Source organism: Elaeis guineensis, chromosome 5 (genome assembly GCF_000442705.2).
Source record: "Elaeis guineensis isolate ETL-2024a chromosome 5, EG11, whole genome shotgun sequence".
Taxonomy (NCBI): Eukaryota; Viridiplantae; Streptophyta; class Magnoliopsida; order Arecales; family Arecaceae; genus Elaeis; species Elaeis guineensis.
In genome coordinates, this window is record NC_025997.2 from 120,146,946 (window position 1) to 120,289,875 (window position 142,930).

At 36.3% G+C, this 142,930-nt stretch overlaps 3 protein-coding genes, 1 long non-coding RNA gene and 1 other non-coding gene across 6 annotated transcripts; 3 read left to right on the plus strand and 2 right to left on the minus strand.

Annotated features, from left to right (window-relative positions):
- Positions 1–13,343: 13,343 nt before the first annotated feature.
- Positions 13,344–13,450, plus strand: LOC140858295 (small nucleolar RNA R71). The gene has a single exon (XR_012141861.1). It is a non-coding gene; the product is annotated as a small nucleolar RNA R71 (small nucleolar RNA).
- A 45,447-nt stretch (positions 13,451–58,897) lies between these two features.
- On the plus strand, positions 58,898–67,083 carry LOC105046145 (transcription factor GAMYB). 2 transcript variants are annotated; one of them, XM_029264698.2, is made up of 4 exons: positions 58,898–59,055; positions 60,856–61,227; positions 65,392–66,394; positions 66,458–67,083. In XM_029264698.2, exons 2-4 carry the CDS (start codon positions 60,865–60,867, stop codon positions 66,760–66,762), a joined length of 1,671 nt encoding a protein of 556 aa, XP_029120531.1. In that variant the 5' UTR covers positions 58,898–59,055; positions 60,856–60,864; the 3' UTR covers positions 66,763–67,083. The 2 variants fall into 2 exon arrangements, with proteins under 2 accessions (XP_029120531.1, XP_010922970.1); XM_010924668.4 differs by having other exon boundaries at positions 66,467–67,083.
- A 183-nt stretch (positions 67,084–67,266) lies between these two features.
- LOC105046144 (uncharacterized) lies at positions 67,267–86,605 on the minus strand. The gene is made up of 2 exons (XR_012141606.1): positions 85,894–86,605; positions 67,267–67,503 (listed from the first exon to the last, which is right to left on the minus strand). It is a non-coding gene; the product is annotated as an uncharacterized lncRNA (long non-coding RNA).
- Positions 86,606–97,773: 11,168 nt separating this feature from the next.
- On the plus strand, positions 97,774–113,279 carry LOC105046143 (protein sym-1). The gene is given in 9 exon segments (XM_073258319.1): positions 97,774–98,196; positions 98,199–98,268; positions 99,520–99,607; positions 104,254–104,348; positions 104,540–104,612; positions 104,828–104,920; positions 105,008–105,094; positions 105,378–105,458; positions 113,081–113,279. Coding segments are annotated over 8 exon segments (891 nt in total). The 5' UTR covers positions 97,774–97,892; the 3' UTR covers positions 113,081–113,279.
- A 3,597-nt stretch (positions 113,280–116,876) lies between these two features.
- LOC105046142 (calmodulin-binding protein 25) lies at positions 116,877–117,921 on the minus strand. The gene has a single exon (XM_010924666.4). It carries the CDS (start codon positions 117,736–117,738, stop codon positions 117,094–117,096), a length of 645 nt encoding a protein of 214 aa, XP_010922968.1. The 5' UTR covers positions 117,739–117,921; the 3' UTR covers positions 116,877–117,093.
- Positions 117,922–142,930: the final 25,009 nt, after the last annotated feature.

Below are 142,930 nucleotides of genomic sequence, written 5' to 3' on the forward strand. Positions count from 1 at the left end.
TGTGAAAAAATTAAAGTATTATTTTGATGTAATTGGATGGATATAAACTTGCCAAAGGGCTTGAAACAAGATACGAATAGATTTAAACTTATAAATTTTTTAAGATTGAGACATACTGATATGTTATTGAAGGATGATCCATTCATTTGTTTCATCCCAAATTTGTCAAGTATTTTTTGTATAAGACTCAAAATATAAGGAATGGGCTTTTGTAATTGTGACAATGAAATCCAAGGACTTGTATGATATTGAAAAAGAATTGGAAGTAGAGGATGGGACTTATATGTTGTGTATATCTTACAGTCTTATGCTGACTAATGATCTAAATTCTACGAGCTTGGTTAGGATGGATATTAAAGGAGAAAATATTGACTGATTCTTAATTATGAGAGATATTCAAAATGTATATATTTTCTATAAAATATTATATTATGATATCATGTTCATTTAGTAAATCTTACTTTTTATTAACAATTCAATCAGTATGGTATTTATTATTTGATAATTTATATTAATTAATTTTATTTCTATTCATAAATACTAGTTGATATAATGCCTCGATACAGCTGATTCCATGATGTTGAGTTATAGACTTCTAAGGATGGATTGTATTGTGAATAGTCCAGACAGTCAATGTAGCCACAATAATTTGACATTGGTCCTTCATCATTTGCACACCAGCCCAAGTTTGATCACTCCTTATTGGTGCGGCAGGTCGAGTCACAGCATGTCCTACAGATGAGAAGGTTATTTTGGATGAGGTACACATCTAGCATAATTTAATAAAAATATTATATATTCATGACCATTAAGATTTAAATATTTTTTTTATTGATTGATTCTTAATAATTTTTTCATTTTATGTGTTTATTGCAGATGGATCTAGGAGGGTAAGGATTAGATGCAGACCTATATGGGCAAAAGATACATGGCATTTAGCTGAGGGTGAGAGGATTATCCAATGCAACCAGATGAACAATCCATCAATAAGGCTGCCAGATTATTGACAAGCTTTTTAGATATGGTTACATGGATGGATAAACTTTGTGCATTAAACTATACAAAATGGAATGCTATGCTTCCTGAATATAAGCATGAGCTTCTATGAATAGTACAGGTAGAAAATAAATTAATAATATATGTTAATTTATTTATAGCCAATTAATTATGTTGTTTATAGTTGAATATGCTTCTTTACTTTATTCTTGAGAACTTATACTCCCACCAAACAGCCATTGAGTGTTAAAGTCCCTCAATTGAAAATGAAAAGAATTTAAGACAATGATAAAGAGAGACTACAAGAGAGAGAGAGTTTGGCAAAGGATAATATTGCTCATATTTGTCCTCCTAATGTAGATCCTCATCATTAGTGGGAGCTTGTTTATTATTGATTTTTCGAAAGAGGACAGGTAATTATGTACACTCATCATATATCTTATGTTATATTGATTACTAACATAAATTATATGTATATACAAAATATATCATACTATTTACTTTATTTTTTAGGTATATCTAATATTGGTAGAGCTGCACGAGTAGCTCTGTCTATTCCTCATACATCAAGGTCCAAGAGCTACATGCGATACAAACAAGAATTTATATACTCCTTTTAAACTCTTTGGCATATTGTAAACTCTTTCTTAGACTAATCTGATGTATATACATACACTTATGCTTCTTAGTAAAACTATATATTATGTATCATATATCATATATCATGATACTTATAAGTTTTATTGAAACTTTTAGAGTTCATCAATTAAAATTGATGTTTTAATATTTATTGAATCATGTACGATGTATCATCTATCACATATCATATAAAATGTATGATAAGTGTCTTGTATCACCCATGACGTATCATGGACCATATATTTTATAAAATTTATTTTTTCTATAGATGGATGAGCATAAGAGGGAGCCTGATCAAGTGGAGTTCTATAGGATGACTCAAGATGGTAGTTTTGTTAGTGAGGAGTTAAGAGATATATTTGCATGTATTAATAATCATTTAGGACCATGATTTATATTTTTATTTTTAAGTATAATATTTATATATATTTTTTTGAATATAAGTGAGAGCTTTATCCCTTATTGTAGAGCATGTTGGCAAGTCCTCAATATATTTATGGAGGCCAATCATGTCAAAGTCCAGGTGATAATAGAGTTGTAGAAATTGGATCGTTATAGTCGAATGAGGAGTTATAGAGTTAGAGTCACCCCATTTAGTTGTCTAAAATGAGCCGATATACTTAGGATGCTCGAGAAAGTTCTAGCAACACAGATATTCGTAGGATCGAGGCATGGAAGGAGGTGCAGATGAAAGTGATGAGGTCAAACTATAACATAGTGATATCCTCCATGATGACTCTCAGATTGAACAGTTGACATCTGTGATACAAACATGTGTGGACTCTTCTAGGATACATATCTCGCTATATTTATATTTTGCATAGACTCATTCATTTAATTTGTATTATGATTTTCATACTATTTATCTCCACCTTATTGCTTCTCTTTTGAAGATATGCACAAAAAGTAGTCATTTGTAAGAATAAAAGCAACTCATCATATGACATTCCATTACTTTCTAAAATTTTTGTTTTTATATCCAAATATTATTTATTTCTTATTTATGTATTTAAATTTTAGGTGTCTCTCCTTATTTTAGCTTAGATGACCACTAGTGTAAAATAATTTCAGGTTAATGTGTCATAATGCACCCAGTGGCTGTCGTAGTTAAGATGCTATATTTGAGACAACTGCAATTTATCAATAACAATCAAAGCTGTTACACTCACACCTCACAAGTAGCAAGTTGCAAAACATTAGCCTGTAAAATGAACCAAGAATTAGCTGGATATAACCAATGGCTGCTTCATTTTTTTGCACTTTTATTCATCCAGAAGATACGATCCCCAAGCCTTGTCAATTTTTATAAGGTGTAGGATCATTGGGACTACTAGATATGCTATCTTATAATTCTGCAAATTAGTAATAAATCTACATAGGGCTTCTAATGTTGAATAACGATAAACAAGATGTGTGGAGGCTTGGAAGATACTATATCTCAAAGACAACTTGACTTTTAATTCTTGTTTTTTTTTTGATGAAAGTGACTTCTAATTCATCATGTGCTACTTCAAATGCTTGTTCTTCCATCCCATCTTGTGTCTTTATAATCTTGGCCATTATCATGTATTCTTCCAAAATTTCGATAAAAGTTCTATCATTTTTGGCTCGGTCTATCTTATATTCGCAGTACATCAACTCTCTCCATCTATATACAGATCTTCTGATGACATGACAAACAAATACAATCGGTAATCTATCCAGATCGAGAAGCGAAATGTCCAGAGGATGGTTCTGCATGACAGACAATTCGCTCTGGCGTGTTTCAAAAGTTTATTTCTTTCTCAAACATCCTTACTACCTCACTTACAATCTAATAGAATTCAAAAAAATAAAGGGATGAGAAATAATTGAATGCAAATCTTATCAAATCACATACAAAGTTAAACATAAGAAAATTCATTTTTCTTGATGGTGCTGGGAGCATCTCTTTTCTTCAAAACTGTATCTTCTCCAAAAGATGAACTTGATGATGATATGAGTTTATTTTTCGTATTGATTTGGTTATTTGTGTTTTATTTGTTTGTTCGATTTTTTCATTCAATTTTTGGGTTGAAAGTAATGAAATCAGTAAAGTATTGTACATGAAACAAAAAGACTATCATTAGCTAGTGGAAATTTGATGAATTTGTTGATCATTCTCCAATTTCAATACATCCATTGGAACTAGTTAAACTTTAAGGAAATCATTGCCAATTGTTATGAAGAAACTAATGATTGATAATTAAATTAAGGATACATAAATTAATTATTAAACAAATCAATGATTAATGATCGATAAACAATTTGATGCATGAAGAGTAAATAGATTTGTTAGTAAAATATTCATGTTATAAAATTTTGAAATGGACTGTGGTCGATAATGCCCCCTATCTTGTTTCTTTACTTCCTCTTTACAGGAGAATATGTCACCCACTTCTCACTGATAATCTTATCTCGGCACAGAAGTTTAACTGGTTTGATAAGCTTTGAAGCTTTCCTAACCATTGTAACCTTCCTGCTCAGTCGATTTCTGATCCATAAATTTTTTTGGTGGCCTCTTGTTGGTCTCCAATTTTCATAAAAAAAAATAAAAGATTTTATGACCAGCAAGATATTTCAAAGAAAAAGACTGCTTCAAAATTTCATGAGAAAATAAAAAAGAAAAATGCATTTGGTGGGCTACCATAGTAGTGCTTTGGATATCTTTTCAGTAGTCATTTTCATTATTTCAAATGATATCATGATTTCAAAATGAAAAAAGAAAGATAGGGCAGCTCTAGGCATTCAAAGATATTGTTAAATGGTAAATGGTTAAGCTTGTTCGTTTATTGCATTTGTTTATAAATATATATAATACATCAAGATTCATCAAGATCTCATGATTGTAGAAAATAAATAAAAAAATATATAATCCCATGATTGTGAAAAATAAATAAAGAAAAAAAATCAAATGATACAAAATTAAGGATGGTGGAGTTGATGGAGAAATTGTTATACTTTCTTATTGAGGAATTGTCATGCTTTCCAAATATTCAATAGAGAAATTATCATGCCTTCCAAATATAACTTTTCAAATATAATAGTATTTCAACACTTTTCCTCAAACTGGAGCATATATGTCATATGCACCAAGCTTGTTACATATATACCTAATTTGGAGATCTCTGAGAGATTTAGTGAATATATCCGCTAGTTGGCCATTTGAGTTAACAAAACTAGTAGCAATACTTCCTAAAAAATCTTTTCTCTAATAAAGTGAAGGTCAACTTTTATGTGTTTGATCCTCTCATGAAAAATTGGATTAGAGATGATATGTAATATAGCTTAATTGTCATAAATTAGTTTCATCTGGTCTATTTCGCCAAATTTAAATTCTTGGATCAATTACTTTAACCATGTAAGCTCACAGGTTGCTATTGCCATGGCTCGATACTCAGCCTCTGCAATTGACCTGACAATAACATCACATTTCTTATTCTTCCAAGATACTAAGTTTCTTCCAAGATACTAAGTTGCCTCCAATAAGAACTCAATATCCTGAAGTAGAGTGTCTATTAGAAGAAGACTCTGCCCAATCAGCATCATTATAATTAATTACTTAAATATATATGTCCCCTATCTTCACATAATAATCTTTGGCCAGGTGCTCCTTTGATGTATTTGAGGATGCGAATCATGACATCCCAATAACTATCTCAAGGAAACTGCAAAAATTGACTCACTACACTCACAGCAAAGAAAATATTCGATCGAGTTATCATGAGATAGTTTAGTTTCCCAACAAGTCTTCAATATCTACCGGATCTGATAAAGACTCCCCATGTCTTGGAAGAAGTTTAACACTCAAATCCATCAGGGTATTAATGGGCTTACAGTTCAATATCCTTGTTTCTTCCAATATGTCTAAACATACTTTCTTTGTAAGATAGCAACACCATAACTAGATTGGGCTACCTCAATTCTCAAAAAAATATTTGAGTTTGCCCAAGTCTTTGGTCAGAAAGTGATTGATGAGGTGTTGTTTTAACTGATGGATACCAACCTAGTCACTGCCCGTGATAAATATATCATCTACATAAACCACCAAATAACTATAGTGGCGATAGAAAATAGAGTGATCGGCCTCACTGCAAATCATACCAAACTCTTATACAATGAAGTGCAAATCTTAAAATTTGTAAATAAAATCGTAAGCGCACAGTGTGCAGAGTAGCACGACCAGCGAGTACGGGTCGATCCCACAGAGACCTGGTTTAAAAATGATTTTCAAATCTATGCTCAAGCGAGCTTTAACGAAAATCGAAAATCGAAAGTTGTTTGCTAAAGACAATAAGATTAAGGATCTAGGATTTTTGAATCCACTAGATCTAGATTAGGAAATTCTACCTAGAATTTTTTTTATTGATCCTAATGACTACTCCTCTTATCTTTCCCAAGCATAGATTATGAAGGGACTAAGGCCCAACGATAACCCATCAAGATTCTTTACTGGGGAGTAGTAACTAGGATCCCTTAGGGTTTTCTCCTCCTATGCACTGAATCAAGCATGAACTATGAAGGGACTCTGATCCAACTGTAGTTCATCAAAAATTCTTGGCAAAAGAGGAAGAAAAAGAAACCCTAAGAAAAAGAAAGAACCCTATGTAAAACCCCTACTCATGATCTAGCTTCATCGCAAACCCTAGAAGGGATGCTTAGCTAGATATGATCTAAATCTACTTGCAAAATTTAAATGCAGAAAAATAAACTATCCTAATTTCATAAATTAAACTATCCTAATTGCATAAATTTAAACTGCATAATTTAAACTAACCTAATTGCATAAAATTAAATTACATAAATTAAACTATCCTAATTGCAAGAAAAATAAATTGCATAATGTAAAGAGATAAAATTGTATAAAAATAAGATTTTATATAAAAAAAATTTATTACAAAAACCTCAAAGCTCGAGGCTTGAGAAGAAAGCTAAAAACCCCACTATCTAGGGTTACAAGCTTGATCGGAAGGAAAGAATCATTAAAACAAGGGCCTTTGGGGGCTTTTTATAGGCATTTGGGGGTTATCAGATTTTCAAAACTTTAGATGTGGGACTAAGAGATTTTAGAGGGCTGTTAGAGGGGTTTAGGGGCTCAAATCTCGCTCAAAAAGCACTTAAATCTATCAAGAAACCCTAGAAATTGTTTCAACCATCCGATCTTCATCTAAAGGACCCAATTCATCCAATAAATCAAGCCGGGAGCGATTCTGGGCCGTCGGATCATGATCTGGGTGAAGCGCTGCTGTTGGATCGCGCTGCAGAGATAGGATCAGGTCGGATGCATCACGGACCGTCCGATCAAGGTGCTGGAAGATTTCGTCCGTTGGATCGCGCTGCAGAAGGATCCCGTGTTGTCCTAGTGTTTATTGATTCTTGCAATTGCCTTGATTACGGTTGGATCTTGGCCGGCTGCGATGGTGGCCGTCCGATGGTGCAAAAATATGGAGCGTTGGATCTTGATCAGAGAAGATCGGACCATCGAGTGATGTGAAGTTACCAGGTTGCCCTTCGGACCTTCTTCTCTCTCCTCATGAGCCCTGGACCGCGCACGTGGATCGGGCTCGCGATGCGTTGCGATGAGCCGAGACTCGCTGATTGGCTGGTTTATGGTGCGTCGATGGGTCCATGGTCCAGGTGCCTGTTGCTGTGGACCAGGCGGCTAACCAGATCACCAAATCAATTGATTTTTGACCAATTTTGACCTGATTTGACTCGGATTTGACCCAATTGAGTCTTCTTTCTTCATTCTTCAATTTCTGGGTCAATTTAACTCCGTTTTGCATAAAATTTATACCGTTGGAATCCTCTTTCCTTGTTCTTTCTATTGATGACCTCTTCTTCTACAAAATATAATAACAAATATCAATTTTTTAATAAAATTAGATAATTTAGATATTAATTGATACTTTTTATGTCAATTTGTGATATAAATCACACCCCCCAACTTAATCATTGCTAGTTCCTTAGCAATGTACCAAAATAAGATCATATTCCAAAAAGATCCTTCCTTTGCAAATTAATTTAAGATCGAAATTCAAGAAGTTTTCTAGTATTACTAAGTAATGAGCTTCGAATTAGAATCGATAGTCAGTCTACTTAGGAGCTTTCTTAGAGTACACTTAAAGTTTTATAGCACTTGTGTGAGTGATAACTAACTTAGTATTTCAGTATTAACTTGTACAGACCAATTGTATCATTTTTCATAACTTAGTTCGATTAATTTTCTATACACCCCAGATTAAACAAAGAACTAAGGTAGCTTTCACACTGTTTTTTTTTTTTTTTTTTTTTTTGCTGAGCATCCTGGCCTTCCTACCACCGTTTGATGTGAATCTCAACACTTGACTTAGGTGAAGAGACCCGGTTAATAGGCTTAGGGCAATTCACATTTACTCTGTGTTTTGCATTTTATTTCAGGCAGGTAGCTCTTTCCTTAAATTCAAATTTCTTCAATTGAGGTGTAAAAAAAATTATCTAATTTAAATAATACTCAAATCCTTAATTGGCCTTACAATTAACACCTACTTTACCTTGTTAGTGTGCATGTGCAATTGGAAGTGCTAATAGTCTTTAAATGACCTAGGCCACCAAGAGTCTAACCAGCTAATCTTCTCTGTGACTCACTACATTTATTAGCAAATACTTTCTAACTTACTCTTATTTCTTTTCTAGATTAATTTATTTCAATTTTTTTTTAATATATTAAATATAAAAAATAACTCATAGTGGAAGGAAAAGGAAATGATAACACCTGATTTTGTTCAAGCTCTCCCCCCAACTTGACTGACATTGTCCCCAATGGAGTTTATCTAATTTATTTGTCCTAAGCAAACTGAAAACAAAGAAAGCATTAGAAATTAAATAAGCTGGGTTGCCTCCCAGAAGCGCTAAGTTTTATGTCTTCAGCCAGACCAAACCTCGAAGCAATTTAATCAGAATAAGTTGGTTCATAAAGAACCATGGTATCTTCAACAGTCTCGACAGGTAATTTCAAGAATGGTTTTAATCGTTGATCATTAACTTTAAAGATAACACCATTACTTGGGTTTTCTATCTCAACAGCTCCGTGTGAAAAGACTTTCTTTACTAAAAATGGTCTTGTCCATCTAGACCTAAGCTTTCCTGGAAACAGATGTAATCTAGAGTTATATAAGAGCACCTTTTGTCCGATATTGAAAGTTTTTCTCATAATTGATTGATCATAAAATGCTTTGGTTCGTTCCTTGTATATCCTTGCATTTTCATAGGCTTCATTTCTAAGTTCTTCTAATTCATTCAACTGAAGCTTTCTATGGTTTCTAGCGTCATTCAAATTTGTATTTAGTTGTTTGATGGCCCACATGACTTTGTGTTCTATCTCAATAGGCAAGTGACATGGTTTACCAAACACAATACTATAAGGAGATATTCCTAGATTGGTCTTGAAAGCGGTTCGGTATGCCCAAAGTGCATCAATTAATTTCAAAGACCAATCCTTTCTATTGGCACTAACAGTTTTTTTCAGGATCTGTTTGATTTGTCGGTTTGACACTTCAACTTGCCCACTAGTTTGAGGATGATATGGTGTAGCCAATTTGTGGGTGACATTATACTTTTTCATCAATGTTGCAAAAGGTCAGTTACAAAAATGGATTCCCCGATCACTAATGATTGCCCTAGGAATACCGAAACGGGAGAGAATATTTTCTTTAAGAAACTTAATGACCATTTTGCTATCGGGTGTTCTACATGCAATTGCTTCTACCCATTTTGAAACATAATCAACTGCTACTAGAATATATTCATTTCCAAAGGAATTTGGAAATGGTCCCATGAAATCGATCCTCCAAACATCAAAAACTTCAACTATCAAGATTGGGTTGAGTGGCATCATGTGTCGCTTGGTGATTCGACCCATTTTCTGACATTGAGCACAACTTTTACAATATTCATGAGCATCCTTAAATAAATTGGGCCAATAAAAACCACATTGGAGAACCTTAACAGCAGTTTTCTTAGACGCGAAGTGACCCCCACATGCTTGATCATGACAAAAAGATAAAATATTCATGACTTCGTTATCTGGGATACACCTTCTAATAATTTGATCAGGACATTGTTTAAAAAGATAAGGATTATCCCAAATAAAATACTTCACTTGGGCAAAGAATTTATATTTATCCTGCTTAGTCCAATGAGAAGGTATCTTACCTATGGCTAAATAATTTACAATATCAGCAAACCAAGGTTCAGTAGACACAGACATGAATTGCTCATCTGGGAAAGATTCATTGATGGGTGGTTCACTAGATGGTGCGACTGGAATTCGGGATAAATGATCTGCTACAACGTTCTCAGTGCCTTTCTTGTCCCTAATTTCTAGGTCAAATTCTTGAAGGAGCAAAATCCATCTGATTAAGCGTGCCTTGGCATCCTTCTTTGCTAGGAGATGTCTAATGGCTGAGTGATCGGTGTAAACAATGATGTGGGTCCCAACCAAATAAGATCTAAATTTCTCTAAAGCAAAGACAACGGCTAGGAACTCCTTCTCAGTTGTGGTGTAGTTAAGCTGCGCATCATTTAAGGTTTTACTTGCATAATATATCACTCTAGGCAGCTTATTTATCCGTTGACCTAAGATTGCGCCCACAACATGATCGGACGCATCACACATTAATTCAAATGGTTCAGACCAGACAGGAGGATGAATGATTGGAGCTGATACAAGTGCTTTTTTTAGAAATTCAAAAGATTCCAAGCACTCATGAGAAAATTCAAATTTGGTATCATTTGCCAAAAGATTAGTCAGTGGACGTGCTACTTTGCTAAAGTTGGCAATAAACCTTCTATAGAATCCAGCATGACCTAAAAATGAACGTATTTCTTTCACAGATTTAGGTGGTGGAAGACTTGCAATTAGATCTATTTTGGCCTTGTCCACTTCAATCCCCTTTTTAGAAATGACATGGCTAAGAACTATTCCCTGTTTGACCATAAACTGATATTTTTCCCAGTTGAGAACTAAGTGCTTCTCCTTACATCGTTCTAGAACTAATTGTAGGTGATTCAGACACTCGGAGAAGGTTAGGCCAAAAACAGAAAAGTCATCCATAAAAATTTTTAGAAATCGTTCTATCATATCTGAAAATATGCTGATCATGCATCTCTGGAAGGTTGTCGGTGCATTACATAGTCCAAAGGGCATTCGTCTATAGGCAAAAGTACCAAATGGACAGATGAATGTAGTCTTTTCTTGATCTTCAGCGGCTATGGAGATCTGGTTGTAACCAGAGTATCCATCAAGAAAATAGTAAAACTCTTGTCCGGCTAGTCTTTCCAACATTTGATCAATAAATGGCAAAGAAAAGTGATCTTTCCTTGTCGCAGCATTCAACTTTCTATAGTCTATACAGACCCTCCATCCCGTTTGGGTCCTAGTTGGGATAAGTTCGTTTGCATCATTTTGGACCACTGTTACCCCAGATTTCTTGGGTACTACTTGAACTGGGCTTACCCAAGAGCTATCAGAAATAGGATAAATTATTCCACTATCTAGGAGTTTCAGAATCTCCTTTTTAACTACATCCTTCATAGCAGGATTAAGCCTTCTTTGGGCTTCTCTTGTTGGTTTAGCCTCTTCCTATAAGTATATTCTATGTTGAACTATAGAAGGGCTTATTCCTTTGATATCTGCTATGGTCCAACCTATTGCTTCTTGATTTGCTTTTAGAACTGACACTAACTCCTCCTCTTGCTTGGGATCTAGGTCTGATGCAATAATTACAGGCAAAGTTTTTTTGGGTCCTAGATATGCATACTTGAGATGTTCTTGGAGGGGTTTCAGTTCTAAATTGGGTGCTTCCTCTATCGATGGTTTAGGTGATGATTTCACCATCTCAATGATTGGTTCAGTAGGAAGTGTCGATTCTTGATTAATCTGATTTTCTTTAAGTATTTCATTGACATCCTCAGACTCATGGATTAATCAGGGGTTAGACTCTAGGTCGACTTCATCATCACTAATGTCAATGGATTCATAAATACCATCTTGGACTACATTGACATCAGCATGAGAAGAGGATTCCTGTTCTAAGTTAAAAATATTAAGCTCAATGGTCATATTCCCAAAGGATAACTTCATTAGACCATTTCGACAATTGATTTCAGCATTGGCCGTAGCTAAGAATGGTCTTCCTAAAATGACAGGTATATGTCCTTTAGGATTTGCAACTGGCTCAATCTCTAAAACAATAAAATCTACAGGGAAAATAAAATTTTCAACCTTTATCAGAACATCCTCAACCATTCCCTTAGGGATCTTGAGAGATCTATCGGCTAACTGTAATGTGATCCCAGTAGGTTGAAATTTTTCTAATCCTAGTTGCTCATACACCGAATATGGAAGGATATTCACACTAGCTCCTAGATCTAACAAGGTCTTTTTTATATTGGTTTCTCCAATAACACAAGAAATTGTTGGAGCTCCAGGGTCCTTATATTTAATTGGCACATGGCTAGATAGGTATGAACTGACACTTGCAGCCAAAAATGCTTTCTTTGGTACATTAGTGGTCCTTTTCCTAGTGCAAAGATCTTTTAAAAATTTGGCATAAGTTGGGACCTGATGGATTATATCTAAAAGAGAAATATTAACTTGGACTTGTTTAAATACCTCTAAAATTTTGTCTAAATGTTCAAATTTATTGGATTTCAGTCTGTTTGGAAAAGGAGCTCTAGGACTTTTAAGTACTGGACTAGGTAAATTTTCAGTTTCTGGTGCTTGAGGTTGAAAGGTAGTAGTTTTAGAAGATGACTCGACAGATGAGTTCTCTATGTCATCAAGTGCAACTACCTTATTGTCTATTTATTTTTTTGATCTTAAGGTATGAATGGCATTTACACCATTAACTTGGTTTCCTTGTTGGGGTCGTGGACCATTTTGGTTCCTAGGATTTGGCTCAGGTTGGCTAGGTAACCTACCATGTTCTCGTTCACTAATGGTCGAAGCCAGCTGACTTACTTGCATTTCCAGACGGGCTATAGCTTGGGTGTTATTATTTATGAGTTGACCCGTGGTTTGCATAAAGCTGGTATGTGTCTTCATCATGGCTTCTAGGCTTTTCTCTAAAGAGGTAATTTTCTTGTCATTATCATGGAAGCCTGATGGGTTGTTCATCACTGGGTTGGACCTTAGATTTTGCTGATTGAAATTTGGATTGCCTACATTAGGATTCTGGGACCATGAGAAATTCGGGTGATTCCTCCAACCTGGGTTATATGTGGGTGCATAAGGATTGTTCAATGGTCCTTGATAGGTGGCATTCACCTGTGCACACTCATTCGAGTAGGAACATTCTTCTAAGACATGGTCTGGTGCATTGCACCCTTTACACATGGGTGCAGATATTTGATTTACATTGGCTGGTCTCTGTAATTCTAAGGCTTCCAATCTACGTGTTAAGGTTGCAATCTTGGCCTCTGATGCTAGGATTGGTTGAATTTGATGCATTCCTCCTCTTGAAGGTGTAGCTTTATCAGGTTCCCTAGTTGTTTCCCACTGTAAATTTTTCTCGGCTAGGTCTTCTAAGAATTGCCAAGCTTCAGTAGTTTCTTTGTCCATAAATTGGCCTTGGCACATGGACTCTAGCATGGTTCTTGAGTTTGAATCTAACCCCTCATAGATGATCTGGCATAGTCTCCAAGTTTTTATTCCATGGTGTGGGCATTGGGTCAAAAGATTTTTGAAACGATCAAAGTACTTCCAAAATGATTCACCAGCTAGTTGGTAAAATTGATTTATTTCATTCCTAATCCTAGCTGTTTTATGATGGGAGAAATATTTTTTCAAAAATGTTCTCACAAAGCCCTCCCAGGTAGTGACAGAATGGTTTGGCAGACTATAAAGCCACTTCTTAGCATTATCCTTAAGGGCAAAGTTGATTAATCTAAGTTTGACCTCATCCTCTGTTAATTGCAGTTTCATGGTTGCACATACCTCCTCAAATTCTCTAATAAATATATAAGCATCCTCTAATCCTGTGAATTTTGGAAGCATATTTATGATTTGAGGTTTGATTTCAAAATTGTTAGCTGAGGATTGTGGCAACCTGATACAAGATGGTTGGATGGAGCCAACTGGATAACACAAATCCTTAAGGGTCATGGATTGGATTGGTTCAGCCATTGGAACAACAGGAATTGACTCAATTCTAACTAGACGACCTGACACTCTTCTCCACACACGAGGTGTATGGTTCTCGATGTTTATACAATTTTTTTTTATAAAATTTTTATGTATAAGAAAAAGAAAGAAAAGAGAAAAAGTTCTAAAGAAAAGATCCTAAGGAGTCCTAAATCTAAAGAAAAGTAACCAAATTAATTTAAATTTTAATAAATTTTTTTTTTATTTTTCAAACAAGTGAAACAATAAATTAAACTCAATCTATCCTAGGGTTAACCTAAATCTAGACAGCTCCTAACTGTTCCAAGATGACCCTTCAAGCCTCTCAAGTCGAGATTGATCAACTAGTTAGCCAGGTAAGTATAAGAGGTGGGAGGTTCACTCATCGTTGCCTTTCTAGACACCAAACGAGTTGGCCAGGTCAGCAACTGAACCAATTTAACAAACCACCCTCAGGGACTTGCCTAGACACCAACTAATCAAACAACTCAAACTTGGTAGAACTTTTAGGGTTCCTTGTCCTATTGAGCTCGAATTCTTTAAGGTTGACGTCTAATTGATTTTAAGATTAAAGGTCTAGGTAATGCAATATGATGGAGATGGTTTTTGGGGCTAAGGAAGGGTAATGAAATCTCCACCTTATCTTGTTAATGGGTTGATGCCCTTAGATTAATTATGAAAATACAAATGCAAATAAACAAGATGACCAAGAATGTAAAAGATTTTAATTTAGAATTTTTTTTTTATTTTGATATTTTACTTCACGATTATGAAATATCTTTTATTTTGTTTTATTATTTTTTTTTTGTGATTAAGTAAATTCAAATGATTAGGTCTAAAAGGAAAAGTAATTAACTAAAAATAATAAAAGAGAAATTAGAAGCGTACCTGAGTTTTCCAGCAATCACCAACTAAATCTAGAAACCTAAAGGAAAAAGAAAGAGAGTTATAAAGCATGAAGAACAAATATTTAAAAATAATTTAAAACGCCAAATCTCCGGCAACGGTGCCAAAAACTTGAAGTGCAAATCTTAAAATTTATAAATAAAACCGCAAGCGCACAGTGTGCAGAGTAGCACGACCAGCGAGTACGGGTCGATCCCACAGAGACTTGGTTTAAAAATGATTTTCAAATCTATGCTCAAGCGAGCTTTAACGAAAATCAAAAATCGAAAGTTGTTTGCTAAAGACAATAAGATTAAGGATCTAGGGTTTTTGAATCCACTAGATCTAGATTAGGAAATTCTACCTAGAATTTTTCTTATTGATCCTAACGACTACTCCTCTTGTCTTTCCCAAGCATAGATTATGAAGGGACTAAGGCCCAACGATAACCCATCAAGATTCTTTACAGGAGAGTAGTAACTAGGATCCCTTAGGGTTTTCTCCTCCTATGCACTGAATCAAGCATGAACTATGAAGGGACTCTGATCCAACTGTAGTTCATCAAAAATTCTTGACAAAAGAGGAAGAAAAAGAAAGAACCCTATGTAAAACCCCTACTCATGATCTAGCTTCATCGCAAACCCTAGAAGGGATGCTTAGCTAGACATGATCTAAATCTACTTGCAAAATTTAAATACAGAAAAATAAACTACCCTAATTTCATAAATTAAACTATCCTAATTGCATAAATTTAAACTGCATAATTTAAACTAACCTAATTGCATAAAATTAAATTGCATAAATTAAACTATCCTAATTGCAAGAAAAATAAATTGCATAATGTAAAGAGATAAAATTACATAAAAATAAGATTTTATATAAAAAAAATTTATTACAAAAATTTTAAAGCTCAAGGCTTGAGAAGAAAGCTAAAAACCCCACTATCTAGGGTTACAAGCTTGATCGGAAGGAAAGAATCATTAAAACAAGGGCCTTTGGAGGCTTTTTATAGGCATTTGGGGGTTATCAGGTTTTCAAAACTTTAGATGTGGGATTAAGAGGTTTTAGAGGGCTGTTAGAGGGGTTTAGAGGCTTAAATCTCGCTCAAAAAGTATTTAAATCCATCAAGAAACCTTAGAAATTATTTCAGCCGTCCGATCTTCATCTAAAGGACCCAATTCATCTAATAAATCAAGTCGGGAGCGATTCTGGACCGTCGGATCACGATCTGGGTGAAGCGCTGCCATTGGATCGCACTGCAGAGATGGAATCAGGTCGGATGCGTCGTGGACCGTCCGATCAAGGCGCTGGAAGATTTCGTCCATTGGATCGCGCTGCAGAAGGATCCTGTGTTGTCCTAGTGTTTATTGATTCTTGCAATTGCCTTGATTACGGTTGGATCTTGATCGACTGCGATGGTGGCCGTCCGATGGTGCAAAAATATGGAGCGTTGGATCTTGATCAGAGAAGATCGGACCATCGAGTGATGTGAAGTTACCAGGTTGCCCTTCGGACCTTCTTCTCTCTCCTCATGAGCCCTAGACCGCGCGCGTGGATCGGGCTCGCGATGCGTTGCGGTGAGCCGAGACTCGCTGATTGGCTGATTTATGGTGCACCGATGGGTCCATGGTCCAGGCGCCTGTTGCTGTGGACCAGACGGCTAACCAGATCACCAAATCAATTGATTTTTGATCAATTTTGACCTGATTTGACTCGGGTTTGACCCAATTGAGTCTTCTTTCTTCATTCTTCAATTTCTGGGTCAATTTAACTCCGTTTTGCATAAAATTTACGCCGTTGAAATCCTCTTTCCTTGTTCTTTCTATTGATGACCTCTTCTTCTATAAAATATAATAACAAGTATCAATTTCCTAATAAAATTAGATAATTTAGATATTAATTGATACTTTTTATGTCAATTTGTGACATAAATCATACAACAATACTAAATCTTCCAAATCAGGCTCGTGGAGACTGTTGCAACCCATAGAGAGAGTGACGCAGCCTACATACTAATCTAGACTCTTCTAGAGCAACAAAGCCAGGTCGTTGCTCCATATACACTTCTTCCTCAAGCTCCCAATGTAGGAAGGCATTTTTAATGCCCAACTGATAAAAAAGCCAATGGTGCGTAGCAGGTATAGATAAAAATAAATGAATAAAAATAATTTTTGCTACTGATGAGAAAGTGTTCCCATAGTCCAATCTAAAAATCTGAGTATAACCTTTAACAACTAGATGAGCCTTAAGATGATGAAGTTGACCATCAAGACTAACTTTAATAGTGTAAACCCAACAATAGCCAACAATAGATTTTTCAAGAGAAAGCAAAATCAATTCTCAAGTGCTGCTAGAATGTAAAGCTGATATTTCATCAATCGTAGCTTGGCGCCACCTCGGATGGGATAAAGCATCATTGGTTGTCTTGAGAGTAGAAATAGAAGATGAGGATACACGGGCATAATATGGTGGAGATAAATGATGGTAACTCAGAAAATTATAAATAGGATAGTGATTACGAGTAGAGCAAGTACCTTTTTTGAGAGCAATGGACGGACTATTGGCAAGAAAAGATAGATTCGTGGTAGAGACAAGTGCTGGAACAAGACGAGAGTCACAAGATCTATATCATCTCACTATTCCTACATTTTTAGTGGCCTACATAATTGATGAGTCATCAGACCTTGTTCACAGTCATTTGGGACATCCGAACCTTTTCGAACTCTAAAAGATGGTTCGTCATTTTTCCACTTTGTCGTCGTTAGATTTTGAGTCATATCAACTTGGTAAACAAGCATGTGCTTCATTTCCAAGGCATAGTAACAATAGAGCTGAATCTCTTTTTTATCTTATTTACATAGATATTTGGGGTCCTAGTCGTGTCAGTTCTACCTTGGGTTTTTATTATTTTATTATTTTTATTGATGATTATTCTCGTTGCACTTGGTTATTTCAATGAAAAATCATTCTAAGTTGTTTTCTATTTTTTAATAATTTTATGTTGAAATTCTAACATAATTTGCTATTTTTATTCATATCTTACATAATGATAATAGGTATGCATCGAATATTTCAAGATATATAAATCTCAAAGAACAAAAATTTTTAAATCTTAAAAGTTATGATGGTCACTTTTTGATGTAAGATATTTTTTTGCTGGCTCAAAGGTCATCAATGTCAGAATAATTATTACCATTGTTAGTCAATTATCATCATTTTTGAAGTTATTATGCTCGAAAGCTCTTGATCTATGAGAGTGTTGCTCCATGAATTAATTTTGATGATTACAAAATATGAGGGGGTTACTAATGATTTTGATTTGGAAAAAAATTTATTGTATTTCAGGAGCAAAATCATAATTTTATCAAGTTCTGATTCGAAAGCCTCAAGAGCAAGAACAGAAGATTTGTGATCTATTGAAGGTAATTTTATATTTTTTAGATGTATATTTTGAGAGAAAATCAAGTTTAAAAAAAATGATCGACCCTATGAGTCGACCCTGTCAAAAGGGGCTGAACGGTACGCTATTTTTGGCTGACAAACCCAAAGGGGACGATCCTAGGGGTCGATCTCTGTTGTCTGTGTAAGTCAAAGATACAGAACAGTCAGTTTTTATTCTGTACCATAGAGATCGATCCCTGGGGTCGATCCCTATGCAGGGAATGACCCTATGAGTCGACCTCTGTGACGAAAAATCTCCATAACGGCTAATTTTTCAGCTTATTTTGGCAGCATTTAATGCTCATTTAATGCACTTCAATGGCTCTAATCCTGTCCAAATTTCTTTCTACCATCTATTAAAGCTATAAAGGCACTTAAAGGAGGAAAAAGAGATTCAAGCATTCATTTTAGCCCTAAGCAAAAAGTCCTCTTCAAGCTAAAGAAGCTTTCATTTCAAGTTCACCAACCCCTCAAGAGCTCATTCAAGTCTTCAACAATCTTGAGAAAAATTAAAAAAGTTTTTTTCTTATTGTGTAAAGTGTATTTAAAATTTTATTTGCTCATTAAAGGAGCTAAACTTGTATTTCTTTGTCATTAACTCTTATACTCTATTTTTATCTTGATCTTTAGTTTTGGAAAGCTTCCAAAACTTGGATAGATTGATCCAAACCTTGAATCAGATTGTATTGGGTTGGCTTATATTTGAAAAATAAATATTCTAGCTTGGGATAGCTAGAGTCGGAGGTACCGACGTGGTATTCTTGTTGAATATATTTTAGTAGATTTAAATTCTCAAGAGGAGCTTGGAGAGTGGATGTAGGTGCAAGGTTTGCACCGAACCACTATAAACATTGATTATTTGTGGTATGCTTACTTGCTCTCTATCTAAATTTCTTTATTTTCTTGTATTCTTGCATCTCATTTCTACACTTTGCTTAAATCACTTACTACATAAAACTTGCCTATTATTACTTAATCCTTGTGGTTCTAAATTAACTTTAAAATTTTAAAAACCTAATTCACCCCTCCTCTCTTGGGTTGCATAGCTGGGCAACAAGTGGTATCAGAGCTTGGTGCTCTAGTCCTACTTTGATTTAACCATCAAAAAGCTAAAGATCTATGGCAACTCAAGTTGGTGCTTTACTAGCCGAGGGGCAGTCCACAAACTGACCTTCACTTTTCAATGGGTCAAACTACACCTATTGAAAAGCTTGAATGAAAATTTTTATTCAAGCACTTGACTATGATATGTGGAGTATCATAATTAATGGATCACATACATCCACTAAGATAATTGATGATGTAGAATCAACCAAATCTGAAAGAGAATGGGATGAGGTTGACAAAAAAATGGCTTAACTCGATGCTAAAACCATGAATATTTTATATTGTGCTTTAGATGCTAATGAATTTAATCGTATTTCAACATGCATGTCGGTTAAAAAAATATGGGATAGATTAGAAATAACACATGAAGGCACTAATCAAGTTAAGAAATCAAAAATTAACATGCTTGTGCACAAATATAAACTTTTTAAAATGAAATATGATGAATCAATAATTAAAATATTTACTCATTTTACGGATATTATTAATGATCTAAAAAGTCTTGATAAGTCTTATTCTAACAGCGATCTTGTGAGAAAGATTCTTAGATCTTTATCAAGGACTTGGGATGTCAAAGTGACCACAATCTAAGAAGCCAAAGATCTGAATATTTTATCCTTGGAGGAGCTTCTAGGATCGCTAATGACACACGAGCTAAGCATGAAACAACATCAAGAAGAAGATGTCAAGAAGAAGAGGACAATCGTCCTCAAATCCACTGCTCAACTCGATGAAAAATTTGATGAAACAGAAAATGAAAAGCAAGATGAAGAAATAGCCCTCATCACTAGAAAGTTTAAAAAATTTTTGAAGAAAAAAAAATAAAGGATGAGGAAGAGGCCACCTACAAAAGGAGAGCATAGCAAGGAGAAGGATAAGGAGCAGCCCCTTATTTGTTATGAATGTAAGAAGTCAGGGCACTTTAGGTCCGAATGTCCATAACTTAAGAAGGGCCTCAAGAAGTACAAGAAAAAGACTATGGTGGCTACATGGAGTGATAGTGATGAGTCAAACTCTGAAGAAGAAGATTCACATGAACAAGCTAACTTGTGTCTTATGGCACATGAAAATGAGATAAATACTGAAACTCCTAATGACTTTACTTTTGAAGAACTTCAAGAAGTATTTTATGATTTAGTTGATAATCTAAAGAAATTAGGGGTAAAGAACAAAGAAATAAATCAAAGAATCAATCTTTACTAAAAGAAAATGAGATTATTTCAAATGAAAAATTGGTCTTGACACAAAAAAATCTGAACTTGAAAAATAAAATTGCTAAGTTAAAATCTATGGTAGAAAAGTTCACTCTAAGTTTAAATAAACTTCAAATGATACTTGATAATCAAAAGGTCGTTTATGATAAAGTCGGTCTTGGCTGTAATCCTTTAAAAAAAAAATTAAAAAATATCTTTATGAACTCATCAAGCAATAAGTTTTCAAATGTTACTTACTTTAAATGTGGTAAAGTAGGACACAAATCCTATACATGTTTCTCTAGCAAATCTGAAAATTCTAATGTGAAGAAAATATGGATTCCAAAAGGAACTATTGTGACTAACCAAAAAGGACTCAAAAAAACTTGGGTACCTAAAGTCAAAACTTGACTTTTGTATATAGGTGTGTCTTGCATCCCAAGAAATAAATCAAAAATAATATCTTGATAGCAGGTGCTCAAAACACATGACCGGTGATGAATCTCAATTCATCACACTTGATGCAAAAGATGGAGGGATGGTCACCTTTGAAGATAATAGCAAAGAAAAGATCATCGGTATAGGTAATATTGGTATCACTCCCTTCAAGTATATTGAAAATATTTTATTAGTAGATGGTTTGAAACATAATCTATTAAGCATTAGTCAATTTTGTGACAAAGGGTATAAAATTATTTTTGAATCTTCATTATGCATAGTAACTAGTCCCAATGATGAAGGCATTAAATTTGTTGGGCATACACATGGTAATATTTATATGGTAGATTTGAATGATCTTTCCAAGATAAACATGCAATGCCTAGTAGCCTTAAATGCCAAAGTTAATGAGACTGGTTGGCTTTGGCACCATAGGCTTGCACATATTAGCATGCATTCACTTTTAAAATTTATTAAAAAAGAATTGGTTACCGGTTTACCTAAATTGAATTTTGAAAAGGATAGAATTTGTGATACATGCCAACTAGGTAAACAAACAAAAATCTCATTCAAATCTAAGAACATTATTTTAACTTCTAGGCCATTAGAATTATTACACATGGATTTATTTGGACCCACTAGAACTACTAGTTTAGGTGAAAAATGATATGGCTTTGTAATTATTGACGATTTTTCTAGTTTTATATGGGTTTTCTTTTTGGCACATAAGGATGAAACTTTTCATGTGTTCTCTAAATTTTATCGAAAAGTTACTAATGAAAAAAAATTTTCAATTCAAAATATTCGAAGTGATCATGGAATCGAATTTAAAAATCAAAATTTTGAAAAGTGCTGTGATGAAAAAGGCATTGACCATAACTTTTCAGCACCTAGGACATCCCAACAAAATAGGATAGTAAAAAAGATAAATATAATCCTTGAAGAAATGGCCCGTATCATGCTATGTGAAAGCAACCTCCCAAGATACTTTTGGGCAAAAGCAATTAACAGGCATGTTACATCTTAAACCGTGTTTTAATTAGACCAATTCTAAAGAAAACACCCTATAAGCTTTGGAAAGGAAGAAAACTAAACATTGTATTTTTTCATATTTTTGATTGTCGATGTTTTATTTTGAACAATGATAAAGAGAGATTAAAAAAATTTGATGCAAAATTTGATGAAGCTATTTTTTTTTATTACTCCTCTTCTAGCAAAGCTTTTAGAGTTTTCAACAAAAGAACTTTAGTAGTAGAGGAGTCAATATATGTTGTTTTTGATAAAACTAATGATCTTCCTTCAAGAAAGAGTGAAGGTATTGATGATGCAAATCCTCTTATAGAAGGGATGAAGAAGCTCATCCTAAAAGACTCAACAATTCAAAATGAAGAAGAACATGAAAACAAATAAGAAGATGAAGGTGAAGAACAACAAGAACAATCTCAAGGTACAAATGATCTATCCAAAGAAAGAAAGTATGATCAAAATCATCCCAAAAAATTAATCATTGATGATTCTACACATGGAGTAACAACTCGTTCTTCCCTTAGAGATGCATACAATCATTTTGTATTTGTTTCTCATTTTGAACCTAAAACCATGGATAAAGCTGAAAAAGATTATAATTAGATAAATGTAATACAAAAAGAACTTAATCAATTCGAAAGAAATAATGTATGGACTTTAGTATCAAGACCTAAAAATTATCTAGTAATTGGCACAAAATGGGTATATAGGAATAAATTAGATGAACATAAAAATATAATTAGAATAAAGCAAGATTGATTGCAAAGGGTTATAATCAAGAAGAGAGAATTGATTTTGATGAGACCTTTGCACCTGTTCCTAGATTAGAAGCAATTAGGCTTTTATTTGCATATGTATGCTTTATAAATTTTAAGTTATTCCAAATAGATGTCAAAAGTACTTTTCTAAATGGTTATATTGCTGAAGAAGTATATGTAGAACAACCTTTCGATTTTGAAAATCATGCTTTTCCTAATCATGTTTTTAAATTAAACAAAATATTATATGATTTAAAACAAGCACCTAGGGCTTGATATGAAAGGTTAAGTAAATTCTTGCTTAATAATGATTTTTCAAGAAAAATTATAGATACAACCCTTTTCATTAAAAGAAATCATGATAATATCTTAGTTATATAAATATACGTTGATGATATTATATTTGGATCTACTAATGAAACTCTTTGTCAAGATTTTGCTGAGCTCATACAGAGAGAGTTCGAGATGAGCATGATGGGAGAACTTACATTCTTCCTCGGACTTCAAATCAAACAAACAAAGGAAGAGATCTCTATCACCCAAAGCAAGTATACAAGAGAACTACTCAAAAGATTTAGAATAGAGGTCTCTAAAGTAATTGGTACCCTCATGAGCCCATCATGTAAGCTTGACAAGGATGAAGAAGGTAAAAATGTAGACTCAAAATTTTATAGAGGCATGATTGATTCTTTATTGTATTTAACTGCTAGTAGACCAGATATTATGTTTAATGTTTGTCTATGTGCTCGCTTTCAATCAAATCTAAAAGAATCATATTTAAATATAGTTAAAAAAAATTTAAATATTTAAAAGGTATACAAACTCTAAGATTATAGTATTCTAAGGACTCATCAATTAACTTAATAAGATATTCAGATGTCGATTTTGCTGGATGTAGATTAGATAGAAAAAGTACTAGTAAAACTTATCAATTTTTTGGAGTTAACTTAATCTCTTGGTTTAGCAAGAAGCAAAATTTGATGGTACTGTCTATGGTCGAGATCGAATATATTGCAGTCGGAAGTTACTATGCTCAAATCTTATGGATTAAGCAACAACTTGCGGACTTTGACATCAAACTCAATAAAACTCCCATAAGATGTGATAACACTAGTACTATTAATCTAACTAAAAATTTAATTCAGTATTCTAGATCAAAACATATTAAAATTAGACATCATTTCATAAGAGAACATGTCCAAAATAATGATATAATTCTTGATTATGTATGTACTGAAAAATAATTGACTGACATCTTTACCAAGGCCTTAAGTGAAGATAGATTTTATAAAATTAGGAGAGAACTAGGAATCCTTGATCCATCAGTTTGAGTATTTTTCTGATTCCAAATTCTTTTTTATCAAAAATTTATTGAACCAATTTTTGAGCTCAATTCTCATCTCTTCCTTCTTAAAAGCTCAAAACTATCCTTCATATGATTAATCTCTTAAATAGACACCCTTCCCTCAAGTTTCAAATTTTTTTCAAAATTTTTTTATCATTTTTTTAATTTTTCTTGCCATGAGTCGACTCCAGGATCGACCCTAAAATAAACTTATAATTTTCATTAAAACCCATTGGGCGCTCTGTTTTATTGAAAAATCAACGTTTGTAAAGGAGCCGACCCTTTGCCTTTTGTCTTCCTCATCCCACCGAACAAAAACTCCTCCCTCTCCACTCTCTCAACCATAAAAATTCTCTTAAAATTTCTCTTCCCACCAGGTTTTTCCCTTCAAATCACCCTTTTAGGAACTAAATCCTCTTTCTTTTTCTTCTTCGTTTGGGCGGATCAAGCTTACCCTAGCTTCAAATTCTCTTCTCCAAATCGACGGTCTATCTCTCCAAAATCCTTATTTTTCCTCTAAAATCCTTTCTACTCTCCTCTCATTAGATCTCCTAAGCTATTTGCAAATCTCTCTTGTCCGAAATGACTCCCAAATTGAAGCTATCGCAGAGTAAAAAGTTTGTTCGTGGGTTAGAGAAGGAAGTACGCAGAAAAAGAATGGCAGTCGAGTCCTCTCCTACTCCAACTCCAGTTTCAAGTCCTGCTCTAGCATCTTCACAGTCTCCACTTAGTCCAAGCAAGGTACCACTCTCCAATCGAAAAGTAAAACCCAGAAAGAACATAAATTTTGAGTTTTTTGAAAAAGAGGAGTTCTCAATTGGATCAAAAATTAAAAGTCAAGAATGCAAATTTTACTGTCTATTGAAGAAAAATACTTATGTTGATTTGGTTAGAAAATTCTATTTAAATTTAAGTTACTACAATGGAACAGTAAAGTCTTCAGTGAAAGGTGTTAACATTATTCTTGATTCATTGCATTTGGGATAAATCTTGCACTTACCTTGTAAAAGTTATTCTCATATGGAGCTCCCAATCAAAGAAGAGGGTCTAAGTGTTATTTTAGAGAAAGCATTTACTAAAAATTTAAATAAGTTAAAAGCAAGGATACTTTCAGTAGAGATGAGACTTTTTCATCACATGGTGATAAAACTTTTTGTCCCTAGGAGTGGCAGGCATGACCTCTTATCTGGTAGGGATATATGCATCATGTACCATGTGAACACCAAGACCCCCTTGAACCTTCCTACTCTAATGTTTGAGGCCATAAGAGAGACCCTAAATAGGTCTAAGGCTCACCTACCTTATGGTATGGCACTCATCCTGATCGTTAGGAGGTTCGAAGTCTGTTTTGAGGGGGAGGCAGTCACCAGATTATCATATTCTGACACCATCAACCACCACACACTGCATCGTATGAGTTTTTCAAAGACTGATGGCAGTTGGTCGAAGGGTGTTGAGGAGAGAGCAGAGGAGAGAGCAGAGGAAAAGGGACCATCTTCACGTCCTCGTGATCACAGAGCATCTCCTGATATTCAGTTCATGTCTGATCACGAGACTGGTCTCTCAGAGTCAGTGAGGAGGGATGCTTCTGTACCACAGTTAGGGAGCAGAGTAGATCCTTCAGAGATCAGACTTGCAGACGATCAGATTGAGTTGATGTCCCAGCGTGTTGCTTTCATTTTATCCCAGCAGTTTGTCACCTCAAATTTTGCTCAGAGGACGATATCTCAGGCTAATCCTGACCAGACTTTGATCCCTCATATCTCTACTGTCTTTCAGATGCTTACTGCTCAGTCCGCACAACTTAAGCAACTTGAGGGTATATTCTGAGACTGACGAACAGAGTTTTAGATTTACAGAGGCAGATATTAGTCTTAGTCCATCCCCAGCCACAAAAAGATATCACGGAGGTCTCCAACCTGTCTATAGAGGCGGCTAGGCTTCTAGGTGTTTTAGAGAGTGACTTTGATTTTTTGAGGAGAGAGATCAGGGGCTCCAGTGAGGCTATCTCTACTCAGATTGATACCTTGATGCAGTCTATGTCGAGAGCTTTGGAACAATTGGACACCATCAAATTTATTCTCCTAGCAGAGTCCATATCTTCCCAGGCTCCAGGGCTTTCTCGTCCTTCTGCTCGTGCCGGTACTTCTACCCATGGCCGAGGTAGATGTGGTCGAGGATGTGCCCGTGGCTTTGAATCCTGAGACTCCTCATCATATCTCTGGCTCTTCTGATTCTGAGGCCTCTAGCTATGATATTTATTAGATCTAGCATAGTTAGTCTTTTATGTTTAGGATCTAACTTATGGCCTTTGTGTTTGTTGGCTGATTGACTCATGGATAGTTGTATTTTTTATTACCCATGACTTTTGTATGGCCTATGTATTTTTACTAGACTCTTATGTATTGTGACACTTATGTATCTGATAACTCTTCAGTCATATTTTGAATATATATATATATGCTTTTAACTTCTATGAATGTCATTTGGATTGATTTTTATGAATGACATCAATTGAAATGCCTCATATATGAAAAATGCCTCATATGAAAAATGCCTCATATATGTGCTATGAAATATTATGAATGGCAATATCTTCTATATGAGCAAATTAAAATATCCTTTATGATTGTTATAGTGAGGGAGAGTCTTTTTCATTTTTCTTTAAAAATTTCTTAAGATCTTAATTGATGTTGTCAAAAAGGAAGAGTAGAGAAATAAAATCGGGCAATAAGCAAATTTGTCAAAGAAAATAATCTTATAAGCAATTTTCAAACTAATCTTCAAACTACTCATGATGTTCAAACTACTCATGATGCATTTTATTCAAATAATTGGCTATAATGTTTAAGTGATACATCTTCATAAATTTAAAATTCTTAATCAATACTTTATATATGTTATATTTTGCTTTTGCTCAAGTATTTTGTCATCATCAAAAAGAGGAAGATTGTTGCTCCATGAATTGATTTTGATGATTACAAAATATTTGAGGAGGTTACTAATAATTTTGGCTTGAAAAAAGATTTATTGTATTTCAGGGGCAAAATCATAATTTTATCAAGTTTTGATTTGAAAGTCTCAAGAGCAAGAACAGAAGATTTATGATCTATTGGAGGTAATTTTATATTTTTTGGATGTATATTATAAGAGAAAATAAAGTTTAAAGAAAAAGATCGATCCGATGAGTCGACCCCTGTCAAAAGGGGCTAAACGGTACGCTATTTTTGGCTGGCACACCCAAAGGGGACGACCCTAGAGATCGACCTCTGTTGTCTATGCAAGTCAAAGATACAGAACAGTCAGTTTTTATTCTGCGCCATAGAGGTCGACTCCAGTTTTGCATCATAGAGGTCGACCCCTGTATAGGGGACGACCCTATGAGTCGACCCCTGTAACAAAAAAATTTTATAACGGTTAGTCTTTTAGCTCATTTTGATAGTATTTAATACTCATTTAATATACTCCAATGGCTCTAATCCTGTCCAGATTTCTCTCTACTATCTATTGAAGCTATAAAGGCACTTAAAGGAGGAAAAAAGAGAAGAGATTCAAGCATTCATTTCAGCCCTAAGCAAAAAGCCCTCTTCAAGCAAAAGAAACTTTTATTTCAAGTTCACCAACCCCTCAAGAGCTCATTCAAGTCTTCAACAACTTTGAGAAAAATCAGAAAAGCTTCTTCCTTGTTGTGTAAAGTGTATTTAAAGTTTTATTTGCTCATTAAAGGAGCTAAATTTATATTTCTTTGTCATTAACTCTTATACTCTATTTTTGTCTTGATCTTTAGTTTTGAAAAGATTTCAAAACTTAGATAGGTTGATCCGAACCTTGAATCAGATTGTATTGAATTGGCTTGTATCTGAGAAATAAGTGTTCTAGCCTGAGATAGCTAGAGTCGGAGGTACCGATGTTGTATTCTTGTTGAATACGTTTTAGTGGATTTAAATTCCTAAGAGAAGCTTGGGGAGTGGATGTAGGTGCAAGGTTGGCACCGAACCACTATAAATCTTGATTGTTTGTGGTGTGCTTACTTGCTCTCTATCTAAATTTTTTTATTTTCTTACATTCTTGCATCTCATTTCTACACTTTGCTTAAATCACTCACTGCATAAAACTTGCCTATTATTACTTAATCCTTGTGGTTCTAAGTTAACTTTAAAATTTTAAAAATTCAATTCACACCCCCCTCCCTCTTGGGTTGCATAGCTGGACAACAGAGAGTTTGATTAGTTAAAGTCTCGTATTGCACTTACACTTTGCCATATAGAAAAGATCTTTCCTCTTTTTCACTATCATAGTCCATCTGCTCATTCACTTAGATGCAGAAGCTAAACCTAGTAGGCTAGTATACTATAAATAAATATATCCTATTGAAAGGTGATGTTCCTAAACTATATAACTATAATTTATAATTCTTTAATATAAGTAATGTTACACTCATATTGATATTTTAATAATTTTTTAAATTTTGAAGGTATCTTGCATGCTTAAATGATTAGATATGAAATAAAGCTTATCCTAAGGGCTTAATTGTAGAAGGATATATTTTGAGGAGTGCTTAACATTATATTTTAGGATATTTGGAAGGTGTAGAGACTACTTTGAATCAACCTCAAAGAAATTATGATGTTATCAAGAATGCAAAAATTTACAACTTCTTAACTACTAGAAGAGTTTTGGAGAAGGTTGAAAATATTATTTTTGATAAAAAATCCTTGGCACAAGCACATCATTATGTATTAATTCATGATTACATAATATCTCAGTATCATTTATTAGTATATTCACATGTTAATTTCTTTTATTGTCATCATATATAATATTCTTAATCGATGAATTGATTTTTTTATAGCAAATTTTTGGTTGCTCAAAAACAAGCAAACCATACATTTAACTTAATCGAAGACTTGAGTAATGATAGTTGATCGAGTTATTTTTTGAATTACTTTTTAAATAGATTAGTTACATTGTAAGGAAAAAGATTGACTTTAGAATGCATTTATTAATATCAAATAATACATTAACAATTTTATCATAATTTTTAGATATCAATAATGATGTAGAGTAACTATTTAAATGAATTAATTACCATTGCTCAAGGTCCTAACAATATTATCAATAGATATAAGAGTTTTCATCATCAATCAATTCAAGTTTCATACAAAAGAGTGTGAAAAGTTTAGAAAAACTTAGAACAGTGGAGTTATAGTAGAAGTAGATGGGAAGACTTACTGTGATATATTTACGGATATTTTTGAGTTAGATTATTATGAAAAATTAAAGTAGTATTATTTTGATGTAATTGGATGGATATAAACTTGCCAAAGGGCTTGAAACAAGATACGAATGGATTTATACTTATAAATTTTTTAAGATTGAGACATACTGATATGTTATTAAAGGATGATCCATTCATTTGTTTCATCCCAAATTCGTCAAGTATTTTTTATATAAGACTCAAAATATAAGGAATGGGCTTTTGTAATTGTGAGAATGAAATCCAAGGACTTGTATGATATAGAAAAAGAATTGGAAGTAGAGGATGGGACTTATATGCTGTGTATATCTTACAAGCGTAACTAATGATCTAAATTCTACGAGCTTGGTTAGGATGGATATTAAAGAAAAAAATATTGACTGATTCTTAATTATAAGAGATATTCAAAATGTATATATTTTGTATAAAATATTGTATTATGATATCATGTTCATTTAGTAAATCTTACTTTTTATTAACAATTCAATCACTATGGTATTTATTATTTGATAATTTATATTAATTAATTTTTATTTCTATTCATAAATACTAGTTGATATAATGCCTCGATGCAGCTGATTCCATGATGCTGAGTTATAAACTTCTCAGGATGGATTGTATTGTGAATAGTCTAGACAGTCAATGCAGCCATAATAATTTGACATTGGTCCTTCATTATTTGCACACAAGCCCAAGCTAATCACTCCTTTTTGGTGTGGCAGGTCGAGTCACAGCATGTCCTACTGATGAGAAGGTTATTTTGGATGAGGTACACATCTAGGATAATTTAATAAAAATATTATATATTCATGACCATTAAGATTTAAATATTTTTTCTTTATTGATTGATTCTTAATAATTTTTTCATTTTATGTGTTTATTGCAGATGGATCTAGGAGGGTAAGGATTAGATGTAGACCTATATGGGCAAAAGATACATGGCATTTAGCTGGGGGTGAGAGGGTTATCCAGTGCAACCAGATGAACAATCCATCAATAAGGCTGCTAGATTATTGACAAGCTTTTTAAATATGGTTACATGGATGGATCAACTTTGTGCATTAAACTATACAAAATGGAATGCTATGCTTCCTGCATATAAGCATGAGCTTCTACAAATAGTGTAGGTAGAAAATGAATTAATAATATATGTTAATTTATTTATAGCCAATTAATTATGTTGTTTATAGTTGAATATGCTTCTTTACTTTATTCTAGAGAACTTATACTCCCACCAGACAACCATTGAGTGTTAAAGTCCCTAAATTGAAAATGAAAAGAATTTAAGCCAATGCTAAAGAGAGACTACAAGAGAAAGAGTTTGGGAAAGGATAATATTGCTCATATTTGTCCTCCTAATGTAGATCCTCATCATTAGTGAGAGCTTGTTTATTATTGATTTTTCTAAAGAGGACAGGTAATTATGTACACTCATCATATATCTTATATTATATCGATTACTAACATAAATTATATGTATATACAAAATATATCACACTATTTATTTTATTTTTTAGGCATATCTAATATTGGTAGAGCTGCACGAGTAGCTCTATCTATTTCTCATACATCAAGGTCCAAGAGCTACATACGATACAGACAAAAATTTAAATACTCCTTTTAAACTCTTTGGCGTATTACAAACTATTTCTTAGACTAATCTGATGTATATACATACACTTATGCTTCTTAGTAAAACTATCTATTATGTATCATATATCATATATCATGATACTTATAAGTTTTATTGAAACTTTTAGAGTTCATCAATTAAAATTGATGTTTTAATATTTATTGAATCATGTATGATGTATCATCTATCACATATCATATTAAATGTATGATAAGTGCCTTGTATCATCCATGATGTATCATAGACCACATATTTTATAAAAAAAAAATTTCTATAGATGGATGAGCATGAGAGGGAGCCTGATCAAGTGGAGTTCTATAGGATGACTTATATCCATCAAGATGGTAGTTTTGTTAGTGAGGAGTTAAGAGATATATTTGCATGTATTAATAATCATTTAGGATCATGATTTATATTTTTATTTTTAAGTATAATATTTATATTTTTCTTTCTTGAATATAGGAGAGAGCTTTATCCCTTATTGTAGAGCATGTTGGCAAGTCCTCAATATATTTATGGAGGCCAATCATGTCAAAGTCCAGGTGATGATAGAGTTGTAGAAATTGGATCGTTATAGTCGAATGAGGAGTTATAGAGTTAGAGTCACCCCCATTTAGTTGTCTAAAATGAGCCGATATACTTAGGATGCTAGAGAAAGTTCTAGCAACACAGATATTCGTAGGATCGAGGCACGGAAGGAGGCAGATGAAAGTGATGAGGTCAAACTATAACATAGTGATATCCTCCATGATGACTCTCAGATTGAACAGTTGACATCTGTGATACAAACATGTGTGGACTCTTCTAGGATACATATCTCGCTATATTTATATTTTGCATAGCCTTATTCATTTAATTTATATTATGATTTTCATATTTTCAACTGTTAAAATTTTTATATCTTTGTTATAGGCTCTTGTAAGTTCCAGCAGTCATAGAGTCAATGACGATCAAGCAAAAATATATGAATCACTGATAGCCCAATATCTCTTTATTTTTTAGTTTTATATGCATATATTTCTTTTGATTTCTTGTCTTCTATTATGGTTTATAATTAATGAACATGATATATAATGTAATCATATTTTTTAATAAATATATATGACACATAGTGTTCATTATGACTTTACGTTGGTGTTTGATTTTTGTATACAAATTTTAGATAGGTTTGTGTATTTTGTATAGATTTTAAAAACTTACTTTCGATTATTTTTTTCTAAAAAAATATTGAATGTCACCAATTTTAGCATTTATCGATGTTTTAAAGTGTCAGAAAAGTTCAAACGTACCGATGCTTTTAAAAAGCATTGGTATATTCTATGCGTGTAACGATGCTTTAAAGCGTCGATAAAGTATTCAAACATACCAATACTTTCTAAAAGCATAAATATATTCTGTGTGGTTAGCAATGCTTTAAATCATCGCCAATCACCGATGCCATCCTCGAGCATCAAAAAAAAAGATTTTTCATGCTTCACTTATCGATGCATTTTCAATACTTTTGGAAGCATCGAGAGATACTTTTGTAATATTTATAAGTATCGAGAATAGTAGTTACTAGCATCAGCAATGATCTTAATTATTGTAGCTACTTCTAGTTTGCTTGTTACAACTTTTTAGTCAACTCGAGTTCTAGAGCCTCCAAGACTTTAGGAGAATGCTTGTGGCTATCATGTAGTTGGTAGGCGGAACGAATTTTATTGTGTCACATCATTTTAATCATTGATTGCCGCAACAAATACCATCATTACAACAAGTAATTACAAGGATTTGAAAAGTCTTTTTTTATATCTAACAAAAGGGTTAACTTAATGAATTGTTGTTGCTGTGGTACACAATTGACCCTACATTTTGTGTGGATTGTTGCTCTTTTGGTGCTAATACAACAAACAACTTAATTATGATTTCACTTGATAGACTGCAACATGTCATATATTAAGCTAGTTCCTTCTCAAAAATCTAATTTAAGGTAGATACCTAGTTTACAACCATGAGTCCTTAAAATGTACATATTGGGAGAGAGGTTTAGGATGTGTGTCAATTCTTTCTAGCTTAGAGTTTTCATTGCAATTTGATGATACAATTTCACTGAACTTGAGTTTGCTTGAGACAATAGTGTCTGCCATAACATGAGATTATGTAAGACCCATTTGGTTAAAAATTTTATCTCACTATAAAAATATTTTTTTTGAAAAACTGATATCTGAATATATGATACTTGACAAAATGATTTTTACATAAGATTTTTACATATTTAATTGACTACGAGAAAATAACATAAGGAACATACTGTCCAAAATTACTTATATTTAATTAAGCATCTACTTTTCTAGTAAAGGTATATAACATACCTATTATGCCCTTAATAAAATTATGTAAAACACATATAAAACATCACATGCATTATTTTAATGGTCATTTTTAAATATTTTTAATTTTTTAAAAATATTTTTGAATATTTAAAAATAGATATTGAAGATATTTGTAGGGTTTAGAGTTCTAACAATTTTTAATAGTTAGTCAACTTCTTTATATGATGATATATTTAATGATTATTTCTACATTTTTATACTAAAATTATCATTATATTTTTATATTTTTAATAGTCTATTTTTTATTATTGAAGATTATCAATAAAAATAGCTATTATAATCATAATAGCTTAAGGGTATTTTTGGTTAAAAAAAATACCACAATTTTTTGCCCATGGGAAGTGGCTTTTTCATGCCCCATATGGTTTTTTTCTTTTTCATGGAAAAGCAACTTTCTTATTCTCTTTTGTGAAACCTCCAAATAAATATGGAGTATTTTTATTTATCGACCATACTTCTCTCTTCCTCTTCCCACAAACACGTATCCTGGCTGTTTTTCTCCCCTTTTTCCCTGCAATCATTTTTATTATTTTATATTAAACATTTTGATGGGTAGACAACCATACACACACACACTTGTTTGTATGTGTGCCCATGTGGGTGGGTAGGTGTGAGAAAGAACAAGAGAGTATAAGGACACTTGAGTCCTTCATTAATGTTTATAGTTTCTCTCTCCTACAGTGTAAGCATGATATTCTCTCACATAAGGTTGACATGAGCAAGGTGAATAGGATCACATTAACATAGCCACAGAACACAATGCATCGAGAAATTCCTCAAATCAATTTTTAGATCAAAGCATGCTCCAACTTTGACACAAGCAAAAGCCATCTATACACTCCCACTAACTAACAATACAATCTTTAACCATTCCAAAAGGAAGATGACTGTATCAAAAGACTACAAGCCTCAGTATTCCCAGTCCGGTGGGTTGTTGATGCACTCCTCCATGAACGCCAGCAAGTCATCATGATCCTTACTAGTGTAATCCTTAACCCGCTTGTCCTTCCATTCACCAGATCGAGCCAAAGATTGCGCTTCCATGTTTGATGATGTTTTCTTCTTGGAGGAGAGAACTAGCAACCTAGCTTGATCATCAAGGTACTCAGATTGCATGTTGGCTTGTTCTTCAATATGGTTTGAACTGTCAAGCAGTGCTCGTACTCGCTTGTTGGTGACCGTATCCTGTTGTAAACCATTGATTTCTCTCAAGCACTTTGTATCATCATGAACTATAGAATGAGATGTTGATTCAGTTGCTTGGTCCTCATATATAGCTCCACCATCTTTTGTATTCTTTTCTCTATTGTTCAAGTAAACTTTACAAATAACCCATGTATCAAGCTGCCAAAAGATGTGAGATAAGAGAACTAAATTATGATGTAATTCATGACTATAAGATATTAGATGTGATTATTTGGATGATTCATCAGTTTAATTACTTGATTCTTCTTAGATGGTCCCAATAAAACCCTATCTATGGGTGGTAGGTTGCAACACTATAGTTTCTATGGATAATCATATTTTAGTTCGAAGTATGTCCTTCAAAAATATTTTTCTTACTAATAAAATGAATATATTTTAGAGATCCTGAATAGTGCTTGTTTGTATTTATAAGTGCCTAATTAGACTTAGAATCCATTGAATTTTCAATTTCTTCTGCCTTTTTTTGTCAGGAAAAAATTAAAAAATGTGATATATAAAGAAATTCGTTAACTAATTTTGCCTCTAGTAGAAGTTATCAGAGATAGAGAATAAAAAAACTTTTATAATTTACTTCATCATGGCTATGTCCCTTTTTTTGTGATTTTGGGTTTGAAGGGAAGATTGGACCTAGCCCAACAAACTTCCTTAAAGTAATGAATTTCAAGTAGAATTCTTCTTGTTTCATACAAAAGGAACCTTCATCCAATCTTCAGAATTTTCTCAATAAATAAAAAAAAATAACTACAAAATCTAAAGTTTTATTACGTCCATTGGAAAAAATATTACTATCATAGTCAAGGACATTCCTAAAGACTAGGAGACTTGATGGGCTTGAAACAATTAGAGAGTCAATTTACACTAAAATGTAATTATTTTTCCATCTGTCTTCCATTGGTCTAGAATTATATAACCCAGTTCTGCTTACATGTGTAGACACTAAATTCTTTTTAGAAAGTAATGCAAACTAATGCTTCAAATATTATCACAGTCACACAAAGCTAGGTAATTGTCACTTAGAAATTTTCATAGAAAATTTTAAAAGAGAAAAAAAAATCATGCTTGGGCTTCAGAAATGTACCTGTTTGTCTTGCAATGGCAATTGAAAGTGTGGAATGGTATATTCTACCATAAGCCAATTCGTTTTCCTTCCCTTTGGAGTTCCATCATCTATATAGTAGGCAAGGGTTCTCTTGTGGCCAATCATTAAGTTATCTGGGCCCTTAATTTCTTTATTACTTAAGGTGGCCTTCCAGTATCCACCACTCGCCTTTCGATCTGGCCTTTTCCCATTAGGATATTTTCTATTCCTCGATGTGAAAAAATAGGCCTCATGATTGGTGCCTGCATAGATTCAAGCTTATAAGCTTCTCGTAATGCTTATTGTGATTCAAATATTTTCAGTTAATGCTAGTATAATAATAATAATAATAGAATTTTCAATTGCAATAAAAAGAAGAGTGACCATGATAATGGCAATAATATCATACCTATGAGATAAGTGATGGTGGTAAGTGATTAGCAAGTTAGACTTCCATATCAAGTTTATCAAACTAGTACATAAAAAATTTGGTATATTAGCAACCTAAAAGCTGCAATTGCCTTGCATATAAAAAATAGTAACAAGGATGTACTTTTCTTAATATATCTTGAAATTGATACAAACACTAACAAACAAAATTCGCAAGCTAAGAGTAATAAATGTACATGGTCAAAATTTGCTCAAAAAAAATTATGCATAAATGGATGTACAACAAGATCTAGGTACAAGCTTGGTAGGGAATTAGCAGAAGTCCATTGGTCCCCAAGAAAAACTCCACTCAACATGGAAGTTATAGTATTTCATGAGCAATTTTTGGATGAAGTTGTAATTTAAAGGTTTTGTTTTCATTTTTGGTGGTCCAATTCAAAAGTGAATCCAATAGACCATCACATTATCTACATCAATAGCTTTGGGAATCAAGTTGAAGTTATCTCAAAGAAGAAGCATGTAATTCATCTACAAGAATCATGGCGGTGTTCTCGAAAATAACCCAAATATCTTTTGCATGGTAGAAAAATAGATATCAATTTACATATGATATAACATAAGAAACTATAAACATGAATGAACATAAGATATACTCCTTGCAATTAGGCAGGATTCCTATATAGATTAGTATACATGAATATTATCCAACAAGATTGTTCTTATGGATTTTGAATACATTAAGCTATACATGAATATGATCCAATAAGGTTTTTGGTGTAACTTTCAAACCTAAACTTGAACCTAATTAGAACTTACTAGCCGAATTCATGTCAGCTTAGTGGTCTACCAAACCAATTATTATTTGTAAGAAAGAACCTTAAGGAATTTTAGGAGAAGAAAAGCTCATGAAATTTTTTTTGCAAATTTTCCGAAATAGAATTTATAAACTAAAAAATTTCTCAAAAGAGAATTATAAAAGAAAAAAATTATAAAGGGAAGGCGAAGCAGCCCATTAGGAAGAGTTTTCTCGATAGATCATGGGCATGTGATTTTATGTTGTAGTTTGGTCATTTCTAGGTGAAATATTTCTCAGAATAATTTATTTATTTTTGGTCCCTGAATGGAAATATACAATTTTAGTTCTCATGGAGTTTGATATGGCCCCCATTTATTTGTTTATTTGGGATTTATTTCTTTGTTTATTTTTTCTATCAGTTTTTGGGTTGAAAGTGATGAAATTAGGAAAATATTGTACATGAAATAAAAGATTAAAATTTATTAGTGGAACTTTGATGAATTTGTTAACTGATCTCTAATTTTATTACATCTATCAGAACTAGTTAAATGTTAAAGATTTCATAGCTTATTGTTGGATAATAAACAGATAATTATTGATTAATGTACTTATTGCTGCTGCTTGTCTAATACATTTTTGTTTGGTATTTAAAATTGGATAGACTATTAAACTATCTAAATCAAAAGCTTAAGGAAACAATTACCTTATAGCAAAAGTATGCAGTTCATCTGCAAGCATGAGAGTTAAGTAGGAAGTTCCCAATATGGATTAGGCCACAAATAGGTACATACCAATAAAATTTTTGGTGTAGTTTTCAAACCTAGCTATGTACCTGGTTAAAAGTAATGAATTGAAGTTAGGTTAGCTTAGTGGTCTAACTCTCATTGTTACTTGTAGTAGTGGACCATAAACCAGTTTGGGAGAAAAAAAGGAATCTCATGAAAAAAGAGAGCTTTTGCAAATTAAATTGCATAGAAATCATAAAACAAAAAAAAAACTTTCCAAAATTAATATATAAGAAAAATAAATATTCCTAGAATATTTGAAATCTGGGACCAAGCTACTTTGATATAAACATGCCATATAAAGAAATAAAAAGCAGAATTACGAAAAATTTAAATATATCTTCTCACATACCTAGAAGTTCTCGAGGATGATGCTTATAAACCTCATTCTCCATCACAATTCCACAAGGTAGAGGTTGGCCCATCAACTTGGGCACCAAATAGAATAGCAACAATTCATCATCTGTCGGTATGAACCTGAAACCTGGTGGAATACTTAATCTCCAATCCTCTGCTTCCATTGCCTTTACTTCTCTCAATTCATTTTGTTTCAAGTTGTTTGGTATATGACAGAATGCTGGTGGTGGAGGGGCCAAGGCCATAAGGGGCAGAGAATCTAAAGGACCCTCACCAAGCCTCAAAGGATTGCATTGCATTGTGTAGCGTACTGACTGTGATGGCACATAGTTGGGCATCTCCATGCATGGAGACATGTCTCTATTGGCACATGGTGGACTAGATTGCATGCAAGTTTGTTCTTCAATGTAGATCATTTTCTGCTGTAAGCTATTGATTTCTATTGGACCCTTTATATCTTCATGAACTATAGAATGAGATGATGATCCAGTTGCTTGGTCCTCAGATACAACTCCACCATTTGAATTCTTTTTTTCTCTGTTGTTGAAGTAAACTTTGCAGATAACCCATGGATCAAGCTGCCAAAAGAGGTGAGTTAAGAGAACTAATTTATGATGTGATGCATATCTATGAGATGTTAGACATGATTATTTGCATAATTCATGGGTTGCATTGCTTAATTCTTTTCAAACAATCCAAATAAGACTGTCTATTGGTGGAGGATGGTTCTACAACATATCACCACTATTATGATGCAACAATATAATTTCATTGGTAGTATGTCTTTCAAAAGTATTTTTCTTACTAACAAAAATGAATTTACTTTGGACATTTCTTGAGTAGTGCTTGTTGTATTTATAAGTACTTAATTAGACTTAGAATCCATAAAATTTCATTGTTCTGACTTTGTTTGTCAAGAAAATACAAATCGTGCAACATATAAAGAAATTTATTAGCACACAAACATAGAATGGAAAAGATTTTAGGGTTTATTTCATCATGGCCATGTCTCTTTTTTATTTTGTTTTTTCAGGAAAGATTGAACGTAGGCCAACAACTTCGTTAAGGTAATGAATTTCAAGTAGAATTTCTTATTGTTTCATACAAAAAACAACTTTCATCCAATCTTCAAAATTTTTCTCAATAAATAAAAAAATAACTACAAAATCTGAAGTTTAATTACTTCCATTGAAAAATATATTATTATAATAATCAAGACATTCATAGAGACTAGGAAAGATGATGGGCTTGAAATAATTAGATAATTAATTTGCACAAAAATGTAATTAGTTTTCTATGTGTCTTCCATTGATCTAGAATTATATGTCCTAGTTCTGCTCACATGTGTACACACTAAATTGTTTTGAGAAAGTAGTGCAAACTAATGCTTCAGATATCATCACAACCACATAAGATTGGGTACTTGCTATTTAGAAATTTCCATAAGAAAAATTAAAAAGAAAAAAATATCATGCTTGGGCTCTTAAAAAATTACCTTTTCATCTTGCAAAGACAATTGGGAGGATGAAATAATATATTCTATCATAAGCCAGTTTGTTTTCCTCCCTTTTGAAGTTTCATCATTTATATAATAGGCAAGGATTCTCTTTTGGCCGATCAATGAGTTATCTAGGGCCTTAATATCCTTATTACTTGAGGAGACCTTCCAAAATCCACCACCAGCCTTCTGATTTGGCTTTTTTCCATTAGAATATTTTCTATTCCTTGATGTAAAAAAATAGGCCTCATGATTGGTGCCTGCACAAATTCAAGCTCATAAGCTTTTTATAATATTTATTTTTGATTCAAAAAATTTTAACTAATACTAGTGTAACAATATATTAGTGATGGTAGCATAGCAAATGCAATAAAATGAAGAAGAGTGATGATGATAATGGCAATAATATCAAATTTATGAGATAAGTAATGATGGTAAGTGATTAGTAGGCTGGACTTCCACATCAAGCTTATCAAATAGGTATATAAAAAACTTTGGTCTGTAGATGTCTTGTATGCAAAAATCCTCACAGGGATTTGCTTTTCTTAATATAAGCATGAAACTGATATCAAATGCAGACAAATAGAATTCACAAGCTAAGAGTGGCAAATGTACATGGATCAAATTTGCTATAAAAAGCATGTACTTGGATCTATAACAAGATTAAGGTACAAGCTTAGTAGTGAATTATCAAAAGTCCAGTAGTCTCTAACAAGAACACTAGTCAACGTGGAATATATAGGGTTTCATGAGCTTTCCTTTTGGAAGAAGTTATAATTTAAAGGTTTTGTTTTATTTTTAGCAATCCAGGTCAAAAGTTGATTTGATAGTTCATCGAATTATCTAAATCAATTGCTCAGAGGATCGATATAATGTTATCTCATAGAAGAAGTGTGTAATTCATCTGCAAGCATCATGGAGGTGTTCTTGACAATAACCTAAAACTTTTCTACATAATAGGAAAATAGATATAAATTTATATATTATATAACATAAAAACCTATAAACAATAATAAACATAAAATATACTCCATGCAATTAGGTTGGGTACAAGATTCTCTATATAGATTAGGCTATATACATGAATATGATCCAATGAGATCTTGCATATAGTTTTTGAATAGCTTATGCTATATATACATGGATATGATCCGATATGGTTTTGGGTGTATTTTTCGAACCAAAACTTGAACCTAATTAGAAGTCCTTGGTTAAATTCATGCCAGCTCGATGGTCCATCACCTAATTGTTATTTGTATGAAAGAACTTGAGGAGAAGAAAATCCCAGAAAAAATTTTTGCAAATTAATCTAAATAGAATTATAAACCAAAAGAATTTCTCAAAAAAATATAAAAGTAAAAAAAAATATAAAGAAAAGGTGAAGCAGTCCATTAATTCGAAGAGCTTTTTCTGCATATCATGGATGAACTATTGCTAGCAGTTATTTATTTGTTTTGGTCCCTGAATTGAAATATATAATTTTACTTCTCATGGATTTTGATAATGGCTCCATTGATTTGGATTTTATTTATTTGCACGATTTTTTTCTATCAGTTTTTGGCATGAAAGTGATGAAATCAAGAAATTATCGTGCATAAAATAAAAATCATAATAAAATTGGCTGTTGGAAGTTTGATGAGTTTATTAATTATTCTCCAATATTATTATGTCTATCAGAACAAGTTAAGCATTAAAAATTTCATAGCTTATTGTTGGAGAATAAATAATTAATTGTTGATCAATGTACTAACGTTCTGCTTTTGTAATACCTTTGCTTGGTATTTAAAATTGGATAGACTATTAAACTATCTAAATCAAAAGTTCAAAGAAATAATTACTTTATAACAAAAGCATGTAAGTAATCTATAGAGGCATCAAGTTCCCAACATGGGTCAGGCCGCACATAATACAACCCAACAAAATTTTTGGTTCAATTTTCAGACCTAATCATAAACCTGGTTTTTTTGTTTTTTTTTCTTGGTAGCTATCATGGACCTGGTTAAAAGGAATTGAATTTAGGTTCGCTTAGTGGTCTAACTCTCATCATTACTTGTAGTGGAGGATCATAAACCAGCTTGGAAAAGAAAAATTCTCATGAAAAAAAAAAAAAAAAAGGAGAGCTTATGCAAACTAAATTATATAGAAATTATAAAACAAAAGAATTTATCCTAAATAAAAAACTAGGAAAAGCAATTCCTTCCCTAAAAACTTGAAATTTGGGACAACTTAATGTAAAAAAAGCCACATAAAGAAATAAAAACAAAATTTTGAAAACTTAAAATCTTAAATCTCACAAACCCAGGAGTTCCTGTGCATGGTGTTTATAAACTTCAGCCTCTGTCACAATTCCACAAGGTGGAGTTTGGCCCATCAACTTGGGCACGAGATAGAAGAGCAACAATTCATCGTCCGTTGGCATGAACCGAAAACCTGTTGGAATCCTTGCTCTCCAATCCTCTCCTTCCATCGCCTTTGCTTTTCTCAATTGTTTTTTTTTTATTCCGAGTTCTTCAGTACGAGCTCGTTAGGAGTCATGTATATAGAGCTACCGTAATCCAACTCCTATACGGACTGGGTTTAATTCTTATCTTTATTCAAAGATTATTCCCCTCGCTTAGGTAATCTTAGCCAACCTATTCCTACACTAACTGTGTTTCTTCTTCTTCTTCCTTTTTTCTAAAATTTAAAAAAAAGAATAATTTGAAAGTGCCACCCTATTTTATTAAAATTTGAAAGCGCTACAGAGGATGCTATGGAGCCGGTACCTCTCCGTGCCTCCCTCGGGAAGGTCTCCTCCTGAAAGGCCTCCTTCTCCTCCTTCACACTGAAATCACCATGGTTTTTACTCTTGGATCATCAAATCCGGCTTCTGATCCCACCCTGACCACTTCTCTTTTCCAATTTGGCTTTAAGCACTGTCTTATAAATGATGCCCGATCACTGTTCGACAAAATGCTCAAGAGGGACTCCATCCCGTTTTTAAGGGAATCTAATCATGATCAGGGCCTTCTGTGATATCAAACCTGATGGTTCTTGTTCTCAGCTGAGCTCTTAGCCTGTGCTCGGGTCCGTGCATGTAGTTAAAGAGTGAGTTCACCAGCTAATGATCAAGAAGAAAGTTAGGACGAATTATAGTTGAATTATATTCTTAGTGCGGCTTTGATCAATATATACACAAAATGTGGGAGAATTGAAGTAGCCTAGGAAGTTTCCAGTCGTATTCGAAGGAATAATATTTCCATTTGGAATTCATTGATTACTGGTTTGGCGATTCATGGGCTTGGTTTGGATGCAACTGAAATGTTTGTTAGGATGGAACATGAAGGTTTGATGCGCTGCTAACAGTGTGTAGCAATTGCAGTATGTTAGAAAAAGCTCATCTAGAAACACCGTTATCCTGACCAATTTAGGATTGGGGAGTCCCCAAGTGAGTCACACACACAGAGAGAGAGAGAAAGAGAGACGTCCATTAGAAGGAGCTTCCATGAAGCATACAATATATTATGGATGCAGTTTGTTTCTTTTCTGGACGAAATATTGCTGGGAATTATTTGTTTACTTTTGGTCCTTAGATTGAAATCTACAATTTTAGTTCTTAAGGCTTTGATGATGGTTGATCATTAAAAAAAAAAAAAAAAAAAGAGGCTTTGATGATAGTTATTTGGGTTTTATTTGTTTATTTGATTTTTTAGGATGAAAGTGATGAAATCAGAAAATTGTTGTACATGAATTTAATCAATCTCTTCTTTTAATAGATAGTTAAAGCTAGTAAACCTTCAAAGGATTTCATAGCTTATTGTTGAAGAAAAAAGGATCCATTTTTGATGAATGCACTTGTTGTTACTGCTCTTTTAATGCCTTTTATTTGGTACTTGAAAGTATATACTGTCTTTGTTGTCAATTTCCTTATGGAATGAACTAAAAATATGGTGAAATAAATATCTTGTTTATGGCAGCTTGTTCAACATTGTTATGGGGTCATCAAGGAATTGCACCATTCCCATGGTAAAGTATGGTTTGGTGCCTTCGCATCTTTCAAAAACAGAGTAAAGCATTAAAAATGATTAGCAGCATTCCATGAACCAACTTCCTCAATTTTTGTATGTTAAAACTTGGAGTCAACTGTATACTGTACACTGTATTTTAACTTGGTATGCAAATGTAATAATAAGATATATATGTTCCAAGCAAAAAAAAGGCAAGATAACTTTCACCATAGTCCTACGATTTTATATAGATGCATAACCAATGTTAGAGATGGATGCTTTCTGTTTCGAAGGAGATTTTTTCTGAAAGTTACTTGCCCAGTTCCCACCTTCACAAGCTTCATTATTATCTTCTACCATCTCCATGATGATTTTAACATCCTGTCATTGTAAATTCAAGCAGGAAAGTGTTAGAAGCGATGTTCTTTCATATTCAAGCACAAGGCCTTGGATCTCTATTATCATACTTTGTGTTGAAAAGATTATTAAAAGATCTTTACTATTTATCTGCACCTTATTGTTTCTCTTTTGAAGATATGCACAAAAAGTAGTCATTTGTATGAATGAAAGCAACTCATCATATGACATTCCATTACTTTCTAAAATTTCTATTTTTATATCCAAATATTATTTATTTCTTATTTATGTATTTAAATTTTAGGTGTCTCTCCTTATTTTAGCTTAGATAACCACTGGTGTAAAATAATTTCAGGTTAATGTGTAATAATGCACCTAGTGGCTGTCGTAGTTGAGGTGCTATATTTGAGACAACTGCAATTTGTCAATAACAATCAAAGCTGTTGTACTCACACCTCACCAGTAACAAGTTGCAAATCATGAGCCTTTAAAATGAAACCAAGAATTAGTTGCATGTAATCAATGGCTGCTTCATTTTTTTTTTCATTTTTATTCATCCAGAAGATGCGATCCCCAAGCCTTATCAATATTTTCAAGGTATAGGATTATTGGGACTACTAGATACGCTATCTTATAATTCTGCACATTAGTACTAATTAAATTTACGTAGGGCTTCTAATATCGAATAATGATAAACATGATGTGTGGAGGCTTGAAAGATACTATATTTCAAAAACTATGTGACTTTTAATTCATCATCATCTTCTTCTTCGTCTTCTTCTTCTTTTGATGAAAGTGGCTTTGACACGTGTTTGCTTCAAAAAGGTGACACATGTTGCTTAGTGGGAGCTCTAAATTTTTCTTTCATGTATTGCATAAATGGGCTAATCTAAATCCTTGTTCTTCCATCTAATTTTGTGTATTTGTCATCTTGGCCATTATCATGTATTCTTCCAAAATTCCTATAAAAGTTCTATCATCTTTGGCTAGATCTATCTTACATTCGCAGTGCGTCAACTCTCTCCATCTATATACAAATCTTTTGATGACATAAAAAACAAATACAATAGGTAATCTATTAGGATCGAGCAGCAAAATATTCAAAGGATGGTCTTGCATGATAGACTATCTACTTTGACATGTTCTAGATGTTTATTTTCTTCTCAAACATCCTTGCTACTTCACTTGCAAGACGACCTCGATTCTTTAGAAGGCTTATAGTGAACTTTATCTAGATGTTAACTGCCCGCGACAGCCGGTAACATTCAAAAATATAAAGGGATGGAAAATAATTGAATGCAAATATCATCAAATCCCATACAAAGTTGAACATTGCAAAATTCATTTTGCTTGCTAGTGCTGGTAGCATCTCTTTTTACCGAAATTGTATCTTCTCCAAAAGATGAACTTGATGATGATATGAGCTTATTTTTCCTATTGATTTGGTTATTTGTGTTTTATTTGTTTGTTTTATTTTTCCAGTCAGTTTTTGGGCTGAAAGTGATGAAATCAGGAAAGTATTGTACATGAAACAAAAAGACTAACATTGGCTCGTGGAAATTTGATGAATTCATTGATCATTCTCCAATTTCAATACATCTGCTGGAACTAGTTGATTTTTAAGGATATCATGGCTTATTGTTACGAACAAACTAACGATTGATAAATAAATTAAAATAATGCATAAACTAATTATAAACAAATCAATGATTAATGATTGATAAACAATTTGATGTGTGAAGAGTCAATAGATTTGTTAGTAAAAATATTCAAGTCATGACACTCTGAAATGGACCATGGTCGGTAGTGCCTGGTGGACGCACCCAGAGCCCAGAAAACTTAATAAATGGGCTGAATTGCTTCAACAAACATTGTTCCTCAATAGCCCTTATAAAAGACTGGCCCATCAAAGAGCATGTCCAGCCATTAGAGATTGCTAGCCCATTCCATTGGTTGACATTAATGGTCGCAAACGGATCGGATCGGTCATAAACAGGTCGGGTCATAAACAGATCGGATCAGAAAATAGTCAATCCAAATCCGACCTGTTTATTAAACGGATCAAAAATTCAAACATGAATCCGATCTGTTTATTAAATAGATAATCCGACCGACCCGTTTAACTCGTTTATTAAATAAGTCAAATTAGGTTAAACGGATTAAACAGGTTAAACAGGTCAAGTTAAATGGGTCAGAAACAGATTAAACAGGTTTTAAACAGATTAAACGAGTCTTAAATAAGTTAAACAGGTTAAATAAATCGGATTAAATAGATTAAAAATAGATTAAATGGGTTATCTGACTCAATCCAACCTAAATATTAAATGGGTTAAACAGATTAAACGGATCCGATATTTAAAATTTATATCCGATCCAATTATTAAACGGATTAAACGGATCGATCCATTTATGATCCGAACTCATTTAACCTAAATTTAAATCTGTTTATGACGGATTGAATATGGTTCTGATTGATAGGTCGGATCATATTTTGTCAGCTCTAGTTGATATACTGTTCTTACTTCTATTATGTTGAGAGGAAAGGGAAAAAGAGAAAAGAAAAGGCAAAAAAGAAAGAAAATGTTAAGTTTTGTTTCTATTAAGACAGTTCAAATCTAGCAAATAATGTAGACTACCAGAGAGACTATTTGGCTACTTTTAATGCCTCTCTCGTGTGAAGGCCAACAGCTAAACCAGTTAATTGATGTATTATACCAGTTAACAAATGGCAAATTTTTCCCACTCCCATCTCATCGTGGGGTTTGGATTGTATCTTTTGCATGGAAGAATGATTGATTTTCTTTTACGGTATAGACCACTAGATCACGGACTGCACAGATCTCAAAGCACTCCGAACTTTTCCATTCATCCATCTGCACAAATCTGAAAGTGGCTATTGCACAATTCAATGATGGAAGGAAGGTGAATTCTTCTCACATGCAAAAGATACAAGCCCTGCCCCTCATGTCTGGCTGTCAATATTCAAATTCTCATGCCTTAAGAAAACCTAGCATAAAACAGTCTAGATCCACTAGATGTTAATTATGTTAAATTATAGAGGCCTTTAATAGATATATACCATTCTAGTGTCAGCTGTCTCCACTCAATCAGGGCATAGACAATTTCGAACTGCACAACAAACGGTAGCTATTCATCAAGACAATACTTCTTGAAGACAGGTTCAATTCTAGATCTTTAATTCAACTATCAAGAAACTGCACTAGCAAGTTAGCTAACACCTTCATGAGATATGCAAGCTAGCCTTACCTTTTAGCAACCCTATACGCTACCTTTTCATATAAGCAGGACTTTTGGTCATCCTCTCAATATTGGGTGATCACAGCGCAATAGTAGCCTCTTTTTCAATAGGAAAGTCAGAATCTAGACTCTTACATCAATAACCTTGTTATTTCATCAATAGGGTACGACTTTCAACTGCTGAAGGAAAGTAGAGAACTAAATTATGTTTATCCTAGGAAATTCGGCTGCATTTTTGGAGATCATCTAAATTATAGACAAAATGAGAGGAAAACAAAGGTAGTGCACTATTTTCTTCACCATTTATTGGACTTCCATTTTATGCCAGCCACTTGCCTTCAAAGAAACAAGCCTCCTAGTCCCTGCCTATATATATATATAGATATAGATATAGATATATATAAGTGTATGATATGATGTTGCTTGCATCATAACTTGCAAGTTGAGGTAGCAGAGACAAAATTCTGGCCTACAGGAATGGGTAGTAGAAACGTATGGAAAAGTTGAAGATTTCAACATGAGTAGCTCACGCTAGAAAGGTTCATGCCTTACCCAATTTTCTATACCTATCCAAATGAAACACAAAACCTTTTCACATTTTGCAAGCCATGAATTCATGAGAAAAAGCCCAAACAATCGTTATGTAGAGAGAACACCACCGAGATTCCTTGTTACCACACCGCCACATGATTGAAAGAGAAACATAGGGCCAAAAGGAGGAAGATGATCATGATGGGCGCCTAAAAAGTTGGTAGTACTATCTTTTTGCTACCTTTGGTTCTCGTCACCTAACCAAGCCTTACCTCTTCACTTCGGTGCATGCATTATTGAGTTGAATTGATGTTGATCTTTTCTTATTCTAGTTTCAAGTCCATGAATTGCATCCAAATGTGACCCATTGTTTTAGCGAAACAAGCTAAATTTTACATTGATTTGATTTGCCCATTTTTCTGATTTGCAACCAAGTGAGGGCTGAACCTCACTAGCCAAACCTAGGATTTTAAATGAATCCTCTAATTCATATCATGCCCAAAACAAGTATTTGGGTCAGCTTGCTTATGTGTTTGGTTTTGCCCGGGCCATTCGTGTTCTAATTAAATAATTGCATAAAGTTTCCGACCTAAGCCTGGCCTTGAGCTCCATTTTCTTCATCTTGGTCGATCATAAAATATCTAGATGGATCATGTCACACGACCCATTTGCACCTTTATAGCCACAATCATGAAATTGATGTACAACTATAGCTCTATTTTACCATCACCCCATGTGAATAGCACCAAGCATCTCCAATCTGCTTCAATCATTAATGTATTTTTCCTAAAATTTAAGGAGACATGCAACAACAGTCCTTTTGAGCAAGACTTGGAATTAAAATCCCCAATTTTTCGAAAAACAAGACTTCAAAGATAAGATGTCAACCAACTAAGATAATAGTTATCGGCTAACATGAATCAATAATTATAGCCAATATAAACCAGGCAGCTATGATTCATGGAGGATAGCAGCATCAATATGGCTCTCTTATAGCCATGCCCTTTTCCCTTTGGTGCAATGAAAAACTTAATCGGGGTTTTCGGTATCCTCATCCTTGGGTGAACTGATCTCGATGGTATTCTTTTTGGGATAGGATGACCTCATGGCGGAGTGGTGGATTGCAAATGGTATCATTACTTTATTAGGTCCAAAATTAGGATTTAGATTATATTTGTCATACGAAAAATTGATGAATCTTCTTTTATAACATTGATCATTGGATCATATACCACACAAATCTTAAAGTATTTCGAACTCTTTTTTTATCCATTTATATAAATCTCAAAATGATTATTGTATGATCAACGGTGGATTGATGCGAAGGAAGATGAGTCCTCCATTGGTGCGAAAGATACAGCCCGTCCCCCAAATTGATGAGACTTAGAAAGGAGCAAAACAACGTGGACCCAGGGATGGTCTGATCGAGGAAAAAGGTGCAATGTGACGCAAACTTTTGTAAGTCGGTGGGCCCAACACCCATGAGATTTGCAAGGCATTTGGTGGGCCCATGTGACGGGGGGATGGGGGTCTCTCTCTCTCTCTCTCCAACTCTCCCTTGTGGCATCAGATTTTGGGCTTCCGTGTTCCCAGTGGACCCTCGTTTCCTGGTGGGCGCCGGAGCAAGACATGGAAAAAGTGAAGGCCTCGAGACCGTGTTACGGTGGAAAGAATGGGAAGGTGTGGGTCCTACAATGATTTTTTTTTCTTTTCTTCTCTTATGCATCCATCTGCTTTAGAACTTAGAACTACGACTTTTGCTTGTGTGATGACACCGGGGACCCACTCACATGATCACTTGCTTTCTCCAACGTAATCTCGTCCCTGCAAGTCTTCCCCGTTACTTTATAGATATACATAGAAGCTCATGGAGTGATATGCGAGGCAGGGTCTTGTTGCCGTAGTTCTTTTTGCCCGTCAAACTGACAAGCATCATTATCTAAATCTACACCTCCCCCCGGAACAAATCCTATAGAAAAGGATTCTAATATATAAACTAAAATAGATATCTGTTGATTAAAAGTTTGATGTAAATAAGAGCGAAGATATTGGAATCAGTCTCATATCTAGTGCCAATATTAGAGATGACAACAAATCAAATATGCACTAGATCAGCTCATACTCATATCCACCTCATAAGTAAAAATCTCATACTTATATTCGCTCCGTATCCATCTCGGATCGGATCGGATCAGATCAAGTAAAGATACGGATTGAATCGGATATATAAGAGAGATTGGTTGGATTGGATCAGATCTGACATATATAAATAATATAAAATTATTATAATTTTAAAAAAATAATATATATTAAAGTCATATCAGGTTGGATTCGAATCAAAACATACCATTACCTGAATCAGCTCCAAACACGCTTCAAATATTTCTTCTAGAATCCATTCCATCTCAGCAATCGGATCAAGTAAAACCCATCTCATTTGAATCGGAATGGGTCGGATACCCGATGTGTCGACTAAAATTGCCACTCCGAGCCAATGTCAGGCTCAAGACTTCAGACTACATTGAATTAGCTAGATGAAGTTAGAGAGTTCCAATTAAATCAAACTTACCATAACTAATACACCACTACGGTACCATTGAACATCTAGGTCTATGATCTCATACAATAGATCTTTTGTCATGCCCCAGCCAAATGCTGGAGCCAAGTGCGCGATAGATGGCTACACATTTCTAAGATTTAATCCCTAAATACATGCAAGGCCTGCCTTCATATTGAAAAATATTATATCAAATCATACTCAGGCAAACTTTTAATTTTATTGATTCCAACAAAATATAATTCACCTACGTCTAATCATAATCAAGATCAATATTTATTCAAAAAATAAACTAAACGAATATCTTTTAAGATCTTATGCTTCTTACTGCTCGGTCCTAAGCCCCATAGGATCTTCTGGATCTAAAATAAAAAATAAAAAATAGAAAGTAAACTTTACAGGCTCAATAAGCTATTAATATCTTTAAAGGATTAAATATAATTAATTTTTAAAATATAATAATTTAACAGTAATATATAATAATATAATTTTCTTCCAAAATATACCATGCATATTAGTAAGATCCAAATATCCTCTCTCAGCTTTTAATGACTACGGCCATGATCAACCCTATGATAAAGTCCGAAAGAGATTAGCTGCTGAAAAACAAACATACGACGTATCAACGTATGCCAACAATCAGTCCTTTCAGACCTAACTCTCATTCATATGGTCATGATTAGCCCCATGATAAGGCAAAAGAGACTAGTTCTAAAAGATATACACGCGATGCATCAACGTGTGTCAGTGATCAACCCCAACTAGCTAGGTCCGAAAAAACAAGCTCTACTAGCGATCAGCCTCGACTGGCTAAGCTCGAAAGAAGCTAGTTTCTGATGTATGGCCAATAATTAATTTCGTTGGCTAGATCCGGATCATAGTAAATTAAAGTATTTTTCTTATAATTTCATCATAACCAAATAATCATACTTATTTCACAACAATATCAAATCAAGTTTTTCACATCTCATTTTCAGAAATAAAAAGATAATTTTTCTTCAAAAATTCATGCAAGGATAAGCATGAATAATCTTATTTCTAAAATTATACTACATTAAAACAAAGAAATCTTTTCATCTCCAATATTGTAATCATGCTATACCATGCTTGATCCATAATTTTGAATTACTTTTCATGCATAGAATATATACTTCCAAACTTCATAATTTTTGAATATTTTAATAATTTATATGTATAAAATCTAATTTTTAAATATATGAATATGTACTAAAAATTCAGAGATAAAAGAAAACTTATCATCAATCAAATCCAAAAGTCACGATCATCGACACATGGCTTGATTCTTAGATCCGTACTTCTTTTGATGTAGATCAAAATCTTAGATCAGATCTATTTTATTAACCAAAAAAAATTAAACTAATTAAACTCAATCTGGTCAATCATTAGAGGTACAAAGAAAAGAGCACTCAAAATCTGATCTGTTTGATCTAACTCAACCAATATAGAAAGAAAAGATGCTCAATCTAGATCAGTTGGATTTTTAGATTGAATCTACTTGATTTATGTCTAAATCAAAGGCCTCGATCTGGACAATCTAAGTTGGTCATCGAGAGATCAATTTAGATCTAATCGAATTGAATCTTGGTCAGATTCTCTCTCTTTTTTCTCTTTCTCTTTCTTCCTCTCTTTCTCTCTTTCTCTTTTTTTTTCTTTATTTATTTTTTTCTTCCTTTCTTCCCTAGCCGAACCAGGGACAGAGCTGCCCTAGGAGAGAGATTAGAGTGGAGATGGAAGGGTGGGATCGGCTATGATGCGGTTAGAGCAGCCAAAGGCGATGGCATGGCGATGGCTAGAGGCAATAGTCTGATCGGCAACGATAGGATAGCCGAGGGAAAAAGAAGCAAAGGGGTACTGCCCCCTTTGAGCCAAGACAACGGTACTTAGGATCAGAAAGAAAAGAGGGGGAATGGAGCTTACTGGAGATGGTAGCAACAGCATGGCTCGATCGGGTAGGCAGTTTCTAACGATGAAGATGGCATCCCCAAGACAAAGAAGAAAATAGGGCAATGGGAAGAATCTAAGTGTTAGGGATGGGTGGCGATGCTTAGTAAGTCGGCACGATGGCCATCAGAGATGGAAAGGAAGAAAGATGGAGAAGGAGAAGGCTAGATAGTGGAATCGATCGAGAGAGGAGAGGTTTTTAAAATGAAGAAAATGAGAAGGGGATAGGCTAGATTGTCTTCAAATAAAATCGATTTTTATCGACGTAACCCATCCAACCACCCCTCACCAGCATATGGCTCTTATCAGATCGCTTTCACAGCCTTATCTTCTCCAATGGTCGAGGATCGAGCAGAGAATAAAATTTTCATATTTCGATCGATTCTCTCTTCCTTTTTTTTTTTGAAAAGTTTATAGTGAAGTCAGCAAGCCATGCCGACTTCACATTAAACCGGGTCCAATTGGACCGGTTCTCACATCTTTACTACAGTATTTTATAAGTTTACATAATATATTTTAATGTACTATGCAAACAACTAATAATAACAATAATGATATGTATTTTTTGGTTCATCTGGCAATCCTTGAGTCATCTTCTAATAAGCACTAAGAAACAAAGCAATTTATGGCATTTACAAAAAGAGGGACATTGAATTCAATCCCAAAGCATCATCTTTACTTAGAAATTATGTTCCAATAAAGACATATGGTATTTTGCACCCACTAAACATGTATACTAGTAATTTTATTTATTAGTAAGCTTTACTTCAGTTGGGAAGAACAGATCAATACCCAGTTTACACTAAGAGATGAGAAAAATAGAGATATGGCTGATAGATTTTTGACAACAAATTATGATTTTTATTTTTATTTTTTATTTGCTTTTTTTTGTGTAAAGTATCCAAAAGTAGTACATTTATAAGCTCGTTTATCACTTTTCAAATATATATATGTGTGTGTATGTGTGTCCAATGCCATTTAACGAGGAAAAAAGCACTAGTTCTTCTAACTTTTTTTTTTGGAGGATCTTTCATTGGCTACACAAGATTAAAAACTAGAAGATTGATATATAGTTTGTTATAATAAACTAGTAATCTCAAAGCCATGGTTTACAATGAAGGCTGTTGCAATATCATAACCATTGTTATGGTAACTTCAAAAGTATTGCTTACCTAGTCATTTGCATAACATGATTTAGTTAAACTCCTCAATCATGTATTTTAAAAAGTAAATTTTCATTCAATTATAATGATATTTTTAATTGAGATCAAGTCTCTCTATTGCTTCCCCCCCCAAAAAAAAAAAAACTATTAGTGAATGTATAATGGTACTATGTTATCAATATTTCCATTATAACACTAATAACAATTATTATGGTAGTATCTTTTTTTTTCATTGTAAAAAAAAAAAGTTATTCAAAGGTTTGATGGGGCAAATGATAGCCACCATTTCTATTATAACAATTACTAAGTTTTTTAACAAAAAGTAGCTATCATAAGAAATTTATGGTACTGAAATCCTAACAGGACCAGATGGACTTGGTTTCAAATACTACATATATTTCTTTGAATACTAATAGAGGACAATCTTATGACCTTTTCTTACAATAGTAATAGAGATCAAACAAAATTTTGCCCTAATTAAACATAAATTAATGAATATACTTCAGCTATACTCCCTAAAAGATATTTAATCTGCTAAAACTTATAAAGAACATCTTACACCAATATGTTGTGTGCTCTTTATTTATAGAAAATTCATAATTTAATAATTTATTGCATAAAATATATAGTGATGATCATTCTCAACAATCAAATATAGTTTACATCTTTATCCCAAAGTCTTTGTATAATCTTTATCTTCATCATATAATTTAAAATAGCAGTAAGATTGATTTGAGAAAGAGTCCCTACTTGTATCTAAAATAACAATCATCTAAACTCTCATCAAAATCTCACCTCAATATTTTTTTTCTTATTTATGTACTAAATAATCTCCTTCTGTGTGGCAAACTTATCCCTCTAAATCTTTGTTTTCTTCTCTAATAATTTCTTTTTATCTCAATTTCTACCTTTTGTATCCTAACCTTCAATATCTAATCCTCTCTCTCCAATCACTACCACATCGAAACTCTAAAATTTATTATCTTTTATTATTTTTTATAAAATATTAGTAATCAAGTAAAATCTTTATTAAAATTAAGATATGAAGTAAAACTTCATCTTAAAATTATATTAAAATAGAATTATTTTATTTCCACATGCAATACATGTGCTCCATATGTTAGTGGCAAAAAAAATTAATTAATTAACTGATTTGATAAGAAGCTTGTATGAAATAAAAAAATATTGATGAATTTTTTCTTCAAATAGTATATTTTTGATGAACTAAAAAAAATCTATGCCAAAATTAGCCATATTGTAATATGTTTTGTAGCATCATATATTGGTTAATGCAAGTACAAAAATAATATTTATTAATAATTTATATTGAAATATTGAAATGATAAAATTTGGAGAGTTACAAACATATTTCAAATTTATAGCTTCATATTATTAAACCATCCAATATTTGACCACTTGATGTATAGGTTAAAGATTTTTAAATCACTTGACTTTTTATGCATAAGTAGTTTAGAATTACTAGATCATATTCAATATTTTGGATCATCGATATTGAAATCCCACCATCCACTTATGACTTAATCAAATTCAAGTGGAAAACCACTCAACCAGATTTTAGTCTATATATACATCATATATGCATAATAATTTCTCTCTACAATGACAATATATCATAAAAATACATGTTAAAATTTGTTTATGGTTTAGGCTCATTCACTTCAACAATTTTTGCTAATTTACAATCTTTTGTGTCATTCTCATGTGCAGAAAGAAATTTTGCATCAATCCAATTTTTAATATAACTAATCATAGCTTATTCGATCAATATTTGCATTAATTGCCTTGTGATCCTTCATAGTTACAATTTACTCACATAATATGCAACAACATGAAAATAGATTTGGCCACTATACATTGTTATTACAATCCTAGAAGGAATGATGAGGAGGGTAGTGGAAGGGGGGATTGACTTTATGATCTGATGGCTCTAATGTATTGAACTCATTCCTGAATGACTTACAAGCACTCCGACAAAAATAATTTATAGTGATAAAGTTTTAGTAACGCTCACAAAAGAATATTACTATAAATACTCTCTAGTGATAATTTAAAAAAATATCATAAAAAATATATAATATTGAGCACCTTATCAAGAATGTTATTAAAAATTATTATATAGTGACGGTATCTTATAAATATCATAAAAATTATATTCTATTATAATGATTTTCAAAATTATAATAAAAAATCTATAATATTATGATGATTATTTATAGATATTACTAAAATTTATAATGTTATGATGGTATCATGTAAGAATAATATTTTATAGTTAAACAGAATCTAATTGATAATATTTATAATTTTATTATTAAATATTGACTGTTTATCAATAAAATAAATTTTATCATCCATATATCATTATATAATTAATATTTTTTATTATTAATTATTTATAAATTATTTTTATGATAAATTAGTATCATTGCAAACTAATTTAGATTTTTTTTATGATGATAATATTTAATCACTAAATATGTATTTAAACTTGACCGAAAAAGATATTTTCATATATTGAATAAATTTTAAAATTAATATAATTTTAACAATATGAGTCAAGATAGTTTAATAATTAAATAAAAATAAATTTTGATATAAAATTTATTATCAATATTGAATACACAATATCACAACCAAGTAATGATCTATGATATACTTACTAAAAAATCTATATGAAAGTAAATTTAACCAATCCAATCTAATTTATGTTAAAAAATATATAAAAAAATTAAGAATTACTAATATAAATTATATAATATAATATTTTAAGATATTATATATTAAATATCATTTTTTATTTATAGTGCAAATAAGAAGAATCATGAATTATCTATTTTTAAACAAAATTTGAAAAAATATTTATGATTATATAAATATGTTAAAATTATTTATACTTAAAAAAATAAAATTTTTAAAATATTATAAAGAATAAAATAAAATTACTCATTTTTTAATTTTCTTTCAAAAATAAAAAAAAAATTAATTTTTTTAATAATTAATTATTAAAATTAAAATATGATAATATATTTGAAATAAATATATTTTATAATTTAAATAAGTTTTAAATAAGTATAATAAATCATAACTCTACATCATAATTTAATATTATCATGGTGGCTCAGTACTATGTAACCATCCAATAGATCTTATGTTCAATTCTTTATATAGGTGATTAATTAAAATTATAAGTTGAATTATAAGAGTACTATAGTCAAATATAACTTTAAGATGATAATATTTGATTATAAAAATATTTATTATTAATTTATAAAATATATATAATTATAAATATAGATTATTTTTAAAAAATATTTGATTTTAATTGTATCTATAGTAATAGTTATAATCATGTTAATATAGACTTGTTCATACGAATGCTCGCCAAAACCATAGCAATAAATGATAATAATTTTTAGTGATACCACCTATTACCACAGTTTACTAATTATTGGTATATATTTTATCAATAATTTTTTATATTTTTTGCGATAGTTTTGACCGCTACTATAGATCATTTTTGTTGCAGTGAAGATAATGTGATACACTACGAGAATGAATTCAAAAAGCATTTTTATACCCTATTTTCCTTCTAAGATTGTGGGTGGCATATGTGACAATCTAAATAGATTAAATCGGATCCATATAAGATATATCCAATTTTTTATTCACAAAAGATTTGTTAACCCTATCTTCGTAATTTTATATGCTACTTTATTCAAATCTCTTGTTATACAAATCATGCTTCAATTGCATATACATTAATTTTTGTGTAATTATAGTTATTTCATAAAACATGCACTAGAATAAATTTCTAATTTTTTATTTATTCACTTCGATAATTTTATTATTTTTACAATTTTTTCATGTGATTATGTATAGAAATGAATATATTTAAATCGAATTTTCTAAATAACTAACCTTAACCTATTTGTTGTGGTGCATCTGCATTAACCACATCCTTATCTTTTGCAAGAATAATTTGCTTATAGGGCATGCAACGATAATTAATATATATCCGATTTTTATTGATTCATATGAGAATCTTTAACCACATATTCTTAATTTTATATGTTACTTTATTCAAAATTCTCATTATGCATTATTATGTTTTAAGCAAAAAATAATAATTTCTCAGTGATGGTAATTATTTAATAAAAACATGCACCATAATTCATTTCTATTTTTATTCATCTACATCATATTTGTCTCCTCTGATCTCTCCTCACATCATTTTTTATAAATGAAATAGAGATTATGTTAACCCTAGTTGTCAGTATAGTTACATTCAAATAATAATTTTTATTGATTCATATGAGAATCCTTAACTTATCTTCTTAATTTTATGTATTAGTTAATTCAAGATTCTCATTGTGCATTATTATTTTTTAAAATAAGTAACCATAATTTCTTTGCAATGATAGTTGTTTCATAAAAACATGCACAATAATTTTTTTTTTTGGTACAAAAAACATGCGCAATAATTTATTTCTAGTTTTTATTCATCTATGTTATATTTGTTTCCTTAGTTATCTCCTCGCACTCTTTCATAAATGGAACAGGGATTGTCAATCCTAATTTTTAATGTAACTACTTTCAAATAATATTTTTTATTGATTCATATTAAAATTGTTAACTATATCTTCTTAATCTGATACATTACTTTATTTAAAATTCTTATTGTGTATTTTTATTTTTAAAATAAGAAAAATATAATCTTTCTATAATGATAGTTATTTCAAAAAAATATGCATCATAATTTATTTTTAATTTTTATTTATTTATATCATATTTGTCCCTTCGCTATCGCTTCACATCACTTTCATAAATAGAACAGAATTACGTCAACCCTAATTTTCAACACATCTGCTTTTGTCTTATGTATTCTCATTAACTACATAATTATCTTTTTGTAACCGATATTAACTTCTAATAACATACAATATAACATGCATATAATTTTTATTGATGATTTCTCTCGTACGCAATTTCTTCTTATTATTTTTAAACACAAACTAATTATCATAACAATCTATTTTAATTTTTTTTTTTTGGATAAATTTTTTTTTTAAATACACTCAAAATCCTATCTATACTTGATAATCCCCTTGATCAACAGCAACAATAAAATTTCAAAAAACCTTCCGATCTTCATACATACAAAAATCTCTCCTCGTGCGAGACTCACATGGCTTCGATCTCTACGAAGCTCCTCAACCTCACCACCCCAGGTCTTCCGCGGACTGCGCTCCGTGCCAAAATAAAACGAGATAATCCTTGCCGCACGTAGCACGCAGCACCCACACAAATACTCCTCCATCGCGTGGCCCCCGCGCCTCCTACCCGTGTGTTCATTTCTGGGTTCCGCGCTCCTCACTCAATTAATTTCCGAAACTCAAAATTGAGTCAGCTAGTCTGCCAGCTCTAATAGCTTAGACAGAACCCATCAAATCCAAGCGTCCAACCATTGGACCTCTTAACCGAGATTATTACGTCAAGTAATGTGACCGGTTGAGATTTCTAAGGGGGTCTAGTGTTTTCTTTAGCTATCCTGTTCCGTCGGGGCAATATAGTGTCGGCAGTGCATTTTTATGGGGAAGGGGGGAGTTTAAGTGTTTAAAAAAGAACGAAGGGCTTCGAAAATAGAAATTATATAAAGAGGAGTGAAGCAAAGAGGAGGGGGTGTGAGGGGCAGCGTTGATTGGGTCCGCCCGAAGCCGCGGGCAGGGGCAGAAAGTAAGGGGGGGAGAGAGAGAGAGAGAGAGAGAGAGAGAGAGAGTTGGGAGGGGGGAGAGAGAGACGATCGGCTCCATATTCCCTGTCATTTCTCGAGGTGGCTTCGGTAAATCTCTCATCTTCCTCGCTTTCTTCTTTGTATTTTTGAATTCTTTGAGTTTGCGCGAATTCGTTCGGATCAACGGCGAGTTAGGATTCCAAGAATCGAATGTACGCGCCCTCCCACCGCTTTTCGGCTTCCCCATTTTCAAGATTTCGAGGCTTTGAGCTGGTTTTGGTTTTGTTTTGGAGTGAGAAGGCGGAGGGGGAGATCGGTGGGGCGGGGGTTGGTGGGGGAGGGTGTGGGGAGGAGAGGTTGATGGTGATGCCTGGTGATTTCTTTGGTTTTATTTGGTTTTTGGGGTTTTGATCGGGAATTTAGGTTCTTTGTTGAATTTTTTGGTTGTTTTCTGGTGGATCGGGGGTTGGGGTTGGCTGGTTGTTTTGCTTGATGTCTTTTGGTGGATTTTTTTTTTCTGCATACCTTTTTGTGAATTCTTTTGTCTAGTTGTGCTTGGGGAATTTGGGGGAGTGGGTTAGGGTTAGAGGGGGAGTTTGGCTTGAGTTTTCCTGGTGGTTTTCGGAAGCAAAACTAAAAATTTTGGTAAGGTTATCCGTATTTTTTGATTTTTTACTCCTTATATGGATTGTCTTAAATGCTGAACTATTTTGGTTTCGTATATGGTATTTTCTTGGTTTTAAAAGAGGACCGAGGATCTGGATCGATTTTAAGTTAAAGTGGGTTTCGATTGATCCTTTTGGGATCTCATGATACTTGTGGAGATCCATTTTGGTCCAGCAAAGGCCTCTAATTTTGGACCACCAAAACTGGGTTTTTTTAATCATTTTAATGCTTTCGTGGTTGATTTTTGGGTAGTCAGTAACGCTTTATGATTTCTTACTAATTTTACTTTGAAAAGTTGATTTGGACTTTAGTCAAGGACGGTCTGTAGTTTCTCCCCTTTCTGTAGTATTCATTTTCTCCCATATTATTTTTTTTCAAGCCTGGAGCTCATCAATGTTTGATTGTAAGGAATTATATTATTAAATTCTTAATTTCTCTCTCTCTCTCTCTCTCTCTCTCTCTCTCTTTCTTTTTTCTTTTTCATGCACGCATTTGGATTTATGTGGGTTCAAAGGCTTCTAGGATACTACTTGGTTTGGCCATTTTCCAGCTACTTTTATGTATCTGGCAAATGCCAATCTCCAATCTCACTGGTTATGTTTTTTGAAAGATGTAAGAGGACAGTCTTCTCTGTTTTACAAACCCAACCCCCCGCACCGAAAAGCTATGAAAAAAAAAAAAAAGAAATCCGAGGATGTGAACTCGATCTCTGACAACGGAGCATGGGGTTTTGGGGCTTTCGCAATTAGCGTGTCTTTTCTTCCTTGTCCTGTTTTTCCATGTAGTTTTTGGACTTACTGGAAATTCAGTGGCAATTGTTGTTTTCTTTTTGTGCTTTCTGATTCCTTTAATGCTGTTCTCTTTCAATTTATGGATCAATTGCTTTGTGGCTACTTCAGTTTTGTTTTTATTTCTCATTGGGATTACAATTCCTGTCAAGCTTGCATTTGCAAAAACTTTTGTTTTTATTTCTCATTGGGATTACAATTCCTGTCAAGCTTGCATTTGCAAAAACTCATGGCAGGTTGTAATATTTATTTTTAGTCCTATTTTTTTTTTAGTGACATGAAAAAAATTGAGATGGCCTTTTCTTTAACAATCCTTTGTCTCTGTTGAGGCTTTTCAATTAATTGTTCAAAATACTTCCTTCGACATCTCCCTTTTCTGGGTTCCTCCCCTGTTTTCTTGACCATTCTTTCTTTTATGATTTTCAGTGACTAACAAGCTATGTTTCGAAATCAGGTCCTGAAAATGAATCGCACAACAAATGACAGTGACAATATAATGGTTTCAAAGGACCAGGTCGACTCACCATCAAATGAAGGTAGTAGTGGGGGATCGCTGACAGGAGGAGGCCAAGTTTTGAAGAAGGGACCATGGACGTCTGCGGAGGATGCTATTTTGGTAGATTATGTCAAGAAGCACGGTGAAGGGAATTGGAATGCTGTTCAGAAGCACTCAGGTCTGTCTCGATGTGGCAAAAGCTGTCGTCTGCGATGGGCCAACCATCTGAGACCAAATCTCAAGAAAGGTGCTTTCACACCAGAAGAGGAGCAGTTGATAATCGAACTGCATGCCAGGATGGGCAACAAATGGGCTCGGATGGCTGCACAAGTAAGTTTACGATGCTTTTAATTCAATCATATATTATAGTGTGTGTGTGCTCTTTTATATAATTTTATATTTTTGCTGTTTGATTTGGATCTGATTGAATGAAGCATAATATAATTTGTAGATCTTTCTTAGAGAATTGATGCGGTACGTGTTATGTGAAATTTAGTCACTGGGAATCAAATACTGGAGCAGTATTTATTGAATGTTGTATGTATCAATCGCCCATGTTTTTGAGATATTTCTGGTCTACTCATTTCAGTTATTTATGGTTAGATCTTTTCCCCCTAATACATACACAAGTTTTGTTTAATATTTTAAGATAGGCATAATATAGTTCAATCATGACTTGGCTTATAATTATTATTTTAGACATAAGGATTTTGTTTGTCTGCTGTGATTCTCCTATATTTTTTTTTTCATGAGTGATCACTCCATTGTAATCAGCAATCTCATACCCTTCTTCCTCTCATTTCCCTTGCACGTCAAACTATCTGTTATGGAATGATATATGCCCTTCAATTATCCCCACTCTATTGTCATAGTTACAGAGAAAATATGCCAAACGCTTCACAGCAAGCTGATAGGACCATAATTCTGCACGCCCCTCAACAACTAATCTCTGATGGTGCAAATAACGATGAGCCTTTGTGGGCTTAAGATTAAGCCAACTGGCTCCCTTAGTCAAGGTACAGATTGGACTATTTTATCATCATATTGATGATAAGCATAATCACTCCATTATTAATATGATCATTTTTAAAAAAACTCTAAAAAGGGCTTATTTATTAATCTTCTGCCTAAAAATAATAATTTAATGTATAATATTAGTGCTTCTCATATTTTTATAAAACGACTAAGGAAGGCGAGCCAATAATAATTATCATCCTAGCATTTATCTGACCATGCTTTGTTCTTGGGGTTGACATAAAAAGAAACATTTCCTTTTGTGGATGCCTTCCTTTTTTATCACGCTTGAATTTATTACTGGATCCAGGATTTTTCTTTATTCTTTTTTTTTTTTTTGGGAGGCTTGGGGGGGGGCGCACCAGTAACTGATATTTCAAAATTTAAAATATTCTTTCTTAAACTACTGAGCAACTACTGTTTTTTGCAGTTGTCATTGTTGTTACTATGTTTTATGTTGTTTCCTCCCTCATGGTGCCTTTTCAATGCTCTGAAAGATTCTAGTTTAATTCTGATAATAAATCTTCTTTCTTACCTTTTCGGATACTTCATGGCATGCACTTGATTTTTGTGGTAATATGTCTATATTTTATTAAACTGAGATCTTTATGCCTTCCCACTAAGTCTTAGATGCCAGACTAGTCGAAAAAAATATACTTGTGCATGATTTTATGATTGGGCATCTCAGAGGACCGCTTGTAATTTTGAGTTAGAAAAATAGAGAAATGGAAGATTGAAGAAAAATGCAGACTTAGAAGGTTGGTTCTCATTTATCCTCCACTTCTTCAAATAAATCAAGATACCAAGAAAAGCTTAAGCATATAATTGTTAAAGAAAAAGAAAGATGGATCATGCTCTCTGTCATCTCTACCTCCTCTTCTTTTCCTTGATAAATTGGGGAAATCACTACATTAAGAAAAGGGGGAAAAACCTCCATTTAGCTGAAAAGGGAAAGGATTGTGTTTTTGTATGTGGAACATATTCTCTTATATCAACAACAGATCCAGGGAAGGGAAACTCTCTTAAAGAAAAAACAAAACAAAGATTGCTCAAGTTCATATGTTGGATGTTAATACAACATTTTCATCTAAATTCTTCTATGAGATGCAATAAGTTCTGTAAATTCAAAGAAATTTATCTTCTCTTGTCCTGTTCCTCTTCTGTTTTCTTTGGTTTACCAATATTTAGGAATACTAGTTGCATATTTTATCCCATTATATTTGGAAGATTGATCTGATTAAAAGAGCTTTACCATGTTCTTAACTAAGATTGGAGAAAGCACCAAAAAAAAAGAAAACTTTAAATCTAAAGGCTGATGAGAGTGCAAAGCCAACTAATAGCTAATAGTTAGAAAGTTTAAGAATTCTATTAAGGGCAATTGACCCCCTGGTTCTCCTAGCTCTGGTACATGCATAGGTTGGCAGTGGCTGAGGAAGTTAGAGATTTCTTTTGTGTGGATCAGTAAATATATATATGCGTCATCAGGAAAATTTGTAACAGGTAGATGACAGGCATCATACTCTTGCCATGGAAAAATTGTTCTTTAGGGTGCTATAATAAGTGGCCGCATCTCTCTTTACCAATTCTGGGCTTGAGTTTGTTAAGCTATAGGGAATGAGGTTTGGGGATGATGATTGGCGGGCTATTTTAGCCTTTATATTTATATGCTAACAAGGTTAGGACTTGCTTGTAGACAGCTTGCTATATGCTAATTAATATGCATTTCCTGGCTTAGGCCTCACGAATGATTATGTTTGTCTATTGAGCTCCAGTTTTGTTGGCTTTGGAGTTGAGGCATGACTTTTCCAACTCCACCATGACGATGGAGTATGTGCTACTAGGGTGGAAGGCAATAAGTAGGGTTGGCAATGGATCAAACCAAGATGTGTTCGAGTTGATTTAGTTATTTTCAGAGATATATGCATCTATCTTGGATTGCATTGACTAGCCTACATTTGGTATTGCTTGCTCCATCCCGCTAGCTGACTTTCTATAACAAATCAGAAATATCTTGGAAAAATCACAAATATGTATTGCAAATATTTGGTTGGATGACAATTAAAAAAAGCCATGTATCTGATGATTCCCTATATTGATTTTTATGCAAAATTTTGCATGTATCACTGATCGACAATCCTGAACATGAAAGAGTTTTAATTAGGTTTGGGTGTTCCATGGATTCCCAAGGCATTCAGAAATTTGCTTCATATTTGTTCTTGGTAAAATATTCCAGTTTTGCAGCGATTACTACTGTGGTTTAAGTTTTGGCTATTCGAGGACAAGGTAGAAAACATTTGCTATTTGATGACTAGGTAGAAACATGTTATAAAATAAGTATTGGTATGGAGTATAGTTAAGTTCTTGTTAATTCACAAGTAGATGACACTTGTTGAGAGTCAGCATGCCTGCTTGGAACTATGTTATTGCCCTTATTGGTCATGCATCCTACAAACTCTGATTATTGTAAATTGAGGTTGAAATGTAGGTCCTGAACTAGACATATCCTAGATTCTCCCATTCCCAAACCTGACTTATCTTAGATTCTGCCATTCCCAAACCTGTCCTGTGGGATACAAGCCAGGCCATGTACAGTGTTGACATGAGAAGATCTGTTGATGCTGATACAGGCTATGCATGTAGTTGGATGCTATGTGAAAATTATCTTATGTAGCAATATGAACGATCTTACAAAGTGGCCTTATATTGCGGTCTTGGAATTATGCATTATTTACTCCACTACTGCTCAGACATCTTATGAATTATGATGGTAATGTGGGTTTATGATAATATGGCTTTGGATCAAGATCTGATCTAAATCAGGTTCATCTTCCCTGGGCTGTTGAGCATCCATATGATACAACCTAAAATCAGACTAGGGGTTGCTAACTCAGTTGAATGCAAATGTTAACGTGCCCATCCCTGCACTGTTGAGTGCAGCCAGAGGCCAATCCATCCTTGCACGTGTCAGCACTTGTTTTGTATGCATTGTTTAGTAAACCGAGCAAAAAGAATTGACTATGGCCTTGGAGCATGTTTTTGGAGGTATTGCCTTCACCTTATCTTCAAAAAAATTGTTGATTATTCAGAACATGGTGCCGTAGAAAAAAAATTGTGGATGCATGGTATACATAAGAAGTTTTATAATATGTTTGAAGCATATAGAACAATGGAATGTAAGATGATACATCAATTATTTGTGAAATGAAAATGTTGGTTTTGAGCACAACATAAGATATATATATGTGGTTTACTGAATATCTAAATGAAGTTGGTTGAACCATGATGTGAAGAAGCCTCTTTATTTATGTCATAAAATTCTCTCTTTCTTTATCTGTTTATCATTGATTGCGCATAAATCTTTATTTTGTTGCATGCTTTTGGGCAGTTTTGCTAGATTTTTCTTAAAGTTGCTCACAGTGTTACCGAAAGTTTTCTTCGATATTTCTTTGGTTCTGCAATTCATCTCATTCTTTTCCCCAGTTACCGGGACGGACAGATAATGAGATAAAAAACTATTGGAACACCCGGATCAAGAGACTTCAGCGAGCTGGTTTACCCCTTTATCCTCCTAATCTGTCTTACCAAGCTTCAAGTGAGAATCAACAAAGCCAGACTGCCACTGAGTATGGCCATGGTGAAAAACGTCCCAATGAGCTCCTCCAGGGAAATACTTCTGATCTTCCTGATGTTATGTTTGAAAGCCTTAATGCCCATCAAGGGGCTTTGTCTTATGCACCACCATTTCCAGATATTTCAGTGAGCAGCATGCTGACTCAGGGCTTTGGATCCCAAAATTATGGCTTCATGAACCCAATGGGGAACCGCATGAAGCGGTTTCGAGAATCTGAGACCTTGCTTCCTGTCTTTGATGGTAGTGTCTCTAGCGCGCTTCCTACATTTCAGCAGTTTTCAGATGAGCCTTCTGAAAAGATCCGGCGGAGCTTTGGTTTAGGTTATCCCTATGATCCAGACCCCAGCAGCGAAATCCCGACACCCTTTGGTGGTGCAGTCCCTGGTAGCCATGCCCTTTCAAATGGCAATTTCTCTGCTTCCAGGCCCCTTGGTGGGACTGTGAAGATGGAGCTCCCTTCACTCCAATATTCAGAAACTGATCTTAGTAGCTGGTTTGCTTGCCCTTCTCCACCTCCTGAGGCAATTGATAGTTACATCCAGTCTCCTCCAGCAACTGCATCAGTGCAATCTGAATGTGTCTCACCGAGGAACAGCGGGCTATTGGATGCATTGCTTCACGAGGCACAGGCACGCAAGACTCAATCATCAGAGAAGAACTCAAGTTCTTCTGTAGTTGCACCTGGTGGCATGGCAGAAAGTTCAGGGCTTCCCCTTTGTGAGGCAGAATGGGAAGAATACAACGATCCAATTTCACCCTTGGGCCGGCCTGCTGCTTCTGTCTTCAATGAGTGCACCCCACCTGTTAGTGGTGTTTCACTGGATGAGCTTCAGCCTTCAAAAGAACCTTCTGGTTAGCATTATGTCTGCTTTAATTTGTGCCATTTAATATAGAAAAAAAAAATTTCATATATAGTTCCTGCAGGTTCAGACATCATGCTTGAACATGTTTCGGCCTCAAATATGGAGGGGAGAGACATTTCAGCTTGTCCAGATTTCTTAAGGCCTGATGCTTTACTTGGAGGGTCAGATTGGCTTGAGAACTCCCAGACTGCCAAAGAGTATTCTACCTTGAATGATGCCATAGCAACACTTCTGGGTGAAGATCTCTGCAGCGAGTTCAAGGATGTGCCTGCTGGAGCATCATCCACACTCTCTCAAGGGTTGGGCCTTGACTCCTGTCCATGGAACAACATGCCTCGTGCATGTCAAATGTCTTAACTTGAGGTCATTTATGGGACCTACTTCAGGATTTGTTTGCCACCGGTTGTTCCGGTGGGACCTTTTTCTTAATTGAGAAATGGTCGGGGGGTAGAAAACATGTGGCGCTATGTATGGTTGTTGCTGTTGGTTGTTCCAGTGGGACCTTTTTCTTAATTGAGAAATGGTCATGGAAAGTCTTGTTTGTTGGCATTCATGCAGTGTAGGATGGGTGTAATTGGTGTAGATGAACTGTTGCTGGAAGTTGGCTTTTGTTATGTCTGTAATAACTTTTGAAACTTGTTTAGGAAAGATTCCATTATTTGGGATGCTGTTGCTTGATGCTCTCTATTTTCCATATGATCTGGTATCTGCTGAAGATCCTTTGTGGTTTGTCACTGAGAAGGACCATGCATTTTTTTTTTTTTCGGTAAGGTAAGGTGCAACTTAGATTAAGAGAGCAGAAATAAATACAAAATGCTCAGATGGCTTTGTACATGACTGGGAGAAACCAAAACAGGCCACTAGAGCAAATATTAGGGAGGAGTTCTTAAAAACAATATAGCAGCATACACCGTTGGAGTAACATAGCAACATAAAGGGGCTGACAAAATTTATAAACAAAATGGAAGAATGGTGACAACCAAAATGACGGTCAGAGAGCTGCTGAGCTTATACAGCGTGAAAGATCCTGAGACGCAGCAACACTGACAGTGTAAAATCTGCTCCAAATGATAAGGATTGAAGGAGAACATCTTTACTCTATTCCTTGCATTCATGAAGATAAAGATTATAAAGCAAATTGAAGCAAATAAAATCTGAAAGAAGGCATGTGTCATCTGAGGCATAATAAAAAACATAAAAGCTGTTAAAGTTGTAGGTCTTCTGCGGAACCCAGTGCATTGTGATAAAGCGTGCCAAGAAGGAGACAGCTCGGTTGAAGAAATGCATTTGTGTGTAACGGTAGTAACACCTGAAGGTATGTATCTGTGTGTAGCAGTAGCAACAAACAAGAGGATAAGAACTTGTAGTGCTATGAAGTGATATGCCCCTCACGAAGACTGTCATTCTGTAAAATTTGTAACAAAGGGGGAGGAGTTGGATCTCCTGACCCCAGAGAAAAGCCACCACTTAAAGCAAATTTAGACAGCTAGTCTGCAGCTTGATTTTGATCCTTTTTAATATGTGCAATATAGTATGCTGGGAGGGTATCTTTGTTAGGATTTGACGTCTCGAGATTCGATTAACACTGAGCCCACAGTGAGGTCCGTGACAATGAATGGAGTCCAACGAGTCCAAAATCAGCCCAAATGAAGATCGGATGAAAAAAATATGCTCGATAGAAGATGGCACGGCTTACGGAGCGACGGCAAGCCGGTGGAGCGATCGTGTGCGGCGGCGCACTGCCCAACTGCAAGTGCGCGGCCCAGCGTGCAGATGTGCGGGCGCACGGCCCAGGCCTGAGTGGGCACGTGCATGGGTGCGGCCCAGGCCAAGGTAGGCGTGCGGCCCGGCGCAACGTGCGTGGGCGAGCGCACGGGAGGCCCAGCACGTTTTTTTTCTCACACAGCTCACATGAGCCCGTGGTTCATGAACGGAGTTGTGGCCCATGAGAAGGTTTCCCAATTGTTTCTCATGGTCCACCGTGGACCGAAGGGCATTTTCGAACATTTCTCGAGCCAGTTGCACAATCCAACGGCTGTAGGTGGCTGCGGGTGAGATTTGATGGGCCTAGGAGCTATTTGAGTGCTGTGAGGAGTCTAACATCAGTTTTGACTCCTATTTCAGCTTGACTTCAGGGCTTTAAAGGCCCTTGTTGACAGAATAGAAATGATGGTTGCTTTGGTTGTTAGGCAAAAAATCCAGAGCAGCAGCAGATCGAGAGGCACCGACAGAGAATAGGAGTAAGATGCTTCAGACAGACTGTTAGGTAGCAGACAGTGGTCACTTCAGAGGTTTAGAGAGGTCTTCCTAGATAGAGCTTTTATGAGGAAGAGCTTCTTATGAGGGAGAAATTGAATGTACGAGGGTTGAGAGTATGATCTTCTTTTGTAATTTTCTCTTTTACATAGTAAAGCTTGCATACCTCGTGGAGGCGAGCTTTTTGGCTGATCCACGTATTTGATTATTTTTATTTTATTTCTTGTTTCTCTCTGCTGCGACGTGTAGTATCGAAAAGATCTTGTGGAAGTGGTGTCCTGACCAAACATCCTCAACAAATGGTATCAGAGCGAGATGGTACCAGAATGTAGATTGTGGCGATAGTGAGCAAGATTGAAAATGGAAAAGATATGATCAATCAAGATGGAGATCAACATATTTGATAGAAAGAGCAATTTCTCTTTATGGCGGGCAAGGGTGAAGGACGTGCTCATCCAGCAAGGATTGATCGATGCTCTCTTGTGTGAGGAAAAGCCGACTACCATAGAGATGTAGAATTGGAGGTGTAGAATTGGAGGCGGCTCCAGATGTAGACAGTAAGTACGATCCACTTATATCTAGCAGATGAGGTGGTGATCTATGTGCCTGATGAAACATTTTCGACGATGCTGTGGTCGAAGCTCGAGGAGTTATACATGGTGAAGTCTCTCACCAACATCCTCTTCCTCTAGAGGCAGTTCTATCAGCTACAGATGACTGAGGGAGAGAGCATGTAGAAGCATCTCAGCTACTTCCAGAAGATCATCACTGACCTCCTCAACGTTGGCAAGAAAGTTGAGAAAAAAATCAGGACGCTTGCTAGCGTCGCTTTCCCCTTCGTATGAGTCTTTGGTGATTGATTTTCTAGTAGAGAAGAGTACCATCAAGATGAACGAGGTCACTATGACGATTCTTCAGAACGAGATTCTCAAGAGGGAGAACCTAGCTTTGAGCTCAGGTGGCAGCTCAGCTTTCGTGGTTTCTAGAGTAATAGGAGGCGGTAGAGGGAACAACAGAAGATCACGACGAGAGCGGTCTAAGTCAAAAACGAGAGATTTAAGCAAAATTAGATATTATCGCTGTGACGAGTTGAGGCATCTAGCCAGAGATTGCTCTCAACTTAGGGATCGGACGAGGACTACTGCAGCGACGGTTAGTAACGAGTCAGAGGGTGATATCCTCGAAATATTTGATGAGATATCTATTTCTTTTTAGTAATAGATTTTAAATTCTGCATGCACCTATCATGTATGTTGCAGAGAGAAGCAATTTGACTTCTTAGAGAGCAATGAGAGTACTGTTTATCTGTCAGATGGATCGAGCTGTGGGATCAGAGGCATCGAAACGGTCAGCTAGAGGACATATGATGGTACAGTAAAAAGATTGGAAGAGATTTGATACATATTTGATTTCAGACGGAATCTTATCTTACTGAGCAGACTGGATTCGAGAAGCTACAGAATGATAGCTGATAGAAGAATTTTAAAAGTATTGTGCGGCGATAGGATTATTCTGGAGGAGAAGAATAGGACGAGAGGATATTACTACTTGGTGGGGAGCCCAATGCGAAATGGAGCTTCAGGAGTCAGGAAGAGTCCAAAGTGAGGTGGAGCTTCAGGTGGAGGTGGATCGACACGAGATGCGAGACTCAGGAGGATGAGAGGTGATATCGTAGGATGAGATCTCTATTGTCGCAGGATGATACCCCGAGCAGATCTCAGGTCAAGAGGAGCACAGCATATGATGGAGATGGGATTGAGCGGCTTAGCTCGACTCCTATATTTATCCATCCATGATCAGTAGGCGATTGTCCCAAAGCATGGAGGCGAGGAGATTCAAAAGCTCTCAGAGTTAGGAGAAGGCCGAATATCGAGTCGAGATGGAGATTGTTAAGATTTAACACCTCGAGATTCGATCCATACTGAACCCACAACAAGATCTGCAACGACGAACGAAGTCCAACGAGCCTAAAATCAGTCCAAACGAAGATCGGATGAAGGAAATACGCTCGATAGAAGATGGCACGACTTACGGAGTGGCAGAGGTCGACGGCAGGCCGATGGAGCGACCACGCGCAGCAATGAGCGGCTTGACCACAAGCGCGTGCCCCTGCATGTAGATGCGTGGGCGCATGCGATGCGTGACCCAAGCCTGGGCGGGCGCTGGCGCGCGCACGGCCCAGTGCGACGTGCGCAAGCAAGCACGCGGGAGGCCCAGCACGTTTTTTTTCCTCACGCGGCTCACATGAGCCTGCGGTCCATGAGTGGAGCTGTGGACTATGAGAAAGTTTTCCAATCGCTTCTCACGGTCCACCATGTATCGAAGGGCATTTTCGGACATTTTTTGGGCTAGTTGTGCGATCCAACGGCTGTTGGTGGCTGTGGATGAGATATGACGGGCCTAGGAGCTGTTTGGATGCTGTGAGGAGTCCAACATCAATTTTGACTCCTATTTCAGCTTGGATTCAGAGCTTTAAAGGTCCCTGTTAACAAAACAGAGATGATGGTTGCTTTGATTGTTTAGTTTTAGAAGATCCAGAGTAGCAGCAGATCGAAAGACGCCAACAGAGAGTAGGAGCAGGGTGATTCAGGCAGACTGTTAGACAGCGAACAGCGATCGTTTTAGAGATTCAGGAGGGACTTCCTAGAGAGAGCTTTCGTGAGAAAGAGCTTCTTATGAGAGAGAGATTGGGTATACGAGGATTGAAGATGTGATCTCCTCTTATAATTTTCTTTTTTTCATAGTAAAGTTTGCATGCCTTGTAGAGACGAGCCTTTTAACTGATCCACATATTTGATTGTTTCTGTTTTATTTTTTTTCTTCCTACTGCGATGCAAAATATCGAAAAGGTCCTGTGAAAGTTGTGTCCGGACCAGACATCCCTAACATTCTTAAGGAACATAAGATCCTTGAAAATAAAAAGATTTGCAAGATCACATGAAGAAGGGGTAGTAATCCAATGGATTACAGTTAAGGAATCCCCCTTAAGTAAGAATTCTTTATCAGAGTGACAAGCAACAACAGCTTTAAGGCCCATCCAAGCAGCAAGAAGTTCAGCATGCGGAACCGAGCGGTATGGAAAGCATTTACCTCAGTAAGCAAGAGACAATCATTGGCGTCTCTTATAATAAGCAACTCCAATTTTGTTGGGCTGCACTGAAGCATCGAAATTTAAGAGAAGTTTGCCGGAGGGAGGGAGTAATTTGTTTAAGGAGTTTGTATGAGAAGTGTGCTGGGATTGCACCCGAAAATTGCTCCAGGACTCTGGCTGATAAGTGGGAGCAAAAATTTTATTAATACTCATAAAATAAGAAAGAAGTTGCCTGACTAGTTGAGTGGGAGAAGTAGTGAGCTGTTGAAAGATGCGTTCATTTATGCATTTCCATATTAGCCAAGCCATGTGACTCATCATTGCTTTGATCCTTATTTCTACCTTGGCATTTGCCAAATGAGTAGTCAAAGCTGGCAAAGAAAGAGGAGTGGAAAATTGCTCAAAAAACATGGTCAGCTGTGCCTAGCATTGCTTAGCAAAAGGCATGTTGTAATAACATGCTCAGGATCTTCCACCATATCAGCACAAAGATCACAATAAAGCATAGTATCAGGAATAATGCCCCTTTGCCCCTTTGATTTAGGATTAGTTTGCAAGGTAAGCAATTCCATAGGAGTTTCTATAGAAAACATTTGACCCTCATTTGAATTGAAAGTTTCCTAATCCATTGAAAGTTTTATGTATTGTGATTAACAGAGTTATGTGCTGAAATAACTGTAGTAATATCCGACGCCGAAACTTTAGAAGATGCTGTTTGAAACCAGACAAGCTGATAGGCCATAGATGCAGAGGGATTGGTATTTGCATGATGGCAGTCATCATCTCAACATTAAAACAGGCAGCAAGGGCCTGAGCATCCCATTTTCGATCAGTGGTAATAAAATCAGCAATATGAAAAGAAGCTAAATCAATTTCAACATTCATAAAAGTAGGGGATCTAGATAATGGCACATTTGAGAGCCAGGGGTCATAAAATGCATTAACAGAAGTACCTGTGCCAACCATCCAAATTAAATTTTGTTGTAGCTGAGCTCCAATAGTGCTAATTTCAGACCAAATAACTGAAGATCTGTGAGGTCTGCGATAGCCCAACCAAGTGCCAGAAAAGTTGTACTTTGACGAGACTAGTTGGGCCCAAAGAGAGACAGGATGAAGAATAAGATTAATGGCAATTTTTCCTATTAAGGCCAATTGTCTGATGCGCAAGGATTGCAAGCCAAGGCCACCTCTAATTTTAGGTTTGCAAATCTTATCCCAAGAGATGAGATGGAGAGCTCTTTTGTTAGATGCATGACCCCATACATAGAAATGCACGAAATTTCTTTAACCAAGAATTTAGAACAGAAATAGGCACATGGATGGAAGCCATAGTATATAGAGGAATGGATGCGAGCACAGAACGGAGGAGGATAGTTCTGCTTGCAAAAGAAAGAATTTTTCACTTCCATGCAGCAATTTTGCTCTCTAAATTTCTTGTAAGGTTGCCAAAATCAGCTGGAGATAGAGGAGAAGCAGATAGAGGGATCTCTAAATAGTTCCAAACTCCACTTTTGACCCTAACCTGAGAAAGATGAAGAATTTGATCTTTGATATCCGTGGCAACTGAAGGGCTAAAATGTAGGTGAGATTTGGATAAGTTGATAACCTAACCAGAAACGAAGCAATAAGTATCTACAATGGCTTTCAAGGTGATGGCATCCCAAATCATGGCCCTCGTCACAAGAAGATAATCATCAGCATAAAAGATAGGAGAAATTATAGGACCTTGAGGCTTTGATTGATATGCCTAAAGAAGTTTAGCTTGAATAGCACTATAAATATAAGACGATAATAATTCAGAATAAAGAATAAATAAATGAGGTGAAAGGGGATAACCTTGTCGAAGCCCGCATGTAGAGGAAAACCACTATGTCGGAGATCCATTTATGAGAAGAGCAAGCCGAGGATGCATAATGCAAGCTAGGATCCAGGATATAAACTTGCTATGAATATTAAATGCTTTGACAAGTTTACCAAGAAAATTTCATTGAACCTGTCGAATGCCTTTTTCATGTCAAGTTTAAGAAGCATAAGGCAATGTTTAGGTGGAGCATAATGTATGAAGTGTAGTATTTTTTGAGCCAATAAAGTATTATCAATAATGCTTCGGCTTGGTACAAAAGCTGCCTGAGAAGAAGAAATGAGATGATGGATGACCTTGGACAACCAGATTGCAAGAATTTTGGTAGCAATTTTATATATAGTATTACAAAAACTAATAGGCTAGAAATCTTTAGCAACCCGAGGATTAGAAATTTTTGGAAGCAGGGCTATGTAAGTTTGCTTCCATTCAATTGGTATTACAGGATGCTGAAAGAAATGAAAGATGATTGTAATAACCTTGAGTTTAATGAGATCCCAGAAAACTTGAAAAAAGAATGGCTGAAAATCATCCAATCCAGAAGCCTTATCTGGGTGCAGTGAGAAGATAGCATGCTCAATCTCATCAGATATAATGTCAGAAACTAACAAATCATTAAGAGGAGTTGTGAGAGAATGAGACAAATGAAGATTATCTAACTCCTCAACTTGCAATCAAAGACTCCAACGGTCCATAAAATGATGAAGAAGTAAACTTCGGATTTCATTCTCAGATGTTACCCTCAAACCTTTATCCGATTGAAGATGTAAAATCAGATTTTGATGATGCCTTAAAATAGTGGAACAATGAAAGTAGCGGGTATTAGCATCGCCATCCTTGAATCAAGTAGTTCTAGACTTTTGCTTCCAAAAGATATTTTGCATACATAGATTTTTATGAAAGGCCCTCAATAGAGAAAGTAATAAAAGGCGTTGATCGATAGGCAGCCCACTTTGTTTGGCCTCAAGATCTTGAAGTGAGAGGATATGAGAGTAGATGTGATCAGTGGTACAGAAAATATTATCAATCTTTTTTTTATTCCAATAGATAATATGTTTTCTAACATTTTGTAATAGTGAAGGAAGTCGATCTATAGGAGAACCAACAAAATCAGAGGACCAAGCTTGTTTGACCACCCCCCTAACAGAGCCAGAATTTTTCAAACCTGAAGGATAGTTTCCGATATTGCCTCCTATGAGTGATAATGAGAAAAAGTGGACAGTGGTCTGAAGCAAATCTAGCCAAATGAACAACTTGAGACTCAGGGTAAAGATCATACCAAGTGTGTGTTACAAACACTCGATCTAGCCTTTCCCAAATCCTTACTGTTAAGATTTGATGCCTCGAAATTCGATCCATATTGAGCCCACAGCGAAGTCTAGGATAACGAACGGAGTTCAACAAACCCAAAAACAGCTCAAACGAAGTCCAGATGGTGAAGATACGCGTGAAAGAAGCTCAGAGCGGTGGCACAGCGCATGAGGTGGCGGCAGCCGACAGTGGGCCGACGGCGGTGCGGCTGGACTCGACGAACACGCAGGCACGTGCGTCCCAGCAGGTGTGTGGGCCAACACACGGGGGGGCGTGCGAGCCGACAGCGAGCGCACGGCCCAATGCGGGCATGCTCGGGCGCGCGCGGCCCAGGCCCAAGCGACACACGTAGGCGCGGCCCAAGCGAACCTGGCGCGATCCATCGGGTGCTCGCGCGGTCCATGCGCGGGCGAGCGAATAGCGGTGCGAGGAACACTGATGTGGTGGGTGACTGACGAGCCGGTGCATGATAGGTTCACATAGGCACAGTTCAGTCGCGGTGCACGTGCGGTCTATGAGGGTTTTTGCACGATCTGACGGCTCTTGAGTGAGTCGTTCGTGATTGAACGACTGAGCATGATTTCAGGTTTGATCAGATGATTGGTGGCCCTGATGTGTGTGATCGGACGGCTTTGATGTTAGCTGATCACGATCGAACGACCACGGATGGTTCTAGATTGATTGGGACTGTATTCCTACTGAAATAGTATTTTTGTGATTCTGGAGTCTATATAGCTCCAATTGATGAGTCATTTGTTGCGTTGGAGAGTTGCTAATGTCTTGAAGGTGTAAAAAAGTTTCAAGAGAGATTTTAAAGAGGATTTGTGATGATTTTGGGGCTTTTTATCGAGAGACTCTTGTACAAGAGTTGAGTGGTGAGTTTCTCTTGCATTGATCTTGCTTTATTCTCTCATAGTGAAGCTTGCACGCCTCATGGAGATAGGCTTGAGGTTGATCCACATATTTGTATTGTGTTTTGTTTCTTTTTTCTTCCTTATGCACCGTGTGATATCAGATCTTGCACAATAATTGATATCAGAGTAAAGTGGTGACAGAGCATAGATTGCGACGGTGGTGATCGAGATAAAAGATGAAGACGACAAGCACAATCAAGATGGAGATCAACAGATTTGAAGGAAAGAACAATTTCTCCTTGTGGCAGACAATGGTGAAATATATGCTCATCCAACAAGGATTGATCGATGCTCTCTTGTGCGAGAAGAAATCGACTATCATGGAGGTACCAGATTGGAGACAGCTCCAGATGCAAGCGGTGAGTATGATCCACTTATACCTAGCGGATGAGGTGGTGATCCATGTGCTTGGCGAGTCTTCTCCGACGATGCTGTGGTCGAACCTTGAGGAGTTGTACACGACGAAATCTCTCACCAACACTCTCTTCCTCCGGAGGCAGTTATACCAACTATGGATGACTGAGGGATAGAGCATGTAGGAGCATTTCAGCCACTTTCAGAAGATCCTCACCGACTTTTTTAGCATTGACGAAAAAGTTGAGGAGAAGACACTACAAGAAAAGAGAATTTTTGTGACGAATTTATTGACGACAGAAATATTTTCATCGTCAATAAAATTATTTACGATAAAAAATTAAATTCATCGCTAATAATGAAATATTTACAATAAAAATTTATTTTTATCACAAATAGCTTCTTATTTACGATGAAAAAAAATTTCATCGTAAATATCTATTATTTACGACGACATTAATCGTCACAAATAATAAAAAATTTATTTTAATTTTAAATTTTTAAATATTAATGATGAAAATAATTTTATCGTAAATAATACAAGTATTTATGATGAAAGCTCATTTTTCATCGCAAATATTGATTATTTACGATGAAAAATTTTCGTCACTAATATTTGAAAGAAAATAAAAAAAATTAAAAAATTACAGATTATTTACGACGCAAATATTACGTCATAAATAATGAAGTATTGACGATAAAAATTAAATTTTCATCGCAAATACCTATTATTTATGATAAAACTTTTTCGTCGCTAATATGTGAAAAATATAAAAAAATTTAAAAATTTAAAAATTATAGATTATTTGCGACGAAAATATTATATCGCAAATACTTGAATATTGACGATAGAAAGTCATTTTTTATCGTCAATACTCGAGTATTTGTGATGAAAAATTTTCGTCGCTAATATTTGAAAGAAAAATAAAAAATTTTAAAAATTTAAAAATTATACATTATTTACGACGAAAATATTACGTCGCAAATACTGGAGTATTGATGATAGAAAGTTATTTTCCGTCGCCAATACTCGAGTATTTACGACGTAATATTTTTATCACTAATATTTGAAAATTTTTCATTGATAATACATGAAAAAAATAAAAAAATTTAAAATTTAAAAGTTATATATTATTTATGATAAAAATATTTCATCGTAAATACTAGAGTATTGACGACGAAAGCCAATTTTTCATCATCAATACTCATTATTTACGATGAAAAATTTTCACCGCTAATACTTGAAAAAAATAAAAAATTTTAGAAAATATAAAAATTATAGATTATTTACGACGAAAATATTACATCGTAAATACTGGAGTATTGACGACGGAAAGTCATTTTCTGTCGTCAATACTCTACTATTTACGATGAAAAATTTTCATCGCTAATATTTAAAAAAAATAAAAATTTTAAAAAATATAAAAATTATAGATTATTTACGACGAAAGTATTGCGTCGTACATAACTTAGTGTTTGCGACGAAAACATATTTTTCATTGTAAATAATCTATTATTTATAATAAAAAAAATCAAAAGTTGATCATTATTTGCGATAATACTTTTCGTCTTTAAGTTTCTCTGAATCTGTCTCATTGCTCAATTTTGTATAGATTGTTGGTTCTATGGACTGACAAAGATCACAAAGTACAAAGGCCTTGTATCTGCTCAAGAACATAGAAAGGAGATGATACTGGATCTTTATACGTTAAAATATGATCTACAAAAAAGTTATTCATATGGTACTTGATCTTTACACATTAAAACATGATACTAGATCTCAATTATTTACGATGAAAAATTTTCATCGCTAATATTTAAAAAAATAAAAAATTTAAAAATTACTGATTATTTACAATGAAAATTAAATTTTTATTATTAATATTTTTTTAAAAAATAAAAATTTAAAAATTATAAAAATTAGAATTTTTTTACGGCGAAATGCTAGAAACGTCGTAAATACTTCATATACTTAAACTTCCAACTGTATAAAAAACAAAACTTTATCAACTGTTCGATGGACTAAATTGTGACATATACTTCTAAACTATATGCAGAAAGTCTTTGCTGGATCCTTCAGTATTATTTTTCAAGAGTGCATTCATGATCTTAATTGGTATGCGATGATTGTTTGTCGCAGATACTCTCTAACTAGCTGAAATCTTATTATTGACATCCAGTTCAAGATTTATCCTAAAATTGACATACTCTTGAACATGTATTATCCTTTCTACTATGCTCCTTTTGCGTCGGATCTCAAGGGTCTTAACTGCTCGTAGATTAAATTTGAGTTCAGATGTCCATTCAAACCTTTCGATCAACTCATGACAGTATTGCCACCAAAAAAGTAAATCTAATTAGTTAGATTTTTTAATTATAAATTATGTTTGATTGTTAGTTAATAATCTAATAAGATTATTAACGACTAAAATTTAATTTTCATCGTAAATAAATTTTCTTACGCAATTTTTTAAGAGAAAAAAATTTTTTAGAGGAAAATTTTTTATTTTTTTGGTAGAATTATTGACGATGAAAAATTAGTTTTCATTGCTAATAACATTATTGACGACGAATATTTTTTATCGTAAATAAATTTTTTATTTTTTGGTAAAAATTATTAGCGACGAATATTATTTTTCATTGCTAATAAGATAATTAACAATGAAATATTTTATTTTCATCACAAATAATTTTTTGAAAAATGGGGATATTTTTTTTTGGTGGAAATTATTAGTGACAAAAATTATTTTTCCATCGCTAATAATGTTATTAGCCATGATAATTTTTTTTTCATTGTAAATATTTTTTTTTGTAGCAAAATTTTTTTATCAGAGAAATTTTTTTGGTAGGAAGAGAATTTTTTAGCGAGAAAATGAGAAAAAAAATTTTGGTGAGAATTATTAGCGACGAAAATTATTTTTTCGTCGCTAATAAGGTTATTAGTGACGAAAAATTATGTTTCATCGCAAATAATTTTTTTTGTGAGAAATTTTTTTTATCAAAATTTTTTTTTGAATTATTAGTGACGAAAATTGGTTTCCATCACTAATAATATTATTAGCAATGAAAAATTACGTCGCTAATACTCCTACTTTCAATCAACATCAAATCGACGTCTCTTCGTATGAAACCACGCAAAATCTTTATTTCCCCCACCCCCCCTCTCTTCTTTCCCTGATCTCTCTCCCTCTCCCCAAGCTCTCCTCTCTCCGTGCTCTCCCCTCCGTCTCTTCCCGCCGGCGAGCCCCTCTCCACCACCGCCGTCTGCCGTCGACCGAGTCCGCCGACCGCACCGCCCGCCATCCGTCGGAGGTAAGATTTTCTACCTTTTTTTTCTTGTGTTGATTGGGCCATCGGGAGGCGAAGCCGTCCGCCGGGGGGGTGGGTGGGGTGCCGTGGGCCGTCGGTGGCGGCATGGGGCCGGGGAGGGGTCGGCCGACGGGGAGGGGGTGGGATCCAAACAGGGGCGGGGCAGGGCGGAATGGGACCAGAGGGGGGGATGGGGCTAGAAAAGGGGCAGCCTGCGGTGACGGAGATGGGGCCGAGGTGGTCGGCCGACGAGGAGGTTGTCGGTCGGTGGGGAGGGGGTCTGGGGCATAAGCACATGGGATGGGGTGGGGGGTGGGATAGAGCAGGGGGGATGGGGTTGGGGAGGGGGCGACTGGCAGCAACGGAGACGGGGCCGAGGAGGCTGCCGCCGGCGGAGATGGGGCCAGGGAGGGGGCGGCCGGTGGCTGGGGGAGACGGGGCTGGGGAGGGGGCGGTGGCGGGGAGGGGTTTGCACGATGGGGAGGGAGGAAGGGAAGAGAGAAAGGAGGAAAAAAAAAAGAGAAAAAAAATGAAAAAAATAAAAAATTAATCAAATATTTTATTAAATGATTCATAAAAATAAAATCTGAATCACGATCTGAATTGAATCGAGATCGGGATCTGGGTCGAGACCTCGATTCGGATTGGGATCCAAATCGAGATCTCATCTAGGTAACGCAGGGTCTGTGACAGTGCCAGCACCATGGAAGCGGGGGTCGTGGGAGGCCAAGTCCGGATGATGCGGGGTGTGTGACAGCACCGACGTCGGTGCCGTTGGAGCGGGGGTCGCGGGGGCCAAGTCCGGGCGATACAGGGTGTGTGACGGTGCTGGCATTATGGGAGTAGGGGCCATGGGAGGCCGACTCCGAAGCTCGTTCGGAAAAAAAATTATTTAAGAAAAAATATTTTTAGATAAAAAATATTTTAGAAAAAAATAAAAAATTATAAAATAAAATTTAGGTTAAAAATATTTTAAAAAAATAAAAAATCATCGAGTCCTCGGGATTAGGTTTCGTGTTATTATTTTGCGTTAATATTATTTTGCATGCTCAACTACTTATAGTTTATTTTATATTTGTTATATAAATTTATTTTATATTTATTGCATGCTCAACTATTTATAGTTTTCATTATTATTATTTAATATTATATTCATTTATATATCAAAAATTGTAGGTATGGTATCCGGAGACAGATGACGACGTTCGTGTTCGTTGTCTACCTCGGAGGCTGAGGCGCCTTCACCGATTTCTACTGCCGCACCAGTTTCATCATCAGAAGGTCCTGCACTGGCAGATCCCAGTGAGACGGATTCGAGTGAAGTGGATCAGAGTGGTATTATTATTTTTTTATATAATAAAATTTAATTTTTTTAATTTAGATAGCTATCATATTAATGATTTATTTATTGTTGTTTCAGGTGAGTCTCCACCGATAGTGAGGCGAGGGCGACATCCATCGAAGAACCTTTCTCTAGAGCGTTGGAGACATCCAAATTTTTTTTAAGTTTAATTATTGAATCATTTATTCTTAAATTAAATTTGTTATCTACTAATTGGACTAGTAACTGTGTAGAGAAGATATATCCAGAAAGCCGCAAATCAGGCGAGACAATAATGGTGGAGCGGACGCATCGATGACTATCAGTGCTTCCAGATTTAGAGGATAGAGCGAATGGTGCAGATGGAGCAGACGATACAGCTGATGAGGCAACAGCAGGCCGATCCGAGCTCCGTCGAGCGCTCTCCATCTTTTGCTCGTTCTCCAGATGTCGATATTTAACGACTTATTGATGTATTTTTTTTATTTCAAATATCTTATAATTTTAATTTAATATAATAAAATAATAAAATTTATTTATCAATTTATTGTGTAAATTTTTTATTTTAATTTTTTAATTTATAAAAAATATTATATGTATAAATTTAAAATATATATTCATAATTTTTTTAAAAAAAATATGACTAAATTATTGGCGATGGAATTATTCCCGACGAAATATTCATCGTCAAAAATATTTTACTAACATAATTTAATTTATCAATAAATATATAATTAACAGCAATGAAATTTTTTTTGTTGTAAATAATTATTAGCAACGTAAATTTTTATAAAAAATTATCTTATTTGCGATGAAAATTTTCGTCGCTAATATTATTCAATTTTATTTATTTTTTATTAAATTAATAGTGACGACTTATTTTCGTTGTAAAAAATTTTTTTACGACATAAATTTTTCATCGCTAAAACTTTTTAAATTAATCACGATGAAAATAATTTCGTCGCTATTATTTTTTTATTTATCACTGATGATTTTTTTCATTGCAAATACTTTTTTTAGATTAATTTTTTTTGTCCTATTTTTTTTAATGACAAAAAAATTCATCGCAAATATCATTTATTAGCGATGAAAATTTTTTTTCTTCGTAAAATATTATCAACGACGGGATTATTTACGATGAATTATTAGCGACCAAAATTTCGTCGTTAATATGTATTAGCGACGAAAATCGATTATTAGTGACGAAAAATGTTTGTCGCTAATAACCTGTCTTGTTGTAGTGAGATCAGGATGCTAGTCTTGTTAGCGTTGCTTCACATATTAGCGACGAAAATTGATTATTAGACAAAAAATTTTCGTCGCTAATAACCTGACTAGGATGCTGGTCTTGTTAGCGTCACTTCTCCCTTCGTATGAGTCCTTGATGACTGCTCTTCTAGTGAAAAAGAACACCATCAAGATGGACGAGGTCACCGCGACGATTCTCCAAAATGAGGTTCTCAGGAGGGAGAACTCAGCTTCGAGCTCAGATAGCGGTAGCTCAGCTTTGGTGGTTTCTGAAGGAGCAGGAGGCGACAGATAGAGCGATAGGAGATCGCGATGAGGGCGATCCAAGTTCACGATGAGAGACTTGAGCAAGCCCAAATATTATCGATGTGATGAGTTGGGGCATCTAACCAGAGATTGTCCTTAACTCAGGGATCGGACGAGGACTAGTGCAGCGACGGCCTATAGCAAGTCAGAAGATAATGTTCTAGAGATATCTGATGAGGTATTTACTTCTTCTCAGTAGTAGATTTTGAATTCTGCATACACCTATCATGTATGTTACAGAGAGGAGCAGTTTAACTCCTTGGAGAGCAGTAAGGGCACTGTTTATCTGTCGGATGGATCGAGCTGTGTGATCAGAGGCATTGGGACGGTCAACTGGAGAACATATGATGGTGTAGTGAGGAGATTGGAGAAGATCCGATACATATCCGATTTCAGGTGAAATCTTATCTCACTGGACAGACTGAATTCGAGAGGCTACAGGACGGTAACTAATGGAGGAATCCTGAAGGTGTTGCATGGTGATAGGGTTATTTTGAAGAGAAAGAAGAGGACGAGAGGACATTACTACCTGACGAAGAGCCCAGTGCAAGATGGAGCTTCATGAGCTAGAAGGAGCTCAAAGCGAGGTAGAGCTCCAGGTGGAGGTGGATCGGACATTAGACGGGAGACTCAGAAGGACGAGAGGCGACATCGCAGAGTGAAATTTCTATTACGACAGGAGACTTCCCTGAGCAGGTCTTTGGTCAGAGTGGACACAGCTCATGATGGAGGTGAGATCGAGCGACTTAGTTCGTCTCCCACATTTGTCCATCCATGAGACAGCAAGCATGCCCTAAGATGTGGGGGTGAGATGGATCACAGGTTCTTAGAGACAGATGGAGATCGAATATCGAGTCGATATAGAGATTGTTGAGATTTGATACCTTGAGATTTAGTCCACACTGAGCCCACGGTGAGATCCAAGACGACGAACGGAGTCCAACAAATCCAAGAACAGCCCAAATAAAGTCCAGACGGTGAAGATACGCATTAAAGAAGCTCGGAGCGATGGCACGACGCACGAGGCGACGACGGCCGGTGGAGGGCCGACAGTGGTGCGATCGGACCCGACGAATGCACAAGCACATGCAGCCCAGCAGGTGCATGGCGCAGCGTGCCGGGGGGCGTGCGGGCTGGTCGCGAGCATGCGGCCTAGGCGACGCATACAAGTGCAGCCCAGGCGAACCTGGCGCGGTCCACTGGGTGCTCGCACGGTCCATGCACGGGCGAGCGAATAGTGACGTGAGGAACGCTGACATGGTGGGTGATTGGCGAGCCAGTGCACGGTAGGTTCACGCGGGAGCAGTTCAATCGCGGTGCACGCACGGTTTACGAGGATTTTTGCATGATCTGGCAGCTCTGGAGCGAGCCGTTCGTGATTAGACGGCTGAGGATGATTTCGTGTTTGATCAGATGAACGATGGCCCTGATGTGTGCGATCGGACAGCTTTGGTGCGAGTCGATCACGATCGGACGGTCACGGATGTTTCTAGGTTTGATTAGAACTCTGTATTCCTATTGAAATAGTATTTTTGTGATTCTGGAGCCTATATAGCTCCGATTGATTAGTCGTTTATTATGTTGGAGAGCTGGTGACGTCCTGAAAGTGCAGAAAGACTTCAAGAAAGATTTCAGAGAGCATTTGTGAGGATTTTGAAATTTTTTATTGAAAGACTCTTGTACAAGGGTTGAATGGTGAGTTCCTCTTGTATTAGCTTTACTATATTCTCTCATAGTGAAGCTTGGTAGACTTGAGACCGATTTATGTATTTATATTGTATTTCTTGTTTTTGTATTTTTTTTCTTCCTGTTGCACCGTGTGGTACTAAATCCTGCACAACACTTGCTAGCCCAAGTTGGTTGTCACACCAGGTATACTTAGGCCCCTTGAAACCAAAATCAATAAGATCGATTTCACATATCAAGGATTTAAATTTCTTGGTGTTCCAATTCACTTTGAAAGGTTTGCCTCCCTTTTTATCATCAATAGAAAGTATAACATTAAAATCACCTACGAGAAGAAGGGGAGGATGAACTTGAAGAGCTTTGGCAATTTGATCCCATATGATTCATCTGTGGTCACCGCTAGTACTAGCATAGACAACAACAATGATCCATGAGGGATCTTGAAAAGGAGTGATAAGGCCAAAGCAGACTTACCTATCAACATGAAAAAAAGAAATCTGGCCCAGAATCTTTTTCCAAGTAATAATAATTCCTCCTAAGGCCAATGGATGGCATCATGTGCACATCCCAAGAGGAGCCCGATATACGATGAATGCATGGTAAGGCCTAAATAGTAAGCCTAGTTTCAACAAAAGCACAAATCATAGGATCATGATGAACTATCAAGGACTTCGCATATTTAACAAAAAGGGGTTTTGCTACTCCCCTGCAGCTCTAAAAGAGTATATTCATTGAGAGGTAGAGGGAAGAGAAGGAGAATTTACTCCCTCCGATTTCTTATCAGAAGACCGAACAACTTTTTGTGAGGATAAGTCCTCTTGAAGATGTCCAAAGACTTGGCCCACTTGCGGAGTGGATGAATCTGAGGACCTATCTTCAGCAGAAGGCACAGCCAATTGACTATGAAAATCATGCAAATAAGCTTGATAACAAGTAGAGAAACCTTGATCATGAGAAGAGCCGATCCGACATGAGAGGAGGAAAAGCTTTTAGGGCTACTAGAGACTACTCGCCAGACCTCCTTCTTGGCAGTAGATACAGGAGAGAAAGGGACCAGCGATAAGATTTGGTTTGCCGTTCAGATTGCATGAGCTCAAAATCCTCAAAAACGACAACCTTTCGTTGAGGAGACTCTGATCCTGAGGATTTAGAAGTTCCTCTACTTTGTGTGGGGGAGCGCTTGTGTTTCTTTTTTTGGGGGGCACTTGAAGATTCTACCACTACGTCCATAGGTTGGGAATCCTGATACTCAACAGAAGCGAGAGGACCGAATCTGGCACCAGTTGCCACCGTCCGATCTACTTGATTCAAGTCTGAAGAGGAAGGAGAATTTTTTCTTAATGATTTCTTTGGTTGGGACCAGTGAGAAGAGTGAGGAGAAGCCTCAGAGGGTGGCATTGGAGATCTAGATTTGTTAGTGGAAGAAGATGTTGGAGCAACTACAGGAACCCTAGAGGCTCTGATCCATGGTCCCAGTGGAGGCTTGGAAACAGCCAAATCCCCTGCATCTATGCAACCACAGACTTCTAGGACCACTCCAATTTTCCCACAGTGATAGCACACATCTGGAAGGTCTCTTCATAAATAAATTCCTGCAAAGTAATTGAATCATTGACTTGAATCTTTGTACCAGAGCATATTGGCTTAGTCAGGTCCAGTTGAACACATAATCTAGCAAACCCCATTCTGGTGCTCCTCTCCGTCCAATCATCCAGAAACAAAAGTTTCCCAGCCGCTACCACGACCTTCAACATCATTTCTTTATCCCAAAGTTCAAGAGGTAAATCAGGCAAATGAATCCAGATAGAAACATGTTTCAGTTGGTCTTTACCAGGTTTAAAAGAAGATCTCCAAGCTTCCATGGCAAGAAGTTGACCCGCTAGAGACCAAGGGCCTTTGGCAAGAACCCTGTATCTAACCTCAGTGGAGGGAAAGGAAAATAGTAATAAAACCTCAGAGAGAGGCAATACTTGAAATCCCCTTCAATCACCCATGTGATTTTTAATTCTTTTTGAATAAAGTCTAAAGGGAAACCTTTACTAAGAAATTTACCTATTATTGCTGTTTTCCATTGATCAGAACCATGGCGGATCTCCTCCGCGGTGAAGGAGACAACCTTAGAAAATCTTGCTTCAAGGGCTTCGATGTCTTCCTTAGTAGCTCTAGAGGATTCCCATCTGAACTACCTTGGCCCCTATACAACTTGCGACCAAGAACGACAGGTCGCAGGCTGTCTTATGCCTTGACTTTCGACTGTCGGTCGAAGAGGGGAAGGGGCTTTCCTTCCCTGAGAATTGTTGCCTAGCTCCGAAGCAGCCATAGGTTGATCAGAACCTTGAGTCATCGGACAAGGAGGAACGGAGTCAACCTTTGATGTTGCACGATTGTCATCCCAGGAGGAGGCAAAAGTAGGTCTTCTATGTGAGCCAGCCGGATCGAGCTCCATCTGACCCTCCTTCGGAGTGCCGAGGCCCTCCGAAGAAGGACAATCCAAAACCCTAACTTCTTTTCCTTTTTTGGACACCATGCATTGAAATGTAGTTTGCTTTGCAATTTGGTTTGCTTGTTTTGTCTTTTATTATTTCTAGTTTGAAGAGAGATTTTTTCCGGTGTGAAATCATTTATCTTAAAAAATGTGAGTTATTTATTATTAAAATATTTATGAAAGAAGAAAAAAATAAAAAAAATATAGAAAAAAAAAATTTATTATTTCTACTTCAATCTCATTATATACATTTTAAGAATTATTTATATTGGTGTTGTTATGTTTTGAACTCAGCATCTAGGTTGGCTACATAATATGATTGTATGATCTTAAAGTAATATCCTAAAAATTATGTAAGATTTAAAATATATATAAATTTTGATATTTTTAAAATAATCAAATAAATATCAATCATATCGATCGAGTCGACCCATCAAATTAAATAGCCAACTTGTTCAATTACAAATATTCAAATGTCCAATGGTATTAAAAAATTTAACTAAGCACTAAGAGTTTTAATACTTGACTTCTCACCCAACCAATCGAACTAAGCTTTCGAAGTCTCGAAAAAAAAATATTTAGGGATATGAGCTTTTCTAGATCAGTAAAAATCACCATGCATCTACACCAAAATAGTAGATATATTGAAAATATATCAATAAGCATATCAAAATAAAATTATAAAACTCATATCATATATTTGAAATAAAAATACTGACATAAACATACATCAAACACACAATCAAGGAATAGATCATCACATGCCATCGGATAAGATCTTTTATTCAACATAAATTCATCTAGTCTTGACATCGGTTACCTCTTTTCCATAATTCTAGTTTGATAACCTTTATTTTTTCGACTTTGGACTAAGCAGGATCATGTGACGATCTTTATTCGGATCAAATTTTTATGATTTTTCTCAGATCAAATTCTTATGATTTTTCTCGAATCAAATTTTTCATGATCTTTCTCGAATCATTTTCCATGCATAAGCTTGTGGGAGCTATCTCAGATAGAAGCCTGTGGGAGCTATCCTAGGTATAAGCTTCTAACTGACTGTTTTTCGATTTTTATCACTTCAAATTTTCACACATAAGCTCATAGAGGCTGTTTCACATAACGAAGCTAATCCAAACTATATCCTTTCTATCCAATTATTACGTGTGATTTCATTAAATCAATTTTAGTTTACAATGTGATCAAGATAAGTATATCATATCCATATAAACATATCATTAATTACTGATACCCATATATAGTCAATAAATAATGTATTCATGCTGAAAAATTATACAAAAAATTATAGTATCTCCAACATGACAAATCCATCAACACAAATCTAGTGATGCAAAATCAATGATCTAAATCTAATGATAAAAATAGCATATATAATGATGATTATGTATAGAATTTTTTACCTCAAGTAGCGATAATTGGACTCACAAAATTATGATCTGGGCATCAAGACCTTACTTGATGTCCTCCCATCCGTCAGATTACTCTCCTATATTATTCAATTTAATATTATAAAATAAATTAAATAAATCCAATCAAATACCTAAAACCCTCTATTGGGATTTACTAGGGTCCACACCCTAGTCTCATAATTTTTTCTTTCCAAAATTTTCCATAACCCATCTAAGAGGAAAATAAATAACTAATTAATTAATTGACTAACTAATAAAAAATTTATTTAATTAACATAAACCAAAGAAGAGAGAGAAGAACCCTCTCTTCTTCTCTTCAACAGGGGGGGTTTGTTTTCCATTCTTTCTCTCCCACTCATGGCCACGAAAAACCAGGCCAGCCTCCCATGGTGGCTCTTAGTGGTGGCGAAGCCACGGCCTCAGCTCTAATGGCGGTTGTTGCCAACAGCAATAGATAAAATCAAGAAGAAAAATAAAGGTTGCCCTGTTTAAACTAAACCCACGGCTTGCCGGCTCCAATCATGCATTGGCGGCGAGGAAATAACCAAAATGAAGAAGAAAGAAAGGACCTTATCTTGCTCCAATGGCTAGAGAAAAGATTCGACGACCCTTTTCCCTGCATCAACCCATGGAAGACCTCGAGAAGAACCCTCGAGAAATGTCAATGATTTCTTAAACAATCCACGATGAAGACCTAAGGGAGAGGGAGAGGGCTTTTTATAGAGAGATTTCTTAAGCTAAGCTGGACTCCCCTCTACCCAATCTTGACGGAATCGGGAGGGATGAAGACTCCAATTAGGAGTCTTCCTCCTCTCCTCCCATGTGCCACACACGTGTTTTAGGAGGGAATGGGCTCAATTGGATTAGGCTGGGTCCAAGAACCTAATGGGTTGGATTATTATAGGTGCATAGGCTATATACAATGAAAATAATATAGGTTAATGTAGAATCATGCAAACAAAAAAAATTATTATGATTTGATATGTGATTCCTAAAATCGTACAATCATGCTAACAAAGAAAATTATTATATGTCATATTAATACTTTTTCTCAAATTCAAGATGATCTTATATGTGCCAACTCGATTTGAAAATTATTATTTTTCTTATAGACAAAAATGCTACAGAAGAGATGGCCGACATTTAAAGAAAAAGCTGACAAAAGTCAATCCTCATGGATAAAAAAATAACACATAAGAGAAGACTGATGGTCAAAAAGAAGATAAACGAAGGTGTATAATTATCATAGACAAAAACAAAGTCAAAAGAGAAAATCGGCACTTAGAGAGAAGATAGTCAAAGGTTGATAATCTTTATAGACAAAAACACAATCAAAGAAAAGAAAAATACCTTAAACTAGATAACAAAAGAGCAATAGGTAGAAAAATGCCTAAAGAGAAGGAAAGAGCTTCAAATTAGGTGACATATGAGCCAAAACTAGAAAAACATTTAAAGAGAATGAAAAGACCTTAAATTGGATGGTGAAAGAGGCAAAGGTAGAAAAATGCCCAAAGAGAAGGAAAATATCTCAAATTGGATAGCGAAAGAGTCAGAGGCAAAAAAAAAAGTCTAAAAATAAGAAAAATATTTGAAATTAAACGACAAAGAGTTACAGACAGAACAACATCCAAAAAAAAAAAAGAAAAGATCTCAAATTAGATGGCAAGAATCTTCGGCAACAACAACCACAGTAAAAACAAAGAGAAAACATTTTCATATTAGATGATCGGTGATTTTGATATTATATTAAAATGTTCATAGAAGAAGAAGAAAAACAAGAGAGAGATAAAGAAAAAGAAGTTTTATTATCTCTGTTGGTGCAAAAATCCGCTTGCGCCGGAGAAGCTGGAGTCGAGGAAGTCGCGGTCGCCGCCGGGACCTGCAAAGGAAGTCTAAACCGGAGGTGGGGTTGCTCCGGCAAGACCCTCCGACGCTCAAGTCAGTTCTCTGCCTCAACAAGAATGGAGTGCTCGAACGAAGAATTTAGCAGAGTTTTTAGAGAAAAGATGAGAGCTTATAGAATAACGTATCTGGGGTCTCCTTTTATAGGCGGAGGGAGCAGTAGTCTGATAGCGACATCTGTAACCGTTTGGCAGTGAGCTGCCCAGGGTCAGACGGAGTTTGCTGCGAAGAGTAGTGGAGTGGACCCGTGGCTATCACCGGGGTGTGCCACGTGGAGTCAGTTACGGGGAGTGGAGCGACGTTCGCTGTCGTGACTCGTCATGGAGTGGTGGGATCGCACAAGATCTGCCGTGGGGAGTGGAGCAGAATTGTGGCCGTTAATACGGCCTGTCAGGGAGTAATGGAGTTACGTAGGGTCCGCCGCAGGGAGTGGAGCAGTGTTGTCTGTTACTGTGGTCTGCCAGGGAGTAATGGAGCTGCGTAGGGCCCGCCGCAGGGAGTGGGGCAGAATCGTGGCCGTTACTGTGGCCTGCCAGGGGGTCCAGACTTGTCGGTCGAAGTTCGGTTGGAGTCGGTAGTGAGGTCCGGTATCCGTAGGAGTTTGGGTGAGGTCTACCTGCAGTTGAAGTCGTGGGCGGAGTCCGGCTCCCGTAGGAGTCCGGACGAAGTCTGTCTGCAGCCGTTGGGGTCGAGGACGAAGCCCGGCTTCCGTAGGAGTTCGGGCGGAGTCTTCCTGCAATTAAAGTTAAAGGTGAAGTCCGGCTCCCGTAGGAGATCGGACAAGGCTTACCGGCAGCTGATGTTGAGGACGGAGCTCGGCTCCCGTAGGAGTCCGGGCGGAGTCTACTTGCGGTTGAAGTTGTTGGCAGAGTCCGGCTCCCGTAGGAGTCCGGACGAAGTCTGTCTGCAGCCGTTGGGGTCGAGGACGAAGTCCGACTCCCGTAGGAGTCCGGGCGGAGTCTTCCTGCAATTAAAGTTAAAGGCGAAGTCCGGCTCCCGTAGGAGTCCGGACAAGGCTTACCGGCAGCTGATGTTGAGGACGGAGCCTGGCTCCCGTAGGAGTCCGGGCGGAGTCTACTTGCGGTTAAAGTTGTTGGCGGAGTCCGGCTCCCGTAGGAGTCCGGACGAAGTCTGTCTGTAGCCGTTGGGGTCGAGGACGAAGCCCGACTCCCGTAGGAGTCCGGGCGGAGTCTTCCTGCAATTAAAGTTAAAGGCGAAGTCCGGCTCCCGTAGGAGTCCGGACAAGGCTTACCGGCAGCTGATGTTGAGGACGGAGCCCGGCTCCCGTAGGAGTCCGGGTGGAGTCTACTTGCGGTTGAAGTTGTTGGCGGAGTCCGGCTCCCGTAGGAGTTCGGACGAAGTCTGTCTGCAGCCGTTAGGGTCGAGGATGAAGCCCGGCTCCTGTAGGAGTCCGGGCGGAGTCTTCCTGCAATTAAAGTTAAAAGCGAAGTCCGGCTCCCGTAGGAGTCCGGACAAGACTTACCGGCAGCTGATGTTGAGGACGGAGCCCGGCTCCCGTAGGAGTCCGGGAGAAGTCTACTTGCGGTTGAGGTTGTTGGCGGAGTCCGGCTCCCGTAGGAGTCCGGAGACATTTCAAGAGGGGCAAGGAGTATGATCTTTTGTACAATTTGCCCTCATAAAGGATGTACCGGGAGGCTTGATTTCGGAGCTTCCGAGCCTCCTTCGCATCCTGGGGGAGAACTCCATCCTTAAGATAGGTTATCAGCGGGTCGACCCAGCTGGACTCGTGGTCGATCTCCATTACGGGCCGCGATTCTTCTGCACTCGGGTGTTTTAGAACTTCGAAGAGGACGCCTCTGGGCAATTCGGCCGGAGCCGATGTCGCCAGCTTGGAGAAAAGATCGGCCCTGGTATTCTCCAGCCTGAGAATCTGTCTAATGTTGAAGCTGCTGAAGGCGGGGGTGAGCTCCTTTACCTTCTCAAGGTATCTGACCATACTGTCCTCCCGCGCTTCATAACTCCCACTGACTTGCCCCACCACCAGTTGAGAGTCACTGTGCACCCGGAGCTGACTTATTTCCAGCTCTCTGGCGATCCTTAGTCCTGCGATCAGAGCTTCATATTCCGCTCCATTGTTTGTTGCGGGGAACTCGAAACGCAGAGCGTACTCCGCTATGACTCCCTCCGGACTGACCAAGATCAGGCCTGCACCTGCGCCCGACATGTTGGAAGATCCGTTCACATAGAGGGTCCAAAAGCGATCGGAGGGATTGGCCTCTTCGTTGGGGGAGTTCGGTTGAGACTTCAGGTCATCAACTTTGCTTTGCTCAGGTTCGACCTCCTCTGGGATGGTGCACTCTACTATGAAATCTGCCAGTAATTGGGCCTTTACTGCTGGTCTAGGTCTGTAGTTGATGTCAAATTCTGTGAGCTCGATTGTCCATTTTGCCATTCTTCTGGAGGTGTCAGTCCGGTGTAAAACCGCCTTGATCGGTTGATCGGTGAGTAGCGTCACGGTGTGCCCTTGAAAGTAGGGTCGGAGCCTCCGAGCTGCAATCAACAAGGCGTAGGTTAGTTTTTCTAATTTGGTGTACCTGGTCTCGGCGTCCCTCAGCGCGCGGCTAATGTAGTAGACTGGTCGCTGGACTTTCGCTTCTTCTTTGACAAGGACGGCCGCGAGGGCCATGGGAGAGACCGCTAGGTATAAAAACAGTTCCTCCCCAGGTTCAGGCTTTGCCAACAGCGGGGGTGAGCTAAGGTAACTCCTTAACTCATCGAACGTCTGTTGGCACTCAGAGGTCCAGCAGAAGTTCTTCGGCTGCTTGAGGATTTGAAAGAAGGGCAAGCACCGTTCGACCGACCTTGCGACGAAGCGATTAAGAGCCGCTATCCTCCCTGTGAGGCGCTGAACCTCTTTGATCGACTTTGGGGCGGTCATCTCCTGTATGGCGCGAATTTTCTCTGGATTGGCCTCAATCCCGCGCCCCGATACCATGAAGCCCAGGAACTTCCCTGAAGTTACTCCGAAAGCGCATTTAGTTGGGTTCAGCTTCATTTTATACTTTCGGAGAGCGTCAAAGGTCTCCTCGAGGTCGGCGATATGATTTCTGGAAGACTTGCTTTTTACGAGCATATCGTCCACATAGACCTCCATGTTTCGGCCGATCTGCTCTTTAAAGATTTTGTTCACCAACCGTTGGTAGGTTGCGCCCGCATTCTTGAGGCCGAAAGGCATGACCCTGTAACAGTAAAGGCCGCGATTAGTGAAGAAAGCTGTCTTTTCTTCATCTTCAGACGCCATTCTAATTTGATTATAGCCGGAGAACGCGTCCATAAAGGTGAGGAGCTCATGGCCTGAGGTCGCGTCCACCAGTTGGTCGATTCTGGGAAGGGGGTAGCTGTCCTTTGACAAGCCTTATTCAGCTTTTTGAAGTCTATGCACATCCTCCACTTGCCGTTTGCTTTTTTGACCAGAACAACATTGGAAATCCAATCAGGATAATTGACTTCCTTAATGAATCCGGCCTTGAGGAGCTTATCCACTTCCTCGGCTATCGCCTTCTGCCTCTCCGGGGCATGACTCTGAATTTTTTCTTTCGTCGATCGATGCTTTGGATCGACGGCCAGATGATGCTCCATGACTTCTGTGTCAATCCCCGGCATGTCTGCTGGAACCCAAGCAAAAACGTCCGCATTCCTTCGTAGAAAATCAATAAGACGCGTCCGCACTTCCTCCCCCAGGTTGGAGCCAATTAGCGCCACATGCTCCGCGTTCCTATCATTCAAAGGGATTGGTACCAGATCTTCGATTGGGCCGCCCCTTTCTTCGACGAGGTCATCGCGAGCATCTAGTCCATCGACGGGACAGGGGTCAGCCTGATCGCTTCTTTGCAAGGCGATGCTGTAGCAGTGTCTGGCCAGGGCTTGGTCTCCCCGGACCTCTCCGATCCCCTGGTTGGTGGGGAACTTCAACTTTAAATGGTAGGTCGAAACGACAGCTCGGAGAGCATTGAGGCCGGGTCGGCCAAGGATTGCATTGTAGGCAGATGGCGCCTTCACCACCAAGAAATTCACCAGAGCCCTGGATTGCTTTGGATATTGACCCGCGGCCACAGTCAAAGCTATCATTCCTTCTGTCGGAACGGCGTCACCGGTAAACCTCATCAGGGGGGAGCAAATCGGCCTCAGCTGACCGCCAAGAGCAGACATTCTTGAAAAAACGTCGTAGAACAAGATGTCGGCCGAACTTTCGTTGTCGACAAGAATGCGACGGACGTCGTAATTTGCTATATTCAAGGAAACTACGACCGCGTCGTTATGAGGAAATTGGACTCCCTGGGTGTCTTCTTCGGTAAAGGTTATGGGTTCTTCAACTTTTTGCCGCTTGGGGGATACAGCTGGTATGTTGGTTGCCTCCCGCTGGGATCCCCCCGAAATGGTGTTGACGGGATCCGATAGAGGCCGATCGTCCGGCCGCTCCTTGTCGGCGACCATAGCCGGAGGTAGTTATGCGAATGCCTCGCGAGAAGGCATCAGATGAGGAAAGGAGGAGTGGGTGCCGGATAAGATGACCGGAGGTGGATCCGTTGAGCGCTCCTTTAAAAACAAGGGTACTGCGAAGGTTCATGCCCTTCCTCTAGCGTCAATCCTGTTGGTGCAAAAATCCGCTTGCGCCGGAGAAGCTGGAGTTGAGGAAGTCGCGGTCGCCGCCGGGACCTGCAAAGGAAGTCTAAACCGGAGGTGGGTTGCTCCGGCAAGACCCTCCGACGCTCAAGTCAGTTCTCTGCCTCAACAAGAATGGAGTGCTCGAACGGAGAATTTAGCAGAGTTTTTAGAGAAAAGATGAGAGCTTATAGAATAACATATCTGGGGTCCCCTTTTATAGGCGGATGGGGCAGTAATCTGATAGCGACATCTGTAACCGTCTGGTAGTGAGCTGCCCAGGGTCAGACAGAGTTTGCTGCGAAGAGTAGTGGAGTGGACCCGTGGCTATCACCGGGGTGTGCCACGTGGAGTCAGTTACGGAGAGTGGAGCGACGTTCGCTGTCGTGACTCGTCATGGAGTGGTGGGATCACACAGGATCCGCCGCGGGGAGTGGAGCAGAATTGTGGCCTTTAATACGGCCTGTCATGTAGTAATGGAGTTGCGTAGGGTCCGCCGCAGGGAGTGGAGCAGTGTTGTCCGTTACTGTGGCCTGCCAGGGAGTAATGGAGCTGCGTAGGGCCCGCCGCAGGGAGTGGGGCAGAATCGTGGCCGTTACTGTGGCCTGCCAGGGGGTCCAGACTTGTCGGCCGAAGTTCGGTTGGAGTCGGTAGTGAGGTCCGGTATCCGTAGGAGTTTGGGCGAGGTCTACCTGCAGTTGAAGTCGTGGGCGGAGTCCGGCTCCCGTAGGAGTCCGGACGAAGTCTGTCTGCAGCCGTTGGGGTCGAGGACGAAGCCCGGCTCCCGTAGGAGTCCGGGCGGAGTCTTCCTGCAATTAAAGTTAAAGGCGAAGTCCGGCTCCCGTAGAAGTCCGGACAAGGCTTACCGGCAGCTGATGTTGAGGACGGAGCCCGGCTCCCGTAGGAGTCCGGGCGGAGTCTACTTGCGGTTGAAGTTGTTGGCGGAGTCTGGCTCCCATAGGAGTCCGGACGAAGTCTGTCTGCAGCCGTTGGGGTCGAGGACGAAGCCCGGCTCCCGTAGGAGTCCGGGCGGAGTCTTCCTGCAATTAAAGTTAAAGGCGAAGTCCGGCTCCCGTAGGAGTCCGGACAAGGCTTACCGGCAGCTGATGTTGAGGACGGAGCCCGGCTCCCGTAGGAGTCCGGGCGGAGTCTACTTGCGGTTGAAGTTGTTGGCGGAGTCCGGACGAAGTTTGTCTGCAGCCGTTGGGGTCGAGGACGAAGCCCGGCTCCCGTAGGAGTCCGGGCGGAGTCTTCCTGCAATTAAAGTTAAAGGCGAAGTCCGACTCTCGTAGGAGTCCGGACAAGGCTTACCGACAGCTGATGTTGAGGACGGAGCCCGGCTCCCGTAGGAGTCCGGGCGGAGTCTACTTGCGGTTGAAGTTGTTGGCGGAGTCCGGCTCCCGTAGGAGTCCGGACGAAGTCTGTCTGCAGCCGTTGGGGTCGAGGACGAAGCCCGGCTCCCGTAGGAGTCCGGGCGGAGTCTTCCTGCAATTAAAGTTAAAGGCGAAGTCCGGCTCCCGTAGGAGTCCGGACAAGGCTTACCGGCAGCTGATGTTGAGGACGGAGCCCGGCTCCCGTAGGAGTCCGGGCGGAGTCTACTTGCGGTTGAGGTTGTTGGCGGAGTCCGGCTCCCGTAGGAGTCCGGACGAACCTTACCAGCGGTTGACGTTGGCGACGAAGCCCGGCTCCTGTAGGAGTCCGGGCGGACCTCCTGGAGCTGATTCTGCTGAGAACTTCGGCTGTGGGTATTTTATACCCAATAATCTCTATTTCAATCTTATTCAATACATTTTAAGAGTTATTTATACTAATATATAGACTCTATATAAAAGAATAACATAAGTTAATACAGGATCATACAAATAAAAAAAAATTATTATGGATTGAGGATTGATATGTGACTCTTAAAATTATATAATCATGCTAACAAAAAAAATTATTATGGGCTGCTATATAATTCCCAAAATCATACTATCATTTATTACTAATATTAGAAAGGTTTCCCTAAGATTTTTATCGACTGCTCCACATTCGAGGTGTAACAGCATACACTGATTGTTGCTTGTCCAATGATGGTTCTGCAGTTTTTTTTTTTTGGCTTGCTGGTATTTTAAGGCCTCTGCTAAAAATCAGATAGGTGATTGATGTCTCTGTTGAAGAACAGCAGTATTTTAAGGCCTCTATTAATGAAGAACAGTAATACGCTTGTGCTATAAACTAATACTTCTTACCATCTTTGCGATATGGATACTCGAATGTGGATCACTAACTTTGCTGTCGGGTTGGAACAAGCTTACACTTGTTTGGGGAGCAGCATTCTTATTTAGTTACCTTACATCCCTGCCAAGTTCAAATTCTTTATTGTTTTGTCACATGAAACAAATCGACAGCAAAATTTCAGCCCTGCCTGAGAACGCCATTGTTTTTTTATTGTAATAAACCTGCAGATTCTGCTATAGCAACTTCAGCTTAGCAAGGGCTCAATTAGTCATATATGCAAGCCCGAGTCTGTTAATTGAATTTGCGTCATGATCATACTTTGAAATTTGTCCAACTCGCTCGTGTTTGATCCATTAAACACAGAACGTCAGCAGAAAGTCCCATCCTACTATAACACCAGCCTCATTCAAATAAAATCTTTTGATAAATCTTCCCGAGGTTTTCATTTTCCATGTATCTTGTGAAGATATTAGTCTAGCAGGCTAGTCCAATCTTTTTAGTACAAGCGAGCGGTTATACTATTCTAATATAAATATAATTTAAAAAATTAAAATATAAAATATCTTGTAGGTCCATAAGCAAGTATTGCATTGATGCCAGGTCTAATCTCTACTATACTTGACAATAAAAGATACAATCTAATCCATAATGCTATTCATTTTTTGAAAGACACGTCGGAATGACGAAGGGACCTTCAGATATTACGGAAGAGTGCATGTACTTCCAAATATTTTGTCTCATTTCAGATCTAACCGATGACTGTGATTAGTCCTATCTTTAGGAATGCTCCCTAGAGCACAATTTTTTTTTCTCGACCAATAATAAGCAAATAAATAAATAGATAAATAAATAATTTACATTATAATTATATTTATTTTTGAAATATTAAATTATATACTGAGAAAAATAAAACATGTCTTAATAGTGTGATCTGGAAGCCAATGACTGCAATGTTTACTTGCTTAAACATTTTATTCATGAGTCCAATATAATCCCTTGAACAGCATGCCAATTCAAATAAAAAAGTAAGCAAGCAGGAGTGGTCTCATTCAAGCTCGACTTGCGTCAAGCGCTGCTCGTAGGAATAACGTCAAAAGCCGTCAATGGAATGGACTCCTCCCAATTCCAATAAATATATAAACCCTTCCGGCGCGACGCTGCGCTGCGAAAATGGCCGCACTCATCAGCAAATCTCCCCTCCGCTTTGAAACCCTCCCTCTGCCCCCTAAACCCATCTCTCGTCTTCCAAATTCGGCTCCAATCTCTTCGATTTTGGGTCGGAGAACCCTCCTGGGCGTTCGGTTCCCGTGCTATTCCTTGCAATCCTTGCCCGATTCTACTTCTAGTGGTGGCTTTTTTCCGGGTAGGGGTCGTCTTGGGTTTGGATTGGGGCCGAAAGGTTGGGATTTTGTTCGGCTTCGAGCGGTTTCGGATGGTGGCTCCGGTTCCGGCAGTGATGGTGGTGGTTATGGGGGCGGGGAGATGGGGGCGCCGGTGACGGATGTGGTGGTGACAGCGGTGGGGATGATTGGTTCTTCTTCTCGTGGTAGAAAAAAAAAAAATCTTTTGTTTCGTTTTCTCCCTCTGTCTGCACATTTCTTCAGCGAATACTTTTTTATGCTGTATGGGATTCAATTTTGTTTGTTTTCTGCCGGTCACTCTGTGGTATATGTTTATAGATTGTTGGAGTGCTTATTCTGTTCACCTGAAAAAAAACACACTGCTTTAGAAAAATCGATTATGTTATAGAAATATTAATACCATCCGATGGTTATGGAAAACTTTGATACTTTTGACAAATGCTGTTTCACTATCTGCTCAAGGATGGCTAAGATGTTACTGTCTAAATATTTGTGCGTGTGTGTGTGCGTGCGTGCGTGCGTGTGTGTGTGGAAAAGGGTGGTGTAAGCCGCCCAATTTATTAAAAAGCAAAAGGGTTACATAGAATCAATGGCATAAGGTTACTTCCGTTTTTTAAAAGCAGAAAAACTCGAGTGCTTTGGTGGTCCAGGAGTAGGCATAATGTGTCTATATTTTGTGGTTGGAGTGGTCTATCTCATGGATATGAAGGTAACTTTGTGGAATTATACTCTTTGGAGCTTTCTATGCTGCAAAGAAATTATTGATTTTAACTGTTAAAGAAAGAGTTTGAAAGCCTTAGCAAGTTGTAATGACCTCAAGAAATGAGATTTATTTCTGTGGCCATATTTGTGAATTTATGTCAAGTCTTCTCTCTGACGCTCTATGAGTTGATACCTAGATTCCTATGATATTGCTTTTTTCTTCTATGCCATTGATTCTTCACTATATATGTTTGTGGACTCGATAATTCATTTACAACTTGACATCCTCCATCCTATTAACCTCGGGTTAGAATTGCCTATCAATATAGAAGTTATAAATGATCCTCATCAATTGTATAATTATAGTGGTTAGTGTTTAATGTTTAATGGCTATTATTACTCCTAGAAACTCAGCGGAAGACTCAAGCTGAATCTGCAGTACTTCCATCTTTTGTTATACATGAACATGTGCGTATGAGAGAGAGAGAGAGAGAGAGAGAGAGAGAGAGGTGCACCATGTCATTCTATGGGTGAAGGGAGCATATAGTTATTGATTCTGATGATGGTTCCAATTAGTTAACATAAAAAATCTTTTAGCATATAAATTTACTAAGGCCAAGTCCATTCACTTTCTACATTTCTAGCTATTTCTTTTCGGTGAAAATCATTGGTCATTCAGTTATAAACAAAGGGAAAAAGAGCAGGTTGTAACAGCCTTATTTATGTTTATTCAGGTACATGATGGCACTTGATAAGTACCCAGTGACAACAAAAGCGATAACATCTGCGTTTCTGACTCTCATTGGAGATTTAATTTGTCAGGTTCGTTTTGTTAGTGTTTATAAATTGTTTAATAAATTGTCCTTCAATCATTTCTTGGATATTAGTGATTCATGTTCTCCTTCATTGCCCCAATAATTTTTCTTAACATTGTACCAATGTTAATCCATTGGTACAATGTTAATCCATAATGATTTCTGATTGTGATAATTTAGTGGGACATGCATGACAGCCATCATACTATTATTCAGACTTTTAAACAATTTCAAGGACTAACATTTTGCATCTATTAACTTATATAGGATTTTCAGGTGACTAAACTTTGACATACTTTTCTGTTTCATACATTTTGGTTTTGACAAACATCAGCATCTTTCATTCAATTGAAGAACTTTGTTTTCAAATTTTGAACAGATATTATCAAGTCAGAGTTTGTCATTAGTGTTAAAAATGAAACAATTGTTGGTTATATTGTTGTTTACTTTTTATTACAATTATGAATACATCCATGTTGGGAAAATTAAGTTGTTATTATTGTACCATATTTTATCTACTAGAATCCATCCTCTATGTTTTCACATCTGAGCAGGATGTTGTATTTTAATAGCATACCAAGCTGGATGGAATTTTATAACCATATTTATCATGATAAGCTTGTTGTTAAATCAAACAATGTTTCTTGTGAATGATGGTCCAATGTGATGGGTTATTGCGTTGCTGATAATAGGATAAGCCTCTGGGCAATGTTATTAAAGGCACGCCTCAGATGCAAAAGGTGCTAGGTGCAAGAGCCATCGGCTCAGTGCCTCAAGTGCACGTCTCTGCATTGTTCAGAGGCACAATGAGGCGTTCAAGAGGTGTAGGATTTCAGCAAGTATTAATTTTTAGTTTGTAAGAAATAGAAAATGTTAGTTATAATAAATAGGGATTGGAAAGATCAATTATAGTAAATAGAGATTGGAAAGACATCATTGAAGGTCAAAGAAGCTTTAAAAATCTACATGAGGCTCTTGGAATCATCTAAAAGAATCAAAAGGCAGAAGCTGAAGCATCTCCATCTGACTCCATCTCATCTCATTGCCTAAGAAGCACCTCCATCTCATCTCATAACCTAACTCTATGTAGGTCATCTCTCCTCAAGTCCTCCTTCCCTTCTTATTTTTCTTCTTCTGACATGCTCTATTATGTTCTATTTTCTTCTTCCTCTTCTTCTGGCATGCTCTATTTTCTGGTCAGAAAACAGAGTATAATAGAGCACATTAATTTGCTCTCTAACTTTTTGTTCTTCTTGTTATTCTTTTTCTTCTCCTTCTTGTTTTTGGGTTAGAGTTAGTTTTTATATGCTGGACTTCTTGCCTATAGCTAAATCTTTTTCTATTTTTATTTTTTAATAGCAGGATGCTAGTTTTTACTTGCTAGAATTCTTTCCTGTAGCTAGTTCTTTGTTTTTGGTGCCTAACTTCTCTCAGGCACGTGCTTGCACCTTGCACCTAAGCTCTAGGGGCCCCTAGCACCTAAGTGCGCCTAGGGCCTTTAACAACATTGCCTCCAGGTGCTAATAATCGAGTTCTTTTTAACTATCCTTCACTGAAAAGAACAGGGAAAGGATACAGGTGACAATTACCATAATCTGTGTCTTGCACTATTTATAAAGTTCACTGTAAAGATAAACTATAGTTGATGCACCTACACATCCTTTATTTAGTCGTGGAGTAAATATGTTTTAATAGTGACCAAGTATTGTTTTTAGGATTGGTGACATCAATAGACCATTATTCTTTTATTTGTTTATTTAACTTTTTGTGGGTGGGCGATTTGCTATATCTTGATATTGTTGAACACAAAAGATGCTTATGCAAGTAGTCACATTTGGCCCTTTTTTTATTAATTTCTATAGATGATCCGGTTTACCACTTAAAATGAGTTAAATTAATTCTGTGGTCACAAATACATGAATTGTCAACAAATCCATAGATACAGAAAGAAATGAATGAATATAAGTCAACTTAAATTAACATATAGGTTTTTCTCTAGATAAAAAAATAGATTTTAAAAGATCCAATAAAATTCAAATAATTTCAGATTTTCATATATCTTATGGTTTAGCTCTGTTTATTTATATTATACATTCACTTGTTTACTTTCATATCAGAAATACTTTTGATAAACAAAAGGTTAAAGTAAGTCATATTTGATGTGTGTATTACTTGTTTGCACAAGGTTTAAGCATATAATACTATTGTATGAGAAGAAAACCCAATCAATATTATTTCATAGACAGGAAGACTTTGAGTTTTCAAGCATTTTAGGATTGAAGGTGTAATGGGTTTTAGTAATGCACTAAAGCTAGAGACCATAATAATTCATCTAAAGAGGTTCTTTTGGATATACATGTTGCCATGATATCAAAAGGCAAGAGGAGCAAGAAATGGTCTCATTGAATTATAAAGTGGCTAGCTCAATATTTTTCTCAACAAATATTTTTGGTAAAATTTCTTGTCAAATTATTAATATCTAAAATCATATAGGAAAAACAGCAAAAAAGAATTGATTTTTTTTTTTTATAATTTATAACATATGTAATTCTCAAACAATTAAGCTAGGTACCCATGAAGGAAGGAGGAAGGGAGGAGGCTAAACAAAGGAACAAGCATGGTCTAGAAAAGTACAGGTGCTTAGGCTACAACATACTGCAAATCAGATAGTAGAATGTGCTTGAAATAAACAGAGAATGACAGACAATCAAAAGTACTCTTGTTGAATAACATTCAATAATAAACTACAACTATCAAAATTCTTTGAATAGAGAAATTCTAGCATCTAACATGATAGGTTTCTGCAACTCCATATATTTTAGCATTGCTCAGGGTGGGGAACTTAATGGGAAGTAGATATCACATAAGACATACTAAAACCAAACAATCAAAATTTTCTGAGAAATGCTAACATTGTGTATGTGACAATTTCTGAGAGTCAGTGTATAATTTTAGGGTTGCAAAGGTGATGGAAGTTGGTGACATATAGAAACAGGTCACTTTATTGAGCCATCAGTCCTTGATCTGGTCCTTATGTTAAAAGGATATTGAATTTCTTTAAGTTTATGGTTTCTTTGACACTTACTTAAGGGGACTGTATCTAAGCTATAATTTCTTAGAATATTCTAATAAGTTGTTCCGTTATCTTATAATTTGTGCTCTCGGTGGATATTGTATAATTTGTGCTCTCAGTGGATATGTTCTGGCTTTTCCTGCATCTTGTGTTGATTTATACTGCATAGAACCAGGGGAAAATTTCTTTCACCAAATTCTGTCTAGACTTAACAATAGGACCTTCTATTGCCCAGATTTTTTAAAGGAAAATGATCAATAGCACCACAGTTTCATCATTAAGTAAATGAAATAATAGCAAGAAGGTGAATGAAGATCCTTAGAAGAGAAGAACAAAAAAAGTACATAATGATGAAACTAAGAAGGAGACAAATAAAAACATAAAAATAAAAATAAGGAAATATGGTTTCGTGCGTCTTCTTTCTCACTCCATTGAAACATGACCCTGGGCTGCATCAGGAAAACAAATAGAAAATCACAAAAAGGGGGAGGAGCAGGGGTGGCAATTGGGTTGGGTTGGATCGGATACGGATTAGGTCAATGCGGTCGGATCAAAGAATTGTCAATCCAAACCTGGCTTGTTTATTAAACAAGTCAAAAATTCAGATATGAACCTGATCTGTTTCTTAAACAAGTAATCCGATCCTATCCGCTTAACCTATTTATTAAATCGATCAAATTAGATTAAAGGGATTAAACAGGTTAAACATATTTGGTTAAATGGGTCAGAAATTGATTAAGCAGATTTTAAACAATTTAAACAGGTCTTAAACGGATTAAATAGGATAAATGGGTTAAATAATTTATTTGACTCAACTTGATCTGAATATTAAATGGGTTAAACAGATCAGATATCTGAAATCCAAATCCGACCCAAATATTAAATGGGTTAAATGAGTCGACCTGTTTATGATCCAAATCCGTTTAGTCTAAATCCAAATCTGTTTATGACGGGTCGAACACGGATGGAGTTGGTGGGTCGGGTCATATATTTTGCCGGTCCTAGGGAGGAGCAAAATCCGAGACTACCAACAAAGTTGGCTGTCCTTCATTCCCACTCTCCGTCAGTCAGATCCAATGGAACTTGCTGGATGAGGCCCACCACAGCTGGCTTACCGTCCTTGCAGTTTGGCACGAGATCTGATGAAAGGGGATCCTGGCACAAGTGGCCAAATGCTCCTGGTCTGTTTCCCAAACTTGTCTTAAAACTGAGAATTCTGCACCAAGTTGTAGTAGATTGGGTTTTGTTTAAGAGCCAGTCAATGAAAATTCTCGAACATCAGAGCATCATGTTTCAACTCACGAACATAACTCTGCAGGAATGGAAGAAGGCCTTCATAACTAAATGCATTTATTCATTGTAATGCATCCAACTAGGTAGATGAACTCTGGATGAAACTAAACATGATGGGACACAATGATATTGGAGGGTGCCAAAGGGCCTTGGTAAAGCCTAAAACAAGCATTTTGATGCTATCACATTTCTTGATGATTTTATAAATGAGAATGTCAGTTTTGACTTTTGACTACATCTTGACACCTCCTACTCCATAACTTATATCCATTGTTTCATGTTGCCAGCTTTTAATCGATCAGGTGTCAAAATTGGATTTGAGGCGAACATTTGTTTTCACTCTTTTGGGACTTGTTTTGGTGGGCCCCACGTTGCATTTTTGGTACTCATCTACAACTATTGCTTTCTTGAATTTTGGAATATTCAGATTTATCTCGTAGCCTTGGTGCTATTGGTCTTGATACAAACTACTGTTGTATTTTCCTGCCTTGCTTATATAACTGTTGTTTTAAGGTTTCAGATTGTTGATCCTCTTTGAAAGCTGGTATATTTAATTTGATCATTGATTTGCAGGTACCTGTACCTAAGTAAATTGGTGACATTGCCTGGAGCATCAGGTGCATTCTTACGCCTTTTGCTTGATCAGGTAGGTGCTTATCTCTCATTCCAATAAGGTGTGTTGGATTTCTATATGCCATGCCTGGAGTATTAGGTCCATTCTTGCAGCTTTTGTTTGATCTGTTATGTGTGTTTTTTTCCCATCCCTACAAGTTGTTTGAATTTTTTTACTGTGCCATTTGCCCGATAATTTAACCTTTTTTGCTTATTGCCTGGATCTTATACATCAACCTGCTGGTGCAGTTTGTATTCTCTCCCATCTTCATTGGAGTTTTCTTAACTTCACTTGTCACCTTAGAGGGAAGGCCTTCTCACATCAAGCCAAAGCTTCAGCAGGTGAAATATTATCTATTTTAGTCTTCCAAGCAATTTTATCATTAGAAATTGATTCCTCTATATTTCTTTCTATCATGTTCTCTGTAGGAGTGGTTTTCATCAGTCGTAGCGAATTGGCAGTTATGGATCCCTTTCCAATTTCTCAACTTTCGATTTGTTCCGCAGAAGTTTCAGGTTTGATAACTGACTGTCACAGCAATATAATCTTTAGTTTTTCTTTTTTTCCTTTTTTCTTAATAAGTAGAAACCTTTCCAGACAATCATAAATCCAACTTTAGTCACGGATATCCCCTGAAATTGTTCCAAACTTTCAGTATGGACGAAGATTAGTCCACATTGATTTGGGAACCATCAAAAATAATATTTCTCTATTTTCATAATTATGCAATTCCCCTTTTGAATCTTCCCCCGTGCTCTTCATTTTGTTGCTTATATACTTCTATGATTTCAATGCCAGGTTCTTGCTGCAAATTTTGTGGCTCTTGCGTGGAATGTGATTCTGTCATTTAAAGCTCACAAAGAAGTTGTGTTGAAATAGGTATCTTTTTTCTCTGTCATTTAAAGCTCACAAAGAAGTTGTATTTAATTTGGTATCTTCTCTTATATCATTTCTAATAACTCAGATATGGTTTGCATAAAAAATAAATAATAAATAAAATTTCAGATGCAATTTACACTAACACTAGAGTCCATATTAACAGTAAATAATGTATCGATTCCATTAGAACATGTCAATCTGACAGACGGGCTTTTTAACCAGATGAGATCCTCAGTTTTACAAAAATTAGTGAAGTTGGTTTTCAGAATAATAGACCAGTATAAACTCTGTTTATCATGAAATTGTATTCTATCTTGGGACTTGTTCTGGAACAAGGTATTTAGGACTCTATGTTTAGAATGTTAAATGATGAAGACAAGGAGCTTAAACCTGTGGTCAAAGCATATGAAATCTACTTAAAATAACAGGGACATTGATCTCTGGTATTTTCTCATCCTCTTCAGCGCTTAATTTCTTTAATCTTATAACTAAATAATTACAAAGGAAATTCCCATAAGTGAATTTTATAATTCTTGCTTTCTAATAGAACAAACTTTGTTCACCACTTGGATATCAAGGTACATTCTAGCTTAAAAAAAAAGAATTTTGTGAGCACAATTACCTTTCTCTAGGGCTCCTGTGCCCAAATATAGTTGCATGTCTTTTGGAGTTCGCTAAAGGTTGAGGTGTGATAGTGGTCCAGAAAGGAAATGTAATAAAGGAGCTCGACTGTCTTTATTCCAAACAGCTACACTTCCTCTGAAATCAGTCCAAAGAGAGTTAGAAATAGGTTGTTCGTATATGTCTCATTTTGGTGAATTTGTAGGGATCAAATATTTCAAGCAGACATAGACGTCGCACTAAATTTTGGACAGAAGTTAAGTCTGAGTTTTGGTTTACCAACATAGATGGGATAAAAAAGGTTTCTTGCAAAGTGGGGAGATAAAATATTACCACTGGAAAAGATCTTTGTTTAATCAGAGAAACAGGTATTGTTGAATGAATTATGATCACACCTGACACCTCTTATGGGTGTTTAGTTTGGATAATGCTTTTGGCTGTCTTTATTTGTCCAAACCATCTATTAAATATGTGGTTGACTGTGAGCACAACAATGAGTTAAAGAAGGTTCCAGGGGAGGATTGAGCAGAACTTTGCCTTTGGTTGTTGTTCTTAAGATCATACCTCCTAAAATTGTTTCCAAATTTCTGCCAAATGGGGCCTACCATTAAAACCATGAGGCTGGTGGGTTTCCTTATTGGTCAATGTTTTGGCTTATACAACCAAGGAGCAACTTTCTAGAATTCCCCTAGTCTTAGAAAGAGTCGAAGTTGGGGGATGATGATAACTATTGGCAGATGGAGTGTTTTCATCTTGAAGGCACATCGGAAGAGCCAAAGAATCAAATCCATTTTTTTCACATATAAACCACGCTTTCAAGGAAAACTTGGGGAACATCTCCCAGTGTGTTCGTTGTTCTTTGGGGCCTATTGTTTGCAGTTAGAAGTGAGTTTGGCAGATGTGACTTAAAGAAATGGAGCTTTAGTATCAACTTTTTTGGCATGATAGAAGTAGGCATCTATGTGACAACCTATATAGTCGAATGTTGTCAGAGAGATCTGGTTAAGATTCCTCTGTGATTGTTATCACACTCATATTATGGCTGAAAAATGTGATGATAAAATCTAAAAAATGGGTTCTTTCGTACTTTTCTGTAATCAATTTGGGTTGGAAGAAAAAACAAAAAAAACAAAAACAGTGTTGCTTCCTAACACTTGGAGGCATATGCGAGTCATGAGCTGCTATTTTTTCATATATGAAGATTAGAGGTATGTTAGTCACATCACTTGCCTTTTCCTCATAGATATCATTGATCTTGCATGAATTGGATTACTATAATTCTGTAAACTGTAAAAAATAGGAAAAGGAGTTATCATAGAGATTAAAACTAATGGACATGTATATTTTTTTGTATACTGCATGGAATTTGGAGGTACTATTGCTAAATCATCGTCTTGGACTTTCTAAATGTGAAACCATGCCATTATGAGGATTATTTGCCAATATATAAAATGTACAGATATTGATGGAGCATCAGGGAGTGTTCAATGGAGCAATTCCACGCCAGACATGAATTTGATATCGGTCTCCCCCACACCCTCCCCCCCCCGCCCCCCGAACTGCTTTCATATCTTTCCACCCTGAGATTTTTCTTCTTCCAGCAAAGGCAGGTTGCTGCTTAATATTTATTACTGGGCTGCTGAATCCTTGCAGTTTGCCCCACACAAGCAAAGGAAAGAGGAGAGAGTTTTGTGATTTCAAGATTTAAGATGCCAGAATCCGCATTGTCTATCCTGTGAGAACCGTCCCAATTGGATCCGGTCCCAATTGGATCCGGTTCGGGATCATAATTCTTTCTTCTTTTTTTTTTTTTTTAATCAGAATAGGAGAAGCTTATCTCCTATCCGATCCTCTATCATGGGATAAGATAAGACCATAAGAGCGGCTTGATGAGTGTCATATGTTGATGAGGGACGGCCGAAGGCCGTTTGGATTGGTTATGCTGGTGAAGGCTGGTTTTATCCATAGGTGAATCGGGCGTATCTTCTTTCCATCCTTTTTTTCTTAAACTAATCTTTAGACGGTTGATCTACCACTGAAGCCCCTCCCTCTTCTTTCTCACGTTCGATAGCTGTCGGATTGATGCAATCAAGCGGCCATCACCTAAAACCTTTCTCTTTCCTCTCTAATTTTTTTGTTTTCCTTTTTTTCAGAGTTTTGAGAATCTGAGTTTTGAGAATCAGTATCGCTGGTCGATCCATCGTTGCTGTCGGCATTTGGCCGTGCCACTACTGCTTGGTTGCCTTCGTCGTTGGCCATCGCCAACTCCATCCCTCTGTTTTCTTTTTAGAAAGCCATTGGTCTAGCTTGGGAAGGAGAAAGAAAGAGAGAAAAAAGAAAGAAGAGGGGAGAGGGAGAGAACTTAATCAAGCCCTAATTTGATTAGGTCTAAATTGATCTCTCGATGATCAATTCAGACCGTTTAGATCGAGGTCTTGATTGGATCTAAATCAAGTGGATCCAGTTCAAAAAAAAAATTTTAATTGGTCGAGATCGAGCATCTCTTTTTTTCATGTTGGTTGAGTCAAATCAAATATTTCAAATCTTGATTATTTTTTTCTTTGTACCTCTATTGATTGATCAGATCGAGTTTAATTAGTTTAATTTTTTTTATAATAAATGAATTAGATATAATCTAAGATTTTAATTTAGATTGGGAGGAGCATGGATCTAAGGATCAGGTCATATCCGAGGGTTGTGACTTTTTAAAATCAACTGACTGTATGTTCCATTTATCTATGAAATTTTATTTAACATATTTTGTCTTTTTAATTTAAAAATTTGTATAAAAATTATAGTATTTAAAAAATTGAAAGTTTGAAAAAGTATATATCTTATGAAATTCAAAATTATGGATCAAGCATAGTGTTATCGTGATATGTTTGTAAATTTTAAATATAATGGTTCCTCTATGTTGTATGGTTTTATGCTTGCATGAATTTTTGAATGAAAAAATATTTTCTTATTTGTAGAAATAAAATATGAAAATTTATTAAAAAATAATATGGAAATGAGTATGTTGGTTATGAGAAAGTCTAGTTAGATTATGATCTGAGTCTAGTCAATAGAACTGATCATTAGTCATATAATTAGAAATTAGTTTCTCTTGAGCCTATCTAGCCAGGGTTAATTGCTATTAGAGTTAGTCCTCTTAAGCCTAGTCAATCGGATTTGATCGCTAGCATATGCTGATGCATTGCGTGTTTGATTTCAGGATTAATTTTTTTATCCTGTCATGAGGTTAATAATGGTCGTGTGAATTAAAGTTAGTTTCTTTGTGGATCTAATCAGTGGAGCTGATCATTGGTATGTGCTGATGGATCGCGTGTTTTGTATTTAGAGACTAGTCTTTTCTGGACTTTGTCATGAGCTGATTGTGGCCATAGTCATCGAAAACTGAGAGAAGATTTTAAAATTTTATTATTATGCATGATAAATTTTGAAATTAAAATTATGTTGGTCTATACATCTAATATTATCAATTGCTATGTTAGGAAAAAAATTTAAATATGTTTGATCCCTTAGAGATATTAGTAACTTACTGAGTCTGTAAAATTTATTCTTTTTTTTTTTTTTAAGATCTGAAAAAGTATATGGGGACTGGGATCGAGCAATGAGGAGTTTAGGATCTTAGAGGATATTTATTTTTTGAATAATTATTGATTTTGATTTATGTTAATTAATCTTATAAGTCATTGATGAATTATATTTTATTTGAATCAAAAAAATTAGATGTTTGCTTTTACTATCACTGTCTGATTATGGATTGATATGATTTATTAAATTTGAAGGAAGATCTTGCATGTCTTGAGAGGTTAAATCCTAGGGATATGCGGTCGTCTATCATGTGTTCGACTTGGACCATTGGGTCGTGGTGTGATAGATTAGTCGTATCAGAGCTTAAGTTAAAGATTATAAGGATTTAGATTAGTGTGAATGAGGTAGAATTAAGATCTTGATTGATTATCTGAAAATAATTACGGATGTTTAAAATCAATTGAATTGTTGCATAATATCAAAATTTCCCTTATGGATATGAAATATGGTCCTTAAGACTAAAGTATAGAAGATTGGCACAAATAAAATTTTGAGGAAGTCATCATGGTTAAATAATTAATATAGGAGGATATATTTTGAGTAATATAGATAAGTTGCATTTAATTTATTTTGGGATTCTAAACTTATATGGTTATCGATAACAATTTTAATTTTGTTGAAGGTTATCATGTAGCAAATTATGGATAAGATTTGTAATTGATAGGAAATTAGAAGAGTTTCAAAAAAAAGTGTTGATTTGGGATCCTTAAGAAATTTTGGAGAATGTTGATCGGAGTTGCATAATAGGAAGTATGGTGGTTGAGTTATTTAAAATTGATTGAAAATATTGATTGTAGTTTGAAATGTATTTATGATGAAAGATATGATTCTCCAGTAAAAAAGGCTTTTAATCATATAAGGAATGTGAGTACTACGGATTTTTAGGCTAATCATACTATGGCTAAATTGATTGTATTAAGAAAATTTTTGACCATCTTATATCTAAGGTTAGTTAATTGTTAATTTAATTTGATCTATTTGTGAAGTATCTGAATAAATCAGTGTAATTTTTTTTCTTCCAAATGATCTCAACTCCTACACAGGAATCATGATATTGATACTTTATCTTTTCAGAATTATTTTTTTATAATTCAATTCTGAGATCATTTTCATAATCATGATGGATCATTGTTGTCTAAAGTCATTATTGCATAATTATGATCACCTTTACAGTCATCTGATTATTTGATTGTAGTTAAGATGAGCCATTATCTGTTATGGGATCAAAACTTCATCATAGTATTTATGCTAAATTTATTTTAAACTCTATTCCAAATATAATTAATTTTAATAATCGACCGTATTGTAAGGTTTTTACATCCAATTGATTCCAACTTAATCTTAAATGAATATGCATTCATATCAAGATGATTTCAAATCGAGAGCCTTATTCATTTAGTTAGTACTAATCTTATTAGTCTATATCTTAATTTTAAATGTGATAGAAAACTCTTGATCTGGTAATCATACTAATTTTGATCAAGGAGATATGAGATCTTTGATTGTATATAAAAAAGGCAAAATTCAAAAATTGATGTGGCGGTGCCAAATTATGAAGTATTCTTAGAAAGAGCTTGTTTTGATGTAAAAATTGTATGAGCATTATGGTTGATCTGAGGAGTTTGATTGTTTGCACCATTTGAGCGGTGTGATCATATGTTTAGTTTGATAGAAATGCTAAGCTATGGCAAATTTGGTATTTATGAGTTTTGGATTGAGCATTTTTAACTTCGGAAGATCTAGTTTTAAGGATGAATTTTTTTTTAAGGAAGAATGTGAGAATCGGTGATGAAGGTGAGGGACTGGCGAAGGCTGTTTGGATTGGTTATGCCAGTGAAGGTCGACTTTATTGGTGATGAATCAAGCTTATCCCCTTCCTACCCTCTTCTTCTTAAACCTATCTCTACTTAGTTGATCCACTACTGAAACCCCTCCCTCTCTCTTCCTTCTTCCTTACCTCCCACAGCCATCGGACTGTTGCAATCACGCCACCGTCATCTGAAACCTTTCTTTTTCCTCTCTAATTTCTCTATTTTCCTCTTCCATGGAGTTTTAGGCATCGACATCATCAATCGAGCCACCACCAATATTGGCACTCGGTTGCACCACCACTGTCCGATCACCGTGGCTGCAAGCCATTGCCAACCCCACCCCTCCTGTTTTCCTTTAAGAAAGCTGCTGGTTTGGCTTGGGAAGGAGAAAGAGAGAGGGAGGGAGAGAGAAAGAGAGAGAATCTGACCAAGATCCAATTCAATTAGGTCTAAATTGATCAGTCGATGACCAATTCAGACTGTCTAGATTAAGGCCCCTGATTGGACCTAAATAAAGTGATCTAGCTCAAAAAACAATCCAATTGGCCTAAATCGAGCATCTCTCTCTTTTCCATATCAAATATTTCAGATGTTGATTACTCCTTTTTTTTGTACCTTTATTGATTGCTTAGATCGAGATTAATTAGCTTAATTCTTTTTGTGATAAATGAATTATCTGATTCAGGATTTTGATTTAGATTGGAAGGAGTATGGATATAAGGATCAGGCCACATGTCGAAGATTATGACTTTTAGGTTTGATTGACTATAAGTTCCATTTATCCATGAAATTTTACTTAACATATTTCTTATATTTTTTAATTTAAAAATTGTACAAAAATTTATAGTATTTAAAAAATTGAAAGTATGGAAAAGTACATATCTTATAAAATTTAAAATTATATATCAAGCATAGTGTTATCTTGACATATTTGTAAATTTTAAATATGATGGTTCCTCTATGTTTTATGATTTTATTCTTGTATGAATTTTTGAATGAAAAAATATTCTTTTATTTTCAAAAATAAACTATGAAAATTTATTGAAAAATATTATGGAAATGAGTATATTGGTTATGAAAAAATTCTCTATTTAGACTATGATTTGAATCTAGCCAATAGGATTGATCGTTGGCCATATGATTAGAAACTAGTTTCTTTTAGCCTAATCAGTCCGGACTGATCGCTGGTAGAGTTAGTCTTCTTGAATCTAGCATTGCTAGCACATGCTGATTACCACATGTTTGATTTTAGGACTCATTTTTTTATTTTGTCGAAGGATTAATCGTGACTGTGTGAATTAGAGCTAGTTTCTTTTTAGACTTAATCAATGGAACTAATCACTGGTACATGTTAATGGATCGCATATTCTATATGCAAGGGTTAGTCTCTTCCGTGCCTTATCATGAGGTTGATCGTGAACGCAATCACTGAAATCAAGAGGAAGTTTTAAAGTTTTATTGTTATGCATGACATGTTTTGAAATTAAAATTATGTTGGTTTATACATCTAATATTATCAATTGCTATGTTTGAAAAAGAATTTAAATATGTTTGATCTCTTAGAGATATTGGTAACTTACTGAGCCTATAAAGTTTGTTCATTCTTTTCTCTTTTTTCAGATATGAAAGAACATATAGGGATTGGGATCGAGCAGTGAGGAGGTTAAGATCCTAGAGGATATTTATTTTTTGAATAGTTATTGATCTTGATTTATGTTAATCAATCTTATGAGTCATTGATGAACTATGTTTTATTTGAATCAATAAAATTAGAAGATTACTTTTGTTACTACCGCATGAGTTTGGATTGATATGCTTTATTGAATTTAAAGGCAGAACTTGCATGTCTAGAGGGATTAAATCCTAAGGATATGCAGTTGTCCGTCATGTGCCTGATTTGGACCATTGGGTTGGGGCATGGCAAGTCCTTTCTTCGTGTCCCTGATTCCAGTTTTATTTGCTCCAAGTTGCTTTTGGAAAGGAAATTATATTACATTGCCCTACTTTTGAGAATATTTCTCATGTGGAAAACATTTATAAAGCTTTCCGCATACAAAAGCTTGTCACAAAACAATTTGGAATCTAGTTAGAGGATGGACCGAGTAAGATCATCAGCTAAATGGTATACACGATGTTGTTGTGGGATGGTAACTTCGGAGTACTTTTGGCCCTTTTATTTGGTGTGATTTTGCCCCGCCTAATGTATGCTAATTGGATCAAAAGTTCGACATGTCCCAGTGTGTACAAAATAGTTGTTTGGTAGAATGAAAGGATTACTCAGAAAATAATCATCAATGCTTGCAATTGTGATAAATCTCGGAGAAATTAAGAGAGCAAGGAAATAGAGAGAGAGAGAGCATGGGGATTGTAATTTAGTTTCTGTGATTAAAACAAGATCATTCAAGATTCTATTCGTATGCTCTCTCTATCATCTCCCTCCCATTAGATCTAACAGAAAGTTTGTGCACAAATCTTTGCTAAACTATAGTTACAATATATTACAATTAACGGGTGATAGGATAGGATTGGATTTTTTTATAGAATCATAAATTTCATGTTCTATTTCCAAATTTTGTGAGAGAAATAAAATCTGAATAGATTTTTTCAATTTTTCACCTACGGTCCAATGTATTTGTAGATGGGATTTCAGTAGACTAACAGGTTCCATTTCTAAAGGGAAACCTAATGGGATGGGACCTCCCAAACGGATCATAAAAATATTTATTATCCAAAATTTAGCACTAAAAGTATTATAATATTATGTCATAATGATGCAATGATGAGGTGGTGATGACATTTTTTTGAGGCGACGACTGTTGCTCCGGCGTACACGTGAACGCGATAAGCATATATGGAGATGGGGGCAGCGCAGCAGTCAACTGGCACGTCACCCCACGTCGCCTGTCCTCTGACCACGCAACACCATTATATTGGCCGTCAACTGCCCCTCTGGGCAGCCGGCCTTTATTCTCGGTATCCCCCCCATCACATGAGAACAGGGGATACCACAATATTCGGATTAATTTAGCACAAGCCCTCTCTCTCCCTCTCCGTTCTGTAGGTACTATCTCTCAAAGCAAGCGTACAGCCTCTTTGTTTGACTTTTGTCATTAATAATCTCTCCTAACGTCACGTCAAAGTACTCCGCAGCTAAGCCAAGATGGTAGGCTGCCTTCCTGGCTGGTAGGTAGAGTTTTCTAAGCCTATTCTCATACCTAGGGTTTTCTAGATAACGGAATGTAAATTATCGACAATCGGTTTATTTCCGAACGATTGCTTTGCCAGTATGATGGCTAGTCTTTTGAGCAATTAATGGAATGAGTGAGCATTCCTCTTTGACAATTGAATAAGTGAACGTCCCTCAAAAGTCACAAAACGTGGATGGTGGATATGCTTGTAAGGAGAAATTCCAAGAGAGCTGCAATCAAGTTGAGCCGAGTGGAATTGAGAAGCTAAGGTTTGACTCAGGTTCAGTTCAAAATATTTAAATTTAAAATTTGATTTAAAATTTATCAAATCTTAATATCTAAATTTAAATTTGATTCAATAAAAAAAATAATATATTAAATCAATTCTATTCAATTTGAATTTCAATCGAGTCAAGTTCGCGTTTGAGTTACATTGGAATTAGAACTTTAATCATAATTTTTTAAAAAAATCTCAAAATAAAATATAATTTATATATTTTAAAATATTAAATTAATAATATAAATAAAATATAATATTATTAAAAATATATATTTGATTAGGCTCATGAGTTTTTGAACCGAGTATTTTGATGCTTGAGCTTTAATCGAAAAATCATTTGTGCTGTTCAGGTTCAACTCGAGTTCAATATTAATCGAGCCGAGCTTGAACAGTTTGTGAGTTGTTCAGCTCATTTATATCTCTAAATTTTGAATAGATTTATCCTATTTTATCAAAGATACGGCCCCAATCACCTGCTAACGATGCTCTCTCTAAGTGTGCCAGCTTGCATTAGTGCCGGTATGGGTGATCTATAACTTTCACCTTTTTGCAAGTATTATATCCGAGGATTCTTTGTTGTTGTGTCATTGCTCTAGTTCCTTTTATATCATTACAAGCGATGAGGAAATAGATGAAACCATGTGTAGCATTTTATGTCATTGTTTTTCAACGTATAACTCATTTGATGTCTGATATGTATTGAATCCACTTTAAAATGGCATCATGACTTGATGCCCAATCTATTGTTGTGTGATAGAAATTTGTATAATTCATCTCAATTACACTATCAGTAATAAGAAACTATTTCATGATCAAAGAAAACAGAGGGAATAGTTATGTAGTGCAACTTACGCATACATGATTCAACAGAAAAGGGATTTGCAGTACCATGTTCTCCAATATTACTTATTAAGTCTTGTCTTATATCTTTTTCTTTCTAAAAGAATATTTGGCTCATATATTGCTATGTGAGTGGCCCTTGACTTGAGCAAGCACATGATTCTTATAGCCTCCACAAATGCACAATAAGTCATAGTTGAATCTGGTGGTAATACATTTGTCAATCATGAGTTAAGAGAGATTTTAGAAAAGAAACTGCTATTTTTATCATATAATCTCCCCAAAATAGTAATTTTCCCCTGATGCTTCAGGAGAAAACCATGAGTTACCCAAATTTCCGGAGGGTTTTGGAGAGATGAATCATTTTGCTTTCAAAAGCTTTTGCACTTTCACCAACATGCCCATGCATTGCATGAGGGCTTTTATTAATACGCACCAACTGTTTTTATTGGAGGATCTAATCAAGGGTGGGCCCTGATAGCTTCTCAGGGCATACAGTAGAACATATCTGTGCAATAGTAATGGATTTAAATTTTAGATGTGACTTCAAGTTTTAACCTAAAAAAAGGTTTGATATGTCATTTCCTCTTCTTTTACCTTTGTTATGCAAGACCAAAGGTTACTAGGTGATCACCCAAGTCTCCATGCCATCCAGGAACACTTCCACAAAATATATCTATTTCTAGGAAAACAAATGCATGATTCATACGGGACTAACCTCCAAGTAAAATCTTTATTTCTAGAAACATAATAGCCAGATGCATAGCTCATACATGACTCATCTCCAAGGTAAATAAAATCTTGACCAGAACTAGCGTACTTGGACCCATCTCTCTCATAATATAAACTCATTAAAAACTTCAAAGAAAAAACTTTCCCAGATATTTATAGAAAATATAAACCTTTCATACTTCTGGAAGTTCGAATCTTACACAGTACACAGACGATCAAAAATAAATAAATAGTCAGCTATCAAACAAAAAGAACCACAAATACATACACAGCTGTCCGATTTCTCAAGATAGCCATCCCGCCACGCGATCTAGTACTCGAGTTAAAATCATGACTAACAATAGCAATATAATATAATTATATGTAGTTAAAAGGTTACCGTACTATTCATGGTAGAACAGCCAACAAAAAGCAGAGGTCTAACCCCCGCTCCACTGCATGTACAGCAAAGAAAAAGAAAGCAAAAAAAAAAAAACTCTCTAGGAACCCAAAACTAAACCGCCCCATAAAATACAAGAAAAAGGGGAAAAACGATTTATTGGTTCTTCTCTCTCTACTGCCCTCGCCTACATGACTCCCCAGGACTCCAGAGTCGGGAAGCCTGGAAACGGTTCGAACTCAAACCCGGGATGTGCGTCCAGCACCGGTCCAGTCGAACCCAGCGCCGCCGGCTGCGGCACGTCGATCCCGGCCCGGTCCAACCAAAAAGCCGAGGTGTCCAGCGTCGGAAGGCAACTCTGAGACAGGATCGCGGTCCGACTCCCCGCGGCCCGCTGCGGCTCGGGCTTCAATACCGGCTCGACCGGGAGCTTGGCGTCGCCGAGCCGGACTCCGGTGACCTGCTGGACCATCTGGCGGAAGTTGGCCGGGTCCGCGTTGATGTACGTAGTCTGGCACCGCTTTGACGGTCGCGGCTTCTTCTTCGAGATCCGCCCCGTCGCCGGCGGCGCTGTCACCGCCGGTCGCTTCAAGCCCAAGTGGGGATTGGAGGAAGAGACGGTGGGCTCAGGCTTGATAAGATCTATAAGCAGTGAGGAGGGGGATGAGGAGAGGGCATCGACGGACACTGGGGAGGGCGTGGAGACGGTGGAGTCGATGCCGCAAATGGAGATCTGGAGGGCTCTCGTGAGAGCTTCGGTTTCGCTTGCGGAGACGTTGGAGAACCAGGCCCACGGATCGATGGCGGCGGCGGCGGCGCAGTTCTCCGACATCGTCTCGTTCTCTCTCTCAATCTCCGATCTGAGAAAAACTTGGAGGAGTATGGCTTCGAGGGAGGGTGCGTATCACCGCATTTCGAGGCCAACCGAAGGGATTTCGATCGAATTAGGGAGAGAATAGATGGCGATGTCTCGAGCAAGAAGAAGAGGGAGGGGGGTTTGGAATGGCGAGGGGGTCTGGGGGATTTAATGAGGCGGTGCCGCGGGGAGGAAAAGCGCGTGGAAAGGGCCACGTGTCCCTAGGCTCTCCGTACTGCGATAACCGCGGATTGTGTCGGAGGTGACGGTGCTGGGGGTTTCCGCTAACTGGGGTTATGGGGTTGGAGTTTGGGTTAAGGTTTAGTTAACGGTGTTGTTATGCGATTTTGCACTCAAGTCCTTACCAAGATAAACGTTCGATTTTCGGTCTCTTATGAGGGTGCTCCTAACGATCCCAAAATATTGTACGAAATGTACCAATTCAGAAGTTTAGCTCCCTGGAGCTGGTGCGATCGTGATTCATGAGAGTACTTGGTTATAAAAATAATTTTGTCAGGGGACTATTTAGAAAGAAACCTTAGCCCAGGTTTTAGACGCCGCCTTTGACGGTCAAGACGCGTCGTCGGCCCGTTCCGCTGTTTCTCTCACTCTCTCCTGTGTGTGTGTTGTGTCGGGGTAATATCGATCCGTTTCTCCCTCTATTTTTATCATCATGACGTCTTTTCTCTAGAGTGCCGCCTCTTTTTGGACCCCAGCACCTGACCAGTTTTCCAAGTTAACCTCCGACATCAAACTATTTACCCCGATGCCACTGTACTCACTGAACCCTCCTAGCTCCAAATCGTGGCCCCATCAAACGGACGGCTACAGAGCGATGATGAGTCATAGACAGGAGCGAGAATGTCACCCATCCCCAGCCATCGCATGATTTCTATCATGTAGTCGTGATTGAAACGTCTACTTCACTCTAATCACGTGGCCATGTGGCCACTGGCCGCTTCGTCGCCAACGCTCCTCACGAGTTTCACTGGGGACTCAAGAGGCCAACCTGGAGGGGTATCCTCCGTAAATCCTCGCAAGGGGCAGTGGTATAATTGTACTGACGATCGAATAAAGTAAGGAATATTCTATTTTTGCCATCGTCGACGTCACCAGCACCGCGGAACCGCGTCAAGCGGACGTGTCAGTGGATGCCAGAATACCCGAGTTCCGGGATGCGTGAACGGAAATATTTATGCGGGTGTCGGATGTGCTCTCATGGACGGCATATTCTACGCTCGCATAACAAATCCTATGCGAACGTTGGAAGATAGAAGAGGATGCCCTTGGACGGTAAGCTTCGGCGTGGCTTCGAGATGGTTGACTGCTCTGGTGCGAGTCTCGCACACAGGAATGGTGGAGGTGGTACAGAGGAGATCACCGTCCAAATGAGAAAGGATTGGCACCGTCCATCAAATGGGGGCTTGTCTTGTAGGAAGATCAGGGACGTACGTCGAGGAGGTGGTCCCCAGATGACGTGTTGTCCTTGGACTAGAAGCATAGACCGAGTCCGTCTCACTGTTGGGGGTTGTTTTTATGGATTCTTATTATTTCGGTGACGTGGTCCAGTCCTGGTGCCATCTTCACTTCTCCTGCAACTAATCCACTCATACTAAAGTTTGGATTCTGTTTACACTTGAAAAAAAATTCTTGTGAATGGAGTATAAAAGTGATTAAACCAATCTAGTGAGGTGTATGAAATCTCTCCCTTCCTTTATGAATGGATTTTTAAATTTTATCTTATTAGAAATTTGCATTATTAATGGTGAGAAATAAATCAATACATATTGATCATTAGTCAGTAATTTATACGAAGTTATTTTAGTTTTGACTTTAGCTGGATATTGGATGAAATTTTAGTAGGTACCAACTCCACTCCAGTAGTGAGGTAAAGAACATTACACACATCTACCTATGATATGATATATATATAAACAAATAAGTAATCAGAAAATTCAAAATTTTTAATAATTCAAGCCTACTAGCATAGGTGGCATGTTTAGTAGATACTTTTGGTGGAAGGAACATATTAAATAATCCCAGTTAGGATTTGAAAATTTTTGAACCTAGACAACCTGGTCTATTGCTCTTTGTTTATACCTGTAATCGCATTATTACATGTCGATTTCACATGTCAACTGTGGCTAATAATGTCATTCTCCAACCAGCTAATTGGAGCCTTGGCATAGACTTTGGTCAATTACAACATAGGTGATGAGCTTATAATAATAACGAGAGTCTTTATCTTCTGCTGCCTTTAGACTTGTATGAGTAAACGCACATAATAACAACCACTTGGCATTAAAATAATGGACAAGCCTCAGACTTCCTTTTTCTATTTTACCAAACCCCATCTTATCTTTAATAAGATCTTTTGTGGGGCAGATTCCTTGAGAAGCATTACTAGATCTCATGAAACATGCCATGAGATCTCCTTCTCTCTCTTTAACTAGCACCTTTATATCTGGCAATCCACTACTCACTTTATTTAAGCATTACACATTGGAATTGAAGGAGCTGATACCTTCATGGAAGAAAAAGAATTGCACTGGAATTATTTTTAATGGGTCCAGACAATTGGAAGCATGATCATGGCGAACATACTACGAGAGGAACTCAGTCAAGATTATTCAAAATTAAACCAAGTCAGTTTAAGTCCATTGGTTTTGAGTAGTCTACATGATTATAGTTATCAAATCATTATAAGTTCTAGAATGACTCCCCACCCACAAATTAGTGATAGCCCACAAGAGAATCGGACTAATTATTGAGCCAACTAAACTATCTTAAACTTGAGTCAACTCGAGTGACTTGAGACTCGAAGAGAGCCAACATTTCTTTTTTTAGCTCCCTGATTATGTACAAATAATCTGTAGATTTGTATTTTGAGCTCTCGCAGAGAGGGAATTACAAAGGCTTCTAATGTAATTGCAAGGACCATGTTTTATATTTGCCAATCACATATTGGGGAGTGTTAAGTTCCTAATAATTATGTGAGTTGAACACTTATCTAAGCACCTGTTGGAGATTTGAACAAAAATCTTTTCATAAATAGAGGAATTGTGCAATTTCTAGACTGCAGCGCAGTTCAAAAGCTCTAATATCATATACTTCATTCAAACATATTCAAACAAATTAGTCTTAATGTTTCAATTTTCACTGAGAAATTTGTTGTCTCTTCAAGGTGGCTTAACTTCATTGATGAACGAGCTTATATAGTCAAGAACCAGAATTTTGGCCTTTTAAAATATAAGTGGGAGACCATTTTAGATCCTTTTTTTTTTTTGAGTAAAAAGGAAATTGTTGGTAGAATATTGTGTGCAGTCTCATGATGGATATAGAGGGCAATTTTTTTAATTCAAACCTTATTTCTTTATTGCAACTCTTTCATGAGATGAGCTGAATAACTGCAAGTTATTTGGTGCAGATGACAAAAAGATTGCAGAAATTTTTCAAATTGACCATTAGCATCATGGTCAGCTTCAAAGAATATTCTGTCTGGTTTTGAAATCTGCCTATACCTAGTTGAAGTACTAGACCATAGGCTGTAGTTTGCACTCTCCCCAACATCTCTGACCAGCATAAGATGAGGACATATATAATGTGATTAGTTAATTCATAAACTGCTTGACTTTATAGCATCAATATGCATAGATTTAGTTTTTTTATTTTTTCTTACTTCAATTGGGATGGAGGGTTATTTCTTATCATATAATAAAAGCCTCCATGAGGGTCCAAACAACCTACTACTCTTGTCTTTGCTCTTATTTTTAGATACTTGTCATGGTATGGCTATGCAACATTCATGATCAAAACCCTTAACTACATCTTATCAAACAACCTTTAATTATTTGATGTTATCTTAATACCATAATAGCCCCATAATTTATCTTACAAAAATTTCAAAAATTTTTTATATTACATCAATGGTGCATTATATTTGTCATAATTGGTTATTGAGTTAATTATTAGTATGGCAGTCGTAAACATATGAAGCTTATTACCATATGAGAAGTGCCCTATAACCATTGTGGTGTCACAATGGTATCACACACACAAGAGGCAATCATTTATTGCTCCCAAATACTAAGAAAGAATTTCTTCGGATCAATTTGATGAGAAGCTTAAGGGACAAGGCTAACAAGAGAAGTCTGCATCACAAGTCTACAAGCCTCATGTTGAGGAAGAAAGATGAGTTTGAAGGGGGCATGAAAGCAAAGGAAGCATTTTTATAAATCAAGGATGCCATAACCAAGCCAGCGGCCGGATCTATCAAAACTCATTATTATGTGGACACCATCCATTGCATCTTCTTACAGGAAAATGATGAGGAATTGATGTCCATGTACTTTTATTTTATCTTCTTCCTTATCTAAATCCAATAGGTTCCTAAGTATTTGCATGCAAGAGAATGATTGACTTGTAGGTGGATAAAATCCTCTATTCTAATCAATATCCCATCCCAGAACTTATATATATATATATATATATATATATATATATAGATGTTAAATCTCAATTGTCTGCTTTATAGAGCAAGACATTTATTTAGTTTTTTTGACTGTTTGATATAAGCAAACTTCAAATCAATACCATTACCAACCCACAAAACACCAATACCATGACTCAATAAACGGTCTCAAACAACCGATAAATTAGTCTTGCATCCATCAGACCCAAAGGTTGAGCTTTATGACGTGGACAACATAAGAAGCTTCCACCTTTCCTTGTTACGGAAAATCACAAGCCTGTTGAAATCAAATACTTGAACGACGTATTCACCCACCACCCAACTTGTGGTCCATCCACAAGCTACGCTGCATTTTTAAACCAAATTATTAGCCTTTGATAGGAAAGAGACGGATCCATATTCTTTTCCTCTGGATCCCACAAGACTTGTGCATTCTATGATAGCACATGGACACTACATGCCAACCTTTTCATGGACCACGTTTGTACGTTATCACTGTAGTAATCTCCATCTTGATTTAGCTGTGCATAAAATGTGATAGCACCGCGTTATTGGACTACAATAGAAAGTGAAAAAAAAAAACGTTTGCACCTTGGAAGGACATAAATGCCGGTATAGAGTAGTACATAGAAAAGGACCTCTCTTTGGCTTTGAAGTTTGAACAATCTCTGTTGAGTTGGTTTTAGTATACCAACTCAGGAGCCTTGGCTCTCTCTTTGCCTATCCATGTAAAGGATTTGTTTTGATCATCAAACATGCTAGAACAAATCATTGATGCATGTTTTGCAGCTGAGCAAGAGCAGAGGTCAGCCATGGAATGGTGGTGGAGAGAGAGGGTTTTGGTAGCATTCTATGGGCAGCTCCATAGGTCGATGTTGTCGCCAATAAAGGATGCAAATTGGTTGAGTCAAATGATCTTGGACAAGGATGGGCTTTGAGATGTAGACTAGTTGGGTGAATGAGAAAGGGTTAATAATTCAATATTCCTTACTTTGTCAAGCCAGGCTGGAGATGTCAATATCATGTGATGTTCCATCGACCATAACTTTTATGTCATGCTATCATGTGCTTGTTATACATACATGTTAATTGGTGAAGTTTGCTCTTGTTGTATGTTTTAGAAAAAGAGGCCCCCTTGACTTAATCACATACTACATTTTTGTATTCAAGATAATCAAACCTTAAAAGTATGCATACAAAGGCCTTCACACTTTATGTTACTTGGTTCATCGGTTCTACGAGTATCAAGAATGGGTTCGTCGCTTGAACGAATGAATGAACCCAATTTGATAAGATGAAATTAAAAAATATATTTTAATATATAATAACTATAATTTAGATAAAAAGCTATCAAGTTTTATAAATATAGAATAAAAAAAGAACTCTTATATCGTTAATTAAAAAAACAACACATATGGTTTGAATATAAGCTTAGATGGGCACCTTATAATTTAACTTCTAAATAAATTTAGCTTGAAATGTTTCAGAAACTCTCTTTGTTACCTATATTCTCTAATCCTCACTATGCTTATTTCCTAAAATCCAAAAAACCTATCACATCCGCTCACCTTAACCACTTAAATGCCATCCTTGGTAATCAAAGTTTTAATAATCCAACGCTCACACAATTCTTGAAGTACGCTTGCTTTTAATTTCTAAACTATGAATCACATTGGTAGAACCTTATTGCCAATTGGAACCCGCACACAGTTTAGCTCCAGGAAACATGTGCGTCACATTACCTTTTACCAATGCTTCCAACATAACACCTCCAATAATTTGGAAATCGCAGCGTATCTTCTTGGGGATCCATTTGAGCTAGGACCTCCACCAATCATGGGAGAACGGAGGGAGAATAGATTTTGTCAACTTGGTACATTAGGATCTATTCTTAACACAAAATAACTGGCTTGGTGATAGGCAGTTGGATTTAGGTATGATTTTTGGAATCTTTATGAATAATTAGCATGTTAGTTTGACAAAAATGGGAAAAAAAAAACTAATGTCCTTGTCCTATGTGTAGATTCATTGTTCGGAGTTTGTTCTTGGGCATTTAGTTGTTGAGGCTTGCTAAACTCCGGTGTTGACCAATTGATTTAGTAATTCAATTATATCTTGTTGCTGCCAAACTCTAGACAGTTGCTCGATTGAGCACTGAGCAGGTGTGGTGCGTCTTGTTTTTACCTACAAAAAGTTTTCTTATCAAAAATTGTGCGGCAGAGGATTCTTCGATGTCTAAGTTAGCTAGAATTTAGGAAACAGATAGAGAACCACGGAGATAAGAGCTTGCTAAGCCAAAAAAGAGCTTATCTTGGTCGCCCTCATATCTTCCTTTATATAGAGACGTGATTGGACATTGCATGGTAACTTCTGTCTCTTAGAGTACGGGAATGTGGGATTTATTGAATTCAATATGGGTTTAGTAGATAGTTAATCTGGTCACGATTTTTTAGTTATAAGTAGTTAATGCCCTCGTCGTGTGTTGCGATCATTCTGCCGACCCTTAATTTTTTGGATTGTGGATTTCGATTACTTAGTAAATACTGGATTTACGTTCGAGTTAGATAGTCGGTTTGATACCAATATAATTATTGGTTTGCAAGCAATCATAATGCTTGATTAGTCCTGAGTACTATCGATAGTTGCCCGAAGAGATTTGATGATGTAGGCACTTGTCGGTCTTTATCCGAATAGAATGGCCGAATCTTCACCAAAGTCGTACTTCCGAAAAAAATCTCCCAACACATCTTCTATAAAAAGTGCTGTTTATCACATGTTTAATGACTGGATTTTATGTTTTTTATTTCTTAATTCATGACTACTTTCCACCATCACAGCCACAACTTGGCTTCTCTTTCATGTCAAGGCATAAAATCTCAACATATCAAGCATCGAAGAATTAAGGAGCAAGCTTCTTAAATCTGTTACAAAATTTTACTTTCTAATTTCTACCATCCCCTACCTCCTTTTCCGCATTGCTAGATCTGCTCCTGGGCTGTTCAACAGGCCTAATTCTTTTATGTTAAATTCTCAGTGGCAGCCCAGCCTGTTTCCTCGCCAAAAAGAAAAGTTCAGACCATTGGATGCAGCCCTATCAACCATATAAAACCAAAAATTTATCACTGTATGAACGAAGGTTTTGGGCATCGCCTATACTTAGTGAACAATCGAATTGCATAAACCCGCATTCCTGTTCGACAAACATTTTGGTGTACTCTTTCTATTCACTGGATTCTACATGCAAAGGGCATGGTCCTGGGGCTAATTTCAGGTCTATTTCTCTTGCTCTCAGTGGTTCGCAGCTCTTCTTTTCCACCTCAAGCATTGAACGACATTTCAAATCATTTTGTAATTATTGCATATTTTTGTGCTCGCATGTAAGATTGATGGTTGGATGGCACATTAGAGCTGATCAAACATCAGCCTGAGCCGGGCTCTACAATAGAAGTTAGGCTGATGCCCAGACCCAGGCCCACGACCAGCCCAGTCAAACTTGAAGAGCCAATCTAAGGCCCCCATCAGGCAGATTTCCTATTTCTCTTGGGCTGTAGCTGGGCCGGGTCATTTGTTAGTTTTCCAAGGCCTGACTCCATGTTTAGATTGGGCTGATATGTTTCCCAGGCCTATCCCGTAGGCCTATCTTTTTTTAGTGCCCATGCCCACTAAATTTTGAGCTGGGTGAGCCAGCTAGCCTGTGATCAGCTCGGCCGCACATGAAGTTAGCTTGGCCACTCTAGAGGTGGATTGAACTCAGCCCACATTGCAACTGCTGTCCATTATTGGCCTGAAATTTTCAATATTATAGAATAAATAGAGCTTAACTAACTATGGCCAGACCAACTACAGGTTTAGGCGACACATGCCCATTTGGCTGTCTCCAGTCATGCAGGAGAGAGGGGGATGAAGTTGTTGGAGGCCGGCAAGTATTGAAACCATGATGTTCGGTACTTGATGGGAGCAAAAAGGAATGAAAATAATATGAAATGGGGAGTTCAGTAGTATGTGGGAAAGGTCATGAAGATCAGAGCCATATGGGAGGTGGAAGTGTTATTAGAGGTGATATCTTCGATTCTCCGATCGGTATAGTATGTTCCAAGTGGTACAGAACTAGCGTTGGTGATTCCTTTAACCTTGATCTAGTACAGTAATTTATGTTGATGCACATTTTATAGTCAGCATACTGCCATTAGGTTCCTTGTTTGAATCTGAAGCCCTGAACTAATATCCATTAAAGTATTTTTTGTTTCAGCTTCAATCTCATAAATAAATGAAGCTTTATAGGATTGTTTTATGCTTAACCTCACTTATTCTTCAAACTAGAATCAGACATCTATAAGCTATTGCAGGACTGAAGTTAGAGCAACAGCAAACTGCTACATTTGGGGTGCACTGACACCATAATCAGTTTTCAGTATGAATTCTTTATTCTATTCAGTTTCTTATTTTGGTATGTTTTAGGTTGTCATAATTTGATTTCTGGGTTTTTCTCAGATCTATTAAAAAGGTTCTCTCGGAATGTTTTTTTTGGAAGTCAGGAATATGGAGGACAAAGGTAGAATTGTAATCAAGAGCATGGATTCTCTACTTTGCACCACACAATGCAGTGCACAGCACGCACACCCACACGTGCAGTGTGCTGTGTGATGCACTCCACGTGCAATGCACCGCACTGTGCGATGCATCACATGCACAGTAAAGGAACCGCATCCTGTAGCCAAACTATTTATTTTAGCTAGAGGCATGGATCTACCGATGACATGCCTTAGTTACGAGTGGGAGGACACTGTGGAACATGTTCACTTTGCTTGTCCTAGAGCTCGACAAGTTTGGAGGATGGCTGGTATATTCATATGGCCACAGCCCCCGAGAGCCGGCTCAGCTTTTCTTGGAGGCTCTTTGGAGGAGTTGGAGTCTGCCGCTTTTAGAGCCTTAGGGATCTGGACTACTTATATTGCTTACAAATAATTTCAGACTAGAATGTCATAATTTCAATCTATAATATTATAATTTTGATTCAAAATATCATAACCTATATTCAGGAATGTTTTCTACCTATAGAATGCCATAATTTTAATCTAGAATGCATAATTTTGAGTCAAAATAACATAAAATTATCAAAAAGTATACTTAAAAAGTATTTTACCTGTAAGATATCATAATATTAATATAAAATATCATAATTTTAATTTAAGATATCATAATATTATTAAAATTATCTTCAAAAAATATTTTATCTGCAGGATATCGTAATTTTAACATAGAATATCATATTTTTAACCCAAAATATTATAAAAATATTAAAAAAATATATTTAAGAGATATTTTATCTATAAATTAGTATAATATTATCTTATAATGCTATAATTATGACATAAGATGTAATAATATAGTCGAAACTATCTTTAAAAGATGTTTTACATATAAGATATCATAATTTTAATATAAAATATTATAATTTTAATCTAAAATATTATAAAAATATCAAAAAATATCAAGTTTGAAGTATTTTATCTATAAGATATCATAATTTTGATATAGGATATCATAATTTTGATGTAGGATGTCATAAATTTATCAAAAAATATCAATTTTGAGATACTTTATCTTCTAGATATTATAATATTAGTTTAAAATATTATAATTTTGATTTAAGATATCATAATATTGTCAAAACTATCTTTGAGAGATATTTTATATATGGGATGTCATAATTTTAATATGGAATGTCATAATTTTGATTTAAGATGTCATAAAATTATCAAAAATATCAAATTTGAGATGTTTTATCTTTTGAATGTCATAATATTAATATAATATATTATAATTTTAATCTAAGATATCATAATATTGTTAAAACTATCTTTAAGAGATATTTTATCTATAGGATGTCACAATTTTAATATAGAATATCATAATTTTGATATATGATATCATAAAATTATCAAAAAATATTAATATTAAAATATTTTACCTTTTGAATATAATAATATTAATATAAAATATTATAATTTTGATTTAAGATATCATAAAATTATCAAAATTATCTTTGAAAAATATTTTATCTATAGAATATTATAATTTTAATATAAGATGTCATAACTTTGATCTAAGATATCATAAAATTATCAAAAAATATTAATTTTGATATATTTTATATTCTAAAATTATAATATTAATATAATATATTATAATTTTGATCTAAAATATCATAATATAGTCAAAACTATTTTTGAAAGATATTTTATCTATAAGATATCATAATTTTAATATAGAATATCATAATTTTGATATAAGATGTCATAAAATTATCAAAAAAATATCAATATTAAAATATTTTACTTTTTAGATCTAATAATATTAACATAAAATATTATAATTTTGATTTAAAATATCATAATATTATCAAAACTATCTTTGAAAGGTATGCTATCTATAGACTGTTATAATTTTAATATAAAATATCATAATTTTAATCTATAATATCATAAAATTATCAAAAATATCAATTTTGAGATATTTTATTTTCTGTATATCATAATATTAATATAAAATATTATAATTTTGATCTAAAATATTATAATATTATCAAAACTATCTTTGAAAGATATTTTATTTATAGGATGTCATAATTTTAACATAGAATGTCATAATTTTGATCTAGAATATCATAAAATTATCAAAAAATATTAATTTTGAGATATTTTATTTTTTAGATATTATAATATTAACTTAAAATATCATAATTTTGATTTAAGGTGTCATAATATTATGAAAATCATCTTTAAAAGATATTCTATCTATAGGATATTATAATTTTAACATAAAATATCATAATTTTGATCTAAGATGTTATAAAATTATCAAAAAATATCGATTTTGAGATGTTTTATCTTTTGAATATCATAATATTCATATAACATATTATAATTTTAATTTAAAATATTATAATATTATCAAAATTATCTTTAAAAAATATTTTATCAATAGAATATCATAATTTTAATATAAAATATCATAATTTTGATCTAACATGTCATAAAATTATCAAAAAATATCAATATTGAGATATTTTATTTTTTGAATATCAAAATATTAGTATAAAATATTATAATTTTGATCTAAGATGTTATAATATTATCAAAATTATTTTTAAAATATATTTTATCTATAAGATATTATAATTTAACATAAAATATCATAATTTTGATCTAAAATATTATAAAATTATCAAAAAATATCTATTTTAAGATATTTTATCTTATTAATATTATAATATTAATATAAAATATTATAATTTTAATTTAAAATATTATAATATTATCAAAACTATTTTTGAAAGATATTTTATCTATAGAATGTCATAATTTTAGTATAGAATATTATAATTTTAATCTAAAATATCATAAAACTATCAAAAATATTAATTTTGAGATATTTTATCTTTTATATATCATAATATTAATATAAAATATTATAATTTTAATTTAAAATATTATAATATTATCAAAACTATCTTTGAAAGATATTTTATTTATAGGATGTCATAATTTTAATATTGAATGTCATAATTTTGATATAGGATGTCATAAAATTATTAAAAAATATTAATTTTAAGATATTTTATATTTTGAATATCATAATATTAATCTAAAATATCATAATTTTGATCTAAAATATTATAATATTATCAAACTATTTTTAAAATATATTTTATCTACAGAATGTCATATAATGTTAACATAGAATATCATAATTTTGATTCAAGATATCATAAAAATATCAAAAAATATATTTAAAAAATATTTTATCTGTAGGATGTCATAATATTAGTCTATAATATCATAATTTTGATATAAGATATCATAATATTATCAAAACTATCTTAAGAAGGTGTTTTATCTATAAGATGTCATAATTTTAACCTATAATATCATAATATGAACCTATAATATCATAATTTTGATTTTAGATATCATAATATTATCAAAAATCATCATGAATATAAATTATGACAACTTGACTTATTATATATCTTTTTGAAAAGATTTATATGACATACTGTATTCAAAACTAAAAAAAAAACTCTATTTGAACCAACCTGATAGGTAGGACATATTACTTGGATGGATAATATTATCTAGATGCTAGTCAATAGCCTCAGACGAATAATTTTTGCTGCAAAATAAACTTCAAACATCCAAATGCTCAAGTATCAGCTTAACAAAATGAGAAATAAGAGAGAGAAAAAAATAACATTCATAATGTCCAACCGAACTTCAAAATAGTAAAAACACTTTGTTTTGAAGAGAGGATATTTTCATCATGTTTAATTTAAAAAGCAGTCTGTGATATTAAATGTATTCGATGATGGAGCAAGGTGCTGTCCCCATTTTCTTCATGCCTTCAAATGCTTGGTTTGACACAAAGTGACTCACGTCACATCATGCCATGAGAATGCTACATGGACCAATCGGATGATGTGGTGCACTCCACGTCAGATTTTCTATACCACGGGCGATATACAAAGAATTTTGCTATAGAATAAATAGAGCTTAACTATGGCTAGACCAACTATGAGTTTAGGCGACACACGCCCATTTGACTATCTCTAGTCATGCGGGAGAGAGAGGATGAAGTTGTTGGGGGCCAGCAAGTGTTGAAACCATGATGTTCAGTACTTGATGGGAGCAAAAAAGAATGAAAATAGTGTGAAATGGAGAGTTCAGTAGTGTGTGGAAAAGATCATGTAGATTAGAGCCATATGGGAGGTGGAAGTGTTATTAGAGGTGATGTCTTCCATTCTCTGGCCGATATAGTGTGTTCCAAGTGGTACATGGCTAGCATGGGTGATTCCTTTAACTTTGATCTAGTACAGTAGTTTATATTGATGCATTCACATTTTATGGTCAGCATGCTGCCATTAGATTTTTTGTTTGAATCTGAAACTCTGAACTCATCTCCATTAAGGTATTTTTTCTTTTAGCTTCAATCTCATAAATGAATGAAGATTCATAGGTCTGTTTTATGCTTAACTTCACCTATTCTTCAAACTAGAGTCAAACATCCACAAGCTACTGCAGGACTGAAGTTAGAGCAAGAGAAAATTATTACATTTGGGGTACACGGACACCATAATCAGTTTTTCATATGAATTCTTTATTCTATTTAGTTTCTTGGTTTGGTATGTTTTAGGTTGTCGTAATTTGGTTTCTGGGTTTATCTCAGATCTATCAAAAAGATTCTCTAGGGATGTTTTTTTTGGGAGTGATCAGGAATATGAAGGACAAAGATAAGGTTGTAACCAAGAGTATGGATCCTCTGCTTTGCACCGCATGGTGCGATGCTCCATGCGGTGCACTACGCGCATGGGTAGCACAGTGCGCACACCCACCGTATAGTGGGCTGTGTGATGCACTCCACATGCAACGCACCGCATCGTGCGGTGCATCATGTGCACAACAGAAGATCCGCATCATATAATCAAACTATTTATTTTAGCTAGAGGCATGGATCTACCTACGACATGCCCCAGTTGCGGGAGGGTGGAGGACACTATGGATCATGTTCACTTCGCTTGTCCTAGAGCGCGGTAGGTTTGGAGGATGGCTAGTATGTTCGCATGATCACAGCGCCCGCAGAGCCTGCTCAGCTTTTCTTGAAGGCTCTTTGGAGGAGCGTGGAGTCTACTGCTTTTAGAGCCCTAGGGATCCGGGCTACTTACATTACTTACAATATCTGGCTGGCTAGAAATATGGGCGTGTTTGAGGCGACATAGCAATTGGCAAGAATTACACTGGAGGGGTGATGATTCAGGTTGCAGAGATCACGTGTTGCTTATCCACTTATTGGACCATAAGGATTCAGGACATCTGAGACTCCCTGACTACTCTGGCAGCATCCGATTGGTGTTTATTACTTGAGAACCCCCACCATATGAATTTCTTAAAGTCAATTTCAATGGCAGCATGAGAGGAAGCAGAGGGGGCGCAGGTTTCATGGTTTGTAGATCCGACTTCAGATTCATAGCTACATATAGGTGTCATCTCATCGGAAGCACTGTTCTAGCGGCTGAGTTGCAGGTGGCTTGGCTGGCATCATCTTTGCCAGATTGAGATTTAGAACATGGAGGCTAGTGCTTGAGGGAGATTCAGCCATTATGATTGCTTGGCTTTGATGGCAACTACCGGGGTGACGTCACACCCTCTTCTTTATGATATTTAGCACCTAATGAGGAGATGTCTCTCAATCGATATTTGTCATGTATATTGTGACGTCAACAGCACTGCCGACTGGATGACCTCTTATGTAGTAAAGCATACCAGTGAGACGGTATGGATTGATGTGGAAGAGATCCCTTTGATCTTATAGGAGATTCTTTCATTAGATTTTTTTAGTTGTATTCATACTAGAATGGTATGAATATTTCTGCCTTATCCAAAAAAGATCATTAATTTTAGCAAGCCATCCTATCTCAAAATTTTTATGGTTCTACTAACTTGGTACCGCTCCACATGATGTATGGATATATATGTACTTCATAGATTCTTCTCCTTTTTTTCCTTCTTTTTTCATTTTTAAGTCTTGGCCACCCTTGATATTAGTTTTAAAAAATTAATTTTTCTATTATAATAGTATGCTAAATGAAAATCGTGATAATTTTTTGGAATATCTTTGGTATGATAAGAATTTTTTTTGATAAGTTATGTAAAACAATAAGGGAAAGAAAACTTAAGATCTACTCAGTAGATATCCATTATATCAAAGACGTTAGATAGCATTGATTTATGGAATCTGAATAATATTTGGTTTCATAGGACTAAAGTATGATAGGATTTGGATAAACATTTTTTCATTGTCTTAGGTCTGACTATCCTTGCAATATTATTTTCCAGCAATAAGCATTGACATGTATTGATATAAAGAATTTTGATCTTGTAGCTAATTTGGCTTATGATGCTGGCTTGACCAAAGGTACTTTTTACGTCACTATACAGAGTGCTTAGAGATTTTACACCATTAGTTATGAAGCGAAAATTTAGTGCAGGGGCAAAATGGTAATTTTAAAACTTTTTCAAAATTACTATTTTACAGCGGAATTATTAATTAATCTCATTAATTAATACTAATTAACCCTACACTAGGATCTAAATATGATACAACAGCATGCATTTAAATTTGAAATTCAAATTTGAATCAGTAAACGTTTTACAGTACTGTGTTCAGAACACATCACCTTTTGCGGGTAGTCGATCACCGTAATCTGATCACCGTCGGAGGGCTCTGATTGTCACGTCGCAGCCATCTAACTGTCTGGCCTCTGTGGATCATCCACACGAAGCTCCCATCTGATCAGCTCCTCACGAATGCTAGTTCGTGATTTCACCCTTTTGATGGCAGATGTTGATCGAACTCCTTCGATCGATGTGTGCCGACTTCTCGGATGCTCCGAATCGTCTGCACAATTACTTGAGAGGCTGATGGATCTCTCTCTGAAATTTGGTGGACTCACGACACTCGTGGCACACCAATCTCACTTCCCGAACCCTAGGTAGAAACCCTAGGGTACACACCAAAAACCCTGCGCCCAATTTTCTCTCTTTTCTTTCTTTTTCTCTCGGAAGGTTTTGGACCTTCACCTTGCGTAGAAGCCTTCCTCACGCCCTAAAGTTTCTCTCCTAATTTTTCTACGCACGTCCCACCTTTCTCCTCTTTTTAAAACAACGTCGAACGTGTCTTATCCGTGTGAGAGGATAAAGACAAGAGGTTACACATTTGAATTCAAATCAAATTTGAATTCAAACGAAAACCAACTTATCCCTATCCTTTTGGGTGTGAGAAGAGAAGAGGCGTGGCTTTTTGTGCGTGGAAAAAGTTTCACGAGAAACCTTTTCTCGTGTAAGTAATGTGGCGCACAAAATGGATAAGGATGAAAGGGCAAGTGATAAGTTATCCATTCAAATTCAAACATGCTTTGAATTTGAATGGCTAACTAATTAATTTATCCATCCATATGGCGCACAAATGAGGACGTGGGGAAGGGTTTTACGTGAGAAAAATTTCACGAGAAGTTTCTTCTCGTGAATTCAAATGGGTGCAAGGAAGTTGGGTGACGCAGGGAATTTAAAACAAGGTGGTTTGATTCAAATTGAGCCAACCTAGTTTAAAATAGGTTGAGCACAATTAGACCAAATTAAACCCAACATAATTAGGCTTAATTAAGCTTAATAAAATCCTAATCAAATCAAGAATTAAATAAACCTAACCCCTGATCAAATCAGGAACTAAACCACCTTAGCGATTAGGTCAACATTTAACCTAATCGGGTCAATCCAAACTGAATCCAATTCAATTAGACTTGATCCAAAAATAATTACTCAATCAAATTGAGTTAATTAGTGATTAAATCACTAATTAAACCTCTCATAAATATTGAGTCCAAATTCGATGGGAAATCAGGCATCAGAGACCATCGATATGAAACCCTGATCAAAGAGTTCAAATTTCAAATTCAAAATTCGAAATTCAAAATTTTGACCCCGGTACCCAAAATGTGTGGAACTCATGATTAGAGAATCCTAATTCTCAATCATAGAGTCCCAGATAGATAAGACTCATAATCAGCCATCAGATCAGAAAGGAACCTCTAATGTGTGTGACCCCGCAGGTTCGAACCTAAGCCGGTAGCACAGGAACCAATTTCTGTACTAATCGAAGTGACCATCTAGCAATGGTACCCGATGATCGGATAGGTCGAATAATCGCAATCGCAACATTCAGAACCTACGTGAATATGGTTACCGTATAATTCATCCCTTTTGACCCCTGTGTTTAGGATGACTCAGGGTTAAACTGTCAACCCTGATGATATCATCCGAATCGTGCTCAACTCAATTAGTCCTGTGACTCCTCACTAGGACTACCCTGGCCAAGATTTTGCTAAATTGAAACATGACTGTACACAGCTCCTAAACTGGAGTGGTCAATCCCATCTTGACACACGCACCGACAAGTCAAGTACTTGACTACACCCAGCATCCTTCCGTCACTGAATTAGAAATTCAGGTAGTCCAGTGCCTAAGTGCAGTGAGTTGCTTGCAAGTCACCGTGGCGGTCTCAGGTCGGAGGGACATTTATACCCATATCCCATCGGAGCAAATCTTGACAGCAGAAATAGCTCCGGAGTTGGTCACGTTCAGTGCAGATGTACCATTACATCTCACCTGTATGCCATACCAGTGTCTCCACACTCTTTGGTTATGAGGACAACCAACCCATATGACACACAACGACCTATGCTCGATAAATGTTGTCGTCCTTGGTAACAACGTATCATTTGGTCGCGAACATGTTTAAGGACTAAGCGACAAATCCTCCTTTGTCGAGTCTAAATAGTCCTAAGGACTTCACCACAACACAGGAGTTCATTAGAAGATGAAACATTTGTGATGAAAAAATACTAAAATAACTTTTATTTATTTATAATTCATGTACTAATACAAAAGGAGCACAACCGTCAACAGGCTGACGATTGGCTTTGGGACACTATTCCCAACAATCTCCCACTTGGCCTAAAGCCTATCGGTGCAGTATCTAATACCCATCTTTGACTTGTAGTCGTTGAACTCCTTCACCGCAATGGCTTTAGTGAATGGGTCGGCCAGGTTTTCCTTCCCGTCGATCTTCTGAAGGTCGACGTCACCTCGATCCACGATCTCCCGGATGAGGTGGTAGCGGCGCAGAATATGCTTCGTCCGCTGGTGTGCCTTTGGTTCCTTCGCCTGAGCAATGGCTCCAGAGCTGTCGCAGTAGAGCAGAACTGGACCAACAAGGGAGGGTGCTACTCCGAGCTCGATGATGAATTTTCTCAGCCACACCGCTTCTTTGGCAGCATCTGATGCAGCAATATACTCCGCCTCGCATACTGAATCAGCCACAGTGTGCTGCTTGGAACTCTTCCAGCAGACAGCCCCACCATTAAGGGTAAAAATAAATCCTGACACACTCTTGCTATCATCTCGATCAGACTGAAAACTAGAGTCTGTAAACCCTATAAGTCTCAAGTCCGATTCTCCATATATAAGCCACTGGTCCTTAGTATTTCTCAAATATTTTAGGATGGTTTTAACAACCTTCCAGTGATTCTCTCCTGGATCAGATTGGTATCTACTCACTACCCCTAGTGAGTATGCCACATCTGGTCGTGTACATGTCATGGCGTACATGATAGATCCCACTGTCGAAGCATATGGAATCCTACCCATATGCTCTCTCTCTTGAGGTGTTGTCGGACAATCCCTCTTCGAGAGAGAAATTCCATGGCCTATCGGTAGATAGCCTTTCTTGGAATTTTTCATGCTGAACCTTTTCAGCATAGTATCAATGTACGCAGACTAGAATAAGCCAAGCAACTTTTTGGATCTATCCCTATAGATCCTCATCCCTAGGATGTAGGAAGCTTCTCCCAAATCTTTCATGGAGAACTATGACGATAGCCAAATCTTTATTCCCTGTAATGCAGGGACATCATTCCCGATTAAGAGAATGTCATCCACATACAATACAAGAAATACTACTGCTGGACCATTAGCCCACTTATAAATGCAGGGTTCTTCTCCGTTCTTAACGAAGCCATACGTTTTGATCGTCCTATCAAAACGTATGTTCCAACTCCGAGAAGCCTGCTTAAGTCCATAAATGGATCTCTGTAGCTTGCACACCTTAGACTCATCTGTGGATGTGAACCCTTCAGGTTGTATCATATACACCTCTTCGTCCAGCTCTCCATTTAGGAAAGCTGTCTTCACATCCATCTGCCAGATTTCATAGTCCAGATGGGCAGCTATCGCAAGCATAATCCGAATGGATTTGAGCATTGCCACAGGAGAAAACGTCTCGTCATAGTCTATACCATAACGTTGACGATATCCCTTGGCAACCAGACGGGCTTTATAGGTCTCCACCTTTCCGTCTGCGTCCCTCTTCCTTTTGAAGACCCACTTACACCCTATGGGTTTTACTCCTTCGGGTGGGTCAACCAATGTCCACACATCGTTGACCTTCATGGACTCCATTTCGGATTTCATGGCCTCTAGCCATTTCTCAGAGTCAGATCTCTGCATTGCATCCATGTAGGTGATCGGATCCTCATCATTTTCATCAAGTTCGATAGGATCACCATCCCGGATCAAGAAACCATAGTATCTGTCCGGTTGATGTGGTACTCTACCAGACTGCCTTAAGGGTGCATAATCAATGGGCTCCGGATCTGATCTAATCAAATCCAGTTCAGGTTCAGTAACATGTGTCGGTTTTTCCACCTGTCGAACTTCGTCAAGTTCGACTTTAGAGGCAACAGTTCCTTCACTAAGGAACTCCTTTTCTAAAAAGATTGCCTTAAGGCTGACAAACACCTTTTGCTCATCAGCAAGGTAGAAATAATACCCTTTGGTCTCTTTTGGGTACCCTATAAAATTACTCTCGTCAGACCTAGGTCCAAGCTTGTCTGTAATTAAACGTTTAACATAAGCCGGACACCCCCAAACCCTAAGGTGCGAGAGTACTGGCTTACGTCCTATCCATATCTCATATGGCGTTTTGGCTACAGACTTACTCGGAACTCTATTTAGAAGGTAACAAGTCGATTCGAGCGCATATCCCCAGAGGGAGATTGGCAGACCAGCAAACCCCATCATGGATCGAACCATGTCTAACAGGGTCCGATTCCTCCTTTCAGACACACCATTATGCTGTGGTGTTCCAGGAGGAGTCCACTGAGAGAGAATCCCATTCTCCCCTAGATACGTCAGAAACTCATTGGAAAGGTATTCACCTCCTCGATCAGATCGAAGAGTTTTAATACACTTCCCAGTTTGTTTTTCTACCTCATTTCGGAATAGTTTGAACATTTCAAATGATTCTGACTTATACTTCATTAAATAGACATACCCATACCTAGATAGGTCATCTGTGAAGGTTATGAAGTAGAAAAATCCACCTCTTGCACTTGAGCTCATGGGTCCACATACATCAGAATGTACCAGACCTAAGAGTTCACTGGCTCGCTCACCTTTTCCAGTAAAAGGTGACTTGGTCATCTTTCCAAGAAGACAGGACTCACAGGTTGGAAGTGATTCACAATCACTAACTTCAAGGATTTCTTCTTGAGCCAACCTGTTTATCCTGTTCTTATTGATATGACCTAGCCTACAGTGCCAAAGGTAGACTTCTGACACATTATCTATTCTAGAGCGTTTACCGAATTTTTGAACCACATTAACAGGCTGTGATAGTAAGTAAATTCTATTATTTAATTGTCCAACAAATATTGTAACACCATTCAAAATGATATTGCAAATATTTCCTTTTATTAAAAAATCATAACCGTACATGGCCAAAAGGCCTACAGAAATAATATTTAATAAAAAACTTGGACAATAGTGACATTCACTCAGAATTACATTACGAGAATTGATTACAAGACTCATGATTCCTAAAGCTAGAACTGGAACTTTGCTTCCATCTCCAACATTCAGGAACCTCTCGCCTTCATCAAATCTCCTACTGACCTGCAGACCCTGCATCGAATTACAAATATGATAAGGACTTCCGGTATCCAATACCCAGGCAGTAGTATCACAAATCGAAAAGTTGCAAGGAGTTATCATATAATTACGTTGCTTCTTCTTTGGCCTGTTCGGGTTCAGGGAGGCAATGTATTGAGGACAGTTCCTCTTCCAATGCCCGTGCTTCTTGCAAAAGAAGCACTCCACCTGGCTCTGGTCATGCTTGCGCTTCTTGGTCTGACCCCGTGCTACTGTCCCAGCATGAGATTGCACCTTCTTATTTTTCTTCTTCTTGTTCTTCTTCCCCTTCCCAAAGGGTTGACGACGAGAAGAAGACCCTCCCACTACATTCACCGACTCCTTATGGAGTTGGTGATCCTTCTCAAAGTTCTGCAGCAACCCCAACAATCCGTGGTAGTTTACTGCAGGCTTTGTCATTCGAAAATGAGTAAGAAATGGGAGGAAGGACTTGGGCAAGGAATTAAGGATCGCATCCTTACCGAGCTGCTCGTGCAGAGGAAAGCCCAATTTGCTTAGGCGCTCAATCATCTCGATCATACACAGTACATGATCAGTGACTGAGGCCCCATCCCTCATCCGAGCATTGAAAATAGCACAACTAGTTTTGTGCCTTTCAACGTCGTCAGGCATGCCAAAGGAGTCATTCAACATTTGAAGCATCTCCTGTGGCTGGGCGTTCTCAAACCTTCGGCTGAACTCGTCATTCATTGCTGCCAGCATAATACATCGAACGGTGGTGCGGTCATTGAGCCACTTCAAGTAAGTGTCTCGGATCGCTTTACTAGCGTTCGGAGCTGGCTCCTCAGGTACTGGATCCGTTACTACATAAAGGATCCGTTCATGCTTAAGGACGATTTTCAATTTTCGATACCAGCTATCGAAATTGGGTCCCATGAGCTTGTCATTATCTAATAATGACCGGAGCGACAGGGTAGTGGCCATAGCTGCTTAAAGGAAAATGAGACCTCTATTAGTACATAAATTAATACTAAAGACTTGAACTTTAGTCTAAAGTTTTTCCCAATATTTTTACGAACTGGTAGCCTCATCCTCCAATTCGAGAAATTACTTTAATTCCTTAATGGGTACTAGAATCCACACAGACTACACACGAGCCCAACTTTGGTTGGTCAACCCATGTGCATCTATGGGTAGGTTCTTAACCAGTTGTTTCTCTAAACAACTTCTAGTAATTTATTTTGCCCCAGAACCTAATCAGTAGGCTTTGGCCTCCACTGAAAAGATCTGGTTAGGTCCAACCATTAACATGACTTAATTTAGTGAATCGGACCAATAAATGATCAGGCCCGACTTTGGCCGGCCAACCTAACCACCATCAGAAAGACTCAATCAAATTATCATATTATGAATAATAATTTCATTAGCCAATGAGCACCAGGCCTTTGGGCCTCCAATGATCATTGAACTAATGGACTCATTATCATTCACTTAATGGGAGGCTATGACTTAGTTATCATTATAACTTAATCATTTTAGGGACCTAATAATTTTGAGGATTTTATTAAAGAATAGTAGAGAAGAAATCATCCAGCCAATTTCAATCCTCCCACTGACTTCACCAAGTCAGATTAAAAAGGATTTAATTAAAGCTGGCATTAGGAGCACCTAAATCAGTCATACTGATTTACCTAATGACATGGGTGAGCTCTAATCACCAAGTGATCTAATCAAAATCTAACTTACCAGATTGGCCAGGTAAGTGAGATCAGTGGTGGGGATTTGCCATTAACTCGTCAATGATCGAATCAATGCGAGTAGCTCCCGCTTAAGAACCACTGGTCAAAACTGCCGAACTTACCTTAGACACCAACCGGTTCATTAGTTTTAATTTTGATCAACTTAGTAAATAGAGCTCCACCGCGTAGCCATGAATTAAGTCCATCTTGGTCTAGTTAAAGACATGGACCCATTCAACTACAACTATCGAAGTTGAGTCTAGAGTATCCTTGACCTAATCTAATTCAACTTTTGATTAGATTTGACCAATTACTCCAATTCGTCCATTTTTTAAACTAACCTTAGGTCTAACCCAATTATGGACCTAATTCATCTAACCCATTGACCCAAAAGTTTATGCAATTGTCTTAGGTCTTAATTCATAATTCTAGACCTACTAGACAACACTTAATTCTTTTAATTAAGTACTTGGGCTGATGGGTCAGGGTTTGGCATTTCGAAAATAATTTTCAAATTTGAAAGATTTTATTTTCTGTTCACCAAATGTGTTAACTCATTTCACAAACGGGTTAGCACATTTCATAAACAGCAATTCTATTGCTCATTTCATAACAGAAAATAACTCAAAATAAATCATAAATTTTTTTTTAGATCTAATCTAACACATTCATGATAAATTTCTTAATTAAGTCCTTTCGCTGCTTCATCGGCATGAGATATAATTGCATCGGCACCCCTACCGCCATAGGAGACCCCATCGAATGGGAAGAGAGGGCCTTTAAACCCTACTTTTCTCCTATGACCGGACGGCCATGGCAACCAACCCAATTAGATTACTTGCTACTTGGATCATGTATATCTAAATATACAAATTTCAAAATTTAAATTTTGAATTTCAAATTTCAAATTTTAAATTTTAAATTTTAAATTTCAAATTTGAGATTTCAACCAAATTTCAAATTTCAAATTTTCAATCTTTGAATTTTAAATTTTGAATTTCAAATTTCAAATTTCGAATTTCAAATTTCAAATTTCAAATTTGAGATTTCAACCAAATTTTAAATTTCAAATTTTGAATTTTGAATTTCAAATTTCAAATTTCAAATTTCAAATTTCAAATTTGAGATTTCAACCAAATTTCAAATTTCAAATTTTGAATTTCAAATTTGAAACTTCTAACAAATTTCAAATTTCAAATTTCAAATCTTTTTGAATTTCGAATTTCGAATTTTGAATTTCAAATTTAAACTTATAGATTACATCTTAATCTACGCATGCATATGTATATCATATTCTAGAACCTGCTCTGATACCAATTGAAGCAAAATTTAGTGCAGGGGCAAATGGTAATTTTAAAATTTTTTTAAATTACTATTTTACAGTAAAATTATTAATTAATCTCATTAATTAATACTAATTAACCCTACACTAGGATCTAAATATGATACAACAGCATGCATTTAAATTTGAAATTCAAATTTAAATCAGTAAACGTTTTACAGTACTGTGTTCAGAACACATCACCTTTTGCGGGTAGTCGATCACCGCAATCTGATCACCGTCGGAGGGCTCTGATTATCACGTCGCAGCCATCCAACTGTCTGGCCTCTGTGGATCGTCCACACGAAGCTCCCGTCTGATCAGCTCCTCACGAATGCTAGTTCGTGATTTCACCCTTTTGATGGCAGATGTTGATCGAACTCCTTCGATCGATGTGTGCCGACTTTTTGGATGCTCCAGATCGTCTGCACAGTTACTTGAGAGGCTGATGGATCTCTCTCTGAAATTTGGTGGACTCACGACACTCGTGGCACACCAATCTCACTTCCCGAACCCTAGGTAGAAACCCTAGGGTACACACCAAAAACCCTGCGCCCAATTTTCTCTCTTTTCTTTCTTTTTCTCTCGGAAGGTTTTGGACCTTCACCTTGCGTAGAAGCCTTCCTCACGCCCCAAAGTTTCTCTCCTAATTTTTCTACGCACGTCCCACCTTTCTCCTCTTTTTAAAACAACGTCGAACGTGTCTTATCCGCGTGAGAGGATAAAGACAAGAGGTTACACATTTGAATTCAAATCAAATTTGAATTCAAACGAAAACCAACTTATCCCTATCCTTTTGGGCGTGAGAAGAGAAGAGGCGTGGCTTTTTGTGCGTGAAAAAAGTTTCACGAGAAACCTTTTCTCGTGTAAGTAATGTGGCGCACAAAATGGATAAGGATGAAAGGGCAAGTGATAAGTTATCCATTCAAATTCAAACATGCTTTGAATTTGAATGGCTAACTAATTAATTTATCCATCCATATGGCACACAAATGAGGATGTGGGGAAGGGTTTTATGTGAGAAAAATTTCACGAGAAGTTTCTTCTCGTGAATTCAAATGGGTGCAAGGAAGTTGGGTGACGCAGGGAATTTAAA

Bases quoted from the DNA above. Each gene is read 5' to 3' on its own strand.
- LOC105046145 (XM_029264698.2), top strand. From the start codon at position 60,865: ATGAATCGCACAACAAATGACAGTGACAATATAATGGTTTCAAAGGAC. The intron at 61,228-65,391 runs GTAAGTTTACGA...TCTTTTCCCCAG, and splicing joins GGGCTCGGATGGCTGCACAA to TTACCGGGACGGACAGATAA. The intron at 66,395-66,457 runs GTTAGCATTATG...TTTCATATATAG, and splicing joins GCCTTCAAAAGAACCTTCTG to TTCCTGCAGGTTCAGACATC.
- LOC105046142 (XM_010924666.4), bottom strand. From the start codon at position 117,738: ATGTCGGAGAACTGCGCCGCCGCCGCCGCCATCGATCCGTGGGCCTGG.